The sequence below is a fragment of the Erinaceus europaeus genome, chromosome 18 (assembly GCF_950295315.1).
Source record: "Erinaceus europaeus chromosome 18, mEriEur2.1, whole genome shotgun sequence".
NCBI lineage: Eukaryota > Metazoa > Chordata > Mammalia > Eulipotyphla > Erinaceidae > Erinaceus > Erinaceus europaeus.
The window spans coordinates 26,278,458-26,392,021 of NC_080179.1; the positions used below are offsets into that span (position 1 = coordinate 26,278,458).

The following is a 113,564-nucleotide window of genomic DNA, read 5'->3' on the forward strand; positions in this document are numbered from 1 at the left end:
CTATCTTTCTCTCCCCCTCTCTGTCTTCCCCTCCTCTCTCCATTTCTCTCTGGCCTATCCAATAATGAACAACGTCAACAATGGCAATAATAACCACAACGAGGCTACAACAATAAGGGCAACAAAAGGGGGAAAAATGGCCTCCAGGAGGGGTGGATTCATGGTGCAGGCACCGAGCCCAGCAATAACCCCGGAGGGAAAAAAAAAAGTTCTTTAAGTAAGTGTTTATAAATGTGTCAAAGCAGAACTCTTACAGTCCTCGAAACACTCTGGGGCTGTTTCCTTATCTGCAATACAAAAAGGATGATGATTTCAGATTCTTGGTAGATTAGATAATCTACGTACTTCCCTTTTCCATTCCATTAAGGTTCATCAGCAGCATTTATTAGCAATCCATCTCCCCACCCGGCAGCCCCCACCCCACCTTTAAAGTTTTCTTTTTTGGGGAAAAGACATCAGGGGCCATTTGAACCAAGCATGGCATATAATCAAGACTGTTACAATTCTAGACACCCCCCATTTCCATTTAACATAAAAGTACCAAAATTTTCATATTATCTCTCACATGTAGGTAGGGACGTAAATATGGAAAAGCAAGGGGTGGGGGATAAAAATGTTTCTTGGTAGAAATGAAGGGGCTGTATTCTTACCTGGGCACCAGACTCCAGCCAAAGGACAATTAACTGGAGATTGAAACCATCTGAACTCTGTAAAATCTGGGCAGGGCGACATGGATGGAAGGAATAATTTGTACTTTGTAGTTGGCTACAGGAGGGTGGGGAGTGGGATGGGGGTGGGGGGTGAGGCCTCAGAAAGGCTGGTGTGAGAAAGAAGCCAGATCAGAAACAAAGGGTAACATCAGCTGGAAAGTCCACTCAGCAGGTTTATAGCAGCCTAGTAAACTCCAGACTGCAGACCCTGGGGAGTTGTAAAGGCGGGGCTGGGGTCGCGGTAGCTACCTCCTGGTGTAAAGGAGCTGGTAGCAAGGAGAGTGTGCGTGGTGAAGACAACTGGCTAAAGCAAAGTATACAGACCAGCAAACTTTCCGCTGTTCAAGACCTGCGTGCAGACATGGGCTACCAGGGGCAGCTGTCCACCACCCCGCCGCAGGTACAGCTGAAAGTCAGGCTTCTAAAGCTTGATCACTGTATATTTCATTCAGCAGAGATTAGCTACCTTCCTTAGGCTTAGTACCCTGGGGTGGGGGTGGAGGTGGGGCTTTAATCTGACTTTATTTTTTTCTTGAAGGCACTTCAATTTCACAAAAATTATAGTATTGGTTTCATAAACGTGTATGTTGAGATTCCCTGCAGTAATCCTGAATTTGAAACATAATGTAATCAGGCTTTTTAGCATGGATTTTGTTTGCAAAGTTTTGTTGAACTATCAGCTGTTACTGTTGCTCTGTTTTAACCTTTACTGGCTTTAATACTATTATCATTACCTCTTGTTTTGTGTTAGTATTATACAGTGCATATTTATCTTAACATTTCCAGTTCCCAGAGCTAGTAAATATTTCATTGCTATTTTACATATTAAAATAGAGCTGTTTAGATGACAAGGAGACTCTCATTTCTGAAGATAAAGAGAAAACTTGTCATCAGTTTGCTGCTGTTTTTAATGTTGTCAACTCCATTATAGGATCTGGTATAATAGGTGAGTGCTGATGTGTCTGTGTGTGTGTATGTGTGTTTTGATTGAAGTAATGCTTTGGTTTATAACATTGCATGTTATAAGTGTACAGGTTCACACCTCTTCATGTGTATATTACCAACCACTCCTACCAAATTACCCTTCACCTCTGTCCACGGGTCCACCCCCACCCCCCACCATCTGCATTTTCCTCACTCTCCACCTTCATCCCATCTGATAATCTCGGTTTTGTTATTTAAAATTTAGTTAAAAGCTCATATTTAAGACTTTATTATGTTACAAGTATTCTTTGATTATTTCAAAGGAAAACATCTGAAATGATAAAATGGGTCATTTTCTTTCCTAAAATCTCTCCACCATGTGACAACGTGCACCACATCAACCTCTTATATGCTGATAAGATTATCTTTCATTCTTTTTCCAATTTGAGAACATTCACCACATGAGGAAGATTAAGTTGGCATTACTTGTGGGAAATGCTGAAAATCTTTTTCACAGACCACAAGATCAACTGATAGTGTTTCCTAATTTATTTATTTTTTTCTATTCCATGGTGTCTGTTAGTACCTGAAGAATCATTTTTATGGACTTCTAGAATTGTAAAACCTCCAGATACTTGTAAATATTGGAGGTAGAAAATTTTAATCAGAATAATCCTGAAAATTAACTTCACAGAATATTTCTTTATCCATCAATATAGTCTTAACATTTGAAGTACAGAGATGACTTTATGTTAATTTAAAACACCATTTAAACTGATTGGTTAGGTGAAAACATGATTTTGAATAAGTCAAGTAGTCATAACAGAAAAGAAACAGTTTCTATTTTTCAATATTTCAGAAGCAAGGGAACATTTTTAATTAGATGCATTACACTATTGAGGCAGTTATTTTTATGATGTTTATTGTTCTGTTCTACGAAAACATTCAATTTAAGAAGGTACTGGAACAAAATGAAATTCCATAAACTGGAATTTTAAGAGAGAATGTAAATTTTTCCTAGAGAGATTTGACATATCAGACTCAGTCATCATCATTGTTTGTCTAGATTGAGCTACTTTTCTTACAAAGTAGTATGTCTTACTTCTGCTTGTTTCTATATAATGCTTTGGAGCAGACTGTAAGATAGACTTGTTTGAACACCCCCCCACACACACACTGCTAGGAAGGTGTGGGCAGCTCTTCTTGGCAAAATTCCAGAGTCAATTCCTGACATGAACACTCCAAGATGATCTATGCCAGCAGTACAAAAAAAAAAAAAATCCTCCCTTTAGAAAGTGCCTCTTACACTCAGCAGAATTGTTAAAAGAGAATATCTTTCAGACAATAAAAAGTCTGGGTAGAATTATTATTATTTTTTTTACTCGGCTCTGGCTTATGATGGTGCTGGGGACTGAACCTGGGTCTTCCAGAGCCTCAGGCATGGCATGAGAGAGTCTCTCTGTATAACCATTATGCTATCTACCCCCATCCATTAGAAATATTTTAAGGTGGTCCAAGAGGTGGCGCAGTGGATGGGGCACTGGACTCTCAAACATGAGGTCCTGAGTTTGATCCCCAGCAGCACATGTACCAGAGTGATGTCTGGTTCTTTCTCTGTCTCTCTCCTATCCTTCTCATAAATAAATAAAATCTTTTTAAAAAAAAGAAATATTTTAAGCATGCTTTATCTTAAATATTTTATTGTTCATTTTCAAAATATATCCTAAGATGCAATTTTAGATAACCCTTGCAGCTATATATATATTTTTTCCTCCCATTTTCCTACATGACTGCCCCATTTTGACTTCCAGGGTGCATATTTCTTCATATCCTGGTCATTTCTGGGCCATTACACTCTTTATATTATTGAGTATATGCCATTGCTCCCCCAATCTAAAGTGTAAACTGGTATCTGTTTTCCACTTACTTTAAAAAAAAATACATATAAAAACTTTTCATTATATTGTATAAACTTTGGCATGTCCTTAGCTTACAATAGTTTATTTTAAAATAATGTTAATATTTAATTTTAGTAGTAATATTTATTGTTTGTATTGTCATATAAATATGTAAATTTAGATAACATAGTAAATACAGGAAGTATGGTAATACTTCCATATTTCTATATACCTTATCAATGTGATGGAAGGGACATTTTGTGTTTTGTCAGGACTACCTTATTCAATGAAGCAAGCTGGCTTTCCTCTGGGAATATTGCTTTTATTCTGGGTTTCATATATTACAGGTAAAATGCTATGTAATTGTTTACTCTAATTTAAATTATGCAGTCTGTTTTACACACACACACACACACACACACACACACACTTAGCAATTGAATTTCCTATTTAAAAAGTGCATCCAAGAACCCTAAATAATTTAGACACTTATGTTCCAGGAGATTTACTTGCTAATCCTTGGAAGAGATTAGAAAAAGTAGAAAAGAATTACATGTTACTCTGCCTAAATCCTTTTCATGAGTTTTTTTTTTTTCTACTTTACGCACAAAAGGTAGGCGGTGGAGTCATTCTAGATGCTAGTTATGATCGAGAGATTGCTCTGAAAGTGGAAGCATCGGAGCTTCCATTCCCACAAAACAATCTGGGCAGCTGCTACATAGTTGAGCAGCCGTTTCCAGCTGCCACTTGTCTATGCAAGTGGACTTGAAAACGCTCATGCTCACAGCGCCGGTTTCCTTCCCCCTTCCCATCCTCATCTCATCTACACCTGCCCATGCATCCTGGCTGCCACCGTTTGAAGGCTGCAGTAATTACGTCTTCTCTTTGGCTTCACTTTTTCTGTGTGACATATTCATTCACAGTTGGCCACTCTGTCATCTAAATGCGGATTTTATAACTTTTCTGTACTCACTTGTGGTTTAGTGAGTTTCTGAAAAAAAAAAAATCCTGGTTACATTTTGTTGAGTTTCCAGATGATTTCTTGTTGCTTTTTCTTATTTAATAGATTGACAGTGATCTGAAATGGCTTCTACCCCATAGCCACACAATTGGACAACATTTCAGACTTCGAAGAGCAACCTGTTAACTCTATTGTGTTTCCTTAGGGGGACTCAAACATAGCAAACCGTATAGTATATACCAAGTCAGCACCAGTGCTACTGACTTTTTACCTTTACTTTCATACCACTTCCACAACTGGAACTACTTCTGACTTTTTCAACTCTTAATTTGTATCTTAAAATCTGAAACTTAATATTTTAGGTCTGGGAATTTTGTGTTTACTCAGTTACTGGTGTTTAAAATTGCATTCTATTATGACACATTTATCAAACTAAAAAAAAAATCAGTAAAAGATTATGTTACCAAGTCAGTAAACACCAACACAACACTGATATCCTCTCAGCATAATAGGTAATGACTTATTTAAGTGTGGTGTAATATATGTATACACACATTCAAAACCAGTAGGTAGAACAAAAGAACTATACATGTTCTCTGCAGCAGTTGAGCAGAATAAGCAGTTTGCTAAAACTAGATTACACTGAAAATTACTTCCTCAACTAAATCTATAAATAACCCAATAGCAAAGACCATGAACAGTCATTTGCAAAGTCATATATTCCAAATGTATTGATCAGTGTAAGTTACTCTTGCTAATTTACTTGCTTTACAAACTTTGATCAAGCATGACCACAGAAAATGTAATAGACTATGACTCACAATTCTTCCTTAGGCTTTTATGAATAAACTATAATATTGAATCCTTCTTGAATTTTACATTATAACTGCATAATTGTTTGCGGAGCCATTCTTTGTCTATCCTAGATTAACAAGTAATTTTTTTATGCTCTGTTTTCGTGTTTGTGAAATGTTGAGGAATGAAAAATAGTCATATTTCCTTTTTTTTTTTTTTTTTGTTACTAGGGTTACCACTGGGACTTAGTGCCTGCACAACTCCACTGCCTCTAGAGACTAGAGAGGAAGGGAGGAGAAAGGAATAGAGAGGGAGACTTGTAGCATTGTCCCAAAACTCCAGAAGTTTCCCCCTGCAGGTGGGAATTGAGGACTTGAACTTGCTCATGGTAACATGTGCATCTTATTGGGTATGCCACCACTAGATCCTAATACCCAGTAATTGTATTTATAACAAAGGATTTTGTCTTAGGATATGTAAGATCCCATTCAGACTTCAGTACATTACACACCTTTCCTATGGAGGTTTTTCTAGTTTTAAGCAATGGAAGTAGAACCATTTTTTGTTTTTATTGTGCTCATAGAATATTTTAAAATCTACTAAAGGGGGAGTCCGGAGGTAGCACAGCGGGTTAAGCGCAGCACGTGGGGTTAAGCGCACATGGGGTTAAGCGCACGTGGTGCCAAGCGCAAGGACCGGCCTAGGGATCCCGGTTCGAGCCCCTAGCTCCCCACCTGCAAGAGAGTCGCTTCACAGGTGGTGAAGCAGGCCTGAAGGTGACCAACTTTCTCTCCCCTCTCTGTTTTTCCCTCCTCTCTACATTTCTCTCTGTCCTATCCAATAACGACAACATCAATAACAACAATAATAACTACAATAATAAAAAAACAAGGGCAACAAAAGGAAAAATAAATATAATTTTTTAAAAATCTACTAAAGAGGATTGGGTTCTGATCCACCTGTTAGAGAGTATACGTTGCCATGTTTGAGGACTAGGTTTGAGCTCCCAGTTCCCACTTATCGGCTGCAAGCTCCACTAGTGGTCGAGTAGTGCTGCAGGTACCTGCATTTTTCTGTCTTTCTCCCTTTCTTTCTCTCTCTAATCCTCTCATAAAGAAAGGAAAATGACCACAGAGCCCCCGTGCTAACCCTAGTGGCAAAATACACATATGTGGATTATAGAGTGTAGTCTGCATATCCTTTTCTGTCCAGTTCACTGTATAGGTATTTTAAAGTATATCTGTATTCCAATTGATGAATGAAAAACTGGAAAATTAGTTTTATTTCTCAATAGTAATTAAATCAAAATGTTAAAACTTGTATTAAATCTGACATTTGCTATTTTCGCCAGACTTTTCCCTTATTTTATTGATAAAAGGAGGAACTCTTTCTGGAACTGACACTTACCAGTCTTTGGTCAATAAAACCTTCGGCTTTGCAGGGTTTCTCCTCCTCTCTGTTTTACAGTTTTTATACCCATTTATAGGTAAGACATGTGTATATGACTGTTGTAATTACTCTTATGTACAGATAACCATTTCTGGATAAGATAGTTTTTAATAGTTATTAGTCATTAAGAATTAATAGTAACTGAAATAATTGTTATTTTCCACAACAAATGTTTATTTATTTATTTTTAGTAATGTCCTTCATTATTTTATAATCTGCCTATTTGGCTTACTGAGTATTTCATAGAAATAAAACAAGAGTGATATTTATTAGGTTAATGGTTGTGCTTTCCAAGTTTGGTGAAAATTAGAATGATCTGACATGAGAAATGTGTGTTTTTCTGGCTGAAATACACTTTTGTAGCCTAAGGGTTTCTAGAAGTCACATACAAGATCAACATACCACTTAAAGTTTGTACCAAAATAGTAAAAAGGCCATTTAGCCCTTTTATTTTATTTATTTATTTTTTTGCTACCGGGGTTATCATCGGGGCTGGGTGTTACCACTATGAATCCAGCACTCCCAGTGACTATTTTTTTCCTGTTTAAATTTATTTTCCTATTTTATTTGACTGGATAAAGAAAAAATTGAGAGGGGAAGGAGAGATTGAGAGGAAGAGAGATGACACCTACAGACCTACTTCACTGCTTATGAAGCTTCTGGGGGGACCTTGCACATGGTGATATGTGGGAGCAACTGGGTGCACCAGGCCAGGCCAGCCACTGCCTTCCCCTCCCCCTCCCCCTCCCCTCAGCTCCCACCCCACCCCCAACCACCACAAGCCACAGCTGAGCAGTCTATATATATATTTTTTTTTTTAAAAAAAACTTGTATGTATTGATAATTACAATATATTGGGATATGAGAACAGATTTCTTTCAAAATATTTAAGATGAAATATGTGACTACTGTTTTAACTGTTTTAAGCTATGACAAGTTACAACATAATAATTGGGGACACACTGAGCAAAGTTTTCCAAAGAATCCCAGGAGGTAAGTTAATATATTCATTTTAGATCATTATTTACAAGTAACATGGTTCATAGTACTATAAGATATTTACATTCTGAGAAGTCGAATAACTCTATATGTCTGGCATGTTCCTAAAATATTCATCTACAGTGTAATTCAGTTCTTATTTTATTTAAAAATGTTGATATTATTTTGAAGGTAGAACTTTCTGAATATACATTTTTAAATTAATGTGGGTTAGACTACTTAATCAGGGGAGTCAGGCAGTAGCCCACTGGGTTAAGCACAGGTGGTGCAAAGTGCAAGGACTGGTATAAGGACCTGAGTTTGAGCCCTGGCTCCCCACCTGCAGGGGAGTCGCTTCACAAGCAGTGAAGTGGGTCTGCAGATGTCTATCTTTCTCTCTCCCTGTCTTCCCTTCCTTTCTCGATTTCTCTCTGTCTGATACAACAACAAAGACATCAATAACAACAATAACTACAACAATAAAATAACAAGGGCACCAAAAGGGAATAAATAAATAAATGTTTTTTTTAAAAAAGAAAACTTAATCAGGTAACTTTTATACAATAAAGCCACTAAAAGGACATAATCATTACTACTTTATGCTCAAACAATGCTCGGTAATCAGTTAATAGTTGTTTGTTCCCATAATGGTGTGAACAAGAATCTCATGACATATAATTTTCCTTGATAACATGTTTTTCCCTGAAAAGGCAGATGCATTTTCCTAAGAGATAAGCACCACCTCTTATTACTTGACCGTGAGCATCTTCCTTAGCCTCGTTGTACTTCATTGCTTTCATCTGTAAATTGAAAAGACTCAGTAAAATAGGCCCCAGAGAGTTTCGTGGGGGGAATCAGTAAGTTCAGATGTGTCAAGTACATAGAACTGTACCTACCACAAAATAAATGCCCTGTAAATATTTTATAAAATTATATTATTACACTAAGTATAATAGTAACTATAATTAGTAGTAAGTAAGAGTATTACTATACTTAAAAAGCTGTATGTTTTAAGTACCTTATGCTGCCTAGTACCAAGTCTCTGTGGTAACATTTTCTTATGTACCATTTTTATTCTAGTATTTTATTTTATTAATTTTCCCTAATAGGGCCTTGCATCTGCATGAGTCCACTGCTCTTGGTGGACTTCCCCCCCTCCTTTAGTTTCAAAGAGAGAGAGAGAGAAAGAGAAAGAGAGAGAGAGGGGAGGGGAGAGGGATGGAGAAACATCACAACACTGAGGAGCTCCCACTTAGTGCTGTGTATAGGGTCCCCCATTTGGTGCTGGTAGCTTGAACCTAGATCCCCATGCATGGTCAAGTGTGTTCTATTGGATGAGTCATATTCTAGACCTTAGTATATAGCATTTCTTAAATAATCAAATTAAGTTTTATCTCACTATTTGCATCAATGTATAATTCAATGATCTGATAATTTAATATAGTAAAATTAATACATATTCCTATGAGCATTGATGAATAAATATAGTAAGTTAATTGCAACCACATTCAAAATATAGATTATTCTCATCAACCTTTCCAAAGTTTCCCTAGTCCCCTTTGTTGTCTAGCCCTTTCTCATCTCCAGCTCCCGGTACACACAGATTTTATTTTTCACAAGTTTGACTTTTTCAAGAAAGTTAAGCTTATACAGTATGTAGTCTGAAAGATTGACTTCTTCAGCTTAGTTCAGTACAGCAGTAATGGTGCTATTTGTTTTTAAGTTGTTACAAGAGTATTTCATTTTCACCCAATTGAGAAGCATTTGATTGCTACCAGTTTGGGGGTGGTTATGAAAATGCCACAGTAAACACATTTTGTGGGGTGTAGGGAGGCTGATTATTTACAGAGCAGTCATTGACGCATGGGTATAATTTCCACTATGCACTAGTACCCCACAGTTCTCTTTCATCCCTCCCTCACTTCCTTCCTAGAAGTCCTTTGCTTTTGGTGCAATTCCCAGTCCACATTTCACTCTGTGTTCTCCTTTCCTGTCCCTATTTATTTAGGCCCACTTAATAAAAAGCTTAATAAAGAGCACAAGTGCTTTTAAGTGAGATCATTTGGTATTTGCCCTTCTCTTTTTGGCTTACTTCACTTAACCTGATGTTTTCAAGTTCCATCCAATATGACACAAAGGAGATGACTTCATCATTTCTAACAAGGGAGTAATATATCGTTCTGTATATATGCCACAATTAAAAAAAATTATTTATTTCAAAAAGGAGACATTAACAAAACCATAGAATAAAAGGGGTACAACTCCACCAAATTCCTACCACCAGAACTCCGTATCCCATCCCTTCCCTTGATAGCTTTCCTATTCTTTATCCCTCTGGGAGTATGGACCCAAGGTCATTGTGGGATGCAGAAGGTGGAAGGTCTGGCTTCTGTAATTGCTTCCCCACTGAACATGGGTGCTGCTGGTCAATCCATACTCCCAGCCTGCCTCTCTCTTTCCCTAGTAGGTTGGGGCTCTGGGGAAGCAGAGCTCCAGGACACATTGGTGGGGTCATCTGTCCAGGGAAGTCTGTTCGGCATCATGCTAGCATCTAAAACCTGGCAGTTGAAAAGAGAGTTAACATACAAAGCCAAACAAATTGTTGAGCAATCATGGACCTAAAGGCTGGAATAGTGCAGATGAAGGGGGGGGGGGGGTACTCACTGCAGACTGTTGTGTACTTTTGCTTTCAGGTATATATTTTGCCCTAGTTTATGGATACATGTGAGGACATATGCTCTATCTCATGGGACCTGTCACTCATCTGTCCTTAGATACCTGGGTTTCTTCCAGGTTTTGATATTACAAATTATGCTGCTATAAACACATTTATACATAGATCTCTTCTGAAAGGTGTTTTTGTTTCCTTTGTGGAAATCCCCAGGAGAGGAATTGCTGGATCATAGAGTAGTTCAATTCCTAGTGTTCTGAGAAATCTTTAGACTGTTTTCCACAAGGTTTGGATGAATTTGCTTTCCCACAAGCAGTACAGAAGTGTTCCTTTCCCCCCCACATCATCTCTAGCATTTGTTGTTTCTGTCCTTTCTGATGTACGACATTCTCACAGGTGTAAAGTGGCATCTCATTATCCTTATTTGCATTTCTTTGATAATCAATGGCTTTGAGCACTTTTTTATGTGTCTATTGAAGCTTTGGGTCTCTTCCTTAGTAATGCTATAAAGTTTCTTCCCATGTCCTCACCCCATTTTCTAATGGAATTGGTGGTTTTTTTGTTTGTTTGTTTTTTACACTGAGTTTATTGAATTCTTTATCTATTTTGGTTATTAGTTCTTTATCTAAATTATGTTGTATAAAGATCTTCTCCCAACCCGTAGGGTGTCTTTCTGTTAAAGTGTAGGTATCCTTTGCTGTGCAGAAGCTTTTCAGTTTGATGTAGTCCCATTGATTTTTTTGTTGTTGTTGTTCTGATTTTTTCTGTTTTGTTTTGTTTTTGTTGTTGGATTTGAATCTTTGAAAATCTTTTTGAAGCATAGATCACTAAGTGTTCTGCCAATGTTTGCTTCTATGTATTTAATGGTTTCTGGCCTAATGTCCATGTCTTCAGTCCACTTGGAGTTAACTTTTGTACACAGTGATATGTGGAGGTCCAATTTGATTCACTCAGATATTACAATCTAACTTTTCTAACACCACTTGTTGAAGAGACTCTCTTTTCTCCTTTCTCCATTTAATGTTTTGCCCCCTCCTATTGACCATGGGGGGGGGGCTATTTCTGGGCTTTCAATTCTATTTCACTGGTCTATGTGTCTATTTTGGTTACAATACCAGACAGTTTTGATTATAGTTGTGATGCCTCCAGTATATTCTTTTTCTCAAAATTGTTTTGGCAACCCCAGAGAGTTTATGATTTCAGCCAAATTTTTATAACTTTTGCTTTATCCCTTTAATATTTGGTGGTATCTTTATGAATATGATATATGGTTCTGGGTAGTGTGGCCATTTTGACAATGTTGATTCTTCCTACCTAAGAGCACGGGATATCTTTCCATTTCTTTGTAACTTTTCTATTTCCATGAAGAATGACTCACAGTTCCAGTCTTTTACTGAAGATGACAGGAGGAGGAAGAGTTGACATTAGAGTAAGAAACTCAGTGTCTTGTGGTGGACAGAGATGGTACTTTGGTGAGATATGGGGTGTTCTAACACGTTTTGTGGAGATGTAAAATCATTCCCTAGAGACATGACAGTCTTATAAAACATTTCTTAAATTAAAAATATATATATTGAAAAGGAACAAAGCAAGGTAGAAGCAAAAATCATTACGAGGTTCTTAAAATAATTTAAAGGTAAAATATATTATTATTTGAACAACAGGCTTATTCTTGCCATTTTAGATTTCCATGGTTGTGAATAATTTCTACTTTTACATGATTTTATAGAATTTATTCTTAAAAAGATAATTATTAGAGGCCGGGTGGTGGTGCACCTGGTGGAGCACACATGTTGCAGTCCTCACGGACCTGGGTTCGACCCCCCAGTCCCCACCTGCAGGGGGAAAGCTTTGCAAGTGGTGAAGCAGTGCCTCAGGTGTCTCTTTCTCTCTTCCTCTCTGTCCCTGCCCTCTCAATTTCTGGCCGTCTCTATCCAATAAATAAAGATAACTTAAAACATTTTTAAACCATAATTATTGAATAGTATTTAGTAATATGTAATTATAAGTGCTTGATAATTTAACATGTCACTGATGTGTTATTTATATCTATGAATGACTTGTAATGTTTACTGTGTTTCAGTTGACCCAGAAAACCCCTTTATTGGTCGCCGCTTTATCATTGTGCTTTCTACAGTCGTCTTTACTCTGCCTTTGTCCTTGTACCGAGATATAACAAAGCTTGGAAAGGTAATTTTTTACATTTTAAATAGACTTGAAAATGCACTTTGTTATCTGCATTAATTTTGTCAAACTACTGTCTGTGAAACTAGGTTCTGTATTACAGCAATGACTTATAGCTTCCTTTAGTTTACTTAGAATTGGGCTAGACTAAGCTATGGTTGAATCTTTATTTTGAGAAACTGATGATGTTAAGTTAATGAATGTGAATTAAACAAATACTTTCTTTTCTAAGGTAAGTATTCTGATGTCAGATCCTGTAAGTTTAGAAAATACAAAAATTATATTTAAATCTAATATATTTAAAAATATTCTATCACTATTTAGAGATAGAGTAAATGATTAGAAATCAAACTAATGATGCCAATTAAGCATTCATTAACATAGATATTTGTATATTACAATTTCCATCCTGCCTTTGTTCTGCAGTGAATCGTAACATCAATGTGGTGAGTGTCTAATTGTTGAGAACTTAGAAAATATTGGGGGCTAGGCAGTGGCACATTGGCTTAAGCACACATAGTACAAAGCACCAGGACCCTCTCAAGGATACTGGTTCGAGTCCCAGGCTTCCCACCTGCAGGAGGGTCGTTTCACAAGTAATGAAGCAGGTCTTCAGGTGTCTTATCTTTCTCTTCTCTTCCCCTCCTCCTGTAATTTCTCTCTGTTCTGTCCAAAAAAGAAAAGAAAAGAAAAAATGGCCTTTAGGAGCAATGGATTCTTAGTGCCAGCACAGACACCGATAGTCCTGGAGGCAAAAAAAAAAAAATTAGAAAATATTTATAATTCATAGTTATAAAGAAAAATGTTGACTGCTTTCTAATGAAGTCAATAAAGTAATTATTCAAATCATCTCCTATGTTCATCTGCACATATTAGCCTTTTTCTGGTTGTATTTTATTCATTAGTCAAGGAACATTTGTATTTAGGCGAAAATATTTTTGGTGCTATATCTAAAGGATATAGCACCATTTAAATGGAAATTTTACTTAAAAGAGGTTAATACATATATCTTGATATTCTAGTTTGTGAAAGCCAATAACTAACTTAATTATATTTTTCAGTGTGTATTCACAGCTAGAAAGTCTCCTTCCATTCAGAGTTGAGAGTGGAGATGATTTTAGAGTATTTTGGCCTCTATACTTTCTTTCCCTCCTAGTCATCTAGAATTCACCAAAAGGAAGTTATTTTGTAAGTTAACTGAAATATTTCCATTTCCAGTGTACCTATGTTATATCTTCTGAGAGCATGCCATTCATGAAATGAAAGCTAGAATATTTTCTTCTTAATAATTAAATATCTGTCCTTAAATGTCTCATATAACTGTCATACTTCAATATCAAAATAAATCTCTCAGTGAGCAAAGCAGAGCAGTTAGGAACCTTGATGTGGCATCATATTTCTTGGATTTGAGTTCCACTCCTATCACTTTCAAGCCTTGTGACCTTGGGAATGTTATTTAATATCTTAATTTTTCAGTAGGAGAGAGAATTCATGATAAAGCCATCTTTCTAGTCAAAAGACAACCCCAGAAAAAGGTTAATAGCTTTTCAGGTAAAATAAAATAAATTTGTATGTTTTTATTAGAGGAAAAGTGTCTAAACTATGCTTATCTGTTAGAAAATTAAAAACAGGGAGTTAGGCGGTAGCCTAGCCGGTTGAGCGCACGTGGTGCAAAGTGCAAGGACCGGTGGATCCGGGTTTGAGCTCCCGGATCCCCACCTGCAGGGGAGTCCTTTCACAGGCGGTGAAGCAGGTCTGCAGGTGTCTATCTTTCTCTCCTCCTCTCTGTCTTCCCCTCCTCTCTCCATTTCTCTCTGTCCTATCCAACAACGACGACATCAACAACAATAATGATAACCACAACAAGGCTAAAGCAACAAGGGCAACAAAAGGGGGAAAATTAAAAACAGAAGCACGTAACTCAATGTCACGAATATACAGAAGACATACATACCAGTTACTATATTAATCAGTTGAAATAATGACAAAAGACAGAGAAAGAATCAAAAGTGAACTAGAAACACAAGTCAAAAGGCAAAATCACATGGGGGGGGAAATAGACTAATAATTAGAAAATCAAAAGGAAAAAACACAGGAATAACAAAGGATGTGTGTGAGTAGCTGCTGAGGCTTAAGGGTAAGATAAGAGTTTGGTATGAGGGGATAAGATAAAGACATAGGCAGAAGGAACAATTATAGATAGAATAAAGCACAAGTCAATGCAGAAGTTGGGTCTGTAGAAAAAAAGTTGAAAATAATTGTACTTTTACTTTCGTAAACCAAAATCACCTGCATCTGTATGCTACATAAGAAGCCACTAGAAATTTCTTCAATTGTGTTGCAGGATTGTGACAGTCCTGTATAATACTTGATTCTATTTAAGAGAGAAGAACCAGGACTGTTATCTGATTAAAAAAAAAAGGCACATGCCAAAGGTCTGAGTATTAATTTCTAAGAATAAATAGCTGAATAATTATATTAAAAACCTGTAGGGGGGGTTGGAAGGGGGTGGGGGGGTCGGGAAGGGGTGGGGGAGGTCGGTCGGTGTGGCAGTGGGTTAAGCGCATGTGGCGCAAAGCGCAAGGACAGGCTCGAGCCCCCAGCTCCCCATCTGCAGGGAAGTCGCTTCACAGGTGGTGAAGCAGGTCTGCAGGTGTCTGTCCTTCTCTCCCCCTCTCTGTCTTCCCCTCCTCTCTCCATTTCTCTCTGTCCTATCCAACAACGAACAACATCAACAATGGCAATAATAATAACCACAACGAGGCTACAACAACAAGGGCAACAAAAGGGGGGAAAATGGCCTCCAGGAGTGGTGGATTCATGGTGCAGGCACCGAGCCCAGCAATAACCCTGGAGGAAAAAAAAAAAAAACCTGTAGCAGCTGTGGAAGTAGGTCAACTGGTAGATCATTGGGCTTGTACACCTTAGGTTCCCAATTCAATCCTTGCCACTGCATTTACCAAGAATGGTGCTGTGGACTCTTTCTTCCTTCCTTTCTTTCTTTTTTCCTTCTTTCTTCCTTTCCTTTCTTTCTTTTTTCTTCTTTCTTGCTTTTTTTCTTTTTTCTTCTGTCTCATGTGCAACACCCTCTCTCATGTGTGATAAGATAAATCTTGGATGGCAAAATAACTTACTTGATAGTGCACTGCTTTACCGTGTGTGATCCAGGTTCCAGACTGACCCTACCTCCCCCAATCACATTGAAGGAAACTTTGGTGCTGTAATTTCTTGCCTTCTCTCTCGCTGTTTCTGTCTGGTTCTTTCTATTTGAAAAAGCCTGGAGATGAATTCTTAGAGCCAAATACATAAATACATCTTAAGAAATTATACTACCTAAGGGGGCAGGACAGTGGTGCACCTGGTTAAACCCACGAAGTAATAAGTGCAAGGACCTATGGAAGAATCTGGGTTCAAGCCCTCGCTCCCCACCTGCATCTGGGAGGCTTTGTGAGCAACAGCGACAACAACAACAACAACAAAATGGCCCCTGGGAGCAGTGGATTTGGCCTCCAGCACTGAGCCCCAGTCCCCAGCGATAACTCTGGAGGCAAAAAAATCAAATAAAAAATAATGTGTGTGTGTTTGTGTGTAAGTTTATTGAAAGAGAAATACCTAATATTTTCAATAAAACAACACCTATGCTAACTTTTTTTTTACATTCTATTTTGCAGATCTCTTTTATTTCTACACTTCTAACAACACTGATTCTTGGAATTGTAATTGCAAGGACAGTTTCATTAAGTTCATCTATGTAAGTTTGGTGCTATGCTTATGGTAACTCTTTGTTTATAGCCATGTTCTAGAGAAAATGAGATATGTGAAGTCATCATAGTATCAGATACATTGTTTGTCTTCACTATTTGACAAAATAAGAGAAATTAATTACAGGTAAGCAGATATGCATTTTTCAATTGCAACCATATGGCTGATGAGATTATACTGAGATTGCTGATTATTTGCCCAAGAATTGGAATAAGGAAGGAATTAAAATTTTTTTCTCTGAATTATTTTACTGAGGAAATTAATGGTTCACTGAATACTTGCTGATACATTAGTATAATTATAAAAGTACTCATTTGATTGTTAGAAATAAATAATAATAAGTATTAGTCCCATACAACATTCACAGTGCCTAGATACTATGAATATAATTTCTTGGGAGTCAGGTGGTAGCGCAACAGGTTAAGCACACTTGGCGCAAAGCACAAGGACTGGCATAAGGATCCTGGTCATTTCACAGGTGGTGAACCAGGTCTGCAAGTGTCTATCTCTCATCCTCTCTGACTTCCCTTCTCCTCTCCATTTCTCTCTGTCCTATTCAACAACAGTGACATCGATAACAACAATAATAATATAATAACCACAACAAGGTTAAAAACAACAATGGCAACAAATGGGGGAAAAAATAGCCTCTGGGACCAGTGGATTCACACAGGTGATTTTGGTTTCCCAGCAATAACCCTGGAAGCAAAAAAAAAAAAAAAAAATCCTCTCTATGTTGACAATAGAGAAAATGACAAAATTGTGGAAATAATTTTTATTTAAGGGCTGTTGGAATGTCTAGTACTCAGGAGGACGTGTATGTGCTGACGCTCAGAAGCTTTAAAAGTAATATGCAAACATCACATTCAAATGCAATTCTTCATATCGTCCCAAAAGTCTTGTATGTAAACATGCTAAAGTATTTGTCAGTTGTCTAATATATTTGGTCCAAATGATGTTGGTAGTGAAAACAGATGCCAGAGTCGTTATTAATTAGATTCAAATAAATATAGTTGATCCAGTTCCCTCCCAGGCAATGCAGGGCTTGTTAAAATTTGTATCGTAGCATATGCCTTTTGTAATTGTTTATCACTGCATTGAGGAAATGTTGATTTGCAGAATTATTGTCACTGGGGCACAATTCCACATCTCCCCAAGGTAAATGTGTACACACTTCACTTTCCAACTGAAATGTTTGTTTTATGAGAAATCAGAGGATTTCTCTCCTCATGTGTGGCACTAGGCATCAAATTTGAAGCTTGAAGCCTCATTCATTCCAAGCATGTGTTCTACCTACTGAGTCATTTCAAGACTGATAGGAAGGGGATTTTGAATAGTGAGAAGTAGAAACTAAAGAGAGCACTCGAGAAACAGTGGTAGCTTGGAAAATATTTTTATAGCTACCACAGAAATGAATTTGTCCACAATAAAGTTTTACTGGTCTCAAATGAAATAAGAAAATAAATGTTATAGTGAATGTTTTTCCTTATTAGATGAACTATAGTCAATGTAAAAACTGTTTATTCTCTACTAAGATTTTGTTCTTTAATTATCTTGTGTAAAAATGCTCTGTCATTTGTGAACCAATTATGGTAGCTGATAGTGGCATTTATTTGACTTAAATGCTACTGTTTGGCCAAATAATGTTGACAATATTTTAATCATGTTGCTCACCCAAAATTTAAAATTTAGGTGCTACTGAGCTAAATTGCAAAGTTTCTCTGTGTTGATTATTGAGTAGATTTACCAGCTAAAGGCTGGGTACTTTATATCCACAATCCCAAAAGAATGCTGCAATGAAGCTAGCTTAAATTGACTTTAAACACCAAATTGGGTTCTTACAATACACAATAAATATTTATTGAATACATAAATAATGTATTATAGAGTTTCCACAAGACGTAAAAAGACAAAATAAATTTGAAAGTCAGATTCTGGATTTTCAGTGAGTGTTATTTGTAAGAAAAAGAAAAAGGAAGCTAGAGTAACTAAAGTCAGTTTCTCTAAGGTAACTTACTTTTTTCCCTAGTGATTTATCTTTTTCTGCTGAATCACTTCATTTTGTACTGTGTTTATGTTCAAGTTTCTTTGTGTGCATATTATAAGAATGATAGGCACTTTAGGTAAAAAAAAAAAAACTTAAATGAAAATTGTTATTTATATCAATTTTCTCTTCAAATTTCTTATTCCAGTTTATAGTAGTACTACTTACCTTGGGCAACCAGAACAAAATAGTCTAGAGAAACTAGTTATAATGACAAATGTTTGTTTCTTTTCATTTTGAAGGCTGCCAGCATGGTCATTTTCAAGGACTCTTTTTCTGACTTGATTTTCTGCTGTGTCATTATATGACGGAAAGCAAATAATGGCGAATTCTTAGTAACTCCTCTTTTATAAGGGCTCTGATCACATCAAGAGTACTCTACCCTCATCACTTCAAATAAACTTAATTATCTTCCAAAGGCTCTGTCTCCAGATACTATCACATTGGAAGTTAGGGAAACAACAATAAATGTCCAGCTAGTCTACATTTTTAAAAAATAGTTGAGCCACTGTGTTTCTTAGCTCTATGATTTGGATATTTCTCATATTTTTTCCAATCCTGTTTGCCAGGGGCTGGCCCTGGCCACAGTTATTAAAGTCCCTGAAGATAATAAAAGAGGAAGAAAAGGCCATTTCCTGATGTCACTAAAGTGAGTTTTGTGGCCAAAGAGATGTTTATTTCCATTATAAATAAAATATGGCAGGTATCTTTCTAACCTTCTTCTGGTGATGATGCCATACTTATCTGAACCTTTGAATTTTTTAAAAAGGAATTATTTACTTAACTCTTTCAATATTTAGATGTTGAAGTATGTTTCTTAATATTGTGCTGCCTTTTATTTCTGTTTGAACACTATTACAAACAACTTCTGTTTGTCCAGATTTACAGTCAGGCTAATCAAATTCTGTGTTCTGGGGTTGGCATAATAACTATTCAGACAGGCTTCTTTCTGAAAATATGACAGCCATGAATGCTTATAATCCATAAAACATGAGAAATTCAATACTACATGTGTGTTTTTTCTCAATTTCGGCTCAGATGAATGATCAGAAAAGCTGTATTTTTTCACAGGGTTTTTAAAGTGGTATTTTAAAAAGATTTTTAAACCCACTGTCAGAAAAGAGGAAGGTCTGTAGTGGCTACTAGTATTGACCTTGTTACTATGGAAACGCCTCTTTAGTGACTGTGTTTTAAAAATAAAACACACAATTCAATTTCCTTTTCCATAACTCATAGGGCCATAAATTCTGCTTTCTGATATGATTTCAAATATCTTACAGTCCAATGACTTTCAGCTCTTTTTGGAATTAATGTTCAGTTTTATTGTATTTTCTAACCTTTTGTGCTTTCTAAACACTGAGGTGGGAAGGCAATTTAATTGCTTTCCATAAAGTGTGCTAGCATAACACAGCTTTGTTTTTTTCCATTTTTTTCAGACTAAAATCAGTTATTAATGCTGTGAAACTCTTGATTCTGTGGCTCATTAGTATTCAGTTCTTTACATTGTGAATAGAAATGACAATACACAGTCCATATGTGTAACTATGTTTTCTTCTTCTGTCATCTCTGTTACAGCATTTCAATCAGTAGTGTGAAATTCCAAACATATTTCCAAAAATTGTGTTATCCAATCTGACCCTAATTTTTTTTAATGCTGTATCTGAAGAGGACCAAGAAGAAATTTTACAAGGATGAGTAAAGATAAAGATAGAAAGAATGGTATATATTTGAAAAAGGGATGGTTAATTGTATCAAGTATGAATTACTTCAGTTTTATGTATAAATTATTGCTCTTTTTCATTGCAAATGACAGCCACTACAGAGCACTAACCAATTGAAACACAAATGTTTGACTTACATAATATAATATTCAAGACTAGTTATTTGAGTAGATGTAGTTGCATTTAGAGATCAAACATATCTCTCCCTTTCTCTCTTCTCTCTTTTGACTTTGCTTCCTGTTTTAGCATGAATTACAAACTTTCCCCCCTCATTGAGACAATATGGCAGTAATGGTCCCAGCCTACATCTATCCAAATCCTGTTCATAAAAAAAAAGAGAGCATTCTCTTTTAGGTGACATCCAACTTACTTTCCAGAAATAGTGTCCTATTCCTATTATTGTGATTACATTAGCATTCAGTAATAGGCTCTAATGAGGACCTGTGATGATCCCAAACCCTTTCATCACGGCTTTAAGTCGTTTGTTTAGAATGCATGCCTATCATTTATGTTATGTATTATTTCAACATAAAAAAAAACAACAACATATGGACTGAGAGTCTGGGAAAGGGTGGCCCTAAAGGAAATCAAGGCAATGATGCCAGGAGAAGAGGGAGGGAGTAGCCATTTTATAGTACAAGTTATACATTCTCTTTGGGTGACAGGCTACTGGGAGTATTGAAGGATTCCAGCAAATGAGTTTAATGGAAGCTAGGCTAGAGAGAATTAAGATATATGTCAGTGATGAGGAAATAAGTTTGGCAAATCTTTCCCTATCTTTTCATTATTTAAGAACATTGGTGAATGAATACAACAATGGCTTGAGGGATTAAGATCTCAAAAAAAAAAGATACTACAGCCTCTCTCCCCCAGACCAACCCCTGAAGACAGTACCATATTGTTTTAATTAATTTAGCTTTAAGGACTAAGTAACCAACATTCTGAGGAAATGAAGCAATAAAAAGTATTGAGAAAATAAAAAAAAATATGTACAAACATCCCCCATGAAATATAACTCCCAAACCTCTTTCCACGCTAGCAAAATCTACTAATTCTTTTGTTTAAATACCATTTGATTGCAAGTTATACAACACTTTTGAGCCAGTAGTATGTTTTGTCAGGCAGACTGTCTATATGAAACAACAACAGAGAACTGTTGTTGCTGGAAACCTATATGAAGATGGGAAAAATACTTCCAAGACAGAATATTTTCTGAGATTGGTCTAGTCACTGCAAGTACTAATGGGACTGGAGAAGTTTAGGATTATAGAAAATTGAACATACAAATGTGGGGAAAAAATGGCAGCCTATATAAGACTGGAAGAACTACAGTGGTTATCTATGAAAGTGGGGAGAAAGACACAGATCTTTGGTGATGGGACTGGTGAAAAAAAAAAAAAAAGACTACTATAAACCATTACTCATAAAGTTCTAAAGTGACGAGGAGAGTTTTGGCTGCTCAATGGTAAAAATCAAGTCAACATCAGTAATTTTTATTTTACTTTTAAAATATTTTTATTTATTGTTGGACAGAGACAGAAATTGGCAGGAAGGGTAGAAAGGGAGAGAGGCAGATAGACATCTTCACCACTTGTGAAGCTTTCCCCCTGCAGGTGGGAACCAGGAGCTTAAACCTGCATCCTTAAGCACCTTGATGTGATATGTTGGCTTACCCAGGCATGCCACTGTCTGGCCCCCACATCAGTTATTTTTATAAATGGTTGCTTTAGCATAGTTTCCACCTGCCTTTGTTTCTGTTTAGAAGTCAGAACAGTCTCTTCTTCTTCTAGCTTTTGCCCTTCTTCCGTAGCCAGTTAATGGCTTTGAAAGTGACTGGGATCCATGTGGATTCAGTCGACTAGGAAGGATCGTCAGTTTCCCCAATGAATGGGTACTCACGGGATGCACCACAGGAAGGTCGATCCAAGAACAGTCTCTGATATAGATTAACAATCACTAGAGTTATTTCAGTAAAGTATTTCACTGTGTAACTAATGCTAGTCACTCTTCTAGATGCTGGGATGATGATGAAGACAATACAGTCCTTTATTTCTGATTTTTGTTGTTTATCCATGGAGGAATAGATAGATGAAAGAACATCACAATGTGACAGTTGATAACAGTTATGAGCAAGTGCTATGGCAACAGAGAAAAAAAGTAACCTTTGTTTCTTTAAAGTTATTAACCAGAATTATAGCAGCAGAAGGTCTGAGGGGAAAATAGTACATTTGTATTTAATATTTTGATATGTTGAATTTGAGTAACCCTTGGAGTAAAAGAGGAAGAAAAAGTCATAGTGTTTTGAATATGCAAGTCTGGAGTTTAGGGAGTCTGGTATAGACAAGATTGTACAAGAATAGCGCTTAAAGTGAAAGGTGGAGGACCCAGCTGGTGCACCTGGTTGAGTGCACATGTTGCCATGACCTGGGTTCAAGCACTTGGTCCCCACCTGCAGGAGGGAAACCTCATGATCAGTGAAACAGTGATGCAGGTGTCTCTCTCTTTCTCTATCTCCTCGTTCATTTTCAATTTCTCTGTGTCTCTACCTAAGAAAGTAAATAAAGTGAAAGGAGGTAGAACCAAGAGTAATGGATGGAAAATAATCATCTGGAGATTACATCTAAATTATTTCTATTTTGATACTAACTTGCGTTATCATTTATTTCTGAGATAGCGTAACACCCATAAATCAAACAGGTTCCTTTACAATAAAAAGTGAAATCCTGCCCATATGCATCTATTTTCTGCTCTTTTAATAACAATCCACAATGATACTTAACACTAATTTTTTAAAGTTTACTGAAGGGTACCAGGCAGTGGTGTACCTGGTAAAGCACACACACTATAGTACACAAGGACCCGGGTTCAAGCCCCTGGTCCCCATCTATGGGAGGAAAGCTTCGTAAGTGTTGAAGTAAAGCTGCAGGTCTCTCTCCCTCTCCTCTCAGTTTCTCTCTGTCTCTATCCAGTAATAAATAAATACGATAAAATGAAATAATTTACTGAACAACTGTAACTAAAATGGGAGAAAAAAAAACATAGTTGTCTCAGTTGGCAAAGGGAAGTATTTGCAATGTATGGTGCCCAACGGAGCAAACTTTTTCCAGTGATTCACATAAAAAAAATACTTTGGCAAAAATACTGAGTCTTATGTTAATTTTGAGTGAAATTTACTCCACATAAAGTTTATCTTTTAAAAGTATTAATTTTGATTTTTAACATAATTCCAAAACAGTATTTTCCTGAACAATTGTATATGTCCATGTCAGCTACAACTGCCACAGAGTCAGGGGAAAAGGGAGCTGGAAGTGAGAAAGTGGCAGAAAAATGTCAGCTGACAGCCAAGCTGGGGAAGTGGGCAGATCTGTGGATATCGTTAATAGCTTGTGGTATGACAGGAAATGTGCAGTCTTTTGTTTGTGTGCCAGTCAGAGCTCTTAACTCTCAGATCTGTCTGGTTGACAAGGTTAACATGTAAGGCTCTCAATGAAAATGCAGGCTCTGCTGAGGTTGTGTGATCTGGAAGGTGTTTGTGTTTAACAGGAAAGAGTGTGGGCAGGTACCTCAGTGAGCTGTGATGTTTAATCTTCCTGAACTGAGGTTTGATGTTCTAGAGATCAGAAGCAATCTCCCTGATGTCTTGTCTTCCTAAACCCATGAAGACTGGAGATATATTTGGTAGGACTTGCTTCTTATAACATTGCTGTTTATTATTACTACTTAGCAGTTGTAGACATAATGAAGGGTTTGACTTTCAAAATAGAATGAAGTGCTGAATCCAAGGATTAAACTGAGATAGTTTCTTGAAATTAATTTAACTCCATAGAACTTCCTCATGCCCTTTCCCTTACCCATAATACAAGACATTCTAAAACTATATGAATAAACATTTTTATGGATTTTTTTCAGCATAAGGAAACAACCATTCCCTTGAAAGGGTTTGCTATATGAAGGCTGCAGATTGCTATTAAGTCAGTCTCTATTTTTGCTCCTATTAAAATGTAGTAAAACACTTGAAAGTAATATTCCTCAAATTATTTGTTTCTTATAGTCAGCCTCCATTGTTTTGCCATGACCTGTCTGAAGATTTGTAATACATTGAAAGGGTCCAGCTTCTTACCAATATATTTTTAATTGAATATATTCTTTCTCAAAAGAATTCATTTACATATTTTTCTGCAAACTAAAATATTATAAATCACTGACTGACAATGAAACAGAACAGTCTCCTTCCAAATCCTCATATTGCAAATATATCATTTGATATTTACATTTTTACCTGTAGGAAATATTCTTGTTACTGCTCTTTCTGGGTCCTCATTTTTGTCTTGTCATGTAGGAGATGAGCATTTATCTCTTTCACATTATTTTTCCTATTCTACTATATACAACATACTTTTATTTTCTTTCTTTCTTTACCAACAGGGTCTTTTGCTGGGACTTCATGCCTGTACAATTCCACCAAACTCCAAACACCACAGGTTTTTTTTTTCTTTTTCCTATTTAGATGGAAGGTGAAAGACAGAGAGAAAAGGGAGGACACCATAATACCACTCCACTGCCTCTGAAGCTTCCATTTGCATATTGTTTCAGGTGGCGGAAAGGGGTGTTTGAACTCAAGTCCTTATGCATGGTAAAGTATATTCTATATCCAATGAACGATCTCCTGGCCCCCAACTTTCAAAATTAAAAATGTTATTATTTCTCCTCCAGTCATACTAAATAACGTAATTTCTAAAATTAGATGAAATTCTCAAGATTGGTTTTGAGAATACAAGTTTCTTTGATACTTGCTTCTGGGTTTTTTTGACCATGTTCAGCTTAATGTTGAGTTTAGCCTTTTTATGGAGCTTAGAAGAAAAAGGAAAACAAACAAAACAAAACAAAACTAAGTGTCCTAACTTCTTGAGGGTGAATAGTTCCTGAGGTTCTTTGATTCATTTTATTTCTAGTGTTCTAGGAGTTAAGGGCATGACATTTTAACCTATGGATGTGGTACTTATTAGATTTATGAGAAGGTTTAGGGGACTTTTCGAAATGGAGAGTCTTATCTCTTGGTGGACTGTCATGGCAACTGTAAACCAACATGGCAGAGGTAGAAGTGCTTCTATGACTGTATTTTAACGTGACAGGGGAATGAAGGTAAATAAAGTACTGGAATTAATTTTCCAGTGGAGAGTCAGATGGATACTTTGTAATAATATTGACAAAAGAGGGACCTTCAAATTCACCCCTATTTCTCATAGTTGGATGGATGGATCTCATAGTTTGCTAACTAGTCAAACTACAACTTGCCAAAACACAATGCTTGCAACCCTAGTTTCTGCCTATTATTTATGCATTTAGTCAAAGTTGCTATGTTTTCGGTCTGATTACATCAGGAGAGACTGATTTTTTTTCCCATTAAACACATACATGTGGATATATGTAATAATGTAGATTAGCCAGTGCTTATAAAAGAAGAATTCAAAAAAAAAAATCCAATAGCAGACCTAAAGATTTAAAGATCATTTTTTGGGGGTTTGAATGAAAAGAGAAAAAAGAAAAAACTTATCCACATGGTGTCATCCCAGTGACTGTGTTATCATCTGTGAGACAAGTCAGCAGAGGTCTCTATCTAGCTTTAGCCCCACTAAATTTATCTCTTTATAACAGTGGAGTGTGCACTTTTCAAAGCATCAGAAACATTTCAAGAAGACTAAAAATTGGGGGCTAGAAATTCCCATTACTCAAGACTACCTTTAGTTGCTTTCCTATAAGCAACTACAAGAGAGAGCTTGAAACACACACACACACCAAAAAACTTATAAGACAGTTGATAATTATGTGCGCTCTTTCCTTCAATTCAAGACGACAGCTTTTTTTCAGCTGAAACTCTAACTTCCCTAATCAAGTATGGCAGCCTCTCTCAATAGGAAGGAAAAACTAAGTATTCAAGAAGTGAACTTAAATTTTAAAATGGGTAGAAATTTGAATAGAACTATAAAAGTAAATTGGTGAAATGAACTTAAGTGTCACTCAACTTATATTTGACCAATGTCAACAGTAGAATACAAGCATATTCTTTTGTGATATTTCTCTGAAGTGAAATACAAAAGGAAGACATTTTATCTGTGCAACACTGACGAAAAGAAATTTGTTCTATAATTGAAAATTCACATAACAAAAAATAATAAAAAATAACCCTGATCATTTTCCTACATATGTATATGCAGATAGCTTAAAAATGTAAAAGGTTAATTTACACTTGATAAAATTTCAAGTGATTATTCTGAGTGATCTAGTGATTAAGTAATCAGGGAATTTGCCTCTCCATCCATTTTAGATGTCAAATATCCTAAGGTTTAATAAGTGCCCTCTTTTTTTATGGGAGTATTTAATTATCTTCTAATTGGTAGTAGCATCTACTATACTGAGGCAAAATTTATTATTATCACCGCAGTTGAGCTTCAGCTTAGCTGGGGAGACTGATGGCTAAGATAAGAAAGATAATAATAAATGCTGGAGCTAGATGAACAACTCCAAATCCTGCTGAGATTGTGTAAATAATGGTGCAGTTGGAAGTGGCTCCAGTTTGGTAGACCTGATTATGCAGAAAGTTGATGTATGAGATAGTAAAGTGAGTATTTCCTATGAATATCAAAGCCTAAATGAACAACTTCATCTGTTTCATCATCGACTGAATGGCTACTTGTTTAGTTATGTTTGTACATATTGCTGAGATTAATCACTTTTTAACTTCAAGTAATTATCTTGCCTTCCACAGGTTTCCTTCATCCTCTAGAAGAATATGAATATCATGATGATGATTGTGTTTTTTATCTTGCATGTCCTTTCTCCCAAATTGTTTATTGTTTTGTTTTGTTTACTTAATCTTTTTTATTTTTAAAAATTAAAAAATATATATTATCTTTATTTATTTATTGGATAGAGACGGCCAGAAATCAAGAGGGAAGCGGGTGATAGAGAGAGAAAAAGAAACACCTGCAGTCCTGCTTCACCACTTGAAAAGCTTTTCTTTTGCAGGTGGGGACCAAAGGCTTGAACCTGGTTCCCTGCGCATAGTAACGTGTGTGCTCAGCGTGCACATTGTAGCATGTGCTCAACCAAATGTGTCACCACCTAGCCCCATTTTTCATATATATATATACTTTTTTTTTTTACAGGAGCTCCACACAGCTCTAGCTTATTATGGGGCTGTTGGCAATTGAACCTATGATTTCAGAACCTCAGATATGCAGGTCTTTTTGCTTAACCTTTAAGCTATCTCCCTAGCCTACTCTTGCTGTTTTTTTTTTTTTACTATTGCTATTTTAATGATAACATAAGGAATGTGAGAAGAATTATCATTTAACATTGTTTACTCTATTCCACACTCATTCATTCATTTTCACACTAAACACTTCTAGTGAATATATGAAATAAAGTTAACTGAGATCACTGTTATTAAAAAAAGTCATTCCAAAGCCAGTCAGTTATTTTGTGATGAAAATTTCACAAAGAAAATACATTTATTGGTACTTTTAACCACAGTTTAATCTATAGTTAACAAATAATCACATTAAATGAAAGAGGCAGGCAGGACCCAAAGATGATAGTAAAAAAGCAAAAACAAAACTGTAATTCACCAGTAACATTAACTCCGAAGACACCACTGACCACAGCTGCAACATTTCAGAGTTTTGTGGACTTCACAGGAAAACTAGACACACTCCAATAATCCACTTTGCTTTAGTTCCTTAGGGAAATGAACTTCAATAGTAGCAGCAAAAGAACTTTAAAAAGGAAGGAGGGAGGGAGGAGAGAAAAGAGGGAGAAAATTGAAGAGTAGTCCTTATTTTGCATTTTCTTTTCTTTTTTTTTTTTTTGAACTTTATTTTTTACTTAATAGAACAGAAAGAAATTGAGAGGGAGAGGAAGACAGAGAAAGAGAGAGACAAAGAGATGCCTAAAGCACTGCTTCACAGATTGTGAACTTTTCCCTCTGCAGGTGCAGCTCCCTATTTTGCATTTTCTTCAGAAGAAAACTCACCTTCTACTGGGGAGACAACATAAAGGCTAAGCAAAGTGAATTGCCTGCCTGCAGCTCCAAGGGTCCAGGTTCAATCATCTGCACCATCATAAACCACAGTTGAACAGTGCCATGGTGTGTGTGTGTGTGTGTGTGTGTGTGTGTGTGTGTGTGTGTGTGTGTTGAATTAAATGTAAATTTTTTTCCTTCTTAAAAATTTATTTATTGGGTAAAAACAGAGAAATTGAGAGGGAATGGGGAGGTAGGGAGAGACAGAGACACCTGCAGCACTACTTCAATGTTTGTGAAGCTTTCTCTCTGTAGGTAGGACTAGGGTCTTGAACCTATGACCTTGTGATAGCATGTGTATTCAACCAGGTGCACCACCACCTGGCCCCTGCAAAAGTGTTTTTAACATCATTTTATTGGAGAAATAATGGCTTACTGGATAGTTGTGTTTTTGTTTCTTTGTTTTCTTACCTTCCCTCCCCCTTCCCCCCCCCATTCCTTTCCTTTCTATTCTGTTTGTTGTTGTTGTTTGCTTGTTTGTTTTTCCCTCAGCAATGCTTAGCTCTGGTTTATGGTGGTACAGGAGATGGAAGCTGTAACTTCTGAGTCTCAGGCATGAAAGCTTTTTGCATCATCATTGTGCTATTTTCCTGGCGTTTAAAATGTTTTTGATGGATTTAATGAGTTTCTCTAATTACTAGGGATATTTTAAAACTTTGTAACATATTTTAAGCCTTTTCTGTCCATTAACCATCATCTAATGCTCATTAGAATATCTTTTTTTGTATTGATTTGCAGGTCTATTTAATGTACATTAGATATAACTTTCTTGAATATATATGCTGGAGAAGTACCATCTCCATTTGCCTTTCATTATTTTTTAAATTATTTTTATTTTTTATTGTGGAAATTAATGGCCTATAGTAAATACAGTTGCTGGTACATGTATAAAATATTCTCATATTTTTGTGAAATTCTTTATCCTCCAGCCTAGGTCCTCCTCCATCATAAATGCACCAAGACCTAAAAGCTCCCCACCCCACCCCCAGTCCAATTTTACTTTGCATTTCCCATTTCTGTTATTATTTCTCAGCTTCTGTCCATGAGTGAGATCATCCCATATCCATCCTTTTCTTTCTGGCTTACCTCATTTAACATGATACCTTCAAGTTCCATCCAAGTTGAGGTGAAGAAGGTGAGTTCATCATTCTTAATAAATGAATATGTGTGTATAGGCCACAATTTTCTCAGCCACTCATCTGTTGTTGGAAACCTAGATTGCTTCAATATTTTGACTACTAAAAATTGTGCTGCTATAGTCATAAGTATACACTTATCTTTCTGGATAGGTTTTGTTCCTTAGGATATTCCCACAGGAGAACAATTGCATGGTCATAATAGAGTAGGTCCATTTCTAGGCTTCTGAGAGTTCTCCAGACTGTTCTCCACAGGGGTTGGACCAATGCAGAAGGGTTTCTTTACCCCCAACAACTTCTCCTGAATTTATTATTACAGTTGTTTTTGATATATGACATTCTCACAGAGGTGAAATGGTATCTCATTGTTTTTATTTGCATTTATCTGACAGTCAGTGACTTGGAGCATTTTTCTATTTGTCTGTTGGCCTTTTGGATTTCTTCTTTGGTGAATATTTTGTTCATATTCTTTCCTCATTTTAGGGTTTTTTTGTTGTTTTGCTGAGTTTGGTGAATTCTTTTTATATTGTGGTTATTAACCTTTTGTCTGATGTATGACATGTAATGATCTCTGGCTCTGTGAGGAGTCTGTTTGGGTTTCTTGTGCAGAAGCTTTTTAATTTTTAACTGGTGTAGTTCTACAGGTTTATTTTTGCTTTAGTCTTCCTTGCAAATCGATCTGTATCATAGAATATGCCTATAAAATTTGTATTAAAAAAGAGTGCTGCCAATATTTCCCTCTAGGCATTTGATAGTTTCTGGTCTAACATTCACATCCTTGATCCACTTACTTGGCATTTATTTTTGTGTTTGGTGACATGTAATGGTTTAGTTTCACTCTTCTTCATAAACATGTTTCATAACCCCAGTTTCCCAACACCATTTGTTGAAGAGATTCTTCTTTTTCCATTTAATAGTTTTGGCCTTCTTGTTGAAAATTATACGTCAGACCAAACCTGGAAGCAACCCAAGTGTCCAACAACAGATGAGTGATTAAGTAAATTGTGGTATATATACACAGTGGAATACTACTCAGCTATAGGGAGAGACAGGCTGGGAGTATGGATCAACCTATCAGTGTCCATGGTCAGCGGGGAAGCAATTACAGAAGCCACACCTTCCACTTTCTGCACCCCATAATGACCCTGGGTTCATACTCTCAGAGGGATAAAGAATAGGAAAGCTATCAGGGGAGGAGATGGGATAAGGAGTTCTGATGGTGGGAATTGTGTGGAGTTGTACCCTTCTTATCCTATGGTTTTTGTCATTATTTTCTTTTTATAAATAAAATTTAAATAAATTAGTTGCCCCAGAAGCAAAAAAAAAAAAAAGGTGAATTCACCTTCTTTGCCTCATTTTGAATGGAGCTAGGAGGAGTCATGTTAAGTGAGAGAAGTCAGAAAAAGAAGGATGAATGTGGGATAATCTCACTCATAGACAGAAGTTGAAAAATAAAAATTAAAGGCAAAACACAAAGCAGAACTTAGACTGGAGTCGGTGTACTGCACCAAAGTAAAAGACTCTGGGTTGGGGGAAGGATTCAGCTCCTGGACCATGATGACAGAGCAGGACCTAGTGGGGCTGAATTATTATGTGGAAAACTGAGAAATGTTATGCATGTGCAAACTGTAGTATTTTACTGTCACCTATAAACCATTAATCCCCCAATAAGGAAATAAAAAAGAAAGAAAATTAGATGTCTATAGGTGTGAGTGGATAATTTCTGGGCTTTCAAATCTATTTCATTGGTCATTGTGTCTGTATTTGTTCTAGTACCTGGAAATCTTAATTACAATAGTCCCCTAATATAGTTTAAGACTTTAGAGCATGCTTTCAGTTCTGTTCTTTTTCTCAAGATTGTTTTGGTGGTTCTAGGTATTTTATGGCTCCAGATAAACATTTGTAGCTTTGGTTCTATTCTCTTAAAAAAACAATCTCGGTGGGACTATGATGGAGATTGCAATGAAATTTGTATGTGGCTTTGGGTAGTATATCATTTTGATGATGTTAATTCTGCCAATCCATGAACAAGGGATATCTTTCTATTTCTCTGTATCTTTTTCTATTTCCTTGAATAGTGACTCATCATTTTCAGTGTGCAATTCTTTCACCTCTCTTGTTAAGCTTGTTCCTAGATATTTTATTGTTTTTGCTGCTATAGTGAATGGGACTGATTTTTGGATCTCATTTTCTTCTGACTTAGTGTTCACATGAAGAAACACTATGGACTTTTTATGTTAATTTTGTAGCCTGACACCTTACTATATTGCCTGAAAATATATATGTGAATGATCTGCAAATAGTGGTAGTTTGAGTCCTTCTCTTCCAGTCTCTATCCCTTTAATTCTTTGCTCTTGCTTGATTGCTATGCCAAGAATTTCCAACTCTATGTTGAATAGTATTGGTGACAGTGGGCATCCCTCTCTAGTATTTACTTTATTACATTTGAGAGAGAGAGAGAGAGATTCACACCATGGTGCTGTTATGTAGCTGAGGCTTGCTCATAGTAAGACATGCTTTTTTGGGTGAACTCACTGGGTGGTCCCTACTTTTCACTTTTAAAATAAATTATTATTTATTATTTTTTATTTATACTAACAAATTTAGAGAGGAGGAGATAGAATGGGATAGAGAGAGACATTTGCAGCACTACTCTGCCACTCATGAAGCTTTCCCCCTGCAGGCAGGGACTGGGGTTTGAAACCTGTGCCTTTGTTTATGATAATGTGTACACTCAGCTTTGTGCGCCACCACCCAGCTTCACCTACTTTTCACTTTTGAATTTGTCACTTACTATAGGTTTTGGTGGATAATTTATCGAGTTAAATGCATGTTCTTTTATGAATAACTGGTTTAACATATTTGTCAAAATACATCATGATTATAGTTTTCCTACATATTTTCAAATGGTCATAAGCTGTTTATTCTCACTGATTTATTAATGTGAATTACTTTAGTGGATTTGTCTGCTATTGAACCATGCTTTTTTTTTTTATTTATAAAAAGGAAACACTGACAAAAACCATAGGATGAGAGGTACAATGCCACACAATTCCCAGCACCAGAACTCTGTATCCCATTCCCTCCTCTGATAGCTTTCCTATTCTTTATCCCTCTGGGAGTATGGACCCAGGGTCATTATGGGGTGCAGAAGGTGGAAGGTCTGGCTTCTGTAATAGCTTCCCCACTGAACATGGGAGTTGAGGGTCGATCCATACTCCCAGCCTGTCTCTCTTATTCTTTATTGGGGCAGGGCTCTGGGGAAGCAGGGCTACAGGACACATTGGTGGTGTCCTCTTCCCATGCAATTCCGGTTGGCATTATGGTAGCATCAGGAACCTGGTGGCTGAAAAAAGAGTTAATATATAAAGCCAAATTATTGACTAACTGTTAACCTAAAGACTGGAATATTGCAGATAGAGATTTGGGGTCTCCATTTTGAAAATAGCTAGTATATTTTAGTTATATTCCAAAGAGCCCATAACTATGCTATTTTTTTCCTGAACCTGACATCTGCTATGCAGGTGGACCCAAGTTATTATCTGGGGAGATGTTATGGCTGGAAAAGGAACAGAAAGCTAGATCAGGGAAGAGGGTAGCTCCCAAATATGGGAAAGGTATATAAATATTGTTGACTGTAAACTCCATTGATTTGATCTGGGGCCCATATTCAGCTTAGGAGCCTATGTAACCTCTGCATCCCTGTAGGTCTGAACTCGCATTCTGTGGTCAGGAGTAGGAACATTCCAAGCTGCCCCAATTTCTGGACCCATCTTCCTCAGATGGTAGGTAGAATATGTTATCCAGCCTCCCTTCTCTACCATTGTTGATCCACATTGAGGACAGGGTCCTATGGGGGCCCACAAAGGGGTCCATTTTGTTGTTCCTGATAGAGTTGACCAGTGACAATGGAGAGAGAGATCTATTCTAGGTCTAGGCCCATCATGTCTGTGTGGGAATATCAGGACTCCCCGACTAGAGCCCCAGATGATGGGCTGGCCTGATAGTGACTAAAGAGTCATCCTTAAAGTATGCCAGTCTCTTGCCCTTATTCAGCTTTTGTAGTCCTTACCTTAATAAGGTTAGCTTTGGAGTGACTGAGGGAAGTATAATATGAAGCAGGTGAGGAGGGTATCTAGTTCTAAATAGAAACTATTTCATTAGGAACTTTATGGTTTATTTTTAGGTCTTTCTACTTGTTTGCTTCATTTATTGACTCACTGCAGACTACTGTGCACATTTGCTTTCATATTTTGACCTAATTTACAGATACATATGTACATATATCCTACCTCATGGGATTTGGTCTATATCTAGATTTGGGGACTTTGTTAGGAATTGAACCACCTGAAATGGAATTAGAGATTCTTGGAAGACTCTTCTTAGTCATGACTTTTCCCTACACATTGTTGATTGCATTTGATAATATTTCATGTTCTATTTCAGCTTCTACAGTCAGAACAATTTATTACTTTATTTTTTTCATCTACATTAGGCATTAAGGTTTCAGAAAACTCATAAAATGTGTCAAGGAACTTTTTCTCTTTTCATGAAACCAGTCATATTTCAAATCCAATCAAATTCAATTGATTTATATTAAAGATGAGAAGCCTATAGTGAATGTCTTTTACTCTAAATGTGAACACACTTTTTCCTATCAGTAACATCTTTTGCTTGTTTAGCATTTTCTATCTTGTAAACTCAACATCATTAATGTGAAAATCCAAAATTATCTCTAGATACTGCTTCACATTTCATCTTATCTAAGCATATTCTCAAGAAACCATATGGATTAGGAGAATATGATGAGTTTAAATGGAATTAGAAATATAAAAGAATAAAACTCCTACCTTTCCATTATTTATATAAGAAATAAATATCTGAAACCACCACAACCCTAAGTAAACACATCTGAAAGATAAATACCTTCAACTTTCTACAATTGTTACTGCTGTGTTATATAAATAATTGTTCAGACCTGTGGACAAATATTCATTATTCCCCATTATCACTGGAATTTGAAAGGTATGTGGTAATCATGTAGTAAGAGTAGTGGAGGCAGCAGGTGGCAGCAGCTTCCACTAAACATACACACACACACACCACACACACACACACAAACACACACACACACACACACACACTCACTCAGCAAGCCCTGTGACAGCCAGGCCTCCCTTTGTGTATCTAACTGCTCGTTTCAAATGTGGAAAGAAATGATTTGGTGTGTAATTTTAACAAAATAAGAGGGACTTATGTATCTTCTTATCGAAAGTATACCTAATTTTATAGTGTTTTTATGTTTCCTAGGACTTTTCTTTCTGTTCCACTTTTTTTATCTTCATGGTTTCATCTGGACTCCTTCAAGCCTTTGTGTTTCAGCACAGTTGGCTATGCCTTTTCACTTTTAATACCTCTTATTAAATGATAGTAGTGACTATTGCTACACATACTGGGATTACTAGTGGCCACTTATTGAACACTTAGTATATACAATAGAAACTGTACATATTCTATTTTCTTTACACACTCACTCAGTGAATTATGTGCCAAGGTTATTATTCTCATTTTACAGCACAAGTAAAATACTTGAGGGTGGAGAGATAGCACTGTGGTTATGCAAATGACTTTTAAGCCCAAGACTCCAAGGTTCCTGGTTCAGTCCCCAGAATCACCATAAACCAGAGTTTAGTAGTCTCTGGTAAGACAAAGCAAAGCAAAAACAAAAGAACAAACCAAACAAACAAACAAACAAAAATACCACTTGAATAACTTGCTTAAGATCACATAACTAGGGGGTCGGGTGGTGGCGCAGTGGATTAAGCGCACGTGGTGCAAAGTGCAAGGACCAGGTAAGGATCCCGGTTCGAGCCCCTGGCTCCCCACCTGCAGGGGAAGCAGGTCTGCAGGTGTCTGTCTTTCTCTCCCCCTCTCTGTCTTCCCCTCCTCTCTCCATTTCTCTCTGTCCTATCCAACAACGAACAACATCAACAATGGCAATAATAATAACCACAACGAGGCTACAACAACAAGGGCAACAAAAGGGGGAAAAAATGGCCTCCAGGAGTGGTGGATTCATGGTGCAGGCATCGAGCCCAGCAATAACCCTGGAGGAAAAAAGAAGAAAAAAAAAGATCACATAACTAGTAATTATATGAGCTGAAAGATCAGTGTATGTTGCCGGCGGGGGGGGGGTGGGGTGGGTATCTATATTTAGGGATACAGTGATCAGGATAGAAACCAATTTCCACCAATAAGCAAACTGGCAAAATATTTGAATTCTGAGAGGAAACAGGTTTCTTCAAGCTGTGCAGACTGCATATATTTCTAAAGCCTCAGTGCACTGAGAAATATATCTCAAGATGGGAATTTGAAGCCTATGACAATTTTGTATAGAAAAGATACATAAGTAGACAAACCAAGGAGATGATCTCAACTTACTCGTCTACTAACCATGAAAGACTGACAGGTTATGTCAACACCACCATTTAGTTTTCTTAGTGTTCTAAGCTGTGATAATTATACTTAGCTGCTATTATAAAGGCTGAGATAACATAGGGTAGTTTGCTAAATCCATTCTCAACAATATGTATTTGTGTCCATTTTCCTGGATAACCTGTGGTATTAACTATGAAATTCCCTCAGATATGATGAATTATGGGAGAACGGGTGAGAAGGAAATATGGGCAGTATTGATTAACTGATGAACATTACTGCTTCAGTAACATTATACTTCTCATATGTTGAGTACATGACAAATTTTTGTTGTTACGTTGTTGATTAAATAATGACACAACTTTAAGTAGTCAGTGGATTTTTTGGTGGTTTTTTTTTTTTTTTTTTTTTTTTTGCTGGTGCTTGGTGCCTTTACCATGAATCCACTGCTCCTGGAGGCTTTTTCTTTCCTCCCTTTTGTTTTTGCCCTTATTGTTTTATTGTTTCTGTAGCTGTTATTGTTGTTGTTATTGATGTTATTGGATAGGACAGAGAGAAATGGAAAGAGGAGGGGAAGACGGGAGGGGGGGAAGATAGACACCTGCAGACCTGCTTCACTGCTGTGAAGCAACGCCCCCCCACACTCCCACAGGTGGGGAGCCAGGGGCTTGAACCGGGATTCTTACACCGATCCTTGTGCTTCGCACCATGTGCACTTAACCTGCTGCACTACCGCCCAACCTCTGGTAATCTTTATTACTGATCATTTAACAGTGATTACAAAGTAATAAGCTTCAGAGGTATAGTTTCACGTGTGTGTGTGTGTACGTGTGTGCGTGTGCGTGTGTGTGTGTAAAACACTACCACCACCACTAAAGTCCTGCGTTCTTCCTCTGATAGTCATTATATTTTTCTAAGTCTAAGAAACAGTTTGGTCACTATTATTTGGCTTTTTTGTTTGTTTTGTTTTTTAGCAAATTCATTTGCTTTATCTGTTCCACTTATGAGCAAAGTCATCCATTAGTTGTAATTTACTTTTCATTTCCACCAATGAGTATTTTAAATGTATAAAAATAGAATCAACGTTTTGACATGAAGTTTAGAGGACTGGAATTAAAAGATAACATTTATATTCTAAAGAAGTTTATAAGGTTAATGGGATCCCTTATTCTGGTATTTTATTACTTCTGATCTATATACAGTTTACATTGTGGCACCATTTTTTGCTCTCTGATATACTTGCACTCACTTGTGTATAATCATTTATAAAACTAGCTGATTTCTCTTCTAGACCAAAAACAGAAGATGCTTGGGTAATTGCAAAACCCAGTGCTATACAGGCTATTGGAGTTATGTCATTTGGTGAGTACAGGGCTTCCAAGGCCCTTTCTCAATATGATGTCTTTTTCATATTTATGTCTAGAGAATAAGTGTCTTAAGTTTTATGTTTTCTATTAGCAGCATGTGATCTAGTATGCCAACATAAAATTAGGTTCAGACTTATCTGACATTCCACTGAAATATGCTCCATACTAGTCCAAGTTTCTTTTTTGTGCAGAAAACTCAAAAGAGTCAACTTATCCTTAAATTGAAAACCTGTCATGTATTGTGGACTTCTTCAAAACTTGGCAAACAATTTGTAGTGAATTAGTTGGAAGTCTTAAGCTGTTCTGTCATATCTCATGAAGTGAAAACATGATGGTGGTTAGATTTCCCTTAAAATTGGAAAGGTCGTTAAGAAATAGAAAATGTGAGAGAAAGTTGGATGGACATGGATTAACAGGAAGAGAACATACAGGCCTAATGTAGGCAAAAATCCCTTATTCCTAGAGCTGTTCGATTATTATTGTAATATCTAGCAAACTAGAATATTTTAACTTCAGTTCATTAGTATTCCAAGGTAACATACATATCTGTTTGCTTGCTTTAATGATGCTTTTTTTAATTGCAGCATTTATTTGCCACCATAACTGCTTTCTAATTTACGGTTCTCTGAAGGAGCCCACAGTGACTAGGTGGTCCCACATCATTCATGTGTCCACCTTCATTTCTGTATTCATCAGTATTCTCTTTGCTACATGTGGATACTTGACATTTACTGGCGTTACTCAAGGTAAAATGAAAAATTCCATCCATTCCTATGTTAATATTCATGTGTAACTGATGGCATTGCTTCTCATTCTAGATAGTTCTACCCAGTGCTCTACTTCAAAGTATATTTTCCACCCAGTCTCTATTCTTACTTCCAGTCTTTCTGCTGTTTCTGTCTTGTTGATTGTTTATTTTTTAAACTGCAAAACTGTGGCTGGAGAGATAGTGAAACAGTAGAGTACAGACAGGACTTGCATGCCTGAGGCTCTTGGTTCAGTCCCCAACATGTGCCAGAGTTGAATGGTACTTTGGGGTCTATCTCCCTCTCTCTTTTTTTTTTATCTCATAATAAATAGATCTTAAAAGAAGCAAAACTTATTTCTGTAATCTTTTTGCTTCCCTTCTGTGCTTTCAGTTGGAAGAACATGAATTCTGCTTCCCTCTCTGCCATTCCAATAGAACATGACTTTTAGAGATACCACTATCCTTCCATTCTTCCAGGCTAATAATCATTTTACTGGTTCTGATTCTCTTGACCCTCTCTGAAACATTTATTAGTTATGATCCTTTTTTCTTTCCTCCAGTGGAAGAATGAGTACTACCATATTTTCATTCATTCTGTTGATGCTTTTTCTCTTTCATCTGTACATCTCCTCCCTCCTGCTCCTCTCCAGTCCCTGCTCTCATTAACTGGATTGGTCAAGTTGCCTTTTTTCTCACCAACTTTTTGGGATATGTCCATCATTTACCTCTAATTCAGACCTTTCTATTTTCATTTTTAGATTCTTTCTTTCCTGGAGGGCATTTCTACTTAGTTGTCCCATTCTGGCTTTATATAGAGAATATAAACTCAACAAAACTAGCCATTCTCTCCACCATCTCAAATCACCTACCCCTGCCTCACAGTCCCACACAGAACATACTGCTCTTTTCATCCAATAACCCAGCTCCAACTCCTAAGTGTTCCATTCTGTCTTTAGCTCTTACACTCAGACATCCTTTTTGTACAGTATGAAGGGTATTCTGACAGCCTACTAAATGCTGTAATTCATATACTTCACAGTTTTGCAGGTTTTTTAATCTCACTTTTCCTTAAAAAAAAAAAAAAAAAAAACAGCCTCATGAAAGTAAAGAATAACTTGTCTTGCCCAGGTTAAAAAATATGGACAAGTGAAGTCACTTGCCTAAGCTCTCCGGTGAAAAGCCAGGAACAACTCTTTTCACTTCTTGTTAAGTTTCCTTTTTCTATTCTATCGTGCTGCCTAACCCCTTAAAGTGATTTGTGGTATGATCCATGAGAAGCTGTTTCTTAGCCACTAGAACCTCTTAGATTAATTTTTCAGGTGGTATTGAGGTACTGTAGAATTTTTTGAATGTTGTTTCTATTCATTTATTTATTTATTGGTACAGACAGAAATCAAGAGGGAATCAGGAGCTGGAGAGAGATAAAGAGAGACACCTGCAGTACTGCTTCACCACTCGTGAAGCTTTTCCTCTGCAGGTAAGGGCTGGGAACTTGAAGCAGGGTCCTCACACACTGTAATGTGTGTGCCACCACACAGTCCCTGGAATATTGTTTCAAATAGATGCTACAAGTGACTATGATTGTAGGCAAAGATTTCTTAGGAGCAGGGAGCCGGTGGCGGTGGCATACCTGGTTATGTGCACATAGCACTAAGTGGTGCTAGGACCCGCTCAAGGATCTGGGTTTGAGCCCTGGGCTTCCCACCTGTGGGGAAGGTGGGAGACCAACAGTGGTGAAGGAGGTCTGCAGGTGTTCATCTTTCTCCCTCTGTATTTCCCCTTCCTGTCTCCATTTCTCACTGTCCTACTCAATAAAATAGGGGGAGAGCGAGAAAGAGATTTTTAGGAGCTAAGAGATGCTTCAAAATGAGTGATCAGCAGAATTCCATTGCCATCAAAACTAAAAATACACTTATGTTCTGTTGGAGTATGGTAGAAAACTGACTTTGAAAGTCATGATAAAAATGGAGTTTCATAACATTGCCTTGTGTCACTATTGATACATAGTTTGCCAAGACTAAATGGCTTGTAGTCACTGGCTTATACAAAAGCTTGACTTTTAATTGCTTTGTCAGTAAAACATAAACCATTTCCTTAGTGGTCACTGCTACCTTCTGTTCTTATCAGTCAGTGGTAACTGCTCATAGATACAATTAAATTTTATATAATATTGCTGGCAACTTGGTTTTGGTGTATTTGTGTGTTTCCTTAGCTAAAATTTCCCCTAAATACACTTAAACTAAAGATGGGATAAGGCTGGTGTTTCTTCAGGCCATTTTTACCTCAGGAGAATCTAGTCTTATTTGTGAAAAACTCTGCTTCTTTTTCTTTCCCTTAGATAAAGTCCAGCTTTTGAGAGTAAGAACTCTAAATTGTTCTGGACATTCTCCCAGTGAATTGCGAAAATGTGCATGGACTATTTTGGGGGGAGGTTAATGAGCCTGGAGATTCACTACTTTTTTCTCAGAGTACTAGAACCATTCCAACCTTGAAGAAGGTCTTTGCTTTGTGGGTTAATTTCCTTCTGCCCCAATGGGACATGCACATGTAATATACATTTGTTGTAGTTAGTGGAAGAGAGGAGGTAAGGATCACTCAAGTAAGTCTTGGGAGAAGGGAGGTTCTTTAGATTTTTTTTTTTTTTTTTTAGTGAGAAAAAGTATAGAACTATTGTTCTGTTCTTTAACAGTTTTCTATAGTATTCAGGCTAATTAAACAATGTGAATATAATTTTTAATGTAAACATACTATATTTAGGAAACAAACAGGCCTAAATATTCTTTGTTACTGCACTGGGAGACTTTTCTTTGGTTACGAGGCATCTGTGCCAAGTACAATCTCAGGATTTCTTCATAGGCTTTTAAGAAAATACAGTCTCTAAATATAAACGGATTTCAGGGAAGATGTTGTCAATCATTTAATTTGGAAGCAATTAAATGCAATGCTCTTCCTCAGAAACACATAGTTTTGAATCAATGTCTTTATACTTGGATTCATGCCTTGAAAGATAATTTGTGCTTGGAATTTCTTACTGTGGCCTGAGTTGGTGATTAAACTCTATAGCATGATATGCAGGAAACTCAGCTCCCCAGATGTACTGGTCTACTCTTCCTTTCAGGATTGTCCTTGATCTAAAAATAGCATTTCAAAGGGAAATTTATTTTAACAGGCTTTAAAAAAATATATAATGAAGTCATTTACTTAGCAGAAACAAAGACCAGAAACAAGCTAACAAAGCCAGTGCACAAGAATTCAGGGAGTTGATTCTGATATAAGAAGACAATGGGAAAAATATTTTTCAGAAGTTCCTATCAGAAGTTTAAGGCATATCTTCCAAAACTAACAGTAAAAATAAGAGAAAAGCTGTTATCAGTGAATTAATCTTCAAGTGCAACATGCACTAGCTTTAAAGTCAGTCGGTAATTACATAGTTATTGAATATAAAAATATACTAGGCAATCTGTTCTATGATATTTAAATGAAGTGTATATAGTTTCACTAAAGTAGAACATATTTACTATCTCACTTATAATCTCAAATACTTGGTATTTATTAAGTCTATTTTGTATGATTTTTCTAGGAGACTTATTTGAAAATTATTGCAGAAATGATGACCTGGTAACATTTGGGAGGTTTTGTTATGGAGTCACTGTAATTTTGACATATCCAATTGAATGCTTTGTGACTAGAGAGGTAAGCACATTCCTTCCTGACACTTTACCTAGGTGAACTTTGTACCACACTCACTATGGAAGGATTTGTAAACAATTTCTGTGAATTCTTTTCTGTAAAAACTGTAAACTCCTCAGTGTGTGACATATAATATACTTTAGGAAATATCTGTCAGTGGGTTAAAGATAAAAGTTGTTTAAATGTTTACAAGATAGGTTTTTAAAAGTTTGATGGCTTAGTTTTTATTAACATAAATATATTTCTACAACTGCATTCCAAAATTAATACCAGCCTTTAGTAGACCCTAATATTTTTAAAGTATTCTTACAAAGAAATAATATTAAAGTTTAATATACTGTTCCATAAATTTTTACCAAGATGAAAATATAATATATATTAAAGTAACTATGGAACAGATTCTGATCAGTGTAAATATAAAAAACCCCTGAATTATCTGTTTTCCATAATGAGCCAAAATTCAATATAAATAACTAATTTTGTAGATTAATTTCATTTGTATATTTATGTACATATGAAATAATATAAATAAGTAGCATGTTACTTTTCTTATAAAGTCTACTCTGATTTTAATTATGTAGTCATTCTGGATTTCTAGATGAAGATTAGTTAAATGAGAATTAACTCTTTTTGTATAAAGAAAGTTGCAAACCATGGCTTGTCAGGAATTCCTTACACAGACAGCTAAAAATTCCACTGTATCAGTTAGCAGAAAAACAGGATTCCACTTTACAGTGGTTCTTTCAGGAGTCACATAGAAAAAGGGCTTAGTCTGGGGGGGGGTATATTCCTAGAGGCTGTTTACCCAGTGTACTTGTGAATGGGTCTAATGTGTGAAGTGAAATGTCTACAGAGCTTTAAATATGCTAACTAATCGGCAGGCTTCTCCAGGCTTGCCTTATGCCTGTTCTGGGGTTAAGTAACCACACAGGGAAATGGAAGAAGGAAATGCTCAATAGTGTGTACTGTCCTTACTGTCAGTGCCTAGCCTCATTTGTAAATGGATAACTGACAGGGGAGTTGCCGGGACTTGCTTCGCGGTCGGGAGACAGAGATGACCAGGGACTCATGGCTGAGCTGAGAATGCAGTTCAATCTTTATTCACCAGCAGGGATGCAGTCCAACAACCTAATCTCTTCTAATCACAACACAATTCTCTCCTGCATCTCTCACCTCCCGCAGAAGAGTCAGGAACAAAGGAAATACTTATGATAGGGGGCGGGGAGAAGGAAAAAGCGTGAACCACCGAGGACTAAACCAAATGTCCCAGAGGCAGGGGGAACAAGGGCCAAACCAATATCCTGGAGGCGGGGGGGTGCCCCAGCCAACAGTGGACGTGCAAACAGAACACATCGCAAGCAACACAAAGCAAATCCAATGTGATGAAGGCTTCACAAGCAGAATCCAGAAGCATACCAACAGGGAGTAGACTGAACTGAGATTTACTTTGTGTGAGGAATATATATATGTGTGTGTGTGTGTGTGTGTGTGTGTGTGTGTGTGATATATGTGTGTGTGTGTGTGTATATACATATATATATTAGAGGCATATATATATATATATATATATATATATATGTGCCTCTAATTTTGTTTTCTAACTATTGTTGGAGTCAGAAAATGATTTTTATCTCAGCTTCTGCCCAGTATGTTACGTCCATATCTGATGACTAGATCAGCACTAGCAGATGGTGCTTTCTCATGTGGTTTCTGGTGAACTACTGGTGGATATTCTGAGTCACTTCACCTGCAGAGGTTGTGTCTTTAATGTGGAGGACTTGTGTTTCCTCTCTGACTGCCATGGCAGGAAGACAGAATTAAATCAAGATTTCTGTCACAGTAACAGAGGAGGTCCTTATATGCATACTAATCTATTCACTTCCGTTTTTTCTCTCCTTACTAGATAAAAACACATAAATGCATACAGTTGGAATAAACATAATCAAACTATTGCTATTATTAGGTAATATAACCACCCACCCACATACAATGGTAACAAAAAAGCATTTCTACCCCCAGTAAGTTTGTCTTACTTCTTCCTCTATCACTGTCAAGTCCTAGAGATAAACACAAGAACAAAGTGTTTTTGTTTTGTTTTGTTTTTGCCACCAGGATTATCATGGGAACTTGGTGTCTCCACAACTCCATCATCTTCAAAAGCTATTTTTTTTATAAATGTGAAAGGCAGAGAGATAGAGATGAAGGGAGATAAGAGACAAGGAGGACAACTGCAGCACTGTTCCACTACTCGTGAGACTTTCCTTTTGCATAATAGGACCAGGGGTTTGAACACAGGTCCTCTCGCTTAGTAACTTGTACTCCCTACCAAATAAGCTACCACTCAGCCCTCAAAGGATTAGTTTTTGTCATATCCAGGGCTTTACTGTTCTCAGTCAATTTTCTAAGGGGCAGAGAGAGAAATACTGATACCACAGCACAGAGACTTTCTCCAGTGCTATAGTACTTTCATGTGGTGTACCAGGGTCTCAAACTGGGTACGTTTCACCAGCAGTGTCTCACATATGGCAATTCAAGCACTGTCCCAGGTGAACTATCTTACTGACCCCAAGAATGAATTTTAAATAAGATAATATTCAGGTGGATAGTATGAATTTTAAATAAGATAATATTCAGGTGGATAGTATGAATTTTAAATAAGATAATATTCAGGTGGATAGTACCAACTATAAAACTGAAAGTGAGCAAAAGTTAGTAGTTTTACTAGCAGAATTAAAACAATATCCACCTTATGGGGAATGTTAAGAAATATTTACCACAACTTAGTGGCTTTGTTAAAATCTCCCAGCATGAGACACCTACCATTTCTAGCTGTGTTTTGTTGGTCCTTTGCACAGTCACCATGTTATTTAGTCTCTTTGCAATTGTTCTCCTTAGCTGTTTTGCTATTGTCTCTTTGAGGGATGGGTAGTGGCACACATGATTGAGCACACATGTTATAGTGTGCAAGGACCCAGGTTTGAGCCCCCGGTTACCGCCTGCAAGGGGAAAGCTTTGTGAGTGGTGAAGCAGGGCTGCAGGTGTCTCTCTGTCACTCTCCCTTCCTAACATCCCCTTTCCTCTCAATTTCTGGCCGTCTCTATCCAATAACTAAATAAAGGTTAATAAAAAACTTTTTCACTATTGCCTCTTTGGTCTTTTTCGTACTGACCTCTCAGCCCTAGATTCTACTAATGTTTCAAGTCCCACCTTAAGTCAAGGCATTGATTAAATACATTTTTTATATACATTTACATTTTTAAACAGAATCAGATAACTCAGGTTCCTTCTAGATTCAATGTTCTTTTAATTTATGTTATAAATTGATTTCTACTTGTTTTATTCAATTACTTTTATCACTCAAACTAGATTGCTCATTTCTAAGATAGGTATTATCTAGCAGATATTGTCTCTAGATAAATCATGTAAGTGTTGGATGCATTAAATAATTCCTGTTTGGTTTCTTTAGCTAGCAGTAGAAAATAGTAATCAATTCTCTGTTTTGCTTGAGGAAAGGCAAAATAAATCAGACTGGAAGTTTATTAAATAGAATTTAGTTCAGACAAAATTAGTTTCCTATTGGCAAAGGATATTACACATCCATTATTATTAGATGAAATTGTGCTAACTCCTTAGAGGTCACTCAAGTAATCTAAATAGCATCTGTAGTAGTTTAATGTAGTGGAGGCCCTGTTAGACTCAAGAAAGAAGGATGAGGTAACTTCCCAGGGCCTCTCTTATACTTACTAATTTGTTAATAATAGGTCAGTCTCTGGTTGTATAATATAACCTGTTACTTGTCTAATGATTGAGTAGAGAATACTTGCTATAGATTTGTATGCCTACTAGTGCTTTGGAAAAGATAGAAAGTTGGGGGAGAGGTTGATAGTATAATGAATGGTTATGCAAAGAGATTCATGCCTGAGGCTCCACAATCCCTGGTTCAATCCCTCACACCACCATAAGCGAAAGCAGAGCAGTGCTCTGGTAAAAATAAATAAATAAATAAATAAATAAAGCACAAGGACCAGCATAGGGATCCCAGTTCGAGCCCCCAGCTCCCCACCTGCAGGGGAGTCACTTCACAGGTGGTGAAGCAGGTCTATAGGTGTCTATCTTTCTCTCACCCTCTCTGTCTTCCCCTCCTCTCTCCATTTCTCTCTGTCCTATCCAACAATGGTGATATCAATAACAACAACAATAATAGCTACAACAATAAAACAAGGGCTACATAAGGAAATGAATAAATATTTTTTTAAAAAAAGAAAGTTCACACTAGGTTAAAGTTTTATTGAATACCTTATTGATAATATTTTATAGTCTTGTTGGCTATATTATAAGTATTATAAGTTTACTTTTTTGTTATTAAGTTCTGCACTCCTCTGAGAATCCTGTAAATATTCTGCTTATTCAACAGGTAATTACCAACGTGTTTTTTGGTGGAAATCTTTCATTAGTTTTCCACATTCTCATAACAGTTGCTATCATTACTGTAGCCACACTTGTGTCATTGCTGATTGATTGCCTTGGGATAGTTTTAGAACTCAATGTAAGTACACTCGAAGATTTATTCCTTCTACTCCAAACAATCCCATGAAACATACTTGCATTTAACACAGATGTGTGTCCTAAACAAGATTACTTTCTGAAGTAGAAAGAAGTGTTTATTATATTATAATATATATTTTAAGTGATGTTATACTGTATACTGTGTACTTTATATTATTTTTTGAGTTTTTTTTTTCCTTTTCTTTGTTTTGGAATTTTTTTCTTTGTTAGGAGGATAAATGGTTTACAATTGACAGTAAAATAGTTTGTGCATATGTAACATTTATCAGTTTCCCTCATAACAATCTAAACCCTTCTATGTCCTCCTCTGTCATCAAGTTCCAGGACCTGAACCCCCCCACCCAACACACACCAGAGTCTTTTATTTTAGTGCAATATTCCAGCTCCAGTCCAAGTTCTACTTTGTGTTTTCCCTTCTGGTCTTATTATCCAACTTCTGCCTATGAGTGAGATCATTCCATATCCATCCTTCTCTTTCTGACTTCTATCACTTAACATGATTCCTTCAAGCTCCAACCAAGATGAGGTGAATAAAGTGAAGTATTCTGTTGTATATATACACAGCAACTTACTCAGTCACTCATTTGTTGTAGGACATCTGGGTTGCTTCCAGGTTTAGGTTATTACAAATTGTGCTGCTATGAACATAAGTATATGCAGAATTTTTGAATGGATGTGTTGAGTTCCTTAGGAGATATCCTAGGAAAGGAATTGAAGGATCATAGAGTAGGTCCACTTCTACCCTTCTGAGAGTTCTCCAGACTGCTCTCCACAGGACTTTGACTAATGTACATTTCCTTCAACAGTGTTGCCCCCACAACCTCTCCAGCATTTGTTGATGCGACTGTTTCTGGTGTATGACATTCTCACAGGAGTGAAATAGTATCTCATTGTTGTTGCTAGACTATTATTTCTATAACTGTGTATCTTTATTTATCCATCATTTCTGATGTATGAGCTTATCACAGAGGTGAAGTGGTATCTCATTGTCATTATTTGCACTTTTCTTTTTTTTATTTGCACTTTTTCTGACAATCAAAGACTTGCAGCATTTTTTCATGTCTGATGGCCTTTTGGATCTCTTCTATGGTGAATATTCTGTTCATATCATCTCCCCATTTTTTTGGATGGGATCATTTTTTTTGTTTGTTTTTACTGAGATTGGTGAGCTCTTTATATATTTTGGCTAGTAGTCTCTTGTCTGATGTATGGCATGTGAAGATCTTCTCCTATTTTGTAAGAGGTCTCTGATTTCTTTTGCTGTGCAGAAGCTTTTTAATTTCATGTAGTCCCACTAGTTTGTTGTTGTTTTGGTCTTCCTTATAATTGGATTCATATCATTGAAGATAACTTTAAAATGTATATGGAAAAAAGTTCTGTCACTATTGTCCTTTAAGTATTTGATCATTTCTTGTCTAACATCCAAATCCTTGATCCACTTGGAATTTACTTTTGTTTCTGGTGAAATGTAGTGGTTCAGTCTCATTCTTCTGCATGTTTCAACCCAATTTTTCTAACACCATCTGTTGAAGACTCTCCGTTCCCCATTTAATAGTCTGGGCACCCTCATCAAAGATTAGATGTCTATAGATGTGGGGGCTTATTTCTGGACTCTCAATTCTATTCCATTGTTGTTTGGTTTGTTTTTTAACCAGAGCACTGTCATTTCTAGCTTATGGTGGTATGGGGTATTGAACCTAGAGCTATGGAGCCCTCAGATATGAGAGTCTCTTTGTATAATTATGATACTATCTGTCCCCTATTGTGTACTTTTAGAGCCATCTCCAGTAGGGAAAAATGCCCCCCCCAACACACACAAACACACACCTCTTAGGAAATTTAGCAGTGTCCAGAGACTTTGTCCTAACTGGGTAGAGGTGTGTTTCTGGTGCCTAGTGGATATAATTGAAGAGTGTTGCTAACCATCTCATAATGAGCATGATAACTCTAACACAAAGAACCACCTAAGAGTGCTCAGGTTGAGAAACTGTTTTAAAGATTTTTTTTCATGTTTCATTTCCTATAATAAATATAATATACTATTAAACTGATTGTAAAAGAATCTGAAAGTTCCTATGCTGAATAAAAATAAGTTTAATGATATTCATTGAAAATACATGAATGAAGAGTTATATTCAGGGGCTACAGAAGTGATTCAGTGGGTAGACAGCTTGCCTAATAGAACATATGGTTTACAATGCATGAGACCCTAGGCTTGACCCAGCACCGTGTGGGAACACCATGGATCAGGGGTGGATCTCCATGAATGGTGGAAATGTACTATGATATCACTCCATTTCAGTTCTCTCTCTTTCTCTGTGTCTCTCCCTCTTTCCCTAGAATAAAGAATGAAAAAAACAATCAGTCAGTACAGAGTGCTCAGTATGTTATGTTTGTACATGCTGAGGTCCCCCCTGAGTTCATTTTCTTGCAATGCAAAAAATTAATAATTGATAAATGAAAGTTAAGAGTGTTAAGTTGTTATGGTTAATAACCAAAGACAATTATAGTAGTTTTAAAACACTTTGAAGCATTTCATAAAAGTTAGGGTCTTCATTCTTTTTTCAGACACCTGAGCATATGTTTCTTCAGTTTAAAAAATGTCTTTTCACATGCACATAAAATGTATTCAGGTCTTTACTCAACTCCATTTCATGTGGGCATTTATCATATCTAATAGCGCCAGGTCAAGCATCATTTCAAAAGCAAGCAGAGTCATGCAGCAAATTACAAGGAACTTAAGTGTGCGGTGTTCCACTTTAGAAAGACAATGGGAGCTAACAAGTATTGAGCATTTGGTCTATACAAAGTGTTTTGTGTGCATTTTCTTCTTTAATTATTTTTATAGATGAAGACACTACAGCACAGGATGATTTAATAATTTTTTGACTGCTCTAGTTATAGATAGCAGAGTCAAGATTTGAACACAGATATTCAGGCCTTATAGTTGATATTTTTAATCATGGTACTAGCCTGAGGTTTCCTAAGTATAAGGCTTTAAATCACATAAATTGGATATGTTTATTTATAGCTTTTAAAAAAACTAAACCTGAACACTGCTCAAACATGACTTGTGGTGGTACCAGGGAGGGAAGCTGTGAATTCCAGGGTTTCAGGTATGAAAGTTTATTGCATATACATTTTGCTATGCCCCAATCTTCTCTATCCATTTTTTAAGTTAATATATACATAGACCAGATTCAGTCCCTGGCACCACCATAAACTAGGTAGGTCTGAACAATACTCTAGTTTAAAAAAAAAAATAGGGGGCTGGGCTGTGGTGTTGCCAGTTAGTACGTCTGAAGTACCCAGGTTCTAACCCCTGCTCCTCACCTGCAGAAGTTGGGGGGGGGGGGCATTTCATGAGTGGTGAAGTAGGTCTGCAGGTGTCTTATCTTCTCCCTCCCTGTCTATCCCCCTCCACTCTCAGTTTCTCTCTGTCCTTTCCAAAAACAAACAAAACAAGAAAGGGAAAACAAATAACAACAACAAAAAAAATAGAAAAAATGACCATGAGGAGTAGTAGACTCATAGTGCTGGCATCAACCCCGAGATAAACCCTTGTGGCAATAAACAGCAAACAAAATAAAATAAAGTATATACATAAAATATGCATGTGAGATCAATATTATTGGGCTAAAATAAATAGCATGAAATAAAATAAAACTAAAATTTTTAATCCAAATTAATGATGTTTAGCCAATAGTTTTTATTGAGGTTAATAATTGTGACATTTGAATCACCAGAAAACAAAACTATGCACGTCACAGATGAGATCTATAATGAATTACATCTTCAGTTTGCAGTTCAAGAAATTCTTTTACTCAGTATAACTTAAATAACAAAAGATAAACTCTTCAAGGTTAATTTGCTATTCAGTAAAAAGGTAAATTCTATTTAGAACTCTCTCCCTCACCCCTTTTTTTTCCCTTCATTGTTTTCATGGCAATAGACATCAGTAATATATTTTCCCAGAGAAAACATATTCTTAATTTTAAATAATTCACTTTAGAAGTAAATAATATAGTATAAGTCCCATCATGGATAATAAGAATCCTGCCTCTTGGCACAGTTGCTATTAGAGAGAAGAGGTGTCTGCAGTAATTGGTCCCTATGGGTTTTTACTTGCAGCAGTATAAAAAGAAAAGATGAAGCAGCTGGGGCCTGTGGCCAGAGAAACCATCCCAACAAGCACTGTGTGCAGTTTACAGTGGAAGGAAGAAAGCAACCAATTACCCACCAAGAGAACAGAAAAAGAGATACCAGGGTGAGCAAGGCACAGGCCAAGCCGCCTTCCACCTGAGCTAGAGTTTTAAAAAAATGTATAGGAATACACTTCATGAGTCCAAATGGATTACAAAGTAGAAACTTTAAAGATCTATGAGAACTCTCATTTACTTTTCAAGGTTCTTGTATCATTTAAGAGGTTTCTATTCAGATGGGAAAATTCAGACACTTTCCCTATCTGTACTGCTAGTAAACATCTTTAGCACCTTCTGTTATTTCCCTATAACAAACTGAAAAATATTCTGGCATCAGTAATATTACTATCAAAAGACTATACTGCTTTGCCTTTATAACAGGCTGTATCATCATCACCATCATCTACCTAATACACAGGGTATTTATCATCTGTCAAGTCGTTACAAAAATTATTCCCAAACCAGTCATGGTATATTCTTAATCAAATCTATAATAAACAGATCAAATAAGCTGGACTAGTTTATAGGGAGTCCTGCAAATGAACAGCATTGTCATTTCACTAATGATCTTGAGTCCTTAACAACTCTAGAAAGGCTGAGCTTTCAAATAGTAAGAAAGTAACAGCTATCTAGATAAATTACCCAGATGGACTTCCTCCAGTACAAACATCAACTATATAGTTTTCCCACTAATTGCTACTTTCTCAACTCCTAAGAATTATAACATAAACAGAGTGCCCATTGCTTGGCACTGCCCAGAAATTTAGGTTTGGAAGAACCCAAAAATGTTGACTGATAGCAGCTTCTTAGTAGCAGTTGGTGGCAGTTTTCATCCTGATAATACTTCTTCTGGATAGAGATAGAGAAGGGGAGAGAGAGAGAGAGAGAGAGAGAGAGAGAGAGAGAGAGATTGAGACTGAGATTACAGTATCAAAACTTCCTTCAATGCAGCTGACTCGAATTGGTCCAGTCATATGGCAAAGCAGCACACTATCCAAGTGAGATGTTTCACAGGGCCCATCCTGAGAGCACTTTCTTATGCTGTTGTTCCACATGAATTAAATTAACTTAATTTATTCATGTTTGTTCCTTTAAAGCGAGGGTAGGAAATGGCCAGCTCATGAGCCTGTGAAATCATTTGGTCTGACCCTGTCAAGGTGTTGAGATCAGGAAATGGATAGAGAGAACCTGGGGCACACAGACACTTTGTTGCACTGCGTTTGCATACATGAGACATGGGAATTGGAGCACAAACATTTGGAAAGCAAGAACATGGAGACCTGAGCACAAAAGATGCACACTGTGGGAGGAGTCTTGGTAAGGTAACCACACCTAGTATTTCTAGCAGGCCAATGAGAAGCTGATGCAGGTGTGGCTTGTGTAAAGGTTAAGAGGAGAGGGAATTCACATGGAAAGACCTATTGAAATCCCTCTAGACCCTTGTGAAGTCTGTTCTCTGAGTTTCTCTTCAGTCTAACTTCATGTTCACCTCATAACTAAATAAAGGAAGTTTAGAAACTTCATACTGATCATGGGTGTTCCCCTGTAATTCTTTCAAAAGACTCTACAAGGAATCCATAGGGAAGAGAGCTGGGAAAAGTCCCAGTAAGCATTTCACCCTCCTTCCAAAAAGGCATCTTCAGATAGGACTCAAAATTCAGTAATTCATACCTTCCTTCCTCCCTTCCTTCCTTCCTTCTTCCCTTCCTCCCTTCTTCATTACCTACATTTCTTTTATCCAGGGGGTTAATAATATATAAAATAGCCACTGACACATGGTCTCACTTAACATAATATATTCTAGTTCCATCCAAAATGACACAAAGGAAAAGACTTAATCATTCTTAACAGCTGTGTAGTATTCCATTGATTATTAGTCATTTGTTTGTTGTTGAACATCTGGGTTGCTTCCACGTTTTGGCTATTACAAATTGTGCTGCTATGAACATAGGTATACATAGTTCTCTTCTTATAGGTGTTTTTGTTTCCTTTGGGGGAAATCCCTAGGAGAGATATTGCTGGGTCATAGGGTAGGTCTATTTCAAGTGTTCTGAGAAATCTCTAGATTGTTTTCCACAAGAATGGGCAAATTTACACTCCCAGCAGCAGTGCAGAAGTGTTCTTTTTCCCTCACATCCTCTCCAACATTTGTTGTTTTTGTTCTTTCTAATGTATGACATTCTCATAGGCATAAAGTAGTACCTCATTGTCTTTGATAATCAGTGACTTTAAGTACCTTCTCATGTGTCCACTGGCCCTCTGAATCTCTTCCTTGGTGAAGTTTCTTTTCATGTCCTCGCCCAGCTTTCTAGTGGGGTTGCCTGGTTTTTGTTTTTGGTTTGTGCTGAGTTTTTTCACTTCTTTATACATTTGATTATTAGTACTTTTTCTGAAATATTTTATTTATAGATCTTCTCCCATGCTGCAAGTGTTTTTCTGTTTGGGCAATGGTGCTCTTTGCTGTGCAGAAGTTTTCCAGTTTGATGTATTCCCACTACATCAAAATGTGATTCATTTTTTTTTTGTTTGCATTTTTCTGTTGCATTTAAATCTTTGAAGACTTTTTTTTTTGCCTCCAGGGTTATCTCTGGGGCTTGATGACTGCACTACAAATCCACTGCTCCTGGAGGATATTTTTCCTCTTTTGTTGCTCTTATTGTTTATCTTTGTTGTTGTTGTTGTTATTGCTTTCATTGTTGTTGGATAGGACAGAGAGAAATGAAGACAGGAGGGGAAGACACAGGGAAAGCAAAAGATATATACCTGCAGACCTGCTTCACCGCTTGTGAAGCGACCTCCCCCCCCCCCACACACACACAGATGGGGATCCAGGGGCTCAGACTGGGATCCTTATACAGGGTCCTCGCATTTCACACTTCCTTCACTTAACCTGCTGAGCTGCTGCCCCACCTCCTTGAAGGCATTTTTTTGAAGCATACATCATAAAGTGCTCTGCAAATGTTTTCTTTTATGTATTGGATGATTTCTGGTCTAATGACCATGTCTTTGATACACTTTCAGTGGACTTTTGTGCATAGAGGTAGGTGGTGATCCAATTTCATTTGCTTGTGTGTATCAATACAATTTTCCCAGCACCACTTGTGGAAAAGACTCTTTCCACTTAATGTTTTGGGCTTGTGAAAAATGAGTTGGCCATACATGTGGAGGCTATTTCTGGGCCTTCAGTTATGTTCCACTGTTCTATGTGTCTATTTTGGATCAAACACCAAGCAGTTTTTATTACAATAGCTCTGTACTACAGCTTGAGGTCAGGTCGTGTGATACCTCCAAACTTGTTCCTTTTTCTCAAATTGTTTTGGCAATCACAGGGTCTTTTTTGCTTTCAGATAAATTTCTGTAACTTTTGTTCATTCATTCTAAAGAAATTTAATTGTACTTTGATGGACATGGCAGTCTGTATATAGTTCTGTGTAGAATGGTCATTTTAATGATGTTAATTCCTCCAACCCATGAATATAGAATATCTTTCTTTTTCTCTGTATCTTTTTCTCTTTGCTGGAAAAGTGACTGATAATTTTCAGTATGTAAGTACTTCACATCCTTTATTAACTTCATTCCCAAATTTTGATTGTTTTTCCTGTACTAGTGAAGGGGTTGATTTCTGGAAGTTTTATTCTTTTAGTTTAGTGTTTGCATAGAGGAATGCCACTGATTTTTTTTTTCTTACCTAAGTGATGCTTTTATTGATTCATAATGCATGGATTGAAATGGTATTTATTGGAAGAACCAAGGAAACCATTGATTTTTGTATTGACTTTGTAGCCTACCACTTTACTATATTATTGAATTATTCCAGGGAGTTTTCTACTGGACTCTTTTGGATTTTCTTTTTTTATTTATTTATAAAAAGTAAACATTGACAAAACCATAGGATAAGAGAGGTACAACTCCACACAATTCCCACCATCAGAATTCTGTATCCCCTCCCCCAATAGCTTTCCTATTCTTTAACCCTCTGGGAGTATGGACCCAGGGTCATTATGTCTGCCAATAGTGACAGTTTAACTTCTCTTTCAATCTGTATCCTTTTGATTCCCTTGTTATTGGGGAAGTTTTTTATTACTGTTTCAATTTCTTAGACTGTCATTGGTCTATTCATGTTTTTCATTTCCTTCTGGTTTACTCTTGGAAGGGTGTATGTTTCTAAAAATGTATCCATCTCTTTCTGCTTTTCAAGTTTGGTGGCATATAGTTGTTCATAGAAGCTTCATGTTATACTTTTGATTTCTGTACTGTCTGTTGTGATCTCTAGAAACTTTCTTCATAGCAGCATTAAGTGGTGTGTGTGTGTGTGTGTGTGTGTGTGTACTTCCTTTTTTTTTTTTTTTTTTCTTTCACTGGGCTGGGTGCCTGCATAGCAAATACATCACTCCTAGTACCTGTATTTTTTTCTATCTTTTTATTAAATAGGACAGAGTGCTAGTTTAAAAATTAATACTTTTTTTATAATCTGAGAATCATGTTGTTAATATCCAAGTGGCTCTTGGCAGCAAAAAAAATGTTTCCAGTCCCTGCTATAACGAGTAGTTGAGGTTATTTGCCAGGCTGAGAAGGTGAGTGCTGATTTTCTTACCCCCTTAATGGTCTCTCACTGATGAGAGAAAGTTGTGAGGATGGCACTTCCCTTCCTTAACCTTAATCAAGCTTAAAGGAAAGCTGGGTCTGAATCCTCTTCAACATTTGTCATCAATACTTACATTAATTACAAACTAATAGCACATTGACCAGTATATTTAAACTTTGCTCAACACACTCAAGTACTTTTGGAAGATGTTTCTACTTTAACGCAACTGTATCTGGACTTTTTTTTTTTGAAAACTTGAAATTTTTAATAAATCTAAAATCAATATAGAAAGCTTATTAACAAAATATCTCAGCTTTAGTAAAATTATGAAAATAATTTTATAGTTTCTAAAATGTTTTTATTTATTTAAAAAAGGAGACATTAACAAAACCAAAGGAGGATAAGAGGGGTACAACTCCACACAATTCCCACCACCAGATTTCCCTATCCCGTCCCCCTCCCCTGATATCTTTCCTATTCTTTATCCCTCTGGGAGTATGGACCCAAGGTCATTGTGGGATGCAGAAGGTGAAAGGTCTGGCTTCTGTAATTGCTTCCCCACTGAACTTGGGCATTGACTGGTTGATCCATACTCCCAGTCTGTCTCTCTCTTTCCTTAGTAGGTTGGGGCTCTGGGGAATCAATGGGGTCATCTGTCCAGGGAAGTCTGGTCGGCATCATGCTTGCATCTGGAACCTGGTGACTGAAAAGAGAGTTAACATACAAAGCCAAACAAATTGTTGAACAATTATGGACAATTATCTCAGGGGACCTGTTCTATATCTAAGTTTTGGGACTTTGTTAGGAAGGGAACCGCCTGGAATGGAATTAGAGAATACTATGAAAGGAAAGGTCTCACCCGAGTAATGAAGCTGAAGGGTTGTCATTCCACACCTGAAGTCTCTGGGCACAGTCTGAAGTGAAGCATGTTGGGGTGGCACTCGTTGTGTTGATTAGGTTGGGATTGGCAGATGCAATATTTCCCAATTACCAAATAATGTGATTATAGCAATAACTATCCATTGTCTTCTTGAACCCGAAGACAGCAGGAACCTCACATTTCTACTATAGAGCCTATATTTCCCCCAGTCCTGGAACCTTAGGTTGGGGCCCACTTTCCTGCATGTTTCTCTCAATTCATACCAAATAATATTGTATCTGGACTTTTACTGAGATGGTAATTCTTTACTTTTACTTGCAATCCATGGACTACTGAGAGTACTTGAACATTTTTAACACTAGATATGGGGAGCTCTGGTGTGTACTATATTCAGATATATATACACAGTAGGGTCATGAGTAGTTTTTTAAGTTCACTGTGTCATATATACATGTGTAGAAGACATTTAATGCATTAAAAGTTTTCTTCCTCTAGTGAGATTCAATTCTGGGACCTCCATCTTGCTAAGCAAAAATTTTGTCACAGGGCTATTTACCTGGCTCTAGTGGCAAGTCCTTCTGTTCTTCCTCTAATGATCTCTCACAAGGAAAGAAGGCTGTGAATCTGGCTTTTTCCTTCAGTACATTTAACCAATCTTTGGAGACAGCTGAGTCTATATCCAAATAAGTTAATATATCAATAGCTCACACATTCCTAAACACTCATAGCATACTGACTAATAAGTCTTTTTTAAATTTTGCTTAAGACTCTCTAGTACCTTTCCACTGTACCTCAATTGCATCTGAACTTTTTACTGTGAAATCAATGCTTTAAATTACTCTCAAGGCAACAGACTATAAAGAGTGCTTGAAAATTGAAAACATTATATATGGGGACACTTGCTGTGGACTTGGCTTTTAAATATGTACAGCATGACTATGAATTTGTTTTAAAAGTCCACTGCGTAGCTCCTACATATGTTTGAGATAGTTACAGTGGAAAAGACTCCCTTCTGTCCTGTGGTTAAAACATGGGGCCTCCTACTTGCCAAGTGGAAACTCAACCCCTGGGTTGTCACTTTAGCTCTCTTATAAAGTACTTCTTCTTTTCCCCCTTAATGTTCTCTGATTGATGAAGGGACCACAGTTACCTATCTTTGATATGATGTTATTACTTAATATGAAATAGTGTTGAGAAAATATTTCTTTTGAAACTATTTTAAAGAACTTAGGTTTAGTTCTTGTAGTTATTTTGTCATAATCAGGGTGCCACTTTTCTCGGATGGCCTTTTTATATAAAAGGAAGAGACAGAGAAGGAAAGAGAGAGAGAGATGGAAAGATAACCACAACATTGAAGCATCTTTTTCTGCCTCCAGAGTTATCTCTGGGGCTCAGTGCCTGCACTACAAATCCACTGCTCCTGGTGGCCATCTTTTTTCCCATTGTTGTTTCTGTTGCTCTTGTTGTTGGATAGGACAGAGAGAAATGAGAGAGGAGGGGAGAGAAAGAAGGAGAGAAAGGCAACTGCAGACCTGCTTCATCACTTGCTGAGTGACACCCCTGCAGGTGGGGAGCCAGGGCTTAAACCAGGATCCTTGCACCAGTCCCTACACTTCACACTACGTGTGCTTAACCCTGTGCAGTACTTCCCTGCCCCCAAGTGAGCTGTTTTTGCCAGCCCAAGGAATCTGCTTTTTTATGTCAACCAACTTCATTTGCTTGTCTCCAAGAAAATCTACTAAAATCATGTGTCAAAAAAAACCTTTTAAACTATAGATTATACATGATGGAGTTTCATTATACTACTTTACTTTTCTGTTTATTTACAAATTTTTCTAAGTATAATTTTTGCAAACATATATTTAATTTAAAAAAGGTTAATACTAAGCCAATATCACTTTAGCTAATGAGTGACTGTTTTAATGGTAAAAGAACATTATTGCAAGTACAATTATACTTTATATACTTTACTAACAGTATGCCAGTTAGCATAAGTAATATTTGATATGATTAGAAAATGTGCCAACCTAAATACATTCAATTTTACTTTTTATTTCATTTTGCAGGTTTCTAGTACACATTCAGCCTCCTCAAGGGGAAAATCAATTCCTTTGAAGTCAGTAGTGCTTAGTATTTTTATAATACAAATACTACAGTCCATAATTTTCCATCTGACATTCACCCTCAGGTTGGACTTATTCATAAGCTAGTATGGGGGAGGCAAATGAGTCATAGTCATTTAGTTCTGCTGTCAGTGTTCAAGGGCAATTAATGTGTTTAGTTTTGCTTGAAAGAGGATTTAGAAATGCTATTTCATGTTAAGCTCCCTTAAGGTTATAACTCTCTTTTCTCATACAATCAGGTGCCTATTTTCACACATGTTTACACAGAGAGGAAAGATAGTGTGCCTTATTATATACCTTACAAAAGTCACTTGTACCCAAATGGCAAATAGATCTCTAAGATTTAAATAAAGTAGCAGATACATAAATTAAATATATATTTTTATTTATTTATTGGACAGAGACAGAAACTGAGAAAAAAAGTGGGGGAGGGCAAGTAAAGATGGGAAGGAAGACAAAGAGAGACGGAAGAAGGGAGGGAGGGAGAGAGAAGGGGGGAGAGAGAGGGAGGGAGAGAGAGAGGGAGGGAGAGAGAGGGAGGGAGGGAGGAAGAGAGGGAGGGAGAGAGACAAAGGGGGGAGAGAAAGGGAGGGAGAGAGAGAGAGAGAGGCAGAGTCCTGTAGCTCTGCTTCACCTTCCCTCTTTAGATAGGAACTGGGGGCTTGCACATGGTAGCGTGTGTTCAACTGGTTGTGCCACCACCCAGCCCCTATATAGAAATTTGAAATGATGTGTGGAAGAAATAAATAATTTAAATAAGGGTAAATTCAAAGGTTTCTATACATTGGTTTTTGCATCTGGTATATTTCCTTTTTCTTTTGATTTAATTTTTGCCACCAGGATTATAGAGACAGAGAAAAATTGAAAAGGAGGTGGAGATAGGGAAAGAGAAAGAGACACCTACAACACTGCTCTGTTGCTCCTGAAGACCACCCCCCCAACCTCCCCATCCCTTGTAGGTGGGAACCAGAAGCTTGAACCCAAGTCTTTGTATATGATGGCATGAGCTCTGTATGTGGTACATCACTACTCAGCTTCTTCTCCGATATATTTTCTTTATTATGTTCAGACTTTTAAGCCTTATATATTATTATATTACAGTTACTCTTCACTGTAAATATAACATGAGAAAACAACTAGTAACATCTTGTTTTTTGTTTTCAACACACAGGGTCTGCTCTGTGCAATTCCTCTAATTCTCATCATTCCATCAGCATGTTATCTGAAACTGTCTGATGAACCAAGGACACACTCAGATAAGATTATGTCCTATGTCATGCTTTCCTTTGGTGCTGTGGTCATGCTTGTTGGATTCATCATGGCCATCAAAAATCCTCAAGATTGTACTCATGGACAGGAAATGTTCTACTGCTTTCCTGATAACTCATCCATCACAAACATCTCAGTTTCTCATTTCCAATTGACAACACAACTTCAAATTTTAAATATCAGTATTTTTCACTGAATTTTAAAATCTGAGTGTTCTTTCACATTCAAAACCACCAAATGAGGATAACACATTTTTAGTCTCTATACTACAGAATTCTCACTGAGTATTTATAAAAACTTAACTTCCTCTAGTCTCTAGTCTGATAGAAATAATAAAAAGGAAAAAAAATGAATGTCTTTATCTTAAACTGGAGCAAAATAAATGTTTTAATGATTGAGTGGTACTAATCTGCATTACACAAGGAAAATTGAAGCCTTCAACATTTACTGGTATCTGTCAAAGCAGGATTCTTTTATTTAAACTGTGAGGCAACATATAGCTCCAAAATCAGTACATGACTTGGGGTTGACATTATATGTATGTGTCCATAATGAGGGGGGAGTGGGAACAAAGCAAGAAGTGTTTGTTCTTAGTTTGTGGAATCACAGAGATGAGAAATTCAAAACTATTTGACTATATCTAAAGATCAAAGTAAAATTTACCACTGTGGTATCAGTGGAATCTTTGTTTCGAAGGAGATGAACCCCTAGAGAAATAGGAAAACTCTTTCTCATGTTAAGAAATACAAATAATAGACTGGCCTATCTTGGCAAGATGTGATGAATCAAAATTCCCTCCCAAGTTTTTATCCTCTGGGAATACAATGCTATTGTCATTAAATAAATTATAAAATAGGAGAAAAAATATCTATATTCTTCTGAGGCATGAGCCCAAAAGATCAGTTTTGAATCAGCTTTGGTTCTGTTGAATATGAAGTGCTAGTGGGAATATGCAAGTAGAAACTGAACTTCCAGAATAGAAGCTTGCTAGAAAAACCAGGGCAATAGATGAGGTCATATTGGGGGAGAAAGGGCCCTTAGAGAGGTTCTCATAAGTTCTTGTTGAGTGGATTCTCCAGAAGCAGATACAAATGTGGCAGAGAGAGAGATAAAGAGACACAAAACTACCCCCAGGACTGTGGCTCTTCCATTTGGTGCCAAGACTAAAACCTGGCTGACATACATGACAAGGCAGATGCCCTATGCAGTGAGACATTCTTTTGGCACCTGATCGCAGCTTTTAATCAGTATTCATTTTTTAAATTTATTTTTATTAGGAACAGAGAGAGAGACCACAGCACTGAAGCTTCCTTCAGTGTGTTGGGGTCTGGGCTCAAACCTAGGTCTTGCACACAAGAAAGCAGCGCACTATCCAAATGAACTAGTCCTTAATCAGTACTTTCCTATCTGTTAAAGAGGATTTCATGTCTTCATATCAGTGACAGTCTTTTAAAAGCAGCCATGGAGGTGGCATAGTAGGAAAGTACAGAACTATTGATTAACCCTGTAGTCCTGAATTTAATCCCTAGCACCGTAATTGCCAAGTGATGTCTGGTTCTTTAAAAAAAAAAAAAAAAAAAAGGGAGGTCAGGCTGTAGTGGGTTAAGCACAAATGGCACAAAGCGCAAAGACCGGAGTAAGGATCCCTGTTTGAGCCCCTGCCTCCCTACCTGCACGGGGTGGGGGTCACTTCATAGGCGGTGAAGCAGGTCTGCAGGTGTCTATCTTTCTCTCTCCCTCTCTGTCTTACCCACCTCTCTCAATTTTTCTCTGTCCTATCCAGCAACAATGATAGCAATAACAACAACAATAAATAAGAAGGGCAACAAAAGGGGAAAAATGGCCTCCAGGAGCAGTGGATTCATAGTGCAGGCACTGAGTCCCACCAATAACCCTGGAAGCAAAAAAAAAAAAAAAAAAATTTTAAGGTTTGTGAAAGTGACAAAATAAATTTTGAGTTATCTAGGTGTCTATTCTTATAGTAAACATTACCTAACACTTTATTTCTTAGCTTTTTCATTTGTATTTCAATCAAGGTGACAGTCCCTATGATAATTGCTGTAGAATAGTGAGAATGCACCATAAGCAGAATTAATCCAATTATGATGCATCTACCTACCACAGCTTGACCCCAAGTAAAGCCAACTTCACACAGGAAGTATATGCAGACTATGCTCAGTTACTTTAATGAATCATCATTGCTGAGAGTGACTTAGTAAGAAAAGCCATAGGAAGCAAAGGGAAGCTGTACCACTGAGGCAAAATGATACTGAAATTTTAGTGATGTTTGCTTCAATAAACTGTCAGTACCATTAAAATTCTACTAAGTGTGTAACTTCTTGCGTGCTTTCTAAATTTGTGTTTATAGCTGTCAAAATCATAAGGTAAAGTGGTTTGTGGTGTTTTTAGATTAGCACATATTCATTCCATACTAAGAGAATAGATGTCTTCCAGCACTCCACCCTACTAAGAAGTACTGACCTACGTCCTTATTAGATAAAGTCATGAGAGATGAGATTTCCAAAAGTGTACAAAGAGAAGTACGTCAAGGGTAACATAGTTTCACACTTAGCCATTTACTATTTTGTACTTTTCCTATTGCTTCTGATATTTTAACCTTGAGTCCTCCAAGTGGATGAAAAGATCCTTTCAGGAAGTGAATGGTACGTTGATGTTTAATAAATATTTGATCTTTTTTTGGTCCTCCCAATTCAAAAAGACTGGTTTTGTCCCAATCATTAGATGCATGGGCTACCAGTATTTTCCGAATTATGTTAGAATAAGTTTTAAGAATGTAAATCAATGTTGCAAGCATACTCATCTTTTTATGTTGCCACTGTGCAGAACTTCAAGGACCCCCTTTAGTTTTCTGCCCTAGTTTAATAAGAAATTCCCATTGAAAATCATTCCCTGCCTGTTACTTTTTTCCCTTAAAAGCCAAATTGATAGTTTAAACCATTTTTTGTCACTACACTTAAACTTTTAAAGAGTCTTATTTTTAATAGCCATCCACTATGTTGGGGAGAAATAATCATATACAACACAACAGTTATGTGAGTACAATTTTTCCCTCCCTTTGATAAATGCCAGTGCACCAATCCCACCATATATATATATTAGTCAGTCCATATCTGTGACCTTGAGAGCACTAATTCAGTTTCCAGTGGAGGGAATGGGGATACAGAACTCTGGTAGTGGGAATGGTGTGGAATTCTACCTCTGTTATCTTATGATTTTGTAAATCAATATCAAATTACTAATTTAAAAAAAGTAAAAAAAAGTCATGGAGATAGCACAGCAATTTATGCAATAGATATTCATGCCTGAGGCTCAGAGGCCCCAGGTTAAATCTCTAGTACCACCACAGCCAGAATTGCACAGTGCTCCAGTGAAAAAAGTGAAGAGTAGAATGATGACCTAGAGCAGTACTCTTCAATGATCAACATATATTAGAATTACTTCAAGGATCTGGTAAGCTCCCCTTCAGAGTTTCAATTCCATCATCTAGAGTGAAGCCTGAAAATTTGAATTCCCCCAAATTTCCAAGAAGTGCTGTAGTTTTTAGTTCAAAGATCACTTTCAAATAAGTTTGAAGGTGGATAAAAGAAAAGTGCTAGATGGGACCATTTGTTTAGAGGCTGGGAGAAAAGCAAGCAAGATGCCCGAATGTCATGTAGAACTCAGGGCAAAACTGTTGCTGGAGGCACTAAAGAAAACTTTTGGAATATAGTTAAGTTTTGGGCTCTTTGAAAATTCATTTTTAGAAGCTTACAGAGGAGAGAGGATAAACCAGGATGGTAAGATTAGTGAAAAATAAAGACAAGAGAGGGGAGAAGAGTTAACAAACAAAGGAGAAAACAGATTACAGTCTAAAGTCAATACAGCTGCTGTGGTTGATGCTGAGAGCCATTCTAGAGCCTGTTTGCATTTGGACAACCTTGCCTGAACATAATGAAGAAACAATAACGACTCCTCAAAGCACCAAGCTGACCTGAGAAAGTCTTACTTGGAAAAATGTATGATATAAAACTAGGTTATACTCGTAATGTCATCATGCAAATAATAAATTAATGAGAGGTGACTTAACAGTAGGGTGAATGAGTCTCTGTGCTTGAATCCCAGTACCACATTAAAAACAAAAAACAAATATAGCATTCTAAATGGGAGGTGGAAAAACTCTGGTCTGTTCTTGTTCTCTCCTGGAACTCTCTATCTCATTAAAAAAAAAAAAGACTATTCATGTAGCTGTTTTTATAGGGGATTTTAATCATCATTTTAGGAATGTTTGCTTATTTATAACATCATCAACAAACTTATCTTCGGGACTTTTTAATATTTATTTATTTATTCCCTTTTGTTGCCCTTGTTTTATTGTTGTAGCTATTAATGTCAATGTTGTTGTTGGATAGGGCAGAGAGAAATGGAGAGAGGAGGGTAAGACAGAGAGGGGGAGAGAAAGATAGACACCTGCAGACCTGCTTCACCGCTTGTGTGAAGCGACTTCCCTGTAGGTAGGGAGCCAGGGGCTCGAACCAGGATCCTTAAGCCAGTCCTTGCGCTTTGTACCACGTGTGCTTAATCCACTGTACTACAGTCCAACTACCTCTTTGGGACTTTTGTTACCCACATATAGTGATATTCTAAATGCTTCATCACACAAACACACACACACACGCGCGCACACACACACACACACACACACACACACATACACACTGATTTTTTTTCAGTCTTTCATTGCTAAATTCCACCTAGTCCTTACTCAACCAACTCAACAATTGTCGTGACCTCCTATGTGCTCATTCTCACATCAAGTTTATCTCTCTTCAAGAGGACTTACATATCACTCCCAAGGATCATCTTATTAAATGAATACTTTAATGACACCATTTGTCTGCTTGCACACTGACCATAAAACACTTACACGTGATAAAACACGTGATAGAATATGCACACTCTATATATTATTCAGAACTTTTACGTTGAGGCCTCAGTGTATGATTTGGTCTTTTCTCTTGTGATTGCAGTAAGGAATCCTTCCTTCTATCATAACTATAGTAGCACTTTACACTAAGAATGTTCTCTCTTTTGTTTTTTCTTCTATATACTTGCCATTCTTTATCTTTATTTACTAATGTATTGAATAGAAACTGCCAGAAATTGAGAGGGATGGGGTAGAAAGACAGACACCTACAGCCCTGCTTCACCACTTGCAAAGCTGCAGGTGGGGACCAGGGGCTCAAAGTCAGGTCTTTGCACATTGTAACCAGGTGTGCCACTGTCTGACTCCTGATGCTTGTCATTCTCTCACTAGAAATTCACAAAAGCTCCATCAAAACATCATCAAGGAGAAGACAGTTCAGAAGAGACTGTATGCACTGCATGCTCAAGACGCTGTACATCATCTTCAAGACTGCATAAAAAAGAGAGACGGGGCAGGGGGGCTGGATAGTGGTGCAGCGGGTTAAGCGCACATGGCGCAAAGCCCAAGCACTGGCATAAGGACCCGGGTTCAAGCTCTGGGCTCCCCACCTGCAGGGGGGTTGCTTCACAGGTGGTGAGGCAGGTCTGCAGGTGCAGTGGATTCATAGTGCAGGCACCGAGTCCCAGTGTGAGAAAATGGAATTCCCCAAATTTAGACTAGTCCATTAAAGGAAAGTGTCTTAGAAACTAGATAAGATGAAATTACACTAATGCACTAATTGTTTCAGCTCTGCACCAGGCAGATACAAAAGTTTATCTTGAAACTGCATACCCTGTAACCCTGCTTCCTCAGCTATATGTTAACCTGTTCATTTGGCTTCTGTAAACACTGCTTGCTTCCTCCCAAGAAGACAAGAATGGAAATGTTCTCCTTGAGACTTTTACCCCAAAGATAAATTAGCAAGGACATGTAGACCCCCCCCCCTTCACTTTTCCCTTTAAAGGGGGGCTGAATTTCAAGCCTGGTTATCTCAGAGCAACGGGGCCAGACTTGGTACCGTCCTGTGATCCCTCAGCTGAGGTTTGTCTTTGTCTTTGTCTTGTCTTGTCTTTGTCTTTTGGTGTCGTCTCTGTGTTAAGTCTGAGTACTGGCCTTATTTTCAGTCTTTCAAACTTAAGAATAAATTCTTTTATTCCACTTATATATGGGAGTCATGTCAGTTTGTGTGGGTCTGGATCAAAAGTGATCTTACATCAGAAATGCTCTTATGAGCCAGGCAGGAACTTTAAAGCCTTCTGGCCAACCACAACAGCCAACTCACGTTCTGCTCTCTGTCAGATCTCTAACTGATTCTCCTTGGTCTTGTGATAGCTTTGATCCTTGTTGTTCTATAGGGAGTAGTTTTTCTGACTAACCACCCCAGAGATAGGCTACTGGCTATAACCCACTTCTCCTATGGCCTTAGTGGTCTGATTCTGTGAACATTTGTCTTTGTGTGTGTTAATTGCCCTTCCTGTTTTACTTACAGCTCCTCTTCTTGAATACTATTCTATCCCTTTCAGCTAAGTCCTCCTTGAGGAGATTGGTATGGTCTGAGATAACTGAAGGTTTCTGGTCAGGGAACCCCCTGGCATAATGAAGCTGTAGAAATCTATAAAAGGAAACTGTCTTACTGGCCTAAATTCACTAGCTTGAATTTGATGTATCTATCCAATAAAGCCTCTTACTCATAGTCCTCTGTGTCTGTATCTATTGTAGAAGTCGGATCAGAAATGTGCTTACACATCTTCCTCTATGTCCTGTGTTGGCCTCAGTTTGTCTTAGTTTGCAATGGGTACGATCAGAAACAAAACACCAGCGAAGCAAACACACACAAAAAAAGAGAGAGAGAGAGAGAAAATGATAGAACATCATCAAAGATGACGCAGCGTTTTAGTTTCTCTCTCATGGCAACCCAAGACACAATTTAGTTATTACTTCTTTAAAATTCTTTGTCTCTGGGCAAGAGAGAAAGCATAATAGTTATGCAAGGAGACTCTCATTCCTAAGTCCCAAATTCAATCCCCGCACCACCAGAAGCCAGAGCTGAGCAGTGCTCTGGGAAAAAAAAAAATTCTTTATCTCTTGGAGAGTTATCTGAAGAACATTTGTCTAAGAAACCAGACTAAAACTTTCTGAAGGTGGTGTGTTTTAAAGCAACTATATATTGTCCATTTATTGATCATAATGTCTTGAATATTTAAAGTGAAATTGATAGGAAAACAACTATCAATAGCGATGTGACATTTAAATTTTTTATTAGTGGATTTAATAGTGATTTGCAAGATTATAAGGCACTAGAAGTATAATTCCACACCACTCTCACTACATATGAAGTATTTCATTGATTTTTTTTTTCTATCTATACTGACTATCGTTCTGTAGAGTAGCAATTATATGATTTTGTCATTCACCAAACAGGTTGGCTTAGATAATTAAGTTAGGTTTCTTTATTTTCTTTATTATACTTAGAATCTCCACAGTAATTATTTAGAATACATTTTAAGAGACTCCAAACAAATACCATACCAAGCAGATAATATCACTGGTTTTGACAGCTAAGTAAACATTTAGTTGCATTTTTCTTATTTATAATCTTGAGGCCTAAAATGGTCATCTTTACTTTTATTTTGCCAGTCTATGCTCACTGATCATACTCTTCAAGATATCTAACTAACATTTAGAAGTACTAATTTAGAAGTACTTTAATGCATAGTTAAATTACAGCCCACCTGAAAAACTTATATTAACATGTTCATTTGATAACTGTTTAAGGAAATAAAGAATCATATCTTTAAAAAGAAATGCATTTATGGTTCAGATTCTATGATTGCCTTGCTTAACTGCAGCAGACAACTCAGTAATTTGATATGGTGTTGAAAAGAAGAGGTAGGTTAGAAACACCCAGGCAATCCTATTAATGTACAATCCTATTAAGGTGTAAACATATAAACCACTATTTAATTAATATGAGAGGTGAAAAACTGATGATATGTCTAGAACTTCTTAAAACACAGACTAAGTCTTTTTAATACATAGGCTGTCTTTGATATGTTGTCTCTCCCAAAAGCCTAGACCAGGGAGAATAGAAGCAACCGGTAGCACAGCTATATATAAGATGCTGGGTATTATACCCCAAACCCTAACAAAGGGACATTCCAAAGTTAACCCTATCACCAAATAATGTGACGATAACAATAACTATCCATTGTCTGCTTGAACCCTAAGACAACAGGAACCTCACATTTCCACTATAGAGCCTTATTTTCCCCAGTCCTGGAACCTTAGGGTGGGGCCCACTTTTCTGCATGCTTCTCTCAATTCAAATCAAATAATATTGCATCTGCGGATAGCAACCTAATCAACGCGAGTGCCACCCCAGCATGCTTCACTTCAGACTGTGACCAGAGACTTCAGGTGTGGAATGACAACCCTTCAGCTTCATCACTCAGGTGAGACCTTTCCTTTCATAGTATTCTCTAATTCCATTCCAGGTGTTCCACTCCCCAATAAAGTCCCCAACCTAGATATAGTCCAGGTCCCCTGAGATAGAGCATAGGTTCACCCGTGCCCATAAACTAGGGGAAAAATATATACCTGAAAGCAGAAGTACACAAGAGCATGCAGGGAATACCCCCCAACACCTCATCTGCACTATTCCAGTCTTTAGGTCCATGATTGTTCAACAATTTGTTTGGCTTTGTATGTCAACTCTCTTTTCAGCCACCAGGTTCCAGATGCCAGCAAGATGCTGACCAGACTTCCCTGGACAGATGACCCCATTAATGTGTACTGGAGCTCCGCTTCCTCAGAGCCCCACCCTACTAGGGAAAGAGAGAGGCAGACTGGGAGTATGGATCGACCAGTCAACACCCATGTTCAGCGGGGAAGCAATTACAGAAGCCAGACCTTCCACCCTCTGCAACCCACAATGACCCTGGATCCATACTCCCAGAGATAGAGAATAGGAAGGCTATCAGGGGAGGGGATGGGATATGGAGATCGGGTTATGGGAATTGTGCGGAATTGTACCCCTCTTATTCTATGGTTTCGTTAATGTCTCCTTTCTTAAATAAAAAAAGCAAAAAAAAAAAAAAAAAAAAAAAGAAAAGAAACACCCAGGCAATCATTTAAGAAAAAGACCTTAGGCAACACATCAGTTTGCAATTTAAAAGTTAAATTTTAAACTTTGGACACTTTTATTCCCAAGGCACAGTGGCAGCTATGCATTTATCATTTTTAAATTTTGCTTTCCTGGAGGATGACAAGTCCTGTCAAAAAAAAAATTCTGCCCAAGTTTTTCACAGTTATGTCCCATAACTTAACAGTATTGTTGTTTAACTGTGCAGGTTCTAAGAGAGAAGACAATATTCTAAGAAATATTCTATCCCAGGCCACACAGTATTTGGATGACCTCTGACTTTCCTTGCATAACTTTGTATTCTGATAAAGCCTTAAAAAAGAATCTCTAAGTTACATCATTTAACTATTGTTCTCTCCAGTTTAAGATGTAGGAAAACTGGAAATTGAATAACAAGACTTTGGTTTTTATGTGCTCTAAGATTCAAAGCACTTAAAAATGCACTCATATTTTTTTTAAGCTGAAAGAATGGGTAAGGGAAAGAAATTAAACATTTAAGAAAATGGGGCTTAGAAAGCCCTGTTTTTGTAGAAGAGCCTTTGTAAAAGAAAAGCCAATTGCATAAACACAGTGTGAGATGCTACCATTTTTGAAGGCAATTTAATCTTTCAAATGAGACATTTTCAAAAAGAGGATAACAAATTGTTATTTATTAGCTTCAAATAAACACTTTGTAGAAATAATTGATTTTATGTGTGTAACCTAAATGTGAACTGAGGATTTTTTTTTTCCCCACAAGATTTGATTACACTTGAATTTAAATTCTTTTTTGCTGGGATAGCCTGAGGGTGCTTCTTCCCAAGGAAGTGCTCTCTGGGTTGGAGAGAACTCGACTGGAGCCAACCTAGGCTGCTGGTGGGAGAGGGATCAGGAACTTGTGCTGGCCTAGTGTCGCAGGAGACTCTGGGACTCTCGGAGCAAGAAGGCAATCCCAAGTGTATTCAACCAGAAGAGCAGCTGTATATACTTGCAAGTAGGGTGGAAACAGGATGTGACATAGAGAGGGTAGAGCAAAAAGAGATTGGTGGAAATCAGGGTGTGACAAGGAGAGGGGGGCAAAGCAAAAAGACAGTTCGAAACAGTGGGATTAAACCAGTGCCCTGCAGGCAGGGCGGTTCTTAGGTAAATGGTTATGTAAATAGACATACACTGCCCAACACTTTTTTTTTAAGATTTTATTTATTTATTAATGAGAAAGATAGGAGGAGAAAGAACCAGCCATCACTCTGGTACATGTGCTACCAGGGATTGAATTCAGGACCTCACACTTGAGTCTAAGGCTTTATCCACTGTGCCACCTCCTGGACCACGAATTTAAATTCTCTAAAATGAAGTTGTGGTATATGTACACAGTGGAATACTACTCATCTGTAAAAAATGGTGACTTCACCGTTTTTAGCCAATCTTGGATGGACCTTGAAAAATTCATGTTAAGTGAAATAAGTCTGAAACAGAAGGATGAATATGGGACGATCTCACTCTCAGGCAGAAGTTGAAAAACAAGATCAGAAAAGAAAACACAAGTAGAACCTGAAATGGAATTGGCGTATTGCACAAAAGTAAAAGACTCTGGGGTTGGTGTGTGGGGAGAATACATGTCCCAAAAGGATGACAGAGGAGCTAGTGGGGGTTGTATTGTTATATGGGAAACTGGGGAATGTTGTGCATGTACAAACTATTGTATTTACTGTTGAATGTAAAACATTAATTCCCCAATAAAGAAATTAAATAAATAAATAAATAAATTCTAAAATGAAGAACCGACTGAGTAGTCTAAGTGATTTATTCTTTCTGGTTTACTTTTTCATTATTCTGCATGTAGCCATAAGTTGTTTTGTTTCTTTGCTTAGTACTTAAAAAAAAAAAAAAAAACGCAATACATCAGATGAAAAACAGTCCCTGGGCAGAGGGTAGATAGCATAATGGTTATGCAAACAGACTCTCATGCCTGAGGCTCCAAAGTCCCAGGTTCAATCCCCACACCACCATAAATCAGAGCTGAACAGTGCTCTGGTAAAAAAATAAAAAAAAAAAAAGTTTCCATAAAAAATCCACTCACATCATATAATGAAGAGTCATATTCTAGAGTACAAATATCCATCAATCTTCACACTTTACCACTAAACTTCTATTCTGCCTTCTCATTTTTCCTTTTTTCTTCCAGATTAAAAAGCAAATGTTCCTCTCAGATTTCTTCTGTGAATCCCCAGTACCTCAAGTCCACCAGAAGTTCACTCTCCCAAGTCTAAACCATGCATGTCTAAAGAGCCCTAACACTGCAATATACAAGGATCCAGGTTCTAGCCCCTGGTTCCCATCGGCAGGGGAAGAAGCTTTAAGACCAGTGGAGTAGTGCTCAAGCAGTCTCTTTCTCCCTCTCTATTCTCCCCATCCCTATCAATTTCTCTCTCTGTCTCTATTCAATTAATAAATAAATTAGAATATACTTTCTAAAAATGTAAGTTCCCTCTCCCACATTGTCTCACAGGTTGTCAACATCGAGAGCAATCTCCTAAAAAGAAAAAAACAAGAGACTGTAAATACCTGGATTTTTCCATTTTCCTACACAGCGCTATCTTGTCTTATATTCTAAATTACATTTCTGGCGATTACCTTCCATGAAATGAGATGCAAAAAAAACTTCTCCCTTGGGGAAAAAAAATTACTTTAAATAGGAGCTTCCCCTTCCACCTGGGTAAGATGATGTAGACCACAAATTCATTGGCTTAAAAACTTTGTTTCCAGAGCAGAGAGGGGAAACGCAACAGGGAATTTGGGCTGGGTGTGGTGAATATTTTGCCAATGCAAACAATTCTGGGGAAGGAGAGGGAGGGCGGAGTGGAGAGTTCCTTGGGATCCTGATGCATGATTGTGGAAATTGATTTAAATTGGCGGGTGAGAGCGTCCTGTAGAGACCCTTCACCAGAAGATGACAAATACTTCCCATGTATAAACAACTGCAAACCACTAACTCAATAAAAATTGTGTGTGTGTGCTAAAAATACACATTTCCATAAGCCTGTTAAAATTAAAAAATGGGTGTGAAAATAATCCCACATATTGTCAGTCTCCTCCCTACCCCCCAATAGTTGTACAGTTATTCTAAGGACAGCTTTATGTTTGCCTCCAGCCATTGTACTCTGGATAAATCTGGCCTTTCAGAAACCGTGCAAAGCAGACCTAGCTGTAGTGGATAGATAATCTGCTTTAAAAGTGAGGGATCTCAACAGCACCCTCCATTGACCTTCATCCCCTCCTTCCCCCACCCTCCTTCTCCATTTCTTTCCATAGTCAGCCATACCAGGGCCTGAGAAGGAAAATGTTGAACTAAAGTTGTGCTCATGAGGAAGAAGTCTTATTTTTATTGATTTTTTTTTTTTTTTTTTTTTTTGCTTACAGGGTTATTGCTGGGGCTCAGTGACTGCACCACAAATCCACTGCTCCTGGCGCCCATCATTTTCCCATTATTGTTGGATAGGACAGAGAGAAATTGAGAAAAGGCAGGGAAGGCAGAGAGGGGGGAGAGAAAGACACCTGGAGTCCTACTTCACCACTTATGAATCGACCCCCGACACACACACATATGGGGCCCTTGAACCAGGATCCTTGAGCCAGTCCTCGCACTTTGCACTATGTATGCTTAACCCCGTGCACCACCGCCCAGCCCCAAAGGAAGAAGTCTTAAGAGTCATGCTTTCTGGTGCTTTATTGCCTAATTCCTTCTGGTGTGTTTCTGAAATAAAAGACAATACTTTCTTCTTGGAAAAAAACAGTAAAAGAAATCTGAAAAATATCTCTGGTCATTTCTCAAATATTATCAATGGAATGGTTACTGCAGTCTATGATGTTTGCTGCAAAAAAATAATAATAATAAGGGTAAGTGAACAAGTATAGTCAAAGAGGGTGCAGGCTCACAGATTGTAGGCTTGCTCAAGGGAAAGCAGAAACAGCAGTTCGGAACTATGTATCAATTTTATGAAGTTTGTTAATGACTACTAACAAGGAGGGGGGGAGGTGGAAGTGGAAGGAGGGAGTAATCATTAATAATTAGCTGAATTGGGGACCTAGTGGTGGTGCACTGAATTAAATACACCCTTTATCATGTGTGAGAATCCAGGTTCCAGCCCCCAACCCCCGTCCACATGTAGGAGGGAAGCTTTGTGAGTGGTAAAGCAAGTACTAGAAGTGTCTCTGCCTCTTTTCTCTGTGTCCTTCCTCTCCCCTCTGAATTTCTCTGTCCTAACAAAGATAAAGGAAAAAGGGGGGGGGGGCAGGAACAGTGGATTCATTGTGCAGGCATCAAACCCCAGCAATAGCCCAGGTGACTAAATAAATAAATATAATAAATAAATAACTAAATTAGCTGAATTCCTTTTCTAAGGCTGGGAAACAGGAGTTTCTTTTTCAGGGGGTTAAAAGTGAGGGGCAAGAACCTCTGGCTGGCACCCAGAGGGCTGATTTTCCTTAGTTTTTGTCAAAAGAACCTAGAGCTATCTGATCTAGCCCAGCTCTGTGCTATTGAAACAGTTGAGCTGCTTAATCGGGGGAGTGCTTCTCCCCCACAGGTTCTTGCCTTACGACAATGGAGTTTTTTATGTTTAAAGTGTTTTTAGCACTTCTGAAAGACCTTGGGGCTATAGATCTCAGTTTCTGCCACCTGAAAGCAACTCTATTAAGTAACTTAAGAAGACAGCTTAATTGAATACTTATTTATAGGTGTTTTGTCCTTCGGGGGGGTGCTATCAGCACTTTTGCAAACAGGCAGAGATGGGGAACTGTGGAGGGGGTTGCTGAGACACTCCAATAGCTATTTTTAAATGCGCTTTTTTTTTTTTTTTTTCCTATTTCCCTTTTAGGTAATCTTTCACTACATGTCAGTAATGAAACTGTGTCCATTAACCCTTCCCTAATCTAATTTTGCCTGCCTACCTGCCTAATCTAATTTTGCCTGCCTCCACCAAATTGTCTTTTACATTACTGATTGTTCATCAGTATTTTAAATAGAAGTATCACTGGTGATACCATAGTATCAGATATACTTGTTGATTACTCTTCAAAAATTTAGTGCTGGTTCGTCAACCAGAAAATGCATATTGGGGGCCAGGCAGTAGCCCAGCGGGTTAAGCACACATAGTGCAAAGCTCAAAGACTAGTGCAAGGATCCCGGTTTTAGCCCCTAGCTGGCTTTGCAAGCAGTGAAGCAGATCTGCTGGTGTTTATCTTTCTCTCCCCCCTTTGACTTCCTCTCCCCTCTCAATTTCTCTCTGTCCTACCCAACAACAATAACAGCAACAACAGTGGAGAAAAGATGGCCACTAGTAGCAGTGGATTTATAGTGCAGGCAGCAGTCCCCAACGACAACCCTGAAAGCAAATATATATGCACATATATCCATGGAAAACAGAAACAGAAAGACAAGTAGCATGGACTTATTCTGACCAAGACTACTCACAAAGGATTTGGACAGGAGCACTTCCTTGTATCCTTACGCTGTATCCAAAAGTTATATTGCCAACACTGACAGTGAGTTCTGTTTTTTTCTGGCACCCTATTCTGATGTGTCTCGCATAGTGTGTATTTATATTGATTTATTTACTCTAATGGCCAGGGACAAGTCACTGAAAAGGTTTCAAGGTAAAAGTCCACCCAGTTTCATTAAGACATTTTAAGCATCTAAAGAGTTCTCCTATCTTCAAGAATAACAAGTAAATAATGAGAATGAGGATCTGCTCTTCTAACATTAATTACTCAACCTCTAAAATCCCAGTAGAACTTCAGATTCTACCCAAATGCTTCCTCTTCTCAAAGACAGAGAACCAGCCTTCTCCTGAAGACCATGATTTTTCTTCTTCTGCTAAGTCAGTTATCCTGATAATTAACTGGAGGAAAAATCCAAAGGAAGAACTTTCTAAAAATTAGAGTTAACCCATATTGTTATTGCCTAGCCACAGATTTACTGAACACATTTTTTTAACAAGGGGGAAAAAAAACTTCTTTAAGTAAACTTCATCCATTTCTATCATTCTACCATTAAATAATATGCTTAATACACAGTAGAGCTTGTTTTTTCCAAAGTGTTTCGGACACTGCTGAAAGACTAAAACTTTAGGGCCATAGATCATATCATCATAATCATCGTCGGAGTCTAGCAACAGGGAAGCAATTCTGAAAGTCAGCTTAGGGCTTCTCTTACTGTTAGACTATGTATTAACACCCTGGGATTTAAAGGTGAAACAGCAATTTTAAGTCATTAATTCATGACTGCATCTATAATACTGAAACCCATTTCAGTTTGTTCCTTTTTTTTTTTTCAGAGTAATCACACAGTCAGAAAAACAATTTTTTCCAACATTGTCTAAAATCAAAGCATTACTCATATTTTTTCTTTAGATCACAATGGCAATTTCTTTTAACCTATTATAAAACAATGTGACAAATGAAAAACTTTCAAGACATCCTGTTAATGTCCAGTTTATATTTAAAAAGAACACTAGTGAATGAATCAGAAAGCTTTTAGCATGAGAATGAGCTTTGAATTTATCATTATACCTATCATTAAACAAATGGGGAGTGAAAGGGAGTTTCACTACAGTAAGTGTTTAAAGCTTGAATATAATAATTGTATTTGGGGGGCTGCGAAGTAGCACAGCCAGTTAAGAACACATAGTACTAAGCACAAGTGATTAGGAGTGAGTTAATATTGATTAATTGATTAATATTGATTTACAAAATTACAAGATATCAGGGGTACAATTCCACACTGTCCCTACTACCAAAGAGTTCTGTGTTCCTTCCACTGGAAACTGCAGTAGTTCTCCCAAGGTCACAGATACAGGTTGACTATTACTTCTGTAACTACCTAATACATGTATTTGCTTTTTTTTTCCTTTTGTTGCCCTTGTTTTTTTATTGTTGTTGTAGTTATTATTGTTGTTGTTATTAATGGAGAGAGGAGGGGAAGACGGAGAGGGGGAGAGAAAGATAGACACCTGCAGCCTTGCTTTACCACCTGTAAAGCGACTCCCCTGCAGGTGGGGAGCCAGGGGCTCAAAACAGGATCCTTACGCCAGTCCTTGCGCTTGGTGCCATGTGCGCTTAACCCACTGCGCCAGACCCCCCTCTAATATATATATATATATATATATATATATATATATATATATATATATATATATTTCCCTGTGATCCTACCTTCTCTTCCTTTCTAAGTCAGACCTACAGCTATTACTACTTTTTTTTGTTCGTTTTATGTTACTACTTTTGATTATCTTTTCTTTTTTCCTCTTCTCTTTCTAGGTTCTGATGAGTTGGGTTTCAGATCCCTCTAGTCATCTCCCCCTAACATTTCCTCCCTTCTCTGGGAGTAGTCTTTTAGTTTTTTATGATACACTCATGTTTATTTGTTTATTTACTGTCATCACCAAGACTTTACCACTCCAAGTGGACTCTTTTTCAGATAGAGAGAAGAGGCAGAAAGGGAGACCACTGCACCAAAACTTCTTCCTGTGCAGTGGGGCACTGAGCATGACAGAAGAGATGCACTAGCCATGTGAGCTATCTCTCCCACTCTCAAGTCTCTTTAAAGTATTTTTACTATCAACTTATACAGTGTACACTGTAAGTAAAAAAATAGACACAGATAGCATAAAGAACCATCAGTACACTGTTAATTGTTTAGTTTGGTACCTTTCAGTCATTTTTCTATGGATATTTACTCCAAAATTGTGATAGAATAAGGAATATGTATTTGGTCATAGCCCCTGACTTCATGACATGGAGCTAAGCTACAAAAAAAAAAAAAAGCAGCTTTTTTTTCCTAAGATTTTGTCTTTTAGAAGATAACTAACACTTGAGCTTCTTGGAACCTTGTGATTTCTGGCTTTTTGATGGGATGAATGTCTTTTCTATGCTAATGAAATGGATGTGGTTAGGGGCCTCTCCTTAACTTCAGGGATTGGTTAGTTGCCGGAAAGACCAAAGCATAGTATGAAGATTGAAACTTTGATTTTTTCACCCTGGAGAAAGGAGAGGCTGGAACAGAAATAACTATCAGTGGCTCATCTTTATCACCTACTATTATGTAATTACACCTCCATAAAACCTCTGAACAAAAAGGTTCAGAGAGTTTACTGATTAGTGAATGTACTAAGGTGCTTGGATGGCACATAGAAACCCAATACTGCTCCACCCCTCAACACCTGCCCAGGTATTGCCTCCAGTTGGTTCTTCCTGAATTGTGCCCTTTCTATTAAACCCATAATGATAAGTAAGTCGAACAAATCATCCTAACTGAGGAAAGTAATTGTGGGGACTTCTAATTTATGGCTGTTCTATCAGAAACAGTATCCTGGACTTGAGATTGTCATCTGAAATAGCGGCAATATTGAGGGACTGGCTCCCTAACTTGTGGAGCCAGTGTTATCTCCATGTAGACCTCAGAATTAAAGTGAACTGTAGAACATGTACATAGCATCAGTGAACCCATCAATATGGCAGCAGGGGGAACCCACATCTTTGGTGGCTGAAAAAGTATTATAATATCAGAGAAACTGAATTTCCTTTAAATATATGTATTTCTTTTTCTTGTCATATTATGAGCATTTTTTTATTGGGCATAATGCCAACCCCCCTGCTCTGCTCCATGCTCCATTGCTGACACTATGGTCTATTTACATAATCATTGTTTTGCCTGAAAGATCCCCTCAGGGTATTGCTAATTCAGTTAAAACCGTTGCAACAGTTGCTAAGGATGCTTCCACCTTCCCAGCATGCCTTGTTTTCTTCACCTCCTTTCCTAGCCAATCCCGTTCAAGACTTCCATTTCCGTTTTTACCCTATAAGCCTACTGCTGTTCCAGTTTTGCTCTCTTTCTCTTCTGCGTCCCAACCTGGAGAAGACCTAGAGAAGGGCTGGTGTGCATAGCGGGAGGCGGCCATTTTGCTAGCTCCATGTGGCCTAAACCTGCTGTGCTCGCATCTGACTCTGGAGTGTCTGCATCAATAAAGAATTGTATTACCATGCTGCCACGAGTTCCTGGTCTCTCTCCCTAGTCGTTGAGTAAGCAGCAGCCCAGGTTGGCTGTGGTCGAGTTCTCTCCAACCCAGAAAGCACGTGCCTGAGAAGAAACACCCTCATGCTAGCCCAGCAATTTTCCCTAGTTTTTAAAATCTTTGTGGTAAAGATGATTTTTTATGTTGCAAAATATTCTACTTTTCATGTGTATGAAAACCATTTTCTGCTCTGATTTGAAGCTATTCCTCATTTTTCTATAAATAACATTCGTTACACTCCTTTGTGTTCCCATACATCATATTTCATTATATCCTTAATATAAATCCCTAGAGATAGGTATTAAAGAATTAAGCTAAATATTAAACCTAGTTAAAGTATATGAAAAATTAAGGTCTTTATTTTGTGACTTTTTTGCTACAAAATTGAAATCTAGGTAAACTATATTAATATAAAATTTCATAAGTACATGTGAAAGTCTGTTTTGTCCACACTTCTTCTTCTTCTAGCATTTGCCCTTCTTCCATAGCCAGTCAACAGTGTCAGGTTGAGCCTGATGTAAAGTTTCAAGACCTCCTTTGAATCTGGAGAGGTGGCAGTCGTTGACTATGTGGGCCATAGTCTGTCTGTAGCCACAGGGGCAGTTCGGGTTGTTTCTGTCTCACACACTAATACTATGTATTAGCTTTTAATCTTGTTAACCATCAGAGAAGAGCTGTTCTATCTTACTTTAAAATACAATATTTTGACTGTACATTCCTAGAGAGATATGATTTAAGGACAGAAACAACATAAAAACTGCAGATTGTATAACTTAATTGATTTTATTTGTGTGATGTATGTGTTGCTATTCTAAGGTTATATGTGTATCATAGCTCAAGGCAAAGGAGTTGTTATGGTATCCTTTATAATTATGGTTTGGATATAGGATGAAATAATTGCAATAACATTTTATAAATTCCTGCAATTTGGGAGTTGGGCGGTAGTGCATCAGGTTAAGCGCATGTGGTGTGAGGCACAAGAACCGACATAAGGATTCCAGTTCGAGCCCCCTGCTCTCCACCTGCAAGGGAGTCGATTCACAGGTGGTGAAACAGGTCTGCAGGTGTCTATCTTTCTCTCCCCCCTCTGTCTTCCCCTCCTTTCTTTATTTCTCTCTGTTCTATCTAAAAACGACATCAGTAACAACAATAAAAACAACAAGGGCAACAAAAGGGAAAATAAATAAATTTTTAAAAAATTCCTGCAATTCTAAAATTGAATTTCAGCTATCGATATAAATTCTAAAGGCATATCTAAAAATATTATAAGGCTTCTTTTTAGCTCTACACAGCAGAAAGGCCTCACAGAAATGACTATTATGTAACATATTGAGAATAGTAAGACCAATACCAATGCCTGCAATTTTCCTACTAAAAGGAACCAGAGTTCCATAAAGAAATGACTGTTGCAGAAGTGGTACAACAAATGTAAAAGATTAAGAGTGGAGTGTCATTTGCAGGTAGAAAAAAACAAAAATATATAACAATGAAAAGAATCTGGAACTCAACTTTAAGAGTCTAGCTCCTGCTGGTCAAAGACATGACAATATGAATTTCAATCAGAATGAACCCTGACTATTTTAAAGAAAGTCAACTCATTCATCATTTTAGGATGATTCAAAGGAACCAATGTATTAGCTGACAACTAATAAATATGAGTAAAAATCAAGCTTTTTTTTTTTTTTGCAGTGTGCTAATGACTGATGAAAGAATTGATGAAGTTTCTCTTTAATAAATAAAGCATTCTTAATAACACTTGAAAGGTATTGGTAATACTAAAGTTTCAAAAATTGTGATCAGTTCTCTATAAACTAATCTGTAATAACTACTAGCATCACTAAAAGAGATATTCTGATATTGTTTGTTACCTATGGAAAAACATAACCTTAACTTATATAGTAGTCTAGCAAAAGAGAAAGCCAAATTGGAATCATCAGTCTCTAAGCTAAGATTTAGACTTGTAAGAAAAAAAAAGTTCTTCCTAACTTTCTTTATCATGACTGATAAAATTTGCATGAAAGTTTTTGTTTATTTATTCAACACTATAGTTTGATCTATTTTTGTTTAGACTACAGCAAAAATTCTTCAAAGAGAGAAAATCTGTTTAAAAATTATATGAATCCTCTAAAAACGAGAAAACACACCATTTTTTTTTAATTGTTTACAACACAGTATCAACTAATTTCAGGGTCACTGAGTCTACAGACTCATTGATACTTAATCAAGGAATATATCTCCAAGGTACATAGAAGAGATAATATGTGGCAAACAACTCAGTAGCAAAAAATAATTGCTATTAGTTTGAAACCTTTGATATTTAACTGTTCTACTTTCAAAATTCTTGGTATATTGCTTTTCTCTCTCTAAATATATAAACACACACACACATATATATATATATATATATTTAAGAAAAGAATGTAAACAATATGATCTATTTAATGGCATCACTATGCATTTAGCAAAATCAAGGCTTGGAAAGTTTTATAGTTTCTTAAATAGTAAGTTGTTGGGGGCGCATGACAGGGAAGGAGAAGGAGACAAAGACAGGCACAGAGAACTCATAACTAACTATAAAAGACTTACAGATAAGTCAATAAATCATAATTTTTGATTCTCACTAGATTCTGATTAAAGGAAACAACATGCAAAAGTAGGTGAGGCAGTAGAAAAATTAAATGCTGATTGAATAATTGTGGTTTGAAATGATTATTTGATTATTAAATGTGTGAAAGTGGTATTGTATTTCTATTTGGAAATGAAGGTCTTATAATTTGTAGAAACACACTGATCTTTTTTTTTCTTTTAATGTGTGTGTGTGAGAGAGAGAGAGAGAGAGAGTCAGTCCTTTATGGTCTGGGCGGGCTTCACAGGTGGGTAACAGACGACCAGGGACACATGGCTGAGCTGAGAATGCAATTTAATATTTATCCATGAGTGGGCAATCAGTCCAACAACCTAATCACCACACAATGTGCTCCTCTGCCCCTCTCCTGCAGCCACTGCATCCGGAACCAAGGAAGTATATCAGATGGGGAGTGGGGAGAAGGGAGAAGTGTGAAAAGGCAAAGACTAAACCACAATCTTCCAGAGGCAGGGGAAGTGTGACCAAACCAATGTAACAGAATGATCATGTAAATAGACCACAACATCAAGCAATGTAACAGAAGGGATCCCAGAAGCAGAACTAGAAGCATACCAATAATTCCCCCTTTTCTTTTTAACTAATTGACCATAGTATCAGGAGTGTGGGGTGAACAGAAACCTATATTGTACAGGCATTTTCAAAAAAGAAACTGGCACAAACATGGAGGAACAAGTAAGTGAGCAACAAGAACCAGTGTGATGCCAAGGGAAGGCCTGAGGGGGGTGTTTCCTGCCTCTGTGGGCTTCTCTTATCAAGCTAAAGGACATGTCTTGCCTCTGTGGGCTTCTCTTGCCTCGAAGGTCATTTCCTACCTCTATGGACATTACCTAGCATGGAGAGGGGGGTATTGCCTATAGAGTCCCAAGGCAGCTGGCTGCAGTCAGTCTTTGAGAAACCCAGCAGTGTAAAGGGAAGCTGCTATAAAGTTGTGCAAAATATCTAACAGGTGTACCAGTGAGTCTGATAGAAGTGCCAGTCCAAAACAGATGTCCACCAAAGAATGCCAGGGGGTGGAACGTTGCATGAGGAAGGTCAGCCGCTGGAATTCTGCTCTTCTGTAGAGAACTTGACAGCTGCAATTTACTTACTTATGAAACAAAACTTGCAGCAGGTTAGAAGTTTACCACAATTGATAACTCGATAATTATAATTGGTTTGATTATCTTTATAAATTTGGAAGGTCTTTCTCATTTCATTTTAAGGCTGCTTAACCAATAAAATGTGGTAAGGCAAAGAACCACTGCTAGAGCCTCAGGCATGAGAATCATTAGCATAACCATTGTGCAATCCACTGTTTCTAATTAAGAAGGTATTTGAGAGCTTCACATATCAACAACGTCTTTTTTTTTTTTTACCCTTTGTTACACCCATACAAGATGGAGACACACCCTAGGTGTGCGCAGGTTTTTTAGACCAACTTAGTTAAAATATATTGATTTTTAACTAATTTTTACCTCAGACTTTAAATGTAAGTTAATTTTACCTTTATGAGAATTATGTTGAAAACTTTTTAAATTTATCTTTGCCTGGTAAGAATGTAGCTTTAAAGTTACATTTTTAACCTTAAAGTTAATGTTTACCAAACACACACATAAACATGGTCTTCAATACACAAGGAGAAAAACTTTTGTTACAAAGACATGTCATTTTAAATACGAGTTTAGATCTGTACTGTCTTAGTTGTTTGGGAGGTGCGTTGTCTAGTGGCTGTGCATTCTAGCTCCTCTGCCTTCAGAGCTGATCTGGGGATCTTGGCCAGGGGGCCCAGTCCCTGCAGGGAGCCCGTGGTCTCTGGGTGGTCTGGGATCTGCCCAGACTTCATAGCAGGAGGGCGGGCGGGTCAGCCATGCAGAAGGCGCTGGCCAAGGCATCCTGGGGTGGGGCCAGGATGGGCTGCAGCTCTGTCTGCCATGCCTGCAGCCCTGCTTCCAGTGGCCAACCAGCATGGTGGGAGCCCGCAGCCAACGCCCCGCGTCCCATGGCAGCGAGTAAGCTCCAGCGGGCTGGTGGTGGGTGGAAACCAAAGTGTGGCCCATAACGAAATGTTCCAGAGAGGGAGAAACTGTCTCATGAAGAAAGAGTAGAGGCTTTCAGAAACCTCTCAATTAGTAAAAGGCAGGCCATTGTGGCTTTACTTATCTGATTTTCTTTGGTTTGTTTCATGTGTGTGGAGCCGAGATTCTTGTTCCTATTCAGGGTGCCATTATGTTGTTTTCTCCAGGCTGGCTTCACAGGCGGGTAACAGATGACCAGGGACACGTGGGATGTTGCAGAGGAGTTATTCTGATGCAGTCTCCGCCCCCAGGTTTTTCTATGCCCCGCTAAATCCTAGAGTGCCCCCTTTCAACCAATCCTGGCCCAATACGTCACCCCTGGTTGTCGCCCAATAAAAAGCCCCCTCACCCCTCCCCTCTCTCTCTGGGCTCTCGGCTCTCCCTCTCTGAGGTCTCGCTCCCTGCTCTCCCCCCACCCCCGTGGTCGGCCATTGCTGGCTGGCTCCACGTGGTCTGAACCAAACCTCCCCCCCATCCTATAATAAAGATTTGTGTACCCCTTTGCGCTGGACGTCCGCTCTCTTCTGCGCGGTGCAGCCCGACACCAGACCACCGCAACAACATCTGGCGCCCATCGTGTTCTGTACCCACACCACGCCTGGCCTGAGGTCTCCGAAACCGCCCAGACACAGGTAAGTGGCATCCGCCCACTTCTGTGGCCCTGCGTTTCCCTCCACCATGGGAAATTTCTCGTTTTATGAGGAGGTGTCCCAGTCATTATCTCTTGACCTGGGACAGATTCCCGCTGTCATAAAAGGTTTAATTTTCGCTACCCCTTGGATTTTTTTAACTGTTGTCTCCACTTTCAAGATATGTAAAACGTGGTATGCCATAAGGATAAGTGACCTTGAGGCTGAGGTACGAGAGTTAAATCACATGTGCTTAAGACTTAGACATCCTAAGCGATCAGCGGCTAAACCCAAGAATTCCGTTCCCACAGACACGCACACGTGTTCGGACGCTCCTCCTCTGACCCCACCCCCTTCCGCCCCGGTTTCAGCTCCGCCTGAGGCTTCTGCGTTTCTGAACCCTGCCCCTGCCCCTGTCGTCCAGGTTTCAGCTCCGCCCCCGGCCCCTGCCGTCCTGGTTTCAGCTCCGCCTGCAGCTTCTGCGTTCCTGAACCCCGCCCCTGCCCCTGCCATTTCGGTTTCAGCTCCGCCTGCGTTCCTGAACCCCGCCCCTGCCGTCCCGGTTTCAGCTTCGCCCCCGGCCCCTGTCGCCGCGGTTTCAGCTCCACCTGCAGCTTCTGCGTTCCTGAACCCCGCCCCGGCCCCTGCCATCCCGGTTTCAGCTCCGCCTGAGGCTTCCTCGTCCCTGACCCCGCCCCCTGCTGATACGTCACCATTAAGGGACCTAGTGGCTGAGATACGAGAGCTGAAGGATGTTTTTTCAGCATTTAAGGATTTTAAACCATGTGCAGTCCACCCCGGGAGCTCTGTCCCCGTAGATATGTGTTTAGTCTCCCCTGCAGCCACTACAGCAGTTTCTACTGAACTTTCCACTTCTGTAGCTCCCTCTCCCACGCCATCAGACCAAATCCACACATTCCCGGTAAACTTGGCCCCTTCTAAACAAAACCCTCAGCCTTGGCAGCCATATTCCTCTAAAAAACTTGGAACACTCAGCTAAGCAGTCAGTGAGGACGGTATGCACTCTCCATGGACCAAGTCCGTCTTGAGAAGCTTTTACCAGCATTTAAATACACCACAAGACTGGAAAGATCTGGCTCGTGCTGCACTCCCAGACCCACTCTATCTTCAGTGGCAGGCATGTTTCCGCGATGAGTGCTCTAGGCAATCGCAGGAAAATAGTAACAAACAGGTAGAATGGAATTCTGATGCTTTGTTTGGAGCAGGAGCTTATGAATCTGGAGCTCAGCAGGCAGAAGCCAGGTTTCCAACCGGTTATTTTGAACAGGTACGCATCTGTGCAACACAAGCATGGGAAAGGGTGACCACACCTGATATAGATCCATCAGCTCCCATTAACTCTTTTCACCAAGGCTCTGATGAGTCATTGGCGAGCTTCATCTCAAGGGTGAAGAGAAGCTTAGAGAGAAAGGTTTATAATCCTGACGTCCGCACACTACTCCTGCGCTCTATTGTCTGGGAAGGCATGACACCACAATTCCGTCAGGTATGCCTTAATCTTAAATACCTACACCCAGATAATTGGATTCTAGCGACACAGGAACTTACATCAGGCAATTATGGGGCACCCACTATGACGCAGGTCTATGCAGTTGCCCCACGTAAGCAAAACGGGGCCTGCTTTCAGTGCGGTCGCCAAGGACATTGACGTAACCAATGTCCTGATAAGTTGCGACCACGCCTCCAGTCAGGGAAACCACGCCTCCAGCCAGAGCAACCCCGCTTTCAGTCAGGGAGCCAGAGACCACGTACTGTTTGTCCAAAATGTTGTAAGGGGTTTCATTGGAAGAGAGATTGTTGGTCCCAATTTCATAAAGATGGTTCGCCCCTGAATAGTACAAATTCGGGGCCTGAGATTTTGTGGACCACTCCTGTTTTAGAACAAGGTCACCCTTCTATGACAGTAAAGATTGGCAATATTCCTTTTAAATTTTTGATTGACACGGGGGCAGCAAAGACGATTTTAAGGCAAGAAGAGGTTCCCCAAGATTGGGAACTCATCCCTGGACCCAGTTTACATGGAATAGGAGGGATGACGAGAGCATTTTGCACACGAGACTCGCTTATGTGGGAAGACCCAGAAGGTTCTACCGGACACTTCCGCCCTTTGGTAGCTAATATTAGCACCAACTTACTGGGCAGGGATCTTCTGGAATGTCTTAATGTTAGGATATCCACAGACGCCTCTGCAGAGCGTAAAACTCATTCCCGCGATACCAGGTCTATTCAGCACCCCCAATACTAAATGCGACTGTTCGTAGCCAAACACCCCGCTTAAGCTGGCTTTCTAATGAGCCTGTCTGGGTGGAACAGTGGCCTTTACCTAGGGATAAACTAAAAATTTTAAAAGAGCTCGTCCGAGAGCAGTTGTCCTTGGGACACATTCGTCATTCTCGAAGCCCATGGAATACTCCTGTCTTTGTGATTAAAAAGCGCTCAGGAAAATGGCATCTCCTTCAAGATCTCCATGCAGTAAATAAAACCATGCAGGTCTGGGGCTCCCCCCAAAGGGGTTTGCCTCTTGCTTCTGCAATTCCCACGGGAATTCCAATCATAGCTATTGATATACAAGATTGTTTTTTCTCTATCCCCTTGCATCCGCGAGATTGTAAACGTTTTGCCTTCTCTGTTCTGTCTATTAATAATGCCAGCCCTGCTGATAGATTTGAATGGGTGGTGCTGCCCCAGGGTATGGCCAATAGTCCTACAATTTGTCAGGAGGCTGTTAAATCTGCCCTTGTCCCATATATTCATAAGGGCCTTAATATTTTTCATTATACAGATGATATTTTAATATGGGGAAAATCAGATACAGATCTCTATGCCTTACGTGATTTTCTCATTCCTGCATTAAAGAAAAGCGGCCTTAATGTAGCCCCTGAGAAGATACAGCTAATCCCTCCAATATCCTTCCTAGGTTCAGAGATTTCTCTAACGCAAATTCGTCCCTTAAAACCTAATGTTACCTTCCCTTCTAACCTTACTCTTGCTTCTTTACAAAGTTTTCTAGGAAATTTAAATTGGTTTAGGCAGTATCTCTATCTGCCCACAAGCTGCCTCCAACCACTGTTTGACCTGTTGAAAGGAAACAAACAGCCCTCTTCAAAACATAAGTTAACTCCTGAGGCCTCCTTGGCACTGGAAAGGGTTAACCAGGCCCTCCAGGACATGCACCTTGTTCGATTCTCCCCCTCCTCTCCGGTAAACCTTCTAATCTTCAACTCCACCCCCACAGTAGTAGGGGCACTGTGGCAAGACCATGGGGTTCTCGAATGGCTTCACACGCCAGTAGGAGGAGCTCCAAGACTCCTCACTGAGATAGATGCGTTAGCATTCATGGTTCGCCAAGGGAGAAATAGGTCTGTGCAGGTCTTAGGGAAAGAACTGGATGTAATCATTCTGCCCTTTTCTCTCACAGATACAGAGTGGCTTATACGCCATCATTCCCGCTTTGCCATAAGCTTCGTGGGGTTTCCAGGACAAATAGATAACCATTTTCCTTCTAATAAATTGATAGCTTCTTTACCTCTTCTGCCTCTACTAGCACCTAAACTTTTCTCTCGGGATCCCATTCCCTCTGCTCCTACAATCTTTACTGATGGCGGAAAAAGGGGAGCTGCTGCCCTTATATATTACCCAGACAAACAATCTCCTAAACCTCTCTTTACTGAGCTTCCTGATAATTCCCCTCAGTACAAAGAACTTTATGCTGTTTTTCTTGCACTAAAAGCTGTACCAGAATCCTTCAACCTTTTTTCTGACAGTGTGTATACTGTTAACTTACTTCCATGGCTTGCTCGTTCATATGTGAAAATTGATGACAACCCACTTTCCCCTCTCTTGATTCAAATCGCCTCTATGCTCTGTTCTCGAACCCAACCACTGTATATTCAACACCTTCATTCCCACAGCCCTCTTCCTGGTTCCCTGTCCGAAGGGAATGCCGCAGTTGACCGCCTTGCCTCCACAGGAACTTTCCCAGTCTCTGTCTCTGATCTGCTAATTTTCACTCTCTAACCCATGTTAATCTTAAAGGCCTTCAAGCTCGATTCCCTGATGTTCCTGTACCACAGTTAAAACATATCCTTGCTACATGCTCTTCTTGTGCAAGTCTCATAAAAACACCTGCTATCCAGACCCTTGGGGTTAACCCCCGAGGTTTAAAAGCTAATGCTATTTGGCAAATTGATGTCACCCACACACCAAACTTTGGCAAACAAAAATATGTGTTTGTCTCAATTGATACCTTTTCTAAATTTATGTGGGCTACAGCTCAGACAGGAGAAAGTGCTAAAAAGCTTGTAAGCCATATGCTCTCTTATTTTGCCGTTATGGGGGTCCCATTATTTTTGAAAACAGACAATACACCTATGTTTACAAGCAAACAATTTAAAGATTTTTGTTCCCTCTGGAATATTGAGTAATACCACGGGCATTCCCTACAATCCACAGGGACAAGGCATTGTCGAGAGGGCCCATCAAACACTGAAGGCTCAACTAAATAAAGATAAAGGAGGAACATATCCCCCCAATATCCAGCTAGCAAAAGCCTTAACTATGTTAAATCTCTTTAATATTTACAATAACTCAGCCTTACCCCCTATTATTCTTCACTGGCAAACACCATCTACCCTCCCATCTATTAAGGTCAAATGGAGAGACCCACTCGATAAAGTTTGGAAAGGGCCTGACCCATTATTGACCATGGGAAGGGGTTTCGCATGCATTTTCCCTCAAAATTTCTCTAAACCTGTCTGGGTTCCTGCCCGCCATGTCCGACAATACCTGCAGGATGGCGCTGTTATTCCTGAAGAACAAGAAATACTACAAGAGGACCAGATGCAGGATACATCCCAGGACCCGTAATACGACATGGCAGAACCTGCAGAATCTGGCTCACAGAGACCTCTCTCCTACCCTTTCCCTGTATGTCTTATGTTATAACTGGCCAGTTGTTTTTGTGAGTGAGTGTGTTGAATAACAAAAAAACTTTTTTTTTTTTGCATGACCCATCTGCTTGGAGTACTCTAAAAATTAATTGGCCTTATATTAAAATGCTGGACGCAGCCAAAGTTTCTGGAGACGTCCAGAAACATTCCAAAATTTTTTTTCTTTCTCCCTCTTTTGAATTTTATATATAGTTTTGGTATATATGTAAGTGTTTAGTCTTAAACTGTGTGACTAATGACAGATTTAAAATTGTTTTTAAATAATGTGTTTTTATAACAAAAGTTCTTTTTCCTCCAGTTTGTTATAACTAAATGTTTATGGGTACGTCTCAAATTTGGTAACACTAACTTAACGGTCAAAAGTGTAACCCTACAGCTACACTTTTACCAGACAAGGTAAAAATTAATTTGTTAAGGTAACTTACTATTTAGGTAAAAGTCTAAATGTTCAACGTGACTATTCATTCCCAAAACTAAACTATATAAATTTTATATACAGGACACCTTTGAAGGGCCCCCAAAGGTGCCCTGTAAACTATCTTGTGGAAATTAATCCACAACAGATCTGGCATCAATCTGGCACTGTAAACGTTAAAATCATTGTCACGAATATGCATTAACTCTCTAAGCAATTTGAGTCTGTTTAAAATACATATTTTAGCTAAAATTGGTCTTAAGATCCTGCAGTAGAGGCTGCTACAGGAGGTCACATTAGATGACCTTTAAATAAAATCATAAAGAGATTCTAAACCAATTATAATCATCGAGGTATCAACTATAACAAACCTATAACTTGTTACAAGTTCAAATTAACCACAAGAAGCAGATTGTTTGTGTTTCTTTCACAGGAATCCCGGAAAAACCATCTGAACCCCTGCACACCCTGACGTCACTCACTAGATGGCACGACTACCGTGGCACACCCCCTGAAACCCTAGATGTCACTCAACGCGATCTGAAGAACCTGATACACGAACTCCAAGGACAGAACTTTCTTCATGCCTGGTTACCGTTCCTGCTTCTGACCTGCTTGTTACGTGTTGGCAGTTCCAGCTAGCTATCTACAAAAGAGCAACATTCCAGCGGCTGACCTCCCTCATGCAGCGTTGCATCCCCTGCCAATTCCTCCCCTAGCCATCTACTTTGGACTGAGACTTGTATCGGACTTTCTGACATACCCTATATACATTTTACACAATTTTGAAGCAGCTTATTTCCCTTCACGCTGCTGGTTTTTCATAGACTGATCCTGAGTAATTCATAGACTTTACAGACTGTTGCCTTGAGGACTATACAATGCCAAATAGCCCCTCTGTTTGGTGGGTCATGCCTCCCGCCTCCCCCTCATTATGTACCCTTGCCCCTTTCCCCACCCAAACAGGGAATGTTCCTTTACACACCAATCCTTCCCTTCACACCACACTGGCTTTTACTTCTCCCCTACTTGTCCCTTCCTATTTTGTTATGCCCAAAAGGTTTCTGCCCCATGATAGTCTTTTATAGACTTTGTACATCTTATGCAATTACTAGATAGAAAGATAGAAAAGATGTAGAGATATTGTGAAGAGATGGTTGAGCAGGCTGCGCTTAAACCTATGAGATGAGTCTCTCCAGGTAAGTCTCTCTCTCTAAAGAGGGGTTAAGCACAGGAGGACGCATAAATCTCACAAGGTTGGCAGCCATTTAAGCCTTCCCTCCTCCACAGAAAGTCCTACATCTTCCCACCTGAGCATGGCATTCCTCTAAAACATTTAAGCCTGCTCCATTCCATTTTTCTTTACTGTGTCCATTTAGATATAAAGGGATAGGAGGAGATGTTGCAGAGGAGTTATTCTGATGCAGTCTCCGCCCCCAGGTTTTTCTATGCCCCGCTAAATCCTAGAGTGCCCCCTTTCAACCAATCCTGGCCCTACACGTCACCCCTGGTTGTCGCCCAATTAAAAAGCCCCCTCACCCCTCCCCTCTCTCTCTCTGGGCTCTCGGCTCTCCCTCTCTGAGGTCTCGCTCCCTGCTCTCCCCCCCGTGGTCGGCTATTGCTGGCTGGCTCCACGTGGTCTGAACCAAACCTCCCCCCCATCCTATAATAAAGATTTGTGTACCCCTTTGCTCTGGACGTCCGCTCTCTTCTCCGCGGTGCAGCCCGACACCAGACCACCGCAACAACAGTGGTTGAGCTGAGAACGCAGTTTAATCTTTATTCATGAGCGGGCAAGCAGTCCAACAACCTAATCACCACACAATGTGCTCCTCCATCTCTCTCCTCTGGCTGCCATGTCCAGAACCAAGGAAGTATATCAGATAGGGGGCGGGGAGAAGGGAGAAGTGCGAAAAGGCAAAGACTAAACCACAATCTCCTGGAGGCAGGGGAAGTGAGACCAAACCAATGTAACAGAATGATCATGTAAATAGACCACAACGTCAAGCAATGTAACAGAAGGGATCCCAGAAGCAGAACTAGAAGCATACCAACACTTTATAATTTCTGAGATTTGGTTCAAAACCCATCAAGTAAAGACAAAAATATATAAAGATCTAAATAAAACAATATTACCCATAGGTGACAACTTTTCTATAAATGGGTTATAGGAATTTATAACTATTCTCTCCTTTTCTATATTTTTATTTCTTCTACATCACAGTGACAATATTTTCCAAAGAAGACTGTTTCCTCCATCATGAGAAAAAAGAGAGTAAATCTAACAACAAAGAATATTCCACAGGTCTACAAGGAAGAAATTGTATCATCTAACCCTTTTGGAACTTTGTTTTGACCATTTAAAAATGTGTGAATAAAAAAAAAAAGAAAAAAAAATGTATGAGCACATAGTCTTATCTTGAAATAACTTTATGCCAGATTCAAATAATAGTACTGGAAGTTGAAAGTGGTTCTTGATACTGAAATGATAGTTATTTTCTTGGGTGGAAAAGTGAAAGAGAAAGAAAAAGCTAGAGAAGAGCAAGAGACTGGCTCACTAAATGATGGCTTTTTTTTTTTTTTTTTGTCAATACCAGACCATTGCATCTTCTGGGGCACTAGTTAGGGAATCCTTGGATTCTCACACCTATTTGATGGGCCTAGATCACTAACAGAGCCCCCTCTCCACCATCACTAGTCACTTCCCTCAGGAACATCATCATAAGTCTTCTTGTAGGTGACAACAGAAACTTGACTTCCCTACAACTTAGCAATGGTAGAGACTGCCCCACTCTCTGAAGGGGGAACGTACTTAAAATAGACTTCCCAGCTTCTTTCCCCCCTCAGATCCCTATTCTCATCTTCTCTATCCCTACTTTTGCTCATTAATAATTTTTTTTTGTGCTTTATATCTTACTGTCTTTTGGCCACCAATTGCAGATGCTGTCATGATTCCTTCCTGACTTCTTTGGGCAGAGGAGCTCACCAGTATATCTCAGAACCTCACCTCTCCAGAGCTCTATCCTACTAGGGAAAGACAGAGACAGGCTGCATGCATGGACCAAAATTCTTTTGGGGTATAAAAGGTGGGAGTTCTGGCTTCTATAATTGCTTCTCCACTGGACATGGGTATTGGTAGGTCAATCCATATCCCCAGCCTGTTTCACCCCTTTTTTTTTTTGTAAAAATAACTTCCTAACATAAAAAGGTGACTAAGAGACATATAGGGTCCAAATAGGGTACTCACCTATGTGTGCACCTGATTGAGTGCATATGTTACAGTGCACAAGGACCTGGGTTCAAGCCTCTGGTCCCCACCTGCAGGGGGGGCTTTGCAAGTGGTGAAGTAGTGCTGCGGGTGTCACTGTTTTCTCCCTCTCTATCTCCCCTACCTTCTTGATTTCTGGCTGTCTCTATGCAATAAATAAATAAAGATAATTACAAGGAAAAAAGAAAGAAAAGACACTACTCCTCAACCTATCCCCTCCATCACTTGCTCCCCAAGTATCAACACAAGTCAAATCACTATTTTATTTTTTCTGTCTCATTTCTTTCCTAGGTATACACAACCCTCATGCAGATATAGATATATAGATATATAGATATAGATAGATAGATAGGTAGATAGATAGATAGATATATAGATATGTGTGTGTGTGTGCGTATCTACACAAGTACATTCAGCATGCATGAGCATACATAGCTGATTTAGGAGTACAGATACTTTTGAGCACTGATACTTTTGAGCAAACTGAATCTCTGTTACCATATGGGAAATTTTCAGAAGACTAAATGATAGAATGTTGAAGTAATTTGTGAGTACACAATCTCACATTCTTCAGTAAACTTGGCATAGGTTTAAAGCCTCCAATAGCCTCTTTTTGGACGGCTCCACATTTATTCCCCTTGGAGACAGCTGGTCCCTCCTTTAGCTTTGACTGAGGGTCATTGTCCTTTTATGTTAGGCCTACCATTACTCCAAGCCATCTCTGAGTTTTAGTACTACAGATTTTTCTAGACCCCTAGAGAGTCAATTTCTTTCCAGCCTGGATCCCAAATCAGACTCATTCTACTCATGTGGAAACTCTTCTAGCAGCTCCCACTGTGAATTGAGAAGTTTTTTGACCAGATTTCTGGAATCAGAGCAAAGATTGACTTTACCTGAGTTAAGCACCCTCCCACAATGTGTTTATCTTCAGAATTCCTTCAATTATTTTTCTTTTCCTCCTCTCTCCTTTCTGTATCTCAAAATTTTAAATAGCTTGTATTTCTTCTGTCCACTCCTGATTACATAAAGCTAAAGATTATGCACTACCTACCACTCTAAATTCCACTCACAGTTTCTATGTAAATGTGCAGATTCTAAATGTATACTGTGCTGAAGAGATAGCTTCATATCTTCCATTGTAGGAGAACTACTGAAGTTTCCAATGGAAGGAGTGGGAACACAGAACTCTGGTGATGGTAATGGCGCAATATAAGCTAATCCCTATTATCTTATAATTTTGCAGATCAGTATTAACTCACTTATTAATAAAATTAAAATTAAAAAATAAAGTGAAACAGAAGTGGAAATATCATGAAATATTACTCTGTTTCAGATGTCTTAGATTTTTAACATCTTGCATGCAATCCTGATTCCAGCCTCACAGGGAAGAATACAGCAATGGAAGAAGCTCCTGTGGTGTGTGTGTGTGTGTGTGTGTGTGTGTGTGTGTGTGTGTGTGTGTGTGTGTGACTTTCTCTGTGTCTATGGCTCTATTCTAATGAATAAGCAACCCAGAACAGAGACCATAGGAAATGGTGAGTACCTAGCACGAAGTATAAACAAATAAGCGCATACTTGAAACTGTAGACTGACTCAAAGTTGAGTCATTTGGGCTAGCAAAATCGAAAATTACATTTTCCCAACTGCAATTTGATTTAGAGCAGATTTGTGGTAGCCTGTGTTGCAAACATTTCTGTGTATCATTCAGCTTCCCTTGGGATATTTTCTTTAGAGCATGAACTTTTGAGTTTCTGGGCTCCCTCATCCTTGGTCTCTGTGCAGAGAACCAACAGACTCTGAGGATGAAAATTGATCTAGTGGCTCCATCTATGAACTGAAATTCATTTTGTACTAAACTTCTGGAATGAGAGTAATAATACATTTTTACCCAGAACAACAACCCTCACCTGAACTTTCCAGTTTTGAAGCAGCCTCCTTGCAGAGCTCAAGCCAGGTGTTATCTTAGAGTTGCCATCTTGGCTCTACCCCTAAGAGTAATAATACATTTTTAAATTTTGGGAAATATTATAGGCAAGTATGAATTTCTGTGGGACTTTGACAGCTCATATTTTAGGACAAATTTGAGATACAATTTCTGGGAAATTGGCCTGAACTTAAAATTTCACCTTGGGACTTGTTGTTGTGCACGGGCCGCAGAGAAGAGAGAGAGGAGGGGTCCAGAGTGAAGAGGAAACACAAATCTTTATTTGTGCTGGCACCTCAGAGTTGGGTGCTAGAGAAGCAGGTTGGGCCACGTGGAGGTAGCAAAAATGACCGCCTCACGCAGTAACCTTTCCTGCGTCTGAACACTGGAGTGAAGCACTGGCAAGAGAGCAAGGTACGGAAGAAGAAAGGCTTTTATAGGAGCAGCTTTCATGAGAATGGGAAGGGGAGGAGTAACCATAGCACTCCAGGATAGGATAATAACTCTCCTGAGAATGGGAGGGGGGAGAAGTAACCAAAGCACTCCAAATATTGCGGGGATATAGACAATGCCCTGAGGGCACTGAACAGGCACTCTGAGAATGTCCCAACTCTCGTGGGAACTAGCAGTAGCCTGAGGGGACAACATGGCAGATGTGACTGCATCGGCACAATTTCCCAGCATCTCCCCCTTTCCTTTTATCTAATGCCCAGGTGTAAAGTCTATGAACTACTCAGGGTCAGTCTATGAAAAACCAGCAACGTGAAGGGAAGGAAGCTGCTGTAAAATTGTCTAAAGTGTCCAAAGGGTATACCAGCAAGTCCGATAGAAGTCTCAGTTCAAAGTAGGAGACTAGGGGGAGAAATGGCAGGGGATGAAATGCTGCATGAGTAAGGTCAGCCTCTGGAATTCTGCTTTTCTGTAGAGAGTGAGCTGGAACTGCCAAAATGTGACAGGTCAAAGCAGAAGCAGGAAAGGCAGACAGGCAGTAAAAAAGTTCTGTCCTTGGAGTCTGTGAATCAGGTTCTTCAGATCGCGTCAGGTGACATCTAGGGTTTTGGGGGGGTGTGCCACTGTAGTCGTGCCATGTAGTGGGTGATGTCAGGGTGTGTAGGGGTCCAGATGGTTTTTTCCAGGATTCCTGTGGAAGAAACACAAACAATCTGCTTCTCGTAGTTAGCAGGGCATCTGATTTGAATGCTTTATAGAAAAAGAGGTTTAGTGCCTTAGCCAACTGAGTATTGGGGGATGTATCTTTCCTATTCATTTATTATTATATATTCATGGGGAAAAAGAACTTATCTTTTAACAAAGACTCTAAGGTGTAGGGAAGCGGGAACTATCTTATCCCTTTTTTTTTGGTATCTTGCCTTTTGTTGCCCTAGTTGTTTTATTGTTGTAATTATATTGTTGTTATTGCTGATATTGTGGTTGTTTGATAGAGCAGAGAGAAATGGAGAGAAAAGGGGAAGACAGGGGAAAGACACCTGTAGACCTGCTTCACCACCCGTGAAGTGATTCCCCTGCAGGTGAGGAGCCGGGGGTTCAAACTGGGGTCCTCAAGCCAGTTCTTGCACTTAGCACCACCTGCGCTAAACCCACTGCACCACCGCCCGATTCCCAGGAACTATCTTTTAACATAAACTCTATGGCCATGCCAATAGCAACCTTGAGGGCACATGTCCCCCTGTCTTATATCATGTTTTGATGTTTGGAGGACTTTGTTTTGTGGCAGGGTGGACTGTGCCTGTCTTAGGTTGGGGATCAGCCTTCCGTCTTACCCGTCATTGGAACACCTGGTCATTTTTGCCCAGTAGTACCAGGTGCCCTGTCTTAGGTTGACTGGATAATGCTAGTTTCCTCTTACCCATCATTGGCTAGCCAGCCCTCTACATGGTGGACGTTCTGATGGAGGGGGCAAATCCTCCACAGCAACTCAATATTCTGCCATGTCCAGCCTATGATAGTGAGTTTGTGCAGGTTGCATCTTTATGGCATCAAAAAGGCCATGAGCTTGTTAAGAATTATAGGACCGTGGTCTGGGAGGTGTCGCAGTGGATAAGGCGTTAGACTCTCAAGCGTGAGGTCCCGAGTTCGATCCCTGTCAGCACATGTACCAGAAAGCTATCTGGTTCTTTCTCTTTCCTCCTCTCTTTCTCATTAATAAATAAATTAAAATGTTGAAAAAAAAATAATTAGAGGACCTATTGTGAGCAGAAGAAGTAAAACAAGCTAGGGTCCCACAACTAAGGGTAGACAGGTAAGGAAGGGGGAATGTATCCATTGGTATGAAGAGGTGGGATCATATCTTAAGTCTAAGGGAAGCAGTCAGTGTATGTGATGTCCAGGAGAACAGTCATTTGTCTTTGGGGGTAGTAAAGGATGTCCGTGGCATGGGTGATGTTATAAAGGGAAACATATTTAAATTGTTGGCTGACAAAGGCAGGCCTATGGTGGCAAGACAAGATACACAGTTAAGTGTACAAGAATATGTGAATGTTGTTAATTCACAGGGACTGATAATACAACTCACCTGTATAGTAAGTCATAGAAGTAGCCCAGGTTAGAACTTGACCTCCCACCACACTGCAGCAAGCCTTGGTGCAGTGTCTTTTTCTTTTTCAGATTTGTTTTTGTTAGTGGTTTAATAACTATTTATATGAGCATAAGATTACAGGGGTGTAGTTCCACACCACACAGCACCACAATTCTGTGTCCACTTACCTATTTTCTCTACTCACCCCAGGTCACTCAAAGTCTTAGAGATAGTTGGGCTACATTTTTTTTTCTTTTACAAGTTCAGGTATTTTAATTCTTTATATTGTGTCCATGAGTGAAATAGGTCAGTTGATAACAGATGTAAACTATAGCAATAAAAGTCCTTAAACACAAAATACTGAACAATAAAATACCTTGACTTTACATCTGTCATGTTTGCCCAGTTTTTTTTTTTTTAATGCAAAGGCATGAGGAAAGCTTATTCATTGTGCAAAAGACTCTTAGCTAGATTTTGGGCTCAGTCTGAAGCACCAGCATAAACCAAAGCTAAGTGGTTTGCTGGTGAAGAGAAAGGAACAAGGAAGAAAAACGAGTCAGGGGATAAACCTAAGGCCTCTTACTTACAGCATACTGAACTGTCAAGTGGATCTAATTTTTTTCTTTTTGAATTTAGTAAGAGAAGAGGAAGAAATAGTAGAGATGTCACAGCACTGCCCCTCCTCCAAGGAGCTCCTCTGGGACCTTCTATGGTGCCCCCTTTGCAGTGCCAGGGCTCAAACCAAGCCCTTCATAGATAGTAAAATAAGTGCTTTGCCGGGTGTGCTGTCTCTCACCCACCCTCTTGGGTCATTCTTAACATAATTTTCCTAGAAAAAAAAATCTCATTCAAATGTAAATAATATGAAAGCTGAATACATAATACTCATGTAAGACACTAGTTATTATAAGAAAAAAATAGCAACCTCTAATTGGTGAAGAAATAAGAAATGATAAATAAGCTGCTGCTAAATGAATGAATGAAATATAATACACAGTACTGCAAATTGAAGAAGCATGGCAAATGAAAATGTGCCCGTTAAAGGAAGAAATACGCAGTTATCAGGAGGTGGTTGTTAGGCAAAAGGAAGGGCTAAATAAGAACTGGTCCTGGTAGAACACTGTAGAGGAACAAAAAAAATTTTTTTTAAAAGAGAGGAACAAAATAATTTCATAAGTAAATACTAAATTAAAGAAACTCAAGCTATTAAACGTAATGGATGAGGAAATGTGTTATGTTAGCTTCCCCTCTCTTCCTCTCTGTTTCTGTCCAGATCTATCTATATGGAGGGAAAGAAAAAGTCAAACCAGAATGGCGAGACCCTAATGATAAAAACAACAATAGGTAAATAAATAAATAAAATATTCACCTGGTACTTTTCACTTGTTTGCCTTTCCCCCTTTCTAGTCCTTCTTCTGCTGCTCACTTACCTGATGCCAGGAGCACTTGCTTAATAAATATTTGTACCTGAATCCATATTACAGGGCCCATTTTTAGGAAACTCAATCCAAGAATCCTTGTCATTGAAAATACCCAAAATTTAATTATAATTGATCTCCTCAGTTCTGCAGGTATATCATTACAAATTCACCAGTAGTTGAGAGACTAAAGTTGGTACTTTTATTTTAGAAAACAAAATTTAGAAACAAAATTATCCTCTGCTAGTATATTGCATTGTTTCTTGGGTGATGTTTTTTGTGTGTGTGTCTGTTAATTTAATGTATTTTAAAGTTTGTTCTGCTTCTGACCAGAGTACTGCTCAGCTCTAGCTGTTGATGTAAGGGGCCAATTCTGGGACCTCACAGATGCAAGCAATTAAAAAAAATCAAATATACTTGTGTCTGGTTTTTGTTTGTACAAATATACTTGTGTCTTGTTTTTTTTTTTACAAATATACATGTGTCTGTTTTTTTTTTTTGTACAAATACACTTGTGTCTGGGTTTTTTTGTACAAATTATTATCTTCCTTTCTCCAGAATAACATCATAGTTCAGGAATATGATCAGTTCCAGGAGCTATTTCAATCAATTGGTTATGGTTTAAAAAACAGACTCTAATATGTTTCCAAGTTTATTACTGTATTTAAATATAAATGTACACATAAAATTCAAAAAATTGAATATTTTATCCTTATATATTTTTTCATGTTAGAAAATTATTTCCAAATAGAAAAATCATTAGTGACACATTTTTATGGTGAATAAATTTATCTTTATTTTATTTTTCCAATTTTACTCAATTCAGAATAAAAGCCTTTGTAAACATTTAACCTATGCATAGAAACATGTAAAGACGTACATTGGGAGGTGGGAAGAAAGCACAATGGTGATTCAAGATTTTCATGCCTGAGGTACCAAAGGTCTCCAGTTCAATCCCTAGCACAGCATAATTTTCATAATGATAAATTGCAAATACAATGTGGAAAATAAAACAAAGGAAATATAGTCTTTTACAAAAGCAAACCTGGGGGCTAGCTCACCTAGTAAAATATACAAATCTCATGCTCAAGGATCGATTTAAGCTCCTATGAACAGTGAAGCAGTACTGTGATGTCACTTTTTCCTTTGTCTCATACCCTCTATCTGAAAGGTGGGGGCAGGGAGGAAGAAAGTTGTTGGACTTGAAAAATTAGTAGGGAAAATGGCCTAAGATGTGTAACTCACATCATTTTATAGCCTTTATAAGACATCTTCTATGTCAATCCCTAAGAAAATAATTCCAGATCATGTTTGCTTATATTGAAAATCTCAAATTGTGTTTTCTTCACCAAATAGATTGCCTAAATATGCCTGGAGCATATTTCATCAATGCTAGGTAAAGGATACTTTATGGTTAAAAAAATAAAGTTTATTTAGCTTTGTGTTTTTAAATGAGTATGCAAACTATTTCACAATGAGTGTCATTAGGTTATAAGGCAGATATTTTTTTGTTTATATTACATGTAGGAATTCAAAATTCATACTTACATGTGAAAATCGTCTAATCAAGAAAACAAACAAAAGTGACATCTATTTACATAAGCAATTTCAGTGGCAGAAAGAGATCATGGCAGCATGCTAGACCTCCCTGTCTGAGGTCTTAGAGATTCCAGATTCAATTTTCAGAACTTAGAGATGGATAGTCTTCTGGTCTCCCTCAAGAAATAAATAATTGGGGGGGGGTGCTGGGTGTACCTGGTTGAGTGGACATGTTACAATGTGTAAGGACCGAGGTTCAAGGCCTAGGTCCCCACTTGCAGGGGGAAAGCTTTGCAAGCAGTAAAACAGTATTGCAGGTGTCTCTCTGTCTCTTCCCCTACCACTCCCTTCCCTCTCCAGTTCTGGCTGTTTCTATTCATTAAATAAAGATAATTTAAAAAAATAAAACAAATAATTTTTAAAACAGATTGAACATTAAGCAGAAGATAGAATTAACATATGTTTTGCCTAAAAGCTAACTCCAGTTTATTGATTCATGGTTTAGATTTACATTTGTTATCATAATCTGGCTATTATTCTGTATCTTTGGTCACTGCTTTGAATATCACCACCACTTTAAGAAAAGATTCTATGAGCCCCAACACCTATGGATATCTAATCTTTGACAAAAGGGCTCAGACTATTAAATGGGGAAAGCAGGGTCTCTTCAACAAATGGTGTTGGAAACAATGGGTTGAAACATGCAGAAGAATTCAACTGAACCACTGTATTTCACCAAATACAAAAGTAAATTCCAAGTGGATCAAGGACTTGGATGCTAGACCACAAACTATCAGATACTTAGAAGAAAATATTGGCAGAACTCTTTTCCACATAAATTTTAAAGATATCTTCAGTGAAATGAATCCAATTACAAAGACTAAGGCAAGTATAAACCTATGGGACTACATCAAATTAAAAAGCTTCTTCACAGCAAAAGAAACCACTACCCAAACCAAGAGACTCCTCACAGAATGGGAGAAGATCTTTACATGCCATACATCAGACAAGAGGCTAATAACCAACATATATAAAGAGCTTGCCAAACTCAACAACAAGACAACAAATAACCCCATCCAAAAATGGGGGGAGGACATGGACATAATATTCACCACAGAAGAGGTCCAAAAGACCGAGAAACACATGAAAACATGCTCCAAGTATCTGATTGTCAGAGAAATGCAAATAAAGACAATAATGAAATACCACTTCACTCCTGTGAGAATGTCATACATCAGAAAAGGTAACAGCAGCAAATGCTGGAGAGGATGTGGGGTCAAAAGAACCCTCCTACACTGCTGGTGGGAATGTCAATTGGTCCAACCTCTGTGGAAAACAGTCTGGAGAACTCTCAGAAGGCTGGAAATAGACCTACCCTATGATCCTGCAATTCCTCTCCTGGGGACATATCCTAAGGAACCCAACATATACATCCAAAAAGATCTGTGTACACATATGTTCTTGGCAGCACAATTTGTAATAGCCAAAACCTGGAAGCAACCCAGGTGTCCAACAACAGATGAGTGGCTGAGCAAGTTGTGGTATATATACACAATGGAATACTACTCAGCTGTAAAAAAAAGCGCTGACTTCAGTTTTTAGCAGATCTTGGATGGACCTTGAAAAAATCATGTTGAGTGAAATAAGTCAGAAACAGAAGGATGAATGTGGGATGATCTCACTGTCAGGCAGAAGTTGGAAAACAAGATCAGAAAAGAAAACAGAAGTAGAACCTGAAATGGAATTGGCGTGGCACCAAAGTAAAAGACTTTGGGGTGGTTGGGTGGGGAGGATACAGGTCCAAGAAGGATTCAGAGGACCTAGTGGGGATTGTATTGTTATATGGGAAACTGGGGAATGTTATGCATGTAAAAACTATTGTACTTACTGTTGAATGTAAAACATTAATTCCCCAATTAAAAAAAATGAAAAAAAAAAAAAGAAAAGATTCTAGAAGGTGCTTTACATGTTCTTGAGTACCTTTATTTTTACTTCGTGACCAGTCATACTACAAATGCAGACTCATTATCGTGTTTTGGAAAAAAATGTAGAGATTTAAGGAACTAACTTAAGAAATAGAGCACTTCTACCAAGAAACAAATAGTATTGCCATAACTATATAGATAAGAAGTAGTTCAATGTTTATGGAAAAAGTTCAGTCATTTACAGGAGTGGTTCCATAATTCTTCCCATAATTGTATTCAAGTGAATTGAATATGTGATATCTCTATATAAACACTAAAAACAAAGCACTAAAAGATTTAAAATATCACCAAATGCTATCACCACTGACTTTTCATTCAGCAGTCAATGTCATAATCTTTATTTTTCTCTAATTATTCTGTCTTCCAAAAGCAAAGCCATAGCAAGAATGGGTTCAATTCTTAGTAATAAAAATCAGACAGCAGGGAAAAAAATTCATAAAATAAACAATTGAAAAAAAAGGATTATTTGACATGAGACAAGAAATCATCCCAACAGACTCTTGGGTAGTCTTGTTCAGAGGGTCTAAACAATAGAAAAACTCTCCGTCTGTGGGAGATCCCTCTGAATCTAGGCTAAACTCCATCTTTATCTGAAGACCTTTTCAACTGCATAAGCTTGTGACTATTCATAAAGGAAAATCTTTTGTGTAATCTGCAAAATTTGACTGCCACAGCTTTAGCTTGATGGAAAAAGTGAGATAAACATATTTTCTAGGCAAGGATTTAAGAAGGAAAAATACTTATGAGGTACTAGATGGCGATGTCTTTCAATGCAAGGAACAATAAAAGAAATGAATTTTTTTTCTTCATCTAAGAGCTATTTTTAATTGATTTGGATTAAACAGTATATAAATAGTTAAATACACATGTACATTAATCAGGTGTTTGAAGTGAGAGTTCAAATTTTAATAGCACAAGCAATTAATGAGGTCTTGTATGAATTCAAATCAAGAAAATGCTGTGCATGACCTTTGAATTTAAAAAAGGCAGACTGAAAAGTCTCCAGTAATTATTTTGACTGCATAAAGTCTGAAGTAATGAAAGAGGTTTCTAAGTTCTTTTACAGAGCCCATAAGACCCATATTTTATAAGGAATGAATGCTTGGTGAAAATTATGAAAAAAACAAACAAACAAACTTGAACATGATTCTAATGGTAGTCATCATTTACATGCCTCTTTCACCAGCTTTGTGACGCAATTAAAAATCACATTTTTCCTTGTTAGTATAGTAATTTTGATTAGCTATCACTAATTGTAAAATCACAATTTTGGGAGTTGGGCTGTAGCGCAGCGGGTTAAGCGCAGGTGGCGCAAAGCACAAGGATCGGCATAAGGATCCTGGTTCGAACCCCGGCTCCCCACCTGCAGGGGAGTCGCTTCACAAGCGGTGAAGCAGGTTTGCAGGTGTCTTTCTCTCCTCCTCTCTGTCTTCCCCTCCTCTCTCCGTTTCTCTCTGTCCTATCCAACAACGACAACAACAATAATAACTATAACAATAAAACAACAAGGGCAACAAAAGGGAATAAATAAATAAAATAAATATTTAAAAAAAAAGATCTTTTAAAATCACAGTTTTATTCCTCAGGAATTTTATCATGCTTTTTTATCGGATAATAAATTTATGCTTACATATCAGTTGGTCATCTTTCTTTTTTTTTATAAATATGAAAACGAGAGGAGTCAAAGACAGTGTCAAAATTTTCACACAGTTTTTACTTATTAATCCCACATATGAAGCATCTAAAAAAAATTTGCTAGCTAAGAGTAGCAATTACATTAAAATCCTGGTCTGACTCATTACTACTAAGAAGTCCCCAGGCAGAGAACCCAAGGGAACAAGAATTCTCTCCTGTCTGTTAAGGCCTGCTATAAGATTCTTTTAGTTTTTACCGTTCAAATATAAACAAACAAGCTGTGATGGTTAACTAATACGTGTCCTGGCTCTGTTTCCTTTACCCTGCACCACTTTCTACTATTTAAAGATTCACCCCAGCTGCCTCTGCCAACTGTAGTCTGAGGAGTGCCCTTTGCTGCCCTGGCTGTCCACCAAATTTACCCAGGAAAGGCCAAGACAAATAGCACCATTGACAGACATTACAAAATGGCTGTCATTTTGCCAAGAGCTGCTGCAAATTTGCAAGGCCTCAAGGGGTCTCAAGGGGGTGAGGTGAGTCTAATATACAAGCCACCATACTTTTTGAAGCTATATGTTGCCCAAGGATTGATGTTCTGCTCATAAGCAGGCAATGAGAATCACCTCAAAATGGCTTTTCTGACTCTCTGACAGACCTTGCCATGGCAAAGTATAAGAAAAAGTAAAGACAATGTCCCCTCAAGAAGAGGTGGGTAAGAAAATAAATCATTCCCCAGTGGAAAGCACTCTCAACACCTGAGGATGTGCCTGAAAACAAATGAGACTGTATTTCTAAATAATTCTGAACTTTACTGTTAGAGAAAAACTATTGGACATTATTCTTGGGGGTGGGCAGTGGTGCACCAAGTTAAACACACAAGTCACCTAGCACAAGGACCAAGGTTCAAATCCCTGCTCCCACCTGAGGTGGGAAGCTTAATGAGCTATGAAACAAGTATTGCATATGTCTCTATGTCTCTTTCCTCTCTACTTCTCTCTGTTCTATCAAATAAAGGGAAGAGAAAAGCAGGTAGGGTGAGGAGGGGAATGGCTGCCAGGAGGAGTGGACTCAACACTGCAGGCACCATGGGAATCAAAAAAAAAGATAATTTTTGTGACTTTTAGTCACAAGATTGGGAGTGAGGATATGGATCCAAGATTCAATGTAGTATAAATTAAAGAGGATCATGGCTTGGCTTGAGGAGCTGGCATATGGGAAATGTTTACAAGGAAACTGTAACTATAGTGGTTCAACTGCAGTGACCTACATAAAAAACTAATAAATTTTAAAAAGAAGGAAATGACAAATGTTGGTGAGGATCTGGAGTCAAAAAAGCTCTGTTACACTGCTGGCAGAGCCCTTTAGAAAGCAGAATGGAGAGCCCTTAGAGAAATAAAAATGGAAATACATTATGATTAAGAAATACTACTCCTGAAGATCTTTACATGCCATACATCAGACAAGAGTTTAATAACCAAAATATATAAAGAGCTTGCCAAATTCAACAACAAGAAAACAAATAACACCATCCAAAAATGGGAAGAGGACATGGACAGAATATTCACCACAAAAGAGATCCAAAAGGCCAAGAAACACATGAAAAAATGCTCTATGTCTTTGATTGTCAGAGAAATGCAAATAAAGACAACAATGAAATACCACTTCACTCTTGTAAGAATGTCATACATCAGAAAAGGTAACAGCAGCAAGTGCTGGAGAGGATGTGGGGTCAAAGGAACCCTCCTGCTCTGCTGGTGGGAATGTCAATTGGTCCAGCCTCTGTGGAAAACAGTCTGGAGAACTCTCAGAAGGCTAGAAATAGACCTACCCTATGATCCTGCAATTCCTCTTCTGGGGATATGTCCTAAGGAACCCAACACACCTGTGTAAACATATGTTCTTAGCAGCACAATTTGTAATAGCTAAAACTTGGAAGCAACCCAGGTGTCCAACAACAGATGAGTGGCTGAGCAAGTCGTGGTCTATATACACAATGGAATATTACTCAGCTATAAAAAGTGGTGACTTCACTGTTTTCAGCTGATCTTGGATAGACCTTGAAAAATTCATGTTGAGTGAAATAAGTCAGAAACAGAAGGATGAATGTGGGATGATCTCACTCTCAAGCAGAAGTTGAAAAACAAGATCAGAAGAGAAAACACAGGTAGAACCTGAACTGGAATTGGCATATTGCACCAAAGTAAAAGACTCTGGGGGTTCTTATGTTCAGTGGAATTCATGTTCTTTTTTCTTTTCTTTTTTTTTTTTTCTTAAGAAAACTCTATTCCACTTTAGAAGAGTTTATCTGAATACCTTCTCTGTGGCAATAATCACTTAGGACAAAGACCAGTTCTAGTAACCCAAAATACAACCATGTCATCTATTCATAACAGCTTATCTACTAATCAACATCTCTGTAAAAGTCCTCTTCTATAAAATGGGTAAGTAGGGCTTACCCCAGGAAGCTGTTTTGAGAATTAAAAACATTAACACAAGCAAAGCTTCTAAAACAGTTTTACACAAAAAAGCTTGCAAGTGCTAGTTTTGATAGTACAATTTCTACTAAACCTATGACAAATAGGAGACCAAATATCAAAGCATTTCATAATATGCTCTAAATCATAAAAAAAAAAGTAAGCTATAAAGTACAACCTTGCTTTATCCCACTGTTAAACAAATTCTCTCTGATCTATGTGTCGGTCTTATTTCTTATTGACTGTCCTCTTGTAACATTATGAATATCTCTATTGAACAAAATCCAGTTTTAGCTCATGCCTAATTCCTGTCCTCAGAGGCAAATACAGAAAGACTCTTTGAAGGAAACTGGTCAGGTTTTGCTATCCTAACAGTCTTCCTTATGGTGATATCAGGGCCTTTCTTCTCTTGTTTCCTTATGTCCTATGGAAGCTTTGAGGAAACCTGTCTCCTCCATGGCCCCACCTCTTCCCAAGAAGCATCCCCATCTGGTCGACCTCTCATCCTGGTTATAGTTCCACTCAGCCCAACCTTTGGTGTCTGGTAAACACACATTCATTACTCATCCTTACAGTTTGAGGGAATTGTTCTGGGTTGTTTCAACCTGCTCTTAACTTTTTTAAAACATAGCTTACAATATCAATTCCCTATTTTAATGTTCCCTATTTGCAAAATGGTGTCCCTGTGTTTATAGTGGCACTATTTACAAGAACCAAAATATGGAATCAGTCTAATGCTCATTCACAGGTGACTGGATAAAGAAGTTATGGTATATAAACTCAGTGTTATAATAGTCAATCTGTTAAAAATGTGACATCCTGTTGCCCTCTGGAGATGATTTTGCTAAATAAAATAAGAAGAGAAAACTACTGGATGTTTTCACTCATATATAGCATATAAACAACTAAAGCAAACAATCTAACAAGTAAATGAGAATTCAGCAGACAGCCTCTGAAAATTTGGTGGCTATCAGAGCATGGGGACAGGAAGGAGGTGATGGCTGGAGCATTCATTCTTTGGGTACAATGGTGCTGCAACTTCAGTGAGTTGTATCAATATATATGCAGATGTGAAACTCTGTTCCTAAAACCCAATATTATAAACTCATGTTTCATCCATTTACAAAGAGTGAGGATGTTTTCTGTTTAGACACCAAATAAAGGAATATTCCTAGAGCTGGAGAGGTGAAACAGCGTGAAAGACCAGACTCCACTATTCCCAGTCATACATAACCATGGAGGCAGAAAACTTGAGAGTGGGGGTAATGAAGGTTTATTAGCAAAGAACCTTCAGAATAATTTTATTTCTCATTTAAAAATATGTACATATATATATTTACTTATTTATCTATGTATGTATGTATCTTGAGTGAGAGACCAAAGCAGCACTCAGTAATATCTGAGGCTTCACCCATGCTAAACAAGTGTTTTACCTACAGAGCAAGCTTTACGGCCACCCAGAATAATTTCTAATTATACTGAAACTTTGTTTTAAAAATAGTAGCTTCTTTATTTTAGAAAACAAACCAGGGGAGCCAGGAGGTGCTGCTTAAGTTGCACTCACTATAGGGTGCAAGGACCCGGGGTTCAAACCCCTGATCCCCACCTTCAGGGAGAACACTTCATGAGTAGTGAAACTGAACTGTAGGTAGCTCTCTGTCTCTCTCCATCTCTATCTCCTTTTCCCCCTCTCAATCTCTCTCTGTTTCTACACAATAATAAATAAATAAACTTTAAAAAAGAAAGGAAATAAAACAGGTAAGTATGAAAATGGTCTTTTTCTATTCCTTAGTATCCATACATAATTCTTATTTTATAAGTGTGCCATTCACAGCAGTTTTGGGGTTGAAGGAGTGGTAGGAATCTGTCAAGCAGTATTTACATTTAACCAACTAATAGTTTCAATGTGTTAGATTTAAGGCCATTCAAGATAGTGCAGATGCCACTTAAACACCAGTTTTATGATAAAAGAGAAAGGTTGTAAGGCAAAAACTGAGGATCTATTAATCAAGCCTTTTTTTTTTTTTCACTCCCTCTCTTGCCAAATGAAAAGTCAGTAGGAGGCCGTGATATCTAGGGTAGGAAGGAAAAAACAGATTTTGCAATCCAGGGACATTCTTAGCAAGGAACAGAAAAAGACAGAGGGAAAGATAGAAGAGAATGATATCCAGAGGAAGAATGGTTATCTTCCTTTGAAATCAACTGAGGCTTCCAACTTCATAACCCACCTTAATTCTTATGTTATTGTTTATCAAGACTTCTCTAGAATTGTCTTTTCTTATCCACCAACACAAAGTAGCCTATACACTGCATGTCTGAATATGTTGTTTATCCACCTAAAGTATGTCCTTCAGAGTTATTGATACAGCCAAAAGTCCCCCTAACTAGAAATTAAGCATTGCAAAATCACCCAATTGGAGAAATCTTACATATAGCCATGAAATATTCTAGAAATAAAAGGAATTTATCACGTTTATCTGTCTGTAAGCTAAATGGCAAGCTGTTATGAACTAATCTACAAAGACATTGTAACTATTACTCAACTTCTGTTCTTTACTTTCTTATAATCTGGTGTCTATCCTATCATAATATGAGTCCAGGAAAAGATAAAATATTAAATGAGGGTCTTGTTTTAACAGAGAAGAACTACCTTAAGTTTTACAAAAGTTACAGATGATCGACTTTCTGTGCCAGAGGCCAGAGAGTGAAAGGAGTTCACCCAGCCATTGGTAAGGCAGAATTGGCAGCTTGCACTTAATGACTGAATCCCAAAGCCAAGTAGTTCTGCAATGTTCTGTTGCACCAGTCTCAGCCTGTGGAAGAACACATCTGGTGTGGCCGAGTTTTAAAAAGACTTAACTACAATAATATATCGTATCTTTGCTACTATAGTAGTCTAACCCCAGTTTACATTGTAAAAAATCGTATCAGTTTGAAGTTGATAAAAAAAACATCGAGGAAGCAATTACAGAAGCCAGACCTTCTACCTTCTGCAACCCTCAATGACCCTGGGTCCATGCTCCCAGAGGGATAGAGAATGGGAAAGCTGTCGGGGGAGGGGGTGGGATATGGAGATTGGGCGGTGGGAAAATAAATAAATTAATTAATTTAAAAAAAAAAAAACATCAACAACACAATGATTGCCACCTCAACATGCTTCAGCTCAGACTGTGTCCAGAGACTTCACGTGTGGAATGACAACCCTTCAGCTTCATTACTCGGGTGAGACCTTTCCTTACATAGTATTCTCTAATTACATCCCAGGTGGTACACTTTCTAACAAAGACCCAAAACCTAGATATACACCAGTTTCTGTGAGAGAGAGCATATGTTTACACATATCCATAAACTACTGCAAAATATATACCTGAAAGCAGAAGTACACTAGAGTTTGCAGCGAGTATCCCCCTAACACTTCCTCTCCACTATTCCAAGCTTGGGATCCATGATTGCTCAACAATTTGTTTGGCTTCGTATGTTAACTCTCTTTTCAATCACCAGGTTCCAGATGCCATCAGGATGCCGGCCAGGCTTCCCTGGATTGAAGACCCCACCAATGTGTCCTGGAGCTCAGCTTCCCCAGAGACCCACCCTACTAGGGAAAGAGAGAGGCAGACTGGGAGTATGGACCCACCAGTCAATGCCCATGTTCAGCGGGGAAGCAATTGCAGAAGCCAGACCTTCCACCTTCTGCAACCCACAATGACCCTGGGTCCATGCTCCCAGAGCGATGGAGAATGGGAAGGCTATAAGGGGAGGGGGTGGGATATGGAGATTGGGTGGTGGGAATTGTGTGGAGTTGTACCCCTCCTACCCTATGGATTTGCTAATTTATCATTTCTTAAAGAAAAAATAAATAAAAAAACATCAAAAGGCATTACAAAATTATAAACTAACAATGCAGAGTAAATTTATATGTGATTTAGAATATTGACAGGTTTATTTTCTTGTTTTATTATTTATTTATTTTATTTATAAAAAGGAAATATTGCGTTAGTGCAGCAGGTTAAGCGCACGAGGCACAAAGCGCAAGGACCAGCGTGAGGATCCAGATTTGAGCCCCTGGATCCCCACCTGCAGGGGTTCACTTCACAGGCAGTGAAACAGATCTGCAGGTGTCTTTCTCTCCCTATCTCTGTCTCCCCTCTTCTCTCCATTTCTCTCTATCCTATCCAATAACGATGACATCAATAAGAACAACAATTAAAACAACAAAGGCAACAAAAGGTAAAATAAATAAAAATTTTAAAAAAGGAAATATTGACAAAATCATAGAATAAGAGGGGTACAACTCCACACAGTTCCCACCACCAGAAATCCGTATCCCATCCCCTCCCTTGATAGCTTTCCTATTCTTTAACCCTCTGGGAATATGGACGCAAGGTCATTGTGGGATGCAGAGGTGGAAGGTCTGTCAGACTTCTGTAATTGCTTCCCTGCTGAACATGGGCATTGACAGGTCAATCCATACTCCCAGCCTGCCTCTCTTTTTCCCTAGTAGGTTGGGGCTCTGGGAAAGTGGAGCTCCAAGACACATTGGTGGGGTCATCTGTCTGGGGAAGTCTGGTTGGCATCTGGAACCTGGTGGTTGAAAAGAGAATTAACATAGAAAGCCAAACAAATTGTTGACTAATCATGAACCTAAAGACTGGAATAGTGCAGATGAAGAGTTGGGGAGGGTCTCTATTTTGTAGCTAGTAGGCCTATTTTAGTTGTATTCCAAAGGGCCTGTGGCTATACTGGTTTTTTTTTTTTTCTTTTTCTCCCTCCTCCCCCAACTTCTCATTTCTGTCCTCTTCTTCTTTCTCATGTTTTGATATCTAGCATAAACCTTAGTCCTGATATTTGCGAGTAAATCCAATCCTGATACCCACTACTTTTCTTCTCCACAAAATACCTTTAAAAAAAAATCTACAGGGGCCAGGTGCTGGTGTACCTTGTTGAAAGCACAAGCTATAATGCACAAGAAACAGGGCTCAAGACCCTGGTTCCCACCTGCAGGGGGAGAGCTTCACAAATAGTTAAGCAAAATTGCAGGTATTTCTCTGCTTTCTCCTTATTTATTTACCCAGACCCTCTAGATCTCTCTCTGTCTCTACCTAAATAAATAAATAAATAAAATATTATTTAAAAATCTACACCCATCCCACAGCTTCCTAAAGCACCTGCAATCAAGATGTCCCTGTCACATTTTAAGCTTTCAGTTATTAACAGTAAAAAAAATCAGATAAGGGAGCCGGGCAGTGGTGCAGCGGATTAAGTGCACATAGCAGAAAGCACACTGACTGGCATTAGGATCTCATTTGGAGCCACAGGCTCCCCACCTGCAGGGGGTTCTGCTTCATAGTCTGTGAAAGGTCTGCAGGGTTCTATCTTTCTCTTCCCTTCTCTGTCTTCACCTCCTCTCTCAATTTCTCTCTGTCCTGTCTAACAACAACGACAGCAGTAACAACAACAATAATAACAATCATGATGATAAACAACAAGGGAAAACAAAAAGGGAAAAAATAAATAGTGATAACATTTCAGTGTTGTCAACAACTGACAAATTGACAAGATCAGAGTTTATTTAGAAATTTTATCAACTACTAGACACCATTCATGATTCACATTATCCCAAATGTAATCTATCTCCTATATTCAGATTATAACAGCACTTGTATTCACATAAGAAAGTTCCTGCAGATGATCAGAACAAGTCGAATCAGAGGCTATGGGAGTGCCTGTACGTGTTACATTAATTGGGTCAGCAAATTCGCTATGAGAGACACGCAGGCATCCCTTGAATGAAATTAGTATTTCTACTATCAATCATGTGAAAGAAAAAAAAAAGTAGCCTAAGGGAAGAAGTCTTACAGTGGAGTAAGGAAAATTATTTCCTATTTTTCTGGGACTGGACTCCTATCTTAATGAGTCACAGAAATTCATGTGGTTGAGGTGAATTTCCCTGGCCATGTAGTGGCTAAGAAAGAAAACGAAGCCTAGTGGGTTTAGGATTTAGAGTAGTTGTGTTTTCCTTCTGTTGCATCACTCCCTACTCTTTCATTATTTTCTTTATTTGGAGTCTGGGCTCAATTATGCATTGAGCAAATAGAGAGCAGCCTGTGCTTCAATATGGAGAAAGGGCATAATGGTTTCCTCCCCCAAATTAGGAATGGGAAGATTTGTTATCACAGAGCATAAGCAGTAGCAGCTGAGGGGAAGAAATGGAAGACCTAACAGAAGAACCAACTGGAATGCCTTGTTTTTAAGCAATGTTGAGGAAACAAACCAAAAGAAGACTAGAAAGAGTGGAGGGAACTGTTTACTTGCAGACTCAGTGGGTGCCTGAGCCATTATAGTTTGCTAGTATGCGTTCCATTTACATCCATCTCTCAAATTTAAAGCACTTTCAAAATAAGAACCAGATGGCAGAAAATTATATAATATATTTTATGGATTTGAATTCAACATAGTAAATATTTATTTGAAGTCACTTTATTTATTGTTAACTATTTTTAAAAGTATCTTATTTATTTATCTATCTACTTATTTATTTATTTAGTGGGTAGCCACAGAGAGAAATTGAGAGGCATAGGGGAGGTAGGGAGAGAGACAGCAGCAGCACTGCTTCACCACTTCTCCATAAGGCTTGCCCCTGCAAAGGACTGGGGTCTTGAACCCGGGTCCTTTCTCATCGTAATATATGTGCTAACCAGGTGTGTCATCACCAAGTCCCCTCTAAGTTGCTTTTTACACATAGAAAAGGAAGAAAGTTTTTAGCAGGTAGTGTGGAACTAGTAAAAGTTTTAAATACAGGATTAAAGAAAACAGTAAGGGAACTAATTTACATTCAAGCAAGACAAAGTAAACGCGTGAGGTAAGATAGTGGCAACAGAGTGGAAGTGAAGAGTACTCAGTAATATTTTGAAGCATTAATTACAGAATTTGGCACCTAATGGATGTAAAATGACAGGGAAAAGATGGCATAAACCAGTAGTGAGCAAAACATTGAGTCTTGTGATGCCATTATTCAGGGTGGAGCATAGAGAGTGGGCCAGGGCAGAACATGAATAGAGGAGTCTGTGACCCAGGTTCAAGCCCAACCCCCATAGCACTGAAGGAATCGTTGGTGTTGAGGTCTCTTTCAATCTCTCTGCTTCTCATCTCTTCATCTCGATATAAAGAGGAGAAGCAAGAGGAGGGAAAGGAGGAGATGGAGAAGGAGGAGGAGAATGGATAAGGAAGACAAAGAAAAACAAACTTGAAAGTACAAATGCTGGTCTATGTAAAATAAAAAGTATGAAAATTTCTATATTCTATGGTGGAATTTAATCCATAAAAGGAATGTTCTCAGGCTAATTAATGAATCTGTAACAGCTAGATGCCTAATCCTAGTCATGTGCTAATCTGCCTGCCTGGAGAGCCACCACCCAGGTACACTTTAGAATATTAACTTGCTGTTGCAACTGCATTAGCATAGAAATCTTCCAAAAGTATGCAAACTGGTTTCTTAAGGAAATTCCCAGTCCTTGGTTTTTCTGCTCTGATTAATGTAAAATTATTCATCCAGAAATATTTGCGCAGTTTGCCCTTACTAGAGGGAAAGTGATGAGTTAATTTAGGACTTCAGTCTCACTTCAAACAGTCAGATCATGTGATCAGTGTGACCTTGGTCTCTGGACTCTGTTTCAGTAGTTAAAAATCACAATGGAAACCCAATGCTGAAAGTGTCAGGCTGGGGAATTGCTTTTGGAGTCAAGAAATTTGGTCACTTTGAGAACAGAGTAAGAACAGAAGCTATCTATTGTAAGAATTTCTTGCTTATTATTTTTAACTTCAGATATATAAAATAAGAGAAAAAAGGAGATTCCTTTGAAAAATGACAATTCCAAGCATTTTAGAATTAAGAGAGTACTTTTATCTCTTCTGGGATAATTGAAATTAACATTAATGAAAGACTAAAATTATCTTTATATTCTTAAGGGTCATATAAAAGGATGATTAGATCCTGGGATAACGTTTTTGAAGAATCATTACAAAAATCATTTCAATGAAAGATTTTTCTGTATAACTACCCAATTTTTTTCAGTAATTATTCAGTATAATTTCATGTAAAATGTTAGCTCAGTTTAAGCAATTTTAATAAACCTTCTTTAAAATGTCATATTTATTTTCTTCCAACATTTTGATATATTTTTTAAATACTTACTTCTCCCTAAACTAAGTCACAACATAATACAGTATTTAATTTGGTACCTGCTCTGTGCCAGGCAAGTAACTAGCATTTGTATACAAAGACACTATTTTATTATGCTAAATTTTCACACTTGTACTATGTGAGTAAGACTAAAGAGTTTTAGGAGACAGAGTAGTTACAAAGAAGTTCACATTAGAAGACTGTATAATGGGGATCAGGCAGTAGCTCAGCGGGCAAAGCACAAGGACCAGCATAAGGATCCCGGTTCCATTCCGGCTCCCCACCTGCAGGGGAGTCGCTTCACAGATCTGCAGGTGTCTGTCTTTCTCTCCCCCTCTCTGTCTTCCCCTCCTCTCTCCATTTCACTCTGTCCTATCCAACAAGGAATGACATCAACAATAACAATAATAATCACTCAAGGCTACAACAACAAGGACAACAAAAGGGGAAAAATGCCCTCCAGGAGCAGTGGATTCATGGTGCAGGCACTGAGCCCCAGCAGTAAAAAAAGAAGAAAAAAATGAAGAATGTATGATTGTTTTTTTCTCATCCTTTCAAA

At 38.2% G+C, this 113,564-nt stretch overlaps 1 protein-coding gene across 1 annotated transcript; it reads left to right on the forward strand.

Moving 5' to 3' along the window:
* The first annotated feature begins 905 nt into the window (after positions 1 to 905).
* Positions 906 to 59,544, forward strand: SLC38A11 (solute carrier family 38 member 11). The gene is made up of 12 exons (XM_060178266.1): positions 906 to 1,110; positions 1,545 to 1,656; positions 3,805 to 3,879; positions 6,640 to 6,774; positions 7,665 to 7,730; positions 12,470 to 12,576; positions 16,242 to 16,321; positions 37,040 to 37,110; positions 37,700 to 37,861; positions 41,444 to 41,556; positions 45,968 to 46,099; positions 59,081 to 59,544. The coding sequence occupies exons 1-12, from the start codon at positions 1,072 to 1,074 to the stop codon at positions 59,372 to 59,374; spliced, it is 1,386 nt and encodes a 461-aa protein (XP_060034249.1). The 5' UTR covers positions 906 to 1,071; the 3' UTR covers positions 59,375 to 59,544.
* The last annotated feature ends 54,020 nt before the right edge of the window (positions 59,545 to 113,564 follow it).

What these genes read in the sequence shown, in the direction of transcription:
- SLC38A11 (XM_060178266.1), top strand. Translation starts at nt 1,072, where the DNA reads ATGGGCTACCAGGGGCAGCTGTCCACCACCCCGCCGCAG. An exon ending in ATATAACAAAGCTTGGAAAG is followed by an intron (nt 12,577 to 16,241) that starts GTAATTTTTTAC and finishes TCTATTTTGCAG; the next exon opens with ATCTCTTTTATTTCTACACT. An exon ending in ATTTACTGGCGTTACTCAAG is followed by an intron (nt 37,862 to 41,443) that starts GTAAAATGAAAA and finishes TGATTTTTCTAG; the next exon opens with GAGACTTATTTGAAAATTAT.